Below are 103,551 nucleotides of genomic sequence, written 5' to 3'. Positions count from 1 at the left end.
CAGGGTTTCACTTAGCCCAACTGGATGGGAAGAAAAAGTGGATCTCTTGTCCCTTCCCCACGTTAGTTTTGGCCTCGACCACTGTACCATTCATGCTTGCAAAAAAATTAGTTGAATTAATAAGCACAAGGTGACTTGGCTTGCCCCCCGTCACCACTAATTGTGTGTCCTTGAGAGCAGGAACCAACCCTTCTTCCTACTGTACCCTACTATACTTCCTACTATAGTGCAGTGTCTTAACTCGTGGACGGTGAGATTCGTTTGCAAGCGACGTAACCCAACTCCAGGTATTTGGACAGAAAAGCAATGCATTAAAGGATCTTGGGCAGGGGCACCTGGGTGGCTCAGTCGGTTAAGCAGCCGACTTCAGCTCAGGTCATGATCTCGTGGTCCGTGAGGGCTGTGAGTTCGAGCCCCACGCCGGGCTCTGTGCTGACAGCTCAGAGCCTGGAGCCTGTTTCAGATTCTGTGTCTCCCTCTCTCTGACCCTCCCCCGTTCATGCTCTGTCTCTCTTTGTCTCAAAAATAAATAAATGTTATAAAAAAAAATTTAAAAAAAAAAAAAAGGATCTTGGGCATCTCAGTGCAACTCTGGGAGGCCTGGAGGACAAGCCTCGGAGGATACGTAGCCTTGAACAAGGCCACCTAGAGCCCCTACTGCTGCCACAGTGCAGTGGCTCTGGCTTGCACAGCAAACACCATGACTTGGGTCCTGTGCTGCCTCGGGAAACCAAATGGAGCTCCTGCGGCTGCTGCCCCCACCCTCACCACGACAGAGTCCACACGGTCCCTGCCTCCCTGACCTCGAGCTGCTGGGACTGAGCCGGAGAGGCTGATGCCTCTGACTGCAAAGCCCCAGCTGCATGGGGGGGGGGGGGGGGCTGGGAAAGCGTGGATAGGGCCCGCAGCTTCTGGGTATGGCACTTGCCACCCTCCAGGACTCAAGAGTTGGGAAGAGGTTTAGCACTGAGTGCTCTGAGAGAATTTTGGCTTGAGGAAGCAGGTGCACCCGTGTGCCATGGCAGGGAAGAACTCAGAGAACGTGCCGTCCCCCACGCTGGTCCTGAGCTCAAAAGGCATGCTGTGGAATAGTTTAGAATAAAGGCCGGAGAGGTAGGGCAGGGGCACATTCAGAGGGCCTTGAATGCCAGGATAAGGAGTTGCTGCTTTAGTCCGTAGGCAATGAGGCCATCGCAGGTTTTTGAGCAGCTGTGAGATATGAAAAGTGGCAAGGAATAGAGCAGGTGATGGGCTGGAATGGGTATTGAAGTCAGACAACCTGTATGTGCCAAGGACAGGCCTTTTCCCTCCTCCCCAAAACACAGGACCCTCACATTCATTTCCTTCTCTAAAACCTCCCAGCTGAGTCACTCCCCCAGGGAACCGAGATGTTGGCCACACTCCTCCACAGAGACAGAAGCAATGGGAGAGTTGTGTTTTTCTCAAGTAAACGCATAGTTCTCACCTTGCAGGATTATCTGAATATTCCATGATTATCTGAATATTAAATGAGACAAAGTACCTAAAGCACGCATCACATAGTAGGCCTTTAATAAAAGGTAGCTAATAACTATTTGTTGAGCAGTTACTATGTGCCAGGCACCCCTCACCACATCCCTGTGAGGCTATGTGCTATCCCATTTCGCAGATGAAATGTGGCCCAGATTTGCTCGAGGCCACCCTGGGAACAAGCGGCGGAACGAGGATTCGAACCCAGATATGCCTGTCTCTTGAACCAGAGTTCTCAGCCGCTGAGCTCTTTCTCGGGGCAGAGCTGAACTTTAGGATTGTGAATGCGGTGGCCGTGAGTTAGTGGAACGAGTTGCAGAGGGAGAGATGGGGGCCATAAGCCCATTTAAGCAGCAGGCTGGCCTCTAAGCTTCATGTGCCTGTGATTCTTTTGGTGTCACTGACCCCTTAAGAAATCCTGAATTCTCAAGGTCAGAGTCCGCTTTAATTCACCTTTGTAGCCTCAGCCCCTGGCCCAGCACCCAGCACAAATAACACTGTGGGGGCGGGGGGGGGGTGGGGAATGAACGAATTGAATGTACTTTGCACTCCCAGACAACTGTCCTGTTCATCTCCGTGCCCCCAGTGCCCGGCTGGGTCTGGCACGTGGAGGGTCCTCATGTGGTCACCGGGCTCCTCATAAACCCAGAACCTTCCCCGAGAAGCCTTTAGACCTCGACTTCATCCCTGCTAGAAAATCGCCTCCCATCTACCTGGTCTTCATGGACAATTTAACCTTCCTAGCTCCCGTGCACTTCTTGTTCTCTGCTGGAGCCTGATTAGAACATCCATTTAATCCCCTTTTAACATATTGTGCCCTGGCAGTGCTCCCAGTGCACTCCATCCATAGCCTCAGCCCTTCCCCTCTCGGCCCAAAAATAGCCCAAACGTAGGGACTATCATCTCCATCTTCCCGAGGAGGAAATGGAGAGGAAGGCTGCCTGCTGAGTGCAAGACCTGGGATTAGAAGCCCAAGTCCTGTCGACTCTGAAACCTGGGCTTTCCTTCAGTCCTCACCACCGGTAGGAAAGCCAAAAACGTATCTTCCGTGCAATCAGCATTTATGTAATAAAAGGCCCTTCTGTGGGTCCAACATTAGAGAAAAGCGTACAACAGCTTCATCCCTTCTGTGTGTGTGTGTGTGTGTGTGTGTACAGACACGCACATGTATACTTGCACACCCGGCACTCACTCCATAGTTGCTAGACTCACCACAGTTGCCTCCAGGAATTCAGAGTCTCATGGATGTCTTGTTTATTTATTTATTTATTTTTAATTTTATTTTTCGATTTTTTAAAATTTACATCCAAATTAGTTAGCACATAGTGCAACAATGATTTCAGGAGTAGACTCCTTAGTGCCCCTTCCCCATTTAGCCCATCCCCTCTCCCACACCCCCTCCAGCAACCCTCAGTTTGTTCTCCATATTTATGAGTCTCTTCTGTTTTGTCCCCCCTCCCTGTTTTTATGTTATTTTTGTTTCCCTTGCCTTATGTTCCTCTGTTTTGTCTCTTAAAGTCCTCATATGAGTGAAGTCATATGATACTTGTCCTTCTCTGACTGATTTCACTTAGCAGAATACCCTCCAGTTCCATCCACGTAGTTGCAAAAGGCAAGATTTCATTCTTTTTGATTGCCGAGTAATACTCCATTGTGTATATATAGACCACGTCTTCTTTATCCAGTCATCCATCGAGGGATATTTGGGCTCTTTCCATACTTTGGGTCTTGTGGATAGTGCTGCTATAAACATGGGGGTGCACCTGTCCCTTCAAAACAGCACACCTGTATCCTGTGGATAAATGCCTAGTAGTGTGATTGCTGGGTCGTAGGGTAGTTCTATTTTGAGCTTTTTGAGGAGCCTCCATACTGTTTTCCAGAGCGGCTGCACCAGCCTGCATTCCCAGATGTCTCGTTTATTTTTAAGTTAATATACCATAGAGTATATTAGCCAAGGTCCAGTTATGCCAGCAGAGAATTTGGTATGCAGAAATGAAAGCTGGTTCAAAATGGCTGACGCGGGAACGGAAAGGTCAAGAAGAAGACACTGAGATATCATGGAGGGAGCAAGGGCAGGGACTGCCTCACTCCTAGGGCTGGGGGTGGGTGAAGGGAAGAGGCTGGACTTGTTCAAAGTGAACTCTTGGAGAAGGGACCCGGGGGCCTGGGACCCAGCCCCTGGGGAAGAGGTGCAGGTCCCTGGCACTGTGCCCCCGAGGCGGAGGCATGGTGAGGATGTTCTTCAGGGAGGGGGGAAACCACGCACTGGATCAGGAGGGAGCTGCTAGTGCAACAGAGGTGTCGCCGAGGTGAGGCCCGCGGGGAAGATCAAAGCCACCGACGTGCTCAGGAAGCACGAGGGAAGGAGCAAGTCCCTTCTCTCCGACCCACCCAGTGCTGGCCAAGTGCTTCCTCCCTCTCCCTCTCTCTTCTTTTCCCCATTCCTCACTTGCCAAGGGAGCAGGCGCACAGATCCTGACACGGGGCCACTGGGCAAAGCGGACCCATGTGGTTTGCTCGGTCCCAGCTCCAGCCTCAGAGCGGCCGAGTGTGAAAAGGTAGGGCTGGAGCTGAAAGGCAGGAGCTTACTAACTGACACACCAGGTAGGAAAGGCTAGGGGCTCCAAGCCAGCTCCCGAATCCTTATCCTGCCCCTTCCACTGACTCGCTCTGTGGCTGGAAGCAAGGCACTCTACTTCTCAAAACCTCTGTTTCTTCTGCCGCAGAATGAGAGGGGAGCTCTGACCTCCTGCTTCTCAACCTGTGGTTCTCATACCAGGAGCGTCACAATCACCCAGGAGCTTGTTGGAAATGCAGTCTCCGACCCCACTCCCGATGGCCGGGATGAGACTGTGCATCTTAGCAAGATTCCCGGTGCACAGTTAAGTCACAGAAAGACTGTGCTAAGTGCCCCTCCGTGCCAGGCCCCTGGCGGGTGGGTATAGCAGTGCAACGGAAAGACATGAGGTTTACAGTCTGACAGATCTGAGTTAAAATCCTCGTTCTGCCCTTAGCTTCTCTTGACTTCAATTTCCTCATTTGGAACAAAACAAAACAAAAACAAAACAAAAGGTGGGGGAGGGATTCCATGAAACTCACAGGATCATGGTAGGGATGAAATGAGATGAGGGGGCGCCTGGGTGGCTTGGTAGGTTAAGCGTCTGTCTGTTGATCTCAGCTCAGGTCATGATCTCACAGTTTGTGCATTTGAGCCCGCATCTGACTGTACAAAGCCTGCTTGGGATTACATCTTTCTCTCTCTCTGCCCCTCCCTGTCCTCTCTCTTTCTCTCTCTCTGAAAATAAAGAAACTTAAAACAAAACAAAACAAAACAAAACAAAACAAAAAGACGCTCCCTACACCAGCAGGGCTCAAGATTATTTTGTATATCTGTTAAAGAATCCGTATAGATCAGGACACCAGGCCAGACTTCCTAGGAGCAGTACTGAAGCCAGGCCTCCAAGAATTCATAGGATGTGACCAAACCACCCTCCAAAGAGACTGGAATCTAAAAAGACTTTTTAAAAAAAATCCGGAAATGCCAAACATATGTTCTCTTCTCTAGAACTGTCTCTAGATGGCGCAATAGGAATGTTGTGACCCAAGGACTGTATTGGTTATGGGACCTTGCAGTCGTAATGGCTCTTTTATTGGCCTCAGTCCCCACATGTGTAAAATGGAATCATTTTGCAGTAGACATTACTTACATAATGAAAAGATATTCCTGTAGTGGTTTATTTTTTAAAGAATGCCTCCAGGGTCACCTGGGTGGCTCAGTCTGTTAAGTGTCCAACTCTTGATTTTGGTTCAGGTCATGACCTCACAGTTCGTGGGTTCTAGCCCCACATTGGGCTCTGCACTGACAGGGTGGAGCCTGCTTGGGATTCTGTCTCTCCCTCTCTCTCTGCCCTTCCCCTGCTTGCTCTCTATGTCTCTCTCAAAATAAATAAAGATAAAAACTTCAGGGGTGTCCAGGTGGCTCAGTTGGTTGAGTGTCTGACTGGCTCAGGCCATGATCTCGCGGTCTGTGAGTTCGAGCCCCCCGTTGGGCTCTATGCTGACCGCTCAGAGCCTGGAGCCTGCTTCAGATTCTGTGTCTCCCTCTCTCTCTGCCCCTCCCCTGCTCGTGCTGTCTCTCTCGGTCTCTCAACAATAAATAAATGTTAAAAATTTTTTTAAAATATACGGTCACATCTTTGTTCTTCAAATTAACTGCTCGAGTGCTCACCTGCCCTTCTCAGAAAAGAATCTCTCTCTTAAGACACCGGTCTCCTTTCCAGCTAGCCAAGAATTCCAAAGGTTCTGGATTCCAAAGGATTTGAATTCCAAAGGATTCAAATCCTCACTTCACCATTGCAATGACTCACCACTGTCAGAAGGTGTCACTGTTCCACCCCGCTGCTGCGACAGCCCATCAAGGGCACCTCTCTCCTTCATTCCAACAGAACAGCACAGCTAGGCACGGCCCAGAACCCAGCCCTCCGCCTCCCTGAGTGGTTGCTCCACCACCAGACCCTTGTGGCATGCAGTCCTTTGAGGCTTTTGATGCTCTTCCCCTAGCTCTAGGACCAGGGACAAGATCACAGTGTCCACTTGCTGGGTGTCTAGACTTTCAGACCTCGGGGAAAAGCACTTGGGAGGTTGGGGGTCTCAGGCCCTCTTCTCCAGGGGTGCTGGATTCCTACATATATATCGGCCTATGCTCCCTTCAGATTCTTTCCTTTACCTATGACCCCTTTTTTCCTAGAACAGTGTGGTTGTGGCTGAGCCTGAGTCCAGAGACCCTGCACAAAACCAAGTAGGTCAGCACTAAGGCATTTTGCTTGAAAACCGCATTTCTGCCTTGCCAGTCTTCTGCTTCCTAGAAAGGTCTGGGAGGCTCTGCATGGAGTCCATGAGTGAGGTCACCCTGAGACTGGGGGTGCTGAACAGGAGGAGCACAATGAACCAGGGAGGGACCTGAGCCACACCAAGGCTGGGGGTGGAGGAGAAGAAGGGGCAGAGGCAGGCATGAAGTTGAGCAGCCAGGCTGGTGGAAGGAGGGTGCCAGGTCCCATGCCCAGGTGCACGGGAAGACAGGATTTCAAGGAGGACAGAAAAGGGCTGTCTGGATTAGGCAATTCTAAGTCATAGGCAGTCTACCTGCGAGCCTTTAGGAGAGGGTCACGGGAGCCAGCGTGGGATAGGGATGAGGAAATGGGGACAGGTTAGGAATGAAAGAGTGGCATTGCTGGAAAGAACATAAAGATTATTTTTTTAATACCACTAATGTTAGGGGCGCCTGGTGGCTCAGTCGGTTAAGCGTCCGACTCTTGGTTTCAGCTCGGGTCATGATCTCGAGGTTCGTGAGTTCCAGTCCCACATCGGGCTCCACGCTAACAATGCAGAGCCTGCTTGGGATCCTCTCTCTCTTCCTCTCTCTCTCTCTCTCCCCCCTCTCTCAAAATAAATAAATAAACTTTTTTTAAAAATCACTAATTTTAGGGGCGCGTGAGTGGCTCAGTTGGTTAAGCGACCAACTTCGGCTCAGGTCGTGATCTCACAGTCCGTGGGTTCGATCCCCACATCAGGCTCTGTGCCAATGGGTCGGAGCCTGGAGCCTGCTTCAGATTCTGTGTCCCCCTCTCTTTCTCTGCCCCTCTCCTGCTCATCCTTTGTCTCTCTCTCTCTCTCTCTCTCTAAAAAATAAATAATAAAACATTTTTTAAAAAACCGCTAATTAAGGACAAGAAGACAGACGCTTAAGAGGTTACGTAAACTGTGACCACTCGGCTAGTAAGAAGCAGTTAGTTGCATTTAACATGTACTTGTTGAGCATCTGTATATGAAGAATTATTCCAAGCCCCAGGAGAGATACCAACACAGTAAAGAGGAAATCTTCACTGTCAACAAATAGGGGATAGAAGTCATGTGGTGCATGTAGGGGAGAAGGGAACAGGGTTGAATCTCCTAGTCTCCTTTTGTCTTCACAGACACCACATGAGTGGGATTTCGTTTTCTTTGATTGGCAGATAAGGAACTTTAACCTCAGGGATAAGATACACTAATTAGAGGGAGATTCAGAACTGAAACCCAGGTTTATCTGATGGCAGGATCTAAGTGCTTTTCCTAACACTAATATAATTCAGGCACTAAAAACCAAATGGGTTCAAAGGAAGAAGCTGCCTGCCTCTCTCTGGGAGTTGTAGGAAAAGTTTCATAAAAGCAGTTGTACTGGATCATTGAAAAAACTCGCAGACAGAAAGCCACCGGGTAGGAGAGGGTAAGGTAGAAATCATGACCAGAGTGCGTGGGAAAAACTGCAGAGTAACTTCCTGTATGAAGAAAGTCCCCGAACTCAGTTCAGCTGGAACCAGAGTCCATGTAGGGCAACAGTGGGGACAAGGGGAGAGTGGGAACTGAGGGCCATAGCATATACAGACCTTAGAAAGCCTGGAAGAGAAACTTGAACGTACTCTGCAGATGCTATTTCAGCAGGGAAATGACACATACAATCCGAGCGAGGCTGTAGGAAGACGAACCTGTCAGCATATGTGGGTTGGTGCAAAAGTGAGAAATGGGAGGCCGAGGACAAGTTAGGAAGTTGCTGAAGTAGAGCAGGGCTGGGAATAAGTAAGCGGTCAGTGGAGCTGGAAAGAAAACAATGATTTATATTGCTGTAATACAGATGTGTCTTAATACAACCCATCTCTATTATAACTATATAATTGCTGAGTACATCTGTTCAGTAATAACAGAGATATTTACTGAGTACTTACTACAACGTGCGCACCTTGCTAAGGGCTTTATAAGCGCTAATTCATTTGCTACTCATAGCAGCCTTACGAGGTAGAAACTATCATTAGCCTCATTGTACAGATGGGGAAATGAAGGCTTCGAGCAAATGGGAAACACACCCGGGGTCATATAATTAGTATCTGCAGAAAACGGAACTCAACCCCCATGTGTTTGACCCCAGAGTCCATGCTGTTACCCACATGTTACATACTCAGCCCTCACGCCCATGTCTTCCCGGCTCAGCCTCCCCTAAATTAACAAGATTCTGATGGAAATGTAAGCCCTGTAGAGTGGGATGTGGAATCCTGGTTCAGCTATTTAAAAGCTGACTGATACTGGGCATGTTACTTGACCTCCCGAGCCTCTTTTCCTTCTGTGGACTGGAGACAGCAGACCAACTTTGCAGGGCCGTTGAGAAGACCCAAGGTGGAAGCCCATGGAATATGCCTGGGCAGTGCATGGACACTTAGGAACAAGTGGTCAAGGAATGCTCGTTGTTAATAATAATAATACAAGGGCCTTCAGATGAGGGCAGCCAGGCTGACAAAAGGACCAGAGATTATGTCATCTGAAGACCAGTTAAGATGAGTGGCTGTTTTTATGTGGAGGAAGGGAACTGTAATAGTCACCTTCAAATGTACAGGGTTGTCAAATGGGAGGAGACAGGGAAGACTGATTCAGCGTGGCTCAAAAGGGCAGAACTGGGACCGTGGAGGCTACTCTAGGAGTTTCTAACCACCTGAGGTGACTCACACTGGGAAAACCCTCTTTGCCAGATGGTGGGATCCTGTTACTGGAGGGTTTCCAGAGCAAATATTTACGAAGGTTTACAATAGTGGTCCTCATGTATAGGTATGTAAGAATCACTCAGACAGCTTGCCAAAACCCAAACTGATGCGTCTGCTTCCAGAACTTTTGCTTCATAAGGCCTGGGGTGGGGCCTGAGACTTTGCACCTGTCACCAGCTCCCAAGTGATAGCGCAGCTAGCCCATGTTTACACTTTGAGAACCGTTCCCAAGAGGGTAATAGCTTCTAAACCCCAGACCTGTTTAGTTGGTCCCTAACGATGCTCCCAGAAGTCAGAAAAATTATGAAATGTATCACATGTTTCACAATTGCTAAATGTGTTCAATGTGAAAGACTGCTCTTCATTCCAAGACTATGACCTTCTGACTTTTTCTGGTGTCGAAATTGCCTTTCTTTCGCCTAAGGAGAATGATAATAGATGATGGTTCTTTTGTTAGTTGGTTTCTTCACATGGCAAAAGAGCAAGCTGGAAACCCTGGGGTGGTTCTTAATTTAAAAAAAAAATCCTTTTGGTCCATGTACTTCTAACATCGAGGATGCGCTACCCCTGGGCGAGTAAGAGTTTCGATGGAGTGTTTTCTCTAAGAGATCCCTTCCAAAGTTAAGTTCAGGCGTCTTTTAAAAAGGCATTATACACCTCTTTGCCTGGCGGAACAGCTTACTCAGAACATATTTGACCTTTCATTAATGCTTCCAGTGATCATTAAGCACATCTAATACCATAAAGTGCTCTCAGACCCACAACCATGCCCTCAGGGAGGCTACTTACAGAGGACTGTTTGTCCCTCATTAAACCGCCCATGTGTCAGCTTTTTCTTCTGCCTATCATCCAAAGAATGTCAGGCTACCAAGCTTATTAAATCAGTGGTTTCATTTTACACATCAATTTAAGTCAATAGCCTGTGACTTTGAGACCACTTGTCTCTTACAAGGAATAAGGGTCATAGGCTCAATAAAAGATCAAAGAGAGTTGCCCCTTTCTGTTGCGAAATGGTAATGGCAGGCAATTCTCCCTGAGAACTCACTACATGCCAGAACTTACCTAGAGCAGTGAAGTAATTTGCCCGAGGTTAATTTATGGGAGTCAGGATTCAAACAGAACAATCAGAATGAAATGGGCACCGCCAACCTTTACTCTGCCCGGTTCACTGGTGATTCCAACAGTGAGCTTCTGTAGTCTGGCCACTGAGTGAACGCAGATATTGTTTGTATGTAGTTTGGGTACATGAAACTATTGCTTTTTGTGTGTTTGTATGTAGTTATTTCTGTATGTGTGTACGTAGTGCTTATGTGCTTAATCGTTTTTGTTTAAGGGATGTTCTGCTTGTTAGAAGAAATTTAAATGATTCTCATCCAAGAATCAGGCTCAGGATCAGTTGACTTGGAGACACTGGCCTTGTGCTGTGTGCTGGGCACATGGAGATTAGGAGATGGCTCTACTCCCCCAAGAACTGCCCTTGGGAATGCCAGTAAAGCGTGGAAGTTCTCTGGGCTGCGAGTGCCAAGGATAGAGATCGGTAATGCCCTAATTTCTGCAGACTACCTTTCGATCACCGAAAGGTGATCACCGACTGGTCAGTCGGAGACACTGGCTTCAGTCCTTCCTATCTAGAAAGCACTGACAGCTGGTCATTATGGCAAGCTGGAAAAGGAGACTGGTGGCTGGATATCCTTTATAGTGGGCTGGTCTTAAGCGAACTGCTCACGTGTCTGTTGAGAGACACAGGACAGGCCAAAGGGCACCACCAGCTACGTGGTCTGCAATTGGTACCATCAAAATAACCATGGCATTCTGTAATGTCGGTAAGGGTGTAGAGATATAGCTATTCTTGTACCCCGTGGATAGCATTTGTGGAGAGCAATTTGTCAGTTGGTTTTAAAATATAAAAAGAAATTTAAGAAAATTTCATGTGTTCGAAAATATGTGTGATAATGAAAATTTACTGGAAATTTTCCCATCATAGATTCCCCCACAATGGTCTGTCAGAGTGTGGACTGTGTCTAGTTCACCGCTCTATCCCCAGTACTTTTCACGGTTCCTATACATCAGTAGTCTCCACCTAGAGTTGATTCTCCTTCTTCTGCTGGATGTTGCTGTATCTTCTGGAATGATGGTCACTCCAGCCATCATCATAGAAGATAACCTGAGAGTGACAGTGTAGGCAGCTGAGAGGAAGATCTGGATCTTTCAAGATATCACCGAGCCAGTGAATTAATGAACTCTGGGTCAACCTATGTTCAGACTTCTTGCTACATAAGAAAATAAGCACCCGGGGCGCCTGGGTGGCTCAGTCGGTTGAGCGTCCGACTTCGGCTCAGGTCACGATCTCGCGGGCTGTGAGTTCGAGCCCCGTGTCAGGCTCTGGGCTGATGGCTCAGAGCCTGGAGCCTGCTTGCGATTCTGTGTCTCCCTCTCTCTCTGCCCCTCCCCCGTTCATGCTCTGTCTCTCTCTGTCTCAAAAATAAATAAATGTTAAAAAAAAAAAAAAGAAAAGAAAAGAAGCACCCTTCTTCTTGTGGCTGTTTGAGTTACGTGCAGCCCAAAGCATCACAAGTGAGAGACTGAGTGAATGAATGAATGAATGACTCCATCCACTAGTATAAGAAAGCCAACTCCCCTACAATCCAGTTAAAGTCTTATCTTGGAGACTTGGAAAACTGCTTACTCTTCTTAAGAAAGTCAAGGTAATAAGACAATGAAATCTTGACTACCTGAAATTAGTTTTCTGGATAAACTTTTAGGTGAAAGCGGCACTTTGCAAGGGAAAAGAACATTTTATTAGGGCTTAAATATATATTATTAACGTAATTATTTATTTAATTATTAATTTAATAAATATAATATTAAACTTATAAATATATAAGAACCTCTTATATATATATAAATATATAAGAACCTCTTATATATATATAAATATATAAGAACCTCTTATATATATATAAATATATAAGAACCTCTTATATATATATAAATATATAAGAACCTCTTATTAGGGCTTAAATATATATTATTAATTTAATTATTTATTTAATTATTAATTTAATAAATATAATATATATTTATATATTTATATATATAGGGCTTATATATATATATATATATATATATATACATATATATATATATATATATATAAAATAGTCTTAGAGAAGTTTCAGAGTCAAGAAACATTCAGTCCAATCTCCTAAACGTTAGCAAGCGTAAGCATAACTTGAAGACCTTTTTAAAAAGCCAATTCCTGGGACTCACCTCTGAAGGTTTAGATGCAGTGGGATGTGTGAGTCCAGGAACTCGCATTTTGGCCAGCGTTCTGAGGTGGATTGTCTGTAGACTACATTTTAAGAAACCCTATTCTGAAATTTCCACTTTATGTCATGGAACTGAACCACAGGAAACGGCACTTCCCCCAGTAATCAAGGGAGCATATTCAAGTGATGGAAAAATCCAGAAGATGAGAGCCATATTTTGGCTTATCTACTCACCAGATTAAGACACTGATCAGGCAGGTTTAGGCCCCCCAAGTCTGATGTCCCTATTTATTAAAAACAATATGGATCGGGGCACCTGGGTGGCTCAGTCGGTTAAGCGTCTGACTTCAGCTCAGGTCATGATCTAACAGTCTGTGAGTTCGAACCCCACTTCAGGCTCTGTGCTGACCGCTCAGAGCCTGGAGCCTGCTTCAGATTCTGTGTCTCCCTCTCTCTCTGCCCCTCCCCTGCTCCTGCTCTGTCTCTCTCTGTCTCAAAAATAAATAAAAACATTAAAAAAATTTTTTTTAAATAAAAACAATATAGATCAATAGTCTGCTGCATTGCTACCCCTCAGACTAATCACAAGGACCAAACAATCTCAGTAGATGTATTGCATGCATATAAGGAGATGCTCTTTGTTAGGACTCTGGTGTTTATTGAGCTCCTTCACAAAAAAAATTATTGTGGTGCTCAGGTGGCTCAGTCGGTTGAGTGTCCAAGTCTTAATTTTGGCTCAGGTCATGATCCCAGGGTAGTGGGATCAAGTTCCGTGTCAGGCTCCGCCTGAGTGTGGAGCCTGCTTGAGATTCTCTCTCTCTCCCCTCCCACCACTCTCTCTTCCTCTTAAAAAAAAAAAAACAATTTGTATTGATTAGGTTATATTCATTATGAAAGAAACAGGGACGCACATTATAGGAAGTCTGCTACGTTGTCAAACTATAAAAGTGATTTTGCTGACTCTCCGGTTAATCTGAGAGCTTGTTCACCAGAACATCCTATTCCTAAGCATTCTGACTGGGCTTTCATGTAAATAATGTACAGTTATTAACAACAATGTGCATTCATGAAGAGACTCCCCACCAAAGGGAGCTTCCTTGACTTGGGCACAAATTAATGGCCCAATACCCACGGGATGGGGAAAATATTTGCAAATCATACATACGGGATTAATATATAGAATACATAGAGCACTCCTAAAACTCAACAATGACAAAAAAAAAAAACACCCAAAAACCACAAACCCGATTCAAAAATGGGCAAAAGATTTCAGCAGACATTTCTCCAAAGAAGGTATACGAATGGCTAATAAGCCCATGAAAAGATGCTCAACATCATTCATCATTTGGGAAATGCAAATCACAACCACAACAAGTCACCACCTCGCACCCACTAGTACAGCCACTATGAAAAAGAAAATGTAAACCAAAACCCAGAAAACAAGTGTTGACAAGGATGTGGGGAAAATGGAAACCCTTGTGTATTGTTGGTGAAGACAGAAAATGGTGCAGCTGCTGTGGAAAACAGTTTCCTGTTAAGCATAAAATTATCATCGGATCCGGCAAGCCCACTTCTGGGTACATACTCAAAAGAATTGAAAGCAAGATCTCGAAAGGATATTTGTCTGCCCGTGTTGATAGCAGCATTGTGGACATGGCTAACGCACAGAGCCAACCCAAGTGTTCATCAATGGATGAATGGATAAGTCAAAAGCGGTACATACAATGGGATATTTCGACCTTAAAAAGGAAAGAAATTCGGTAGTATGCTACGAGGATGAACCTTGAGGACATGATGCTAAATGAAGTAAGCTACTTCTATGAGAAACTTTGAGTAGTCAAACTCAAGTCAAGAATGGTGGTTCTTCGCTCTGAATGAGATGGTGGGGTTGGGGGAGGGGAGAACGGGGAGTTATTGTGTAAAAAGCACAAAGTTTCAGATGAAAGGAATTATGGGGCTGAATGGTGGTGATAGATGCACTACAATGTGAATGTATTTAATACCACTGAATTGTCCCACTTAAAAATAGCTAAAATGATCATTGTTGTATGTGTTTTACCACTATAAATAATCCTCTACAAACAATTAATGGACCCAAGGTAATAAACTGTATGATTTGATTCTGTTCATACGACCTTTACCTCTGGAAAAGACAAAACTATACAACTGAGAACAGAGCTGTGGTCACCAGAGGCTAAAGGTGGGAGAAGGACATGACCTCAAAGGAGGGAGTTTTTGGGGGTGATGATTGTGTTGGTGGTTACAAGAACCCCTCCATGTGCTAACATTCATAAACTGTACACAATCATAAGCCCTTTTGCGACATGTTCATTTAAAAGGTAAAATTAATTAATTGGCCCAACTGGAGGTTACTATTTTTCTCACCTCGACAATAGCAGCCCCAAAGATTGAGGTTTACGGAGACAGAAAAGAAGAATCAAAGACACAGGCGGGTAGGCAGGAAGAGAGAATGAGAACATGCGGGCTGGGTAAACAACTGTTCTGAGTATGTTTTTGTTCCTTTCCTTCTTTGAGAGTTCTCAGTCTTATTGAGACTTCTTCCTCCTCTTCCCAAGTGTAAACTATTCTGATCAGCAGTCATTTCGAGGTTTCTCCTACAAAGCAAACACACTTCAGTCTAACGGTGATGTTTAGGTGGAACTTAACTTTCCCAATTACCTAATAGTCCAACGACGCTCAGAATGGTTAAGGTTTTTGTGTGTGTGTGTTTTCCTTTTTTTTTTTTTTTTGCTTTTTTGTTATTGTTGTTGTTTTAGGATGGTTAAGCTTTTAATGTTTTTTTTTAACGTTTATTTATTTTTGACACAGAGAGAGACAGAGCATGAACAGGGGAGGGGTAGAGAGAGAGGGAGACACAGAATCTGAAACAGGCTCCAGGCTCTGAGCTGTCAGCACAGAGCCCAACGCGGGGCTCGAACTCACGGACCGCGAGATCATGACCTGAGCCGAAGTCGGATGCTTAACCGACCAAGCCACCCAGGTGCCCCTAGGATGGTTAAGCTTTTAAAGCAAAGCCCTCTCTAACAGTTCCAATGTTTGAGTTCAGGCAGAGGAAGCAGAGGAAAGGCCTTTTCCATAGTGGCTGCAGGGTAACTTTGTGTATGAAGTTTGCATTTCAATTGCCCCCTCTTGACTGGAGCTTCAGAGAGATAGAACTTGAGACAAATCTGTCATTTAACAATTTTTAGTAGCCACCTTTAAAAAGCAAACGCGGCAAGTGAGATCAACTTTAATATTTTATTTAGCCCAGGGCATAAAAACATCATTTCAATGTGTAATCAATATAAAAATTATTAATGAAATATTTTGCATTCTCTTTTTTGTACTGCCTTTGAAATCCAGTGTGTTTTACACTTAAAGTACATCTCAGCTTGGATTGGCCACAAGCCAATAGCTAGGAGCTGTTGTATAAGACAAAACAGGTCTATTTTTTTTTTTTTTTGTAAGTTTATTGGTTTTGAGAGAAAGAGAAGAGCACGAGCAGAGGAGGGGCAGAGAGAATTCGAAGCAGGCTCCGCACTGTCAGCACAGAGCCCAGCGCGGGCTTCAAAACCATGAACTGTGAGATCATGACCTGAACAGAAATCAAGAGTCAGACGCCTGACTCACTGAGCCACCCAGGCGCCCCTAGACTATTCATTTTTAAAGCCCAATGAATATTTGAGCCTCAGCCCACATTCTTCATTCATTCATTGGTCAACAAAAGCCGGAGTGTCTAACATCAAGCATTATGCTAGAAACTGGAAATACAAAAGTGAACGAGACATCATGTGCCCTAAAGCTGTCTGTGGGGGTGAAAGACACATAGATACTTTAAAAATAACGTGAAAGAATCGTGACAGATGCACTCTACTTTTTGAGCACCTGAAAGGGGAAGGAAGTGCCATAAATGTAGTTTTAGAGGTGGCCCTGAGCTGGCTTCAAGGATGTGTTTAAGGTTAGCTCTACTAAGGACCTGGGTAAGAGCATTCCAGAGGTACCAGCGTCAGCAGAGGCAATGAAAAAATGAGGGGTAATGGGGCCCAGGGAACCACCTAAGAGTGCATGTTTCTGCAAAGATGAAAGAGAGGGAAGTGGATAGGTAAGCAGGACCAGTGTAGGACCTGATCAGTCATGTTTAGCTTCTAAAATAAAAATCTCTTACACTTTCCAAAATATTAGAAAAAAAAACACCTGCTTTCTACAGAATTGAGGTGAAACGCCGGTAACAGTCATGACTCCTCTGTACTGACTGCCCCAGAGCACCCCACCCCTGGGGCTTGCGACACTGCAGGGCACAATGGCCGCTACTGCGTTTGCAATGGCTGGGACTCCTTCCTTCCTTCTTCCCCCTCCAGTCCTATCTGCCTCAGGCAAATGGAAAACGGGGAAGGGTGCTGACGACAGCCTGTCCCTCAAAAGCCTTTTGGAGTTCAGGGACAGGTCTTCACGCTTCTGGAATGTTTCCCCGTGGATAAAATGGGGCTCACACTACTACCCCCCGCCCAAAAAGAACTGCTGTGTAACTCAAATGAATCTACAGAAAGCGCCTCAAGACTAAATAAAAGGTGCATTATGTGGTCTTGCGGGCACGGAGTGACCTGACCTGCCGGGGTCAAGGCCAGGTTTGCATCCTCTCCGGCCGGCCGGGACAGGAATCCTGGGCCAAGCTGCAGGGTGGCTGACCCAGGGCGGTGGGGAGCCCCCACCGCACCCGTCGGAAGTAACCCAACCCATGACCGCTTAACGCGACCCTCGAGGAGGCACCACTTAAGGAGCAGGGGCAGCAGCCGCATCCCTCGACCGCCGCCGCCCACGTCCGCACAGCCTCCAGCACCGCAGGGCGCAGTTGACCCCACCAGCGCGCTTGTCCCCGACCACCCCTCCCCACGCGTCGGAGAGAAGAGGGTGGAACGGCCTGACTCCCGCAGCCAATAAAAGCAGCGGTTTCCTGGTCCGATCTCCGGCGCGGCTCACCATTGGTCGCCAGCCGGGTCTCGGCCCACCGAACCTTTGAGACCCCAGCCAATCGCGAGGCGGCGACGCGACCTCAAGACTCCCCGGGAGCGGGCTGCGGGCGGCGCGGGCGCAGGCGGGCGAGGAGCGGGTGGCGGTGACAGGCGGCGCGAGCTGGCACCCCCTCCCCCGCGCGGCGCGCCGCTGGCCCCACCATGGAGCCCGCCGTGTCGCTGGCCGTGTGCGCGCTGCTCTTCCTGCTCTGGGTCCGCGTGAAGGGGCTGGAGTTCGTGCTCATCCACCAGCGCTGGGTGTTCGTGTGCCTCTTCCTCCTGCCGCTCTCGCTCATCTTCGACATCTACTACTACGTGCGCGCCTGGGTGGTGTTCAGGCTGAGCAGCGCGCCGCGGCTGCACGGGCAGCGTGTGCGGGACATCCAGAAGCAGGTGAGCGACGCCGGGCGGGGCGCACCGGAGCCGGTCCGCGGCACTCGGTCGTGCGCGCTGAGAGCGCCACGCCGGGTACGAGGTGGCAGGCGGTGCGCCGGTTTTGGAGGGGGTTTGAACTCAAAATGTGATGGGGGGGGGGGGCTGCTTCCCGGAGAGGGAACGGAGTGAGCAAAGGCCTTCGGGGGACAGAACGTTGCTCAGTGTCTGTGGAGTGCCTACTATGTGCGGAGCACGTGCGGGTCCCCAGAGGGGTATAAAGGATCACGAGATAGGGGAAGGTGAGCCGTGCACAGGTGGCTGCCACCAGTCCCAAGCGGTCTCAGAGCGGGGAGGCCCTCTGGGAGGTGGAGCTGGCACTAGAGACTGGGAAGTAGGGAGGAAGAGGTGTCGGGGGAGGGTCGGATTTGAGCCAAGGTCCAGAGCGGGAGGTTGGAAGTCAGTTCCGAGCTAGGTTGGGGCGGGGCCTTGAGTTTGGAGTTTACTCTGTAGCAGCCGGGAGCTGTGGACTCCTGTAGACTGAAGGACTAAAGTGAGAAAGTAGCACCCAGCCAGGGCGAGGAGCCTCGCGGCGCGGCTCTGGGCCTGGCGTTCACTCCTTGGGGAGGCATCTCCAGTAACTCTGGAAGTCCTCCTCCGTGTCTGCGCCCCCAGAGCCTGTGCCCCAGCCGCTGCTCACGGTGGAGCCTCCTTCTCCGTGCCCAGCGTTGGCATGAGCATCGGGTCTGGGCATTTTCTTGGCTCCCTCTGCCCCTGCTTATGTTCCTCTCTTAGGGGTGTTAGGTTGCAAGGAGCTTCTGTTTCCTGCCACCACCCTCACCGCAGGTGTAGCAGCCTCCATGTTCTGTTGGCGCAGGGCTGGGTGCTGCAAGCAAGAGTGGGAAGATGGATGCTGAGGGCCACTCCCATGAAGGATAAGACCTTGGACTGGGTGGCAGGATGCAGCGTCTGGAACTGCTTTGCGTGGGCTGCCCTGGCCTCAGTTGATCAGTCACAGCTCCAGAGCCCTGCCTACCCTCCCTTCCCAGCTGCACCCTCTTTCCTAGCTCTTTCCACTTGTTCAGATTCTCCATGTATTTGTCACCGTCCACCCCTCCTCCCCACCAATCAGAGTGTGAGCTCCTTGAAGGCAAGGACCGTTGTCCAACTCACATCGGGCCCATGGGGTCTGGCCCAGAGCAGCCCAGTGAGCGCTTGTTCACCTGAACGAAGCCATAGGGTTCACTGGACAGGAAGACAAGGGGCTTGCCCAAACCAGCCCACTGCCTTGGACCTGCCATGTGCCACCGCCTATGCCCCTGATGTCCATCGTTTCTAATCTCACAGCACCCTGGTAGGTCTTATGCCTGTTTTACAGGTGGAAGAATTGAAGCTGAAGCCGTAGTGATGTGTCCAAGTGGATATAGCTAGTAAGTGGGGCTGGACCCCAGGTCAGCCTGGTTTTAGAGCCTGAACTCTGACCTATCTTCTTTCCCAGCCCTTTCCATTCCACCCAGAAGGTCTGGTTCTGTTGCCTCACACCTAGCTCGTGGTAACAGCCATCTGCCCAGCCACTTAAGTAGTTGCCCCTTATCTTGGCCGTTCCCACCTCTCTCTGGCACGTGGTCACAAGAACATTGCCTCCCTGCCCAGATTCTTGTTTGGTTCGCATCAGGATCCAGTCCAACCGGTGGTTCAGGCTTTAAAACCTCAGACTCACTTCCTGTGGCCCATCCGACGCACCCACAATTCATTTCCTGCATCGCTGAGTTTGAAGTCCTGGGACTGCAGAGTCAGGCAGGGGCAAGGCCTGCTTGATGGTGGAATCCCACCTCTCACCCCTTCACAGAAATCTCTTCCTCAGTAACCCCCCTCTGCTCGAACACCTCTGTTTCACAGGGTGCTCTGGCCTCTGATGGTAGGAAAGTTCTCCCCCATGTTGAGCGGTTTGCCTCACAAACAGCTCTTGCTTCAATGCAACGTCCTCCACAACTTGGTTGCATGTGATAGGATCCAAACTCAGATTGGCCTGAACAAAAAGGGATTTTATTGGCCCAGGTCCTGAAAAGTCCAGGAGTAAAACTGGCTCAGGTATGACTGGATCCAGGATCGCCTGTCCCTAATCTCCCAACTCTCCATCCCTCTGCCATCTTTTGGCTCTGCTTTCCTCCCAGTTGACCTCATTCTCAGGGAGACCCGTTTCCCTGTGGAAACCCCAGCAGTTTCATCCAGCCAGCTCAGCAACCCCAGTAAAATGGGAGCGCCTCTCCTAGAACAGGTCTTACTGTCTTGACTGGGATCCTGGGCCCATCCCTGAACCTGTCACTATGGCCCGAAGGATGGAATCAGACCTCAGTCCTGTGCCCACCTTCTGGGGCAGGGCTAGACTCAGCATCACCTGGACCAAAGGAAGATGGGTATATTAGAAGCATATGATGAGGAAACGGGTGGTTGAAGCTCACAGCGACAGATGTCCTTCTCAGTAGGAAGGGGACACTTCCTCCCGTGTTCCTGATAGGCATGGCACCTCACCGTTTGCTCTCGGTGTTTTGTGTTCCGGTCACTTAGAGTAGAGGTTTTGCAAAGCTCTTCCTTCCATCGGATTGGTGGTCCTTCCCTGCCCCTACTCTCGCCCTTCAAGTGACAGGGGTTAACACACACACATACACACACACACACACACACACACACACACACACACACATACACACACACATGCTTAGAACAGGGCTTGGCACATAATGAGCCTCAGTAATGAGTGTTAACTGTTATTCTGTTCTTGACCGTTAACACAAGCCCATCTATCTTTCCAGGTCTGAAGTTGGACAGTTCTGCCTGTGAATCTGGGCCTTGCCCTTCACTGGTTGATTGACCAAATTATTCTGCTTCTCGGTTTTCTCACCTACAAAAGAGGGCTGGTCATCCCGCCCTGCTGGGGTTGCTGGGAGAAGTAAAGTACCCACAGTGTACAGTGGGTGCCTGGCACAGTGGGGGCACCCAGTAGATGGTTTTCCCTTGTCAGGTTGTGTTATGACGGCTACAAAACCTTTCCCGAGCTTCCCAGTTAGAGTTGTTTCCATAGCACTTTGATCCTGTTTTTTAACCCTTTCTTCATCCTGCTTTGGGGGTGTGGTAACACCTCGGCTTTTCTGTTGGCCACACTAGCCGGGGAGGTTTCAGAGGGAAAGGCCTGTGGGCCTGCCAGGGCCTGGCAGGATGCAGAGGCTCAGTAAATATTTGCTCACACGGGAAGGCGTCACTCCAGGCACCCTCTCGTGAAAACAGGGCCGCGAGCTGCTCTGGGGACCCCTGGTGGGGCCAGCTCAGTCTCTGTCCCACTGTTGCAGGTGCGGGAATGGAAGGAGCAGGGCAGCAAGACTTTCATGTGCACGGGACGCCCCGGCTGGCTCACTGTCTCGCTGCGGGTCGGGAAGTACAAGAAGACACACAAAAACATCATGATCAACCTGATGGACATTCTGGAGGTGGACACCAAGAAACAGGTGAGGGTGCCACAGTTCCCTGGCTCGGGGAGCAGGTAGGGCACTACCCCTGGTGCAAGTGACTCACAGGGAGACAACTTCAACCAAGAAGACCCCGGCGGGGACGGGACCAAGACCCCTGGTCATCACAGAAGGCTCTGCCATCCTTCAAAACCTCATAGCTTTGGAAGAGATCAGTCATAGCCTTGTTCCCCAGGTGGGGCAAATTGAGCTCAGGGAGACCTGTTGATTGTCAGCAGTTCCATGGGAAGAAAGGATGGGGTAATCGTGGGCAAAGAGGAGAGAGAAAATGCAACCTATTATCCCTTCCCAGTAAGGAAGCATTCTGGTAAAAAATGGGCTTTGGAGGCGGCAAGGAGGAAGCGTGACCCACTTGCTAATAGACTTAGACATGTGCTTAATCTTTGTCCTGTCCAATGGTTTTTCTTGAAAACTGGCATAAGGAAAAAGGAAATAAGTCTAAATCAAAGACAGCACAGGGGGATTGTATCACTTCTTCCTTCCTTCCTACCTTCCTTCCTTCCTTCCTTCGCTTCTTCCCTTTCTCCCTCTCTCTTTTCTTTCCTTTCCTTTTTTCTTTACTTCCTTCCTTCTTTCCTTTCTCTCTCTTTCTTTCTCTCTCTTTCCCTCCCTCCCTTCTTCTCTTTCTGTCACAATTTTATTTCTAATGGAAGATCACACAATACCCTAGTAGTAGGGAGTTATTAGATATAGTATATCCACACTATGGCATTTTGTTGTGAGGCCTTGGCCATGTTGCTTAATGTCCCTGTGTCTTTTCTTTTTTCGTAAGCAGCTTTATTGATATATACTTGATATGAAATAGTGCACAGGTGTCCAATGACAATAAATTGTGGCATATGTATGCACAATCAAGACAATGAACATACCCATTGCCCCCAGAAGTTTCCTTGTGCCCCTTGGGAATCCCTTGTTTAGCCCCCTACCTGCCTTTTCCCCCCACATTCCTAGGCAAATAATGGCCTGCTTTGTATCACTAGTTTGTATTTCGAGTTTTATATAAATGGCATCAGGCATTAGGTACTCTTTTTTATTTTGTCTGACAACTTTCACTCAGCATAATTTTTTTTTAATGATTATTTATTTTTGAGGGGGGGGGGGGGCAGAGAGAGGGAGACACAGAGTCTGAAGCAGGCTCCAGGCTCTAAGCTGTCAGCACAGAGCCTGACTCGGGGCTCAAACCCACAAACCAGGAGATCATGACCTGAGCCGAAGTCAGACACTCAACCAACTGAGCCACTCAGGTGCCCCTCACTCAGCATAGTAATTTTGAGATACATCCATGTTGAAGCAAGTATCAGAAATGCGTTCTGTTTTACTGATGAGTAGTATTCCATTGTTTATATAGATCACAGTTTCTTTACCCATTCACTTATCGATGGACATTTGGGTTGTTTCCAGTTTGGAGAAATTACCGAGTGGCTAGGAGCATTTGTGTACCGTCTCTGTATGGACCTAAACTTTCTTTTGGGTAAATACCTGGAAGTGGGATAGCTGGATCCTATGATGGGAGTATGGTTAACTTTTTAAGAAATGGTTAAATTGTTTTCTAAAGCGGTTGTCGCATTTCACATTCCCACGAGCGTTCCAGTGGCTCCACATCATCATAAACTTGGTGTGGTTGGTCTTAATCCTAATGGGTGTGTAGTGGTAGCTCGTTGTGGTTTAACTTCCATTTTCCTAATGACTGATGATGGGCATCTTTCCATGTGCATACTTGCCATTTGTGTATCTTTTTTGGTGAAGTGCCTATTCAAATCTTAGGCTGAGTCTTTTTATTGGGTTGCTTTCCTATTATATATTCTAGAAACAAGTCCTTCTTCAGATACACAATTTGCAAATATTTTCTCCAGTTTTTGACTTCTTTTGAAAACCAGAGTTAACTTTGGAGTTCAGTATATTAATTTCTTTCATAGGTTGTATTTGTGATGTCTTATTTAAGAAGTCTTGCCCTAGTCCTATGTTTTCTTCTAGAAGTATTATAGTTTTCTGTTTTACATTTAAGACCTTGATCCATTTGGAGTTAATTTTTGCATATGGTATCAAATGTGGGTGAAAAAATATTTTTTTGTATGTGGATTTCCTGTTGTTCTAGCCCCTTTTGTTGAAGAGATAATCTTTTCTCCACTGAATTGGCTTTGCTCCTTTGTTGAAAATCATTGTCCATATACATAGGTCTGTTTCTAGAATCTTCTGTTCTGTTGATCTGTTTGCCCATCTGTATGCCAATACCATACTGTCTCGATTGCTGTCGCCTTATAATAAGTCCCTAAGAATGAGTTGGGAAGTATTCCTTCCTTTTCATTTTTCTGGAGGAGTTTGTATAAAATTGGTATTATTTCTTCATGCAGTAATTAGTAGAATTAACAGTGAAACCATCTGGGCCTGGATTTTTCTTTGTGAGCAAGTTTTTATCTACAAAATAAAAATTTATAATAGCACTATGGCTCTTCAGTTTGTTTCTTCTTGGTGAGCTTGGTAGTTTGTGTCTCTAAAGCTGTTTGTCTATTTCAAGTTGTATAATGAATTGACACTAGGTTATTCATAATACTCCCCTACTGTCTTTTGAACACCTGTAGAATCTGTAGTGATGCCACATGTTTCATTCCTGATATTGGTCATTTGTGACTCTTCTTTTCTTCCGTACCAGTCTAGCTAGAGGGTAGTCAACTATAGTGATCTCACAGAAGTGGCTTCGGTTTCATTGATTTTTCTCTACTTTTGGTTTGTTTGTTTTCTATTTCATTGACTTCTGCTTTGATCTTTGTTAATTCCTTTCTTTTACTTACTTTGCATTTAATTTTACACTTAATTTGGTCTAGTTTTTTTTAAGTTGAAAGCTGAGGTAATTGATTTAGGCCTTTTTTTCTAATATAGATGTTTAGTGCTATAAATTTTCCCCCTAAGCACAGTTTTAAAACAATCCCACAAATTTTGAATCTTTTCACATTCATTTAGTTCAAAATACTTTCTGGTTTCTCTTTTTTCTTTTTTTTAAGAGAGGGAGTGAGCGTGTGCACAGGCGAGAAGCAGAGAGAGAGGGAAAGAGAATGTTAAGCAGGCTCCACGCTCAGTGCAGAGTCTGACGTGGGGCTCAATCCCACGACCCTGGGATTATGACCTGAGCTGAGATCAAGGGCCAGACACTCAACCGACTGAGCCACCCAGGCATCCCTGGTTTTCCTTTTGATATTGCTTTCACTCATGGGTTATTTAGAAGCATGTTATTCAGTTTCCAAATATTTGGGAATTTCCCAGAGATCTTTCTATTACCGATTTCTAATTTAATTCGGTTATGGTTAGAAAACATACTTTATATGATTAGAATCCTTTTCAGCTTACTGAGACTTACTTTATTGCCCAGAATATGGGCTATGCCCAGAAAATGTTCCATGTGCATTTTTTTTAACACATATTCTGCTCTTTAGGGTGGCATGTCAGTTAGGTCAAGTTTGTTGATTCAAGTTTGTTGTTCCAAGCTTTCTATATTCTTACAAATCTTCTCTCTGTGCTATCAATTATTGAAAGAGAGATATTGAAATCTCTGCCTGTGATTGTGGATTTAGTTCTCTTAGAGCTCCATCAGGTTTTGCTTCATGTATTTTGAAGCTCTGCTAATAGGTATATAAATGTTTAGGATTTTTATGTCCTCTTGATTGAATGATTTATGTCCTCTTGATGAATCCCTTTATCATTATGAAATGACTGATTTTATTCCTAGTTATCTTCTTTGAGATCTACTTTATCTGATATGATTAATAAAGTCATTTCATCTCTCTCTTGACTAGTGGTAGCATGGTGTCCACTTATATTTAAAGCGTGCTCCTTACAGGCAACATATAGTTAGATATTGCTTTTTAATGTGATCTGACAATCTCTGCCTTTTAATTGAGACGATAAAGCCATTTTTATTTAATGCCATTATCAATAAGGTTTGATTTAAATCTGTCACCTTGTTCTTTGTCTTCTATTTGTCCCTTTGTTCTTTGTTCCTATTTTCTATTTTTTTTTTTTTTTTTTTGTCTTCTTTTGGATTATGGAATCATTTTTGTAATCCTGTTTTAACTCTTTGGTTGGCTTACCTGTAACTTTATGTTTTGTTCTTTTGGCGGTTGTTTTAGGATTTATAGTTTGCACTTTACTTAGCCAGTCTACCTTCAAATGATAGCATCCTATGTCATGTATATTGTAAGAGTCTTGCATTAAAGTACTTCCGGTTCTCTTCTTTCCACCTTTGTGCTATCGTTGTCATACTTTTATATGTTGAAAACCCCAGAGTACATTATTATTTAAAAGTCTGTTATCTTTCGAAGAAATGTAAATAATAAGAAAAAATCTTATATACTTACCGATGTAGTTACCATTTTTTCATTCCCTTGTGTTTCCATCTGGTTTCATTTTCTTTCTGCCTGAAGGAATTCCTTCAACATTTCTTGTGTGGTGATTTTGCTGGTGATGAAGCTTTTAGCTATTGTAATGTCTGAAAATATTTTTCTTGTTTTTGCCTTCATTTCCTTTACATTTCTTTTTTATTTTGGGGAACTACATATAACATAAAATTTCTCATCTTAACCTATTTTGTTGTCGGTGGGGAGAGGGGCAGAGAGAGAGAGGGAGGGAGAGAATCTTAAGCAGGTTCCATGCCCAACGTGGAGCCCAATGCAGGGCTTGGTCTCACGACCCTGAGCTGAAATCAAGGCAGACGCTTAACCAGCAGACACACCCAGTTGCCAAACCATATTTTTTAAGTAGGCTCCATGCCCAATATGGGTCTTGAACTCACGACCCTGAGATCAAGAGCCACATGCTCCACAGACTGAGCCCACCAGGCGCCACAGTCATCTTAACTGTTTCTCAGCATACACTGAACAAATTCTATCTTTGTGATTTTGGCTACTCAGTGTACCTCATAAGTGGAATCATACAGTATTTGTTTTTTTGTGCCTATCTATTTTGCTTAGTGTAATGTCCTTAAGGTTCATTCATCTTATAGCATATTGCAGAATTTTCTTCCTTTTAAAGGGTGAACAATATTTCATTGTGTGTGTGTGTATACAGACACCACATTTTGCTTATCCATTAACGTGTTGATGGACATTGGGTTGTTCCCATGTTTTAGCTATTGTGAATAATGCCACTAGGAATGTGGATGTACCAATACCTTTTCAAGTCTCGCATTCAATTCTTTCGGGTATATAGCCAAAAGTGGGATTGCTGGATCGTATGGTAATTCTATGGTTAATCTTTTTTGAGGACCTGCCATACTGTTTTCCACAGCAGCTATACCATTTTACATTCCCACCAACAGTACACAAGGGTTTTAATTTCTCCACATCTTCACCATCACGTGTTATTTTCCGGGTTTTTGTTTGTTTTGTTTTTTGATAATCCAACCTAACACATTTTAGGTTGCCTTCATTTTTGAAAGTTGTTTTCACTGGGTATGAAATTCTAGGCTGATAGGGGTTTTTTTTTCGCTGTAAGTTAAAGATGCTTCACTGTCTTCTTTCCTGAGTTGTTTGCAACAAAGCAACCTCTCATCCTGATCTTTGTTCCTCTACGTGGAACATGTCTTTTTTATTTCGGGCTGCTTCTAAGATTTTATCATTAGTTTTGAGCAATTTTATTATGATGCCCCTTGGTATAGTTTTTTTTCCTAATTCTTATGCTTGGGATCCATTATAATTTTCACCAAATTTGGAAAATGTGGGGGTCATTATTTCTTCAAGTGTTTTTTTCTGTCTCCTGCTCTCCTTTGAGGACTGTCACACATCTATGAGACCTCTTAAAGTTGTTCCAGGGCTCAGCTCACTGATACACCGTAAACATTGTAAAAAAATTTTTCTTTGGGTGTTTCCTTTAGGAGAGTTCGAATTGCTGTGTCCTTGAGTGCACTGCTCTTTTTTCCTGCAGTGTCTACTTTGCTGTTGATCCCAGCCAGTGTATCTTTCATCTCCAATGTTGTTTTCATTTCTAGAAGTTTGATTAGGATCTTTTTACTGTCTTTTTAACATCTCTACTTAATTTTTTGAATATAGGGAATATAGTAATATAATTACTGGTTTATAACAATTATGGTAATGTTCTTGTTTGCTAATTTTAATATCTCTGCCAAATCTGGGCCTATTTTATCAAAACAGATTGATTGATTTTCCTCCTTTTATGAGTCAAATCCTCCTGCCTCTTTGCATACCTGGTAAACTTCGACTGGGTTCTAGACATTGTGAATTTTACCTTGTTGGGTGCTGAATATTTTTGTGTTCCTGTAACTCTTCTTGAGCTTTGTTCTGGGACACAGCTATGTTACTGGGAAATAGTTTGATCCTCTTGAGTCTGGATTTTTCAGGTGGGGTCAAAGCAGCGGGTAATCTAAGGATAGTTCTTCCCCATTGCTGAGGCAAGGTCATACTCTCCCCATTGCCTTATGAACCCTGAGGTTCTCCAGTCTGCCTTGTGAGAACAGATATTCTTTCCTTCCCTGGGCAAGCCCTTGGCATTGTTGCCACTTTCCCGAGCCTCAGCCTCAGGTAACTTCCTTACGTGTATGCACTGATCATACTTCATTGAACGCTCGGTGGGGATCCTTTGCGGTTCTTCAAAGTTTTCTCTGTGCCGTTCTCCCCTCCAGTGCTCTGTCCTGCAAACTCGATTCACCTTGGTCTTCTGCGGCTCTCAACACAGAGTTCACTGGGCTCCACTGCCTTTCCCCTCCCTGCACTGCCTGATTCCAGGGAATTAGGCTGGGCGTTCACAGAGCTCCCTTTGTTTCCTGCCTCCCAGGGTCATTAACGTCATTGCCCAATGTCCACGATGTTGAAACTCTCGTTTTGCTTATTTTGTCTGCTTCCTGCTTTCAGGCAGCAGGGTAAATCTGGTCCCTGTTGCTCCATCTGGACTAGAAGCAGAAGTACACGTTGGCATGTTAATGTGTCTATTAAAAATTGTGTTTTCCAAGAATATTTAATGGCAAGGGATGATGGTCATAGTGTTAAATTTTAAAAAGCAAAGCAGAAAAATATGTGTATGCGTGCCTGAATTTGTGTGTTATGTGTGCGTTACATTACGACATGCAAAATAGCCATACATGCTGTGGAAAAAGACTGAAAGTAAACACACTCCAGTATTAACACTGATAGCTAGGATGACACGAAGAAGTAGGATGGATGATTTTTGTCTGCATCATATATGTTGTTTCTTTCAAATAAATGAGCACTTCTTCTATAATCTCAAAGAAAAATAATCTAAGTATTAAGTGTAACGATATTTGAAAGGAAGAGATTACACACTAGCAAACCCAGCACCAGAAACCCCATTCACTGTAACGAAAGCTAGTGTCATATTCTAGAAGGAGGCCATAAACGGCATGTAGAAATCTTGTGTGATTGTGTGAGAAGATTTGGGATGATACCTTCTGTGTGGAGAAGCCCCCAGTGGCCCTTGCAGCCTCCTTGTGACCCAGGGTCTCTCTTCTTGTATCAACAGATTGTCCGTGTGGAACCCTTGGTGACCATGGGTCAGGTGACTGCCCTGCTGACCTCCATTGGCTGGACCCTGCCTGTGTTGCCCGAGCTGGATGACCTCACAGTGGGTGAGGACTATAGGGTCAGAGCTGAGGCACCGTGTTGGTTCAGGGGCCACCACTATTCCATCCGTGACAGAAACCACCATCTCTTTCCACCTAGCCCCAAAGGCAGGGCGTTCGCTGCCTACCTTTCCATCTCTGAGCAGCTCAGGTTATTAGGCAGCACCTTCTCCTCTCTGGTGCAAATCTGCGTCCCTGTGACTCATGTCTGTTATTCCAGCTCTGCCTTGTAGAGTGAACACAATAAGTCTAGTCTCTCTCTTCTTCCTCAGGATTCATGATCCCCAAAGCTTTTCCTTTCCAGGGCAAACACCTTTAGCTCCTGTAACTATCCCCACAGAGCACGGCATCCTGCCACCCAGACAACCCCCCTTTTCATCAAGGTCCCTCTTAAGATGAATGAACATGGTTTTCTAAGCTGGGTCTGGCCAGAGGTGAGGGTGTGAACACCTTTGACAGGCTCTCACATCCGTTCCCCTACGCTGGGAAAGCCCTCAGGTCCTGTCCTAGCTCCTCCTTCCCTCTCCTCTCCAGATCCAAAGAGATGGGAAATCTATCCCAAGCAGCCAGCCCTGTCACGTCTCCCTTGTGCTGTGAGCAACCCCAGCTCCCATGAAGTGCCCTTTACCCAATCCCCCTTGAACCTACACCCTGCAGCTCTGCCTGGCTAACACACGTGTCTCTGCAGGGGGCTTGATCATGGGCACGGGCATTGAGTCATCATCGCACAAGTACGGTCTGTTCCAACACATCTGCACCGCCTACGAGCTGGTCCTGGCTGACGGCAGCTTTGTGCGATGCACACCGGTGAGTTCAGAGACGGGGGACATCCCACCAGCCTGCCCTGGGCATCAAGGGTCCGGGGGTTGGAGAGGGAGGGACCCTGGGGATGCTTCACTTCAAACACACCTTTTCGGTCTGGGTCTGTATTCATAATAATCACAAAGATTGATATAGCCCCTTACACGTGCTCAAATACTATTATAAATGCTTCATATGTATTAAGCCATCTAATCCTTCGATAACTTCCTGAGGTAACATTATTAGCCACATCTTATAGATAGGAAACTAAAACATAAAGAGGTTGATAAACCTTCCTGGGACACACAGCGAGGAAATCCCACACAGCTGGGATTCAAACCCAGAATATCAGGCGCCCAGATCAATGCCCTTAACAATTTATCACTCCGTTCTGCCTCTCTCAGGGAAGTCAGGCCTGAGCCACAAAGCTCTATGCCATATGCTGTGAGGTCTAACTGAAAGTGGCAAGAGGGGTGGTTTGGAAAAAATAAAAGATAATTCTGCCCAGAGTGGGATGCAAACATTTAAGGTGTTTTACCCTAATGAGCGGGACAGGATTGAGACTTTAAACAAACTCAGATTGCCGAGCCTATCTAAGGGGCCCCTGGATGGTAGGGACAGAGTGACTCTTTAAAGGAAGATGGTTCAGAGAGTGACCAGTGTCGGTGGTCCCACGGAAGAGAGTCCGGGGCAGGCTTGAGAGCACTGGTCTCAGACAAGGATTCACACCAATTCAGCACGTTTTCTGAAACACTTGCCTGGGCCCAGCCTTCCAACCTTGTTTATTACCAGCAGAGAAAGGAGACGAACATTCGAGAATCGCTCCCCTTCTCTGAGGCCCATTTTCCTCACCTGACAAATGCATCATCAGGAGCTGATGGTAGATGCCAGATGTGAAGCTCCTAATGTAGAGGCTGGGTACCCGGCAGATACCCAGTTATTACAGCTGCTGTCTGACAGTGTAGCGAGGCGGGGGCCCAGATGGCCCACGTCCACTGTTGCAGAGACTTCTGCCAGCCTGCTGCCGAGCTCCCCCGCTCCAGTCCCCTGCCCCAGTGCACCCCACCCCGCCCGCACCAAGTGCATACAGCATGAGCAGTGACCCCACGGGACTGTCCTCTTGGGTAAGGGCCAGACAAAGCTAGACGTTTTCAAAAAGCGCTTGGTTAAAACCAAAGAATCTGAATTAGAATGACCAGATGAGCAGTCTCCAAGACAAATACCGAAACGAGAAATGATAAGGTTAGAAGCGGATTGCAGAACCAGATGAGGTCTTGCGGGAAGAACGCTGGGTCGGGACTTAGGTGACCCTGCCTGAGCCCTGGTATCCCTGTGCTGACTTGTGGGATGCCTCGGGTCACATGGGAAGCCATGCCACTTCTTAGAGCCTCACTTTCCTTACTGTTCAAGTGGGAATGTGAGTGCTCTGGGCTGCCAGGGCGGGGCTGGGGGGTGGGGTAGGAGGAGGTTGGATTTCACAGCTAATGGACTGCGAAAGCCTTGTAGGTTTGAGGAATGGCCCATTTTGATGTTTCTGGGCTCCTTACTCGGGTTCACACGATGAGATAGTGACAGCAGGAACTTAGCCGAGGCCCTGGGTCCTTTGCACCCCGTTGGCTGTGTGCCACGGCGTGGGGTCCGGGGATTCAGCCTCTCAGCATGTGTTGACTCTGACTCACAGTCGGAAAACTCAGACCTGTTCTACGCTGTGCCGTGGTCCTGTGGGACCCTGGGCTTCCTGGTGGCCGCCGAGATCCGCATCATCCCTGCCAAGAAGTACATCAAGCTGAGGTTTGAGCCAGTGCGTGGCCTGGAGGCTATCTGTGACAAGTTCACCCGTGAGTCCCAGCGGCCGGAGAACCACTTCGTGGAAGGACTGCTCTACTCCCTGGATGAGGCCGTCATCATGACAGGGGTCATGACAGACGAGGCAGAGCCCAGCAAGGTAGGCCAGGGTGTCAGCTGCCAAGGACCAAGGACCAAGGACCAAGGCCCGGGGAGAAGGAAGGCCTGGGTGGGCTGGGGCTGAGCCTGTTCCCCCACCCTGACCCTGGCAGCACATTCTTTGAGGCTGTGGCCTTGGTCAGCCCACCTGGGGTTTGGACCCTGAGATCTAAAGTCAGAGCTGTCTGGGGCCCCTGGGTGGCTCAGTCAGTTAAGCGTCCGACTTCAGCTCGGGTCACGACCTCACGGTTCTGTGCTGAAAGCTCAGAGCCTGGGGCCTGCTTCACATTCTGGATCTCCCTCGCTCTCTGTCCCTCCCCCGCTCATTCTGTCTCTGTCTCTCAAAAATAAATAAATGTAAAAAAAAAAAAAATTAAAGTCAGAGCTGTCTGAGGGATGGAAGCATCCATTTACTCTGCCCTGACCCCCTGCCAGATACATGTGTGTCTCTTAATAGGTGTAACCTTTATCTTCACTGCAACCCCACTATATACATGAGGAAACCGAGGCTCTGAGAAGTCACGTAAACATCCCCCAATGCAGAACCGAGATTTGAAGGATGGATTTGATGCCTTGGAATCTGGATTGATAGCCGTTTAATCTATAATTTTTAATAGCAGCTTTTTCGGGATTTGTATTCCTGAGAGACTTGGAACGTGTAAATGAGTGAAAGGAAGGAAAAGACCCAACCTGTCTAGAATATGTTATTCTACCCATAACAATATTGAAGTGTATAAAGAAAAAGGAAAAGTTAAAGTGGGTCTCTTTACCCAGGCTCACTCCCAGAGCAACTACTTGTAACACTGTGCATTCTTTTTTTTTTTTTTTTTGAGAGAGAGAAAGAGAGAGTGCACGGGGAGGGGCAGAGAGAGAGGGAGAGAGAGAATCCTAAGCAGACAGAATCCTCTGCACTAACGGTGCAGGGCCCGACTCGGGGCTTAAACTCACAAACCAAGAGATCACGACCTGAGCCGAAATCACGAGTCCAACGCTCAACCGACTGAGCCACGCAGGCGCCCCATCCCTGAGCATTCTTCAAGGTGTGTGCGCGTGTGCACGTGGACGTGCCCTCCTTTCATGCCATGGTGTCCCGCGATTGCATGTAAATATTTGACCCAACCCATTGCTCAGCGATGAACATTTATCCTGCTTCAGGTGTTTTGCTCTTACAAATAAGATTGCATCAAAGATTCTCTGCCATCTCTCCTTAGCCTCTTGTGCAAGCAGTTCTGTGGGATTGAGTCCAAAATTTGGAATTCCTGACTTAAGGGTTTGAGCATATTAAATACTGACAGCTACAAGCAAACAGCCCTTCAGGAAAGTTGTGCTTCTGTCCGCTTCTGGTGACGGCGTGTGACAGTGCCTTTCCCCCACCTTCTTGCCAGCACTGGATAGGATCGCGCCTTCATTTTGGCCAATCTGATAGGGTTAAAAATAGCATCTCGTTTTATTTTGCAGCTTTCGGGTCACGTTCGAGGTTAGAACATCTCTTTGTCCGGTTTTTCAGTTTGTTTGTCCTCAGCTGTGATCGCCTGTTCAAATCGGCATTTTCTGGTTTAGTGTGATGTACGCATTTCTCCACGCAGTTACGTTGCCTTCAAAATGGTCATTTCATGACTGCTGAACATTGTGTTGAGCTAATGCCCTGTCATTTACTAAACCGTCGCCACACAGTTGGAAATAAGTTGCTTCCAGTCTTTCCTTATTTTAGTTCATGTAGCCATGAATATCTTTTGTCTGTGAAGGGAAGAATATCTGAAAGTACAACAAAGGATAGGTACTCTTCAGCCTCCTGATCTATACCGGTATACTTAAAACATTTTAAAATTGTAAAGGACTGAAAATCATCTGGTACAGTTCCCTCTCTAAACAAAGAAACGAGGCTCAGAGAGGGAAAGAGACTTCTCTGAGTCCACCCAGCTAGCATGGGGCAAATTTAAATTCAGGTCTCTGACTCCTAGTTCAGTGTTATAATTTAGCATCATTCACGTTGACTGCTGTGCCCTGTGCGCGGGCGCCGTGCCGGGCACTTGCCACGTTGTCTCTTCTCGTCTCCCAACCACTCCAGGGCGGGTAATGGCTCCATTTTGCTGGAGGAAGTATACAGTGCTGAAAGCAAGGCTCGGGGAGACTAAGAACCCTGCCCAGCGTCCGCCCAGTGTTTTGGAAGGAGAACAAGCAAATTGGCAAACAGTGTACAGGATGACCCCATTTTTACAGATCAGTGTGTATGCGCAGAAAAGAAAACCGAATACCCCGTGGTGTTTGTAGGTTCCTCTGGAGGGTGAGGCTCTAAAGGGTCTTCTCTTTCCAAGTTGCATATTTCTGCAGTGTTTCCAGTGTCCACAAGGCGTTTACGTCGCTTTTGGAATTGGGAGAAAATATTAATAGATTTTTTTTTTCTTTTTTTTCACAATGCTCACACTCCCAGAGTCCGCCATTCAAGGTTCTCTGCTGCCCAGGTTTGGCCTTGTTGCACAACAAGGAAAGGGGTTGAGTCCTTGCTCTGCCTCTTGCCAGCCCTGTGGCCTCAGATGCTCTGTTCAACCTTGATGGCTCTCAGTGTCCTCATCAGCGAGACGGGGACGGCTCTGCCTTGCAAGGTTGTGGAAGGGATAAAGAACGAACACATAGGTGCCAGTGACACCTGCCCGGAGCACGTTGTTATGATTCTTCTCCTCCACGAGCTACCATGGGGCTTGCTCCTCTTGCCTCTGCTCCTGCCTTTACCTCTCTGAGGGTCCCCCGGCAACATCCTGCACCTCCTGCCTGGCCTCTACTCTCTGCTTTCTCCTAACCCTTTGCTGTGCCCCAGCCAGGTGTGATCTCACCTCACCCGCCCCATCAAACTCAGATGCCTCTCCCACCCCCTAGAGAAGGTGGTCTGACCCGGGGCCCGAGGGCAGTGTGTGTGTGTGATTCCTAAGAAGCACGGAAAAACTGCCACAGAGTTTATATTTTTACTGCCATTTTACATGTGAAGAAATAGGCTGAGAGGGTGACCTGCCCAAGGTCAGACGGCAGGTGGCTGGGCCAGGGTCTGGCCCCAGGTCAGGAGCTGGCACTCCTTCTGGGCCGCCAGCCTGCCTCTCTCCTAAAGCATCTGGCCGGATGTCATTTCCTGGGAGAAGAAGGTGAGGCCCAGGGAGTCTAAGTCATCCCAGGGCACATGGCTTGTGAAGTCCTGAAGCATTTAAGACTGAAGCAGACTGGCTCCCTATGAGATTCAGGCATTGAGGGCCACGGGACCCGGTGCCAGGGAAGCTTGAGGTTCATTCTCTGAGCGTCCTTCACCGATGGGGGCTGCCTGGGGGAGCGCAGCGCCCAGAGGGTCGTGAGGCCTGCTCTAGGCGGCAGGGAAAGTGCCACGGTCAGTTAGTGCTGTCGGTCGCGGGACCTGGTGACGAGGGGTCAGCCTGGCGGGAGGGAAGAGTGCTCCCTGCCTGGAGCCGTGCGTTGTTCAACATTTACCCTTTCGTTTTCCCAGCGAGGAGGGGCAGCAGCCGGTGCGGGGAGGGGTGGCTGAGCCCTCTAGGCTGTCGGGAACTGGCTGTCAGGCCCTGGGCGCACCGCGTGACCACGCTCCGCTAACAGGATACCCGCTGCGCTCAGCCTCGCTGGGTTTTCAGGAGTCTCGAGGGTGGTAACAGACATGAAAGCTGTGAAAAGGCCAGGGGTGCGGAACCGAAGCCGGGTATCACCGTCACACCCTTGGTGGCGTTCGGTCCCCGTCTGTAGCTGACACGATGCCCTCTGTCATTGCAGCTGAATAACATTGGCAGTTACTACAAGCCCTGGTTCTTCAAGCACGTGGAGAACTACCTGAAGGCAAACAAGGGGGGCCTGGAGTACATTCCCTTGAGACACTACTACCACCGCCACACCCGCAGCATCTTCTGGGAGCTCCAGGTGAGGATCGGGTTTCCCAGGAGTCCCGGCCTGCCCCGGCCGGCCGGGCAGGGAACCAGGATGGCTGGCATTGCAACCGCACTGTCTCCCTGGGGGAAAGAGCAGCTTTGTCCCAGGGAACCAGACACCCTGTTGCACGGCGACACGGTCGTTCCTCTCCGGGGGAACAGACCGCTCTCACTTAATAGCAGGCTGGCATCGACCGTCTGCCACCGAGTGGGGCGCGGGGCCAGGTACCTGGCAGAACAGACACCTGTTCCGCCCTTGAGGGACAGTAGCCTCGCCAAACTGACAGACTCTGGCACTGTGAAGGGCCGTGGGAACAGGAAGCGGAAGCAGCTAGTTCTGCCTAGGGTCAGAGGTGGCTGTCAAGCTTGGCCTTGAAAGGTGAGCGAGAATTTGCTTTTGTGCATGGAGGAGTGAGGAGCAAGTGACATTTGAAACAGGGGTGTCGGGAAGGCCTCTCAGGGGGTGACTTGTGAGCAGGGACCTGAGCAGGGGAGGACAAGCCAGGCAGGGCTCGGGGGGAGAGCGTTCCAGGCAGAGGAAGAGCCAGAGTCCTCAAATGGGCTACGTGGGTTCTTTTTTTTCTAAGTCATATAACCTAAAAATAATCATTTTAATGTATAGAATTCAGTGGTATTTAGAACCTTCATGATCTTGTGCAACTATCACCAAAGTTGCTGAGGCCCTTTGGAGGAGAGGAACGGCGGTCGGGAAGCACCAATGAGGCAGCAGGAAGCAGTATGAGCCCCCTCCCTCACATCCATCCACCCCAGATGGTCGTGGGAGAGGAAATGATACCGCCGAGGAGGCCTGCAGGGGCCAGCCAGGCTCCAGCTGAGAGCAGGGAGAGGAAGACAATATTGAGAGAAGAGATTGAGAACGGGGGGGCTTTGCTGATGTGAGACCACGAGAGCACAGGGGAGGGCCTGTGAGACAAGGGGGTGTTGCACTGCAGTAGCAGGTAACAGGTAACGGGGCACCTGGAAGCCCCTGGTGACTAGGTTAAACAGGGGTGACAGGCCTAAAGGAATTAAGCCCGGTGGTCTCCTAGGAGGAGGTGGTCAGTTCTAATAGGTCTCTCAGGCCGAATGTGATGGGGCCGTGGCGAGAAATTGGAGGAGTGAGGCATGGAGAGTCATCAAGACCGGGGGCCTCGGTGATTCCCCCACCTCCGTTAGCCCTCCCTCGGACAGTGTCAAGGCCCAGCAGTTGGCGGGCAGTTTTGCCAAATGCGGGAGACACCATAGGGAGTGTCTTTGTTAAGAGCAAGGACATTACAGAGACGAGAGAACGAGGACCAGCAGAGGACACTGGGGAGGGCATCCGAGAGGTAGCGGTGACGTGCAGTAATCGCTCCTCACGCATTAGCCGTTGTGCCAGACCCCGTGCTCGCATGATCTTGATCTTCCTCACAGCCCTGGGAGGGGGAGTTCTCTTGTCTTTCTTTTCCACTTTACAGATGGGGAGACTGAGGCTCAGGTCTTCCAAAGTGACGCAACTCAGTAAGAGATCGAGTATATTAGCAACTACCCCAAACTTAGAGCATTAAAACATCTGCCAGATTATGACTCTCATGTTTGGTTCTGTCACAGCTTTCTGAGGGTCAGGGATTGGGGAGTGATCTGGGTGGCTCTGGCTTAGGGTTGCAGTCAAGCGTCATCCGGAGGTTTGCCCAGGGATGGAAGATCTGCTTTCCAGAAGGCTCCCTCGCACGGTTGTTGACAAGAAGCCTCTGTTCCTTGCCATGTGGGCTGCTCGAGTGTCCTCACGACAAGGCAACAGGGGCCTTGGTGCCTGTTATGACCTGTCTCCTCACTCCGCCAGTCCCCCCCACCCCGTGCTGTTCATTAGAGCAAGTCCAGCCCACGCTCAACCAGAGTAGCAAAGAATTTGTGGGTTGTTTTTTTTATTTAAAAAAATTTTTTTAATGTTTATTTACTTTTGACAGAGAGAGAGAGAGACAGACAGAGCATGAGCGGGGGAGGGGCAGAGAGAGAGGGGGACACAGAATCTGAAGCAGGCTCCAGGCTCCGAGCTGTCAGCACAGAGCCTGACACGGGGCTCGAACTCAGAGACCGCGAGATCATGACCTGAGCCAAAGTCGGACGCTCAACCGACTGAGCCACCCAGGCACCCCAGAATTTGTGGGTTTTTTAAGATTACAGAGTTCGAATTCATAATGAGGTTCGTCTTATATTTTTGTGCTGTTAAGCAGTGGCTGTCCGGCCTGAAGTTAAAGGCAGAATCTTGTATGATGGGTGATTTACAATGGACATTTGCACACAGGGCATCTGGGTAGAGCACCACAGTGTCCACGACAGTGGGATTGCAGAAGCTGGGACTTCTAGAAAGAAGGGGTAATAAACCATGTCACCAGCAAGTCTTTTCCCCCTCCCCTGAGGTTAACTCCTCCTCCTCCAGGCAGACTTATACCCTAGTTCCTCCTTGCTGAATCCACCCTTTAATCAACAAAACGTGACCTGGCCTGGGTGCTGAACTGCCCAGTCCGTTCCTGTCATACCTGGGCCAGCCCTTCCGTCACCCAGCTCAGTTAATTGGCAATACCTGGGGTCAAGGCCAGCTACATGATCTGCCGGACCCAGTGCAGAAAGCAGGGGAAAAGTACCATCAAAGGCACTAAATGATAAAGCCTTTTCTTTTCTCCCACAGTCTCTCTCTTCATAAATATTTGCTATTTAATGTTCTAAGTAAAGAAAAATTAATAACTTAAATTATTGGAATGACTTTACTATTCATCTTTTAAGTACAAATATAAGAGCGTTTAACTCTTCATGCATATGAATTTCATTCTTAATGGACCAGTAGAAATGCTGCACAAAACCAACTCAGCTATTTTTATCTCCCCTCCCGGTGACATGCACATTTCACGAACACTCCAGGGCGGCTTACTAACAAGTAAGGAAGGACTGAAGAGGAAGGAGACTCTGAGCAGCCCCCCCTTTCCCTTCCCTCTTATGTCCTCATTGCCAGCCGGCGTAAGTGGCTGGCTAATACAGGGAAGTAACACAAGTAGGAAATGTTACATGGGGTTCTTGGCTGTTCATGTTTCTTAGAACGTCATTGCCACAGGGCCTGCCTTTGAGGTTTGGGGTCCTGGCTCAGGCCAGGCCCCCTGGATCTGTAGTGGGGCCCAGCAGAGCAGAACAGGCCAGTAGTAGGCTGGGCCCAGGTAAAAGGCAAGGGCAGGCAAAGAGCAGGGGACCAGGAGTGAAGCCAGGGACACGGGACCTGAGGTCACTCAGAGGCAGAAAAGATGAATGATGGTGCGGACAGGTGGGAAAGGAGAAGGGCGGGACGGGGCATGCTGTTTAAAACTTGAACTTTTCTGAGGTTGAGATTTGGGGAAAGGAATGGTTCTAGCTGACACTTGCGGGCAACAAAGGACTGTTTTTAGGGGAAAAATACAAAAGGCGCTTAAACGTGAGAGAGGTGATGGGTCCCACTCGTAGTTAAAGACGGGGTGGAACAAGACTACAGGAGTCTCATCTGTCACCCTCAGGATGACAGGTGAGGCAGAAGTGGGAGAACACTGTTTGGCCTGAGTGTGGGGAAACAGCGCTCTCTTGTGTTGTTTGGGAGGGTATAAAATGGTACAAAGTCTTGAAATAGTATCCATTGAAATTGCATGTACTCTTTGAACCAGAATTTTCCACTTCTAGGAATTTATCTTACAGGTAAATGAACGTGCAGATGGGCAAAGATACATATACAAAGGACGTTCGGTGGAATAGTCTGGAAATAATCTAAGTGCTCATCAGTAGGGAACGGATGAAATAAATCAGGGAACATCCATATAGGAGAGCAATGATCCGCAAACATTCTCTGTGAACGGCCGGATAATAGTTAGGTTTTGTGGACCATGAGGTCACTCTAGAGGCTCCCTCTACCCATATAGACAATATGTAAATGAATGGGCCTGGTTGTATCCCAGTAAAATGTTATCTGTGGACCAGATTTATCCCAGGAGCCCGAGTTTGTGGGTCCCTGCAAGTGAGTACGGTGTTAGGCACCCACGACCAAGCATGTGTGATGGCTCTCTGTGTGCTGATGCACAGGAGATAGTGATGAGCAGGAGGCTGTTAGATGCCATTTTTGAGCTGTCTTTATTTGTTTATTTATTTATTTTAAGGTGGGGGAGAGAATGAGTGGGGGAGGGGCAGAGTGAGAGAATCAAGCAGGCTCTGCGCTGAGCCCCAACTCGGGGCTTGATCCCACGACCCTGAGATCACGACCTGAGCCGATATCAGTCAGCCTTTCACCTGACTGAGCCCCCCGGGCTCCCCAGTGAGCTGTTGTTTTTTAAGCCCATCTGCTTGTCTGTGCACCAGATGTCTCTGATTCCTAATGGTGGTTGTGTTTGGGGAGGGGAAAGAAGTTGGGTCGGGGAGGAAGGAAGTGGGGTCGGGACTAAGGGGGGAAACGGGGTGAGGGACTACGGGAAAGGAGGCCTGACCTTTGGACCGCTGGGATTTCTGCTGTGGGCGTGTGTGGCTTTTCCTAAAGCAAGCGAGGGAACAATGAAAGCCGTGCTGCACCTTGCACTCCCATGTCGTGTGCTGAGACCCAACAGCAGAGCAGAGCGCAGACGGGTCCCTCCCTCATGGGAGCAGGCTGCCAGCGGGAGAGCCGCTTCCAGGGGAGAGGAGGGAGGAGTCACTCAGCCTCCAAACTCAGCACGCTGCTTCCTTTGGGAAGCCACCACTGACCCCTCTGCTGATGTGGGCCCTGCGTCTTTTAGTCCCAGCTCTCCCCACACGGTAGTCCCATGGCCTGTCTCTTCATCACCTGAGGACAGGGACAGGGATCACCCCAGCGACCAGCATGGAACCTCCTAATTGTTGAATGGGGACAGGAATGTCCTTGGCTTCAAGAATGGGGTAGCAGGTGGACAAGAACACTCGGGAAGACAGACTTGGAGCAAGGGGAGGGGGAAGATACTGAGCTGGGGGCCAAGGTCTCCGCTGTTGGGGCTGGGCAGGCTTGCCAGCTGGTGGGAGCCCTGGAGGAGCTGGTGGGCAGCGCAGGGTGTGGTCGATTTGGGGGGGTAGGCTGTGAAGGGCCACAGGCACGAGAAGAGAAGTGGCTAGTTCTGCCTAGGGTCGGAGGTAGCTCTCAAGCTTGGCCTTGAAAGGTGACGAAGAACTTGCTTTTGTGCATGGAGGGGTGGGGAGCGGTAACACGTTGAATGGGAGTCAGAGAAGGCTCTCGGGGGATGCTGTGAACTAGTGGGCTTGTCGATGACCCTGAGCCAGACCTTGCCCACTCCAGTGAGAGCCGCCCCTGGCTGTGTGACCTCAGGGAAATTGCTTAAGCTCTCTGAATATCACTCTTCTCGTTCAACAGCATGTATTTTTCAACCACTTATGAAATGCCTGCTCTGTGCCAGCCACTCTGACCCCAACAAAAAAACAGCAATTATAACTACCTTATTTTGCTCCAGGCACTGGGCTGAGTGCCTTCCAGTTGGTATTTCGTTACTCCCTCAAGTCCTGTTTTACAGATAAGGAAACAATGCTCAGAGAGGTTAAGTAACCACCCCAGACCATCACAGTGGGTAAATGTCCGAGCTGAGAATCAAACCCAGACCCAGTTGGGCAAATCCTGGGTACCACCGTGCCCCTCCTGCTGGAGGAGTGTGCCCTGTCATGCTTCCCCGAGCACGGACCAAGGACCTGGCCCTGACGCATGGAGACACAGCCTTCGTGGGCCTGTTGTCTCTATGGCCAGCCTTTGTCTTTCAGGACATCATCCCCTTCGGCAACAACCCCATCTTCCGCTACCTCTTTGGCTGGATGGTGCCTCCCAAGATCTCCCTCCTGAAGCTGACCCAGGGAGAGACCCTGCGCAAGCTATACGAGCAGCACCACGTGGTGCAGGACATGCTGGTGCCCATGAAGTGCCTGTCGCAGGCTGTGCACACCTTCCACAACGATATCCACGTGAGCCGGGGCAGGGACTGATCCTGGGCACGCTTGCCCTCTGGGCCTCCGTTTTTCCAGCTGTAAAACGGGCCTGCTCAGCGATGGCCCCGATGGGGAGCCCTGATGGCTCAGCAAAGGCATGGGGGCTGCTAATGAGCACTTCTGTGAGCACATTGTGTCCACTAATGCGGTGAAATGGAGGTGCTCTCGGCTGCGGCCTGGGGGATTGGGAGTGAAGCCAGAGAGGGGGTTCCCTGGGGAGGGGTGGGGTGGGGTGGGCCAGCCGTGAGCCTGTCACCTGTTGGAGAAAAAGCACCAACGCCCCTCTCCCTGGTCCACCCAGGTCTACCCCATCTGGCTGTGCCCGTTCATCCTGCCCAGCCAGCCGGGCCTGGTGCACCCCAAGGGAGATGAGGCAGAGCTTTATGTTGACATTGGAGCCTATGGGGAGCCACGGGTGAAGCACTTTGAAGCCAGGTCCTGCATGCGGCAGTTGGAGAAGTTCGTCCGAAGCGTGCATGGGTGAGTGGCCCAGAGGGTGGTGCGTTTCCTCCGGCCCCAGAGTGCTGCCACAGGGGTGTAGAGCAAGGGCCACGGTGATCAGTCCCGGGGCCAGACCGGCTGGCTGCCTAGGGAGCGTGAGGCCCCAGCAGCCTTGGTTCGGGAAGCACCTCGCCAAAGTACAGAGGTGGGATTGCAGGGTTTCTCACCCTTCTTCCTCCAGTCCTCCTCCCATGAACACACCAGCGTCCCCCAGCTGTTCAGGCCAGAGCCCCACCATCACCCTGCTCCCCCTGCCAGAGCAGATGACGCTGTGGTTTTAGATAGGTTCGGGGCTGCTGCTCCGGGTCAGAAGAGCACAGCTGAGGAGGGAGGGGTTCATGACTTGAAAGCCACGCCGGGCCCTGGACGGCATCGCTCAGAAACTGGCCTGGGACAAACGCTTGATGCCTTGAACACAGACACATCTCAAAATAATTAGCTGATTGGGAAACACACACACACACACACACACACACACACTCAAAACAAAAACCAGGATAAAGGAGACTTGTACGATTCCATTTACACGAAAGTCCAGAATCCATGGGGACAGAAAGCAGCTCTGCCTGGGTCAGTGGGGGTGACGGACGGCACAGGGGCATGAGGAAAGTTTGGGGGGTGATGGCCCGCGGTCATGGGCTGGACTGAGGTGACAGTTTCAAGGTTGTATACAAATGTCACACTGAGTCAAGTTGTACCCTTTACATATGGGCAGTCAATAAAAAAAAAAAAAAAAATGAAAAGAAGGCAGCCCAGTGGCCCCCTCGGCAAAATGGGGGCGAGCGTCCCTGTGCCGCCCTCCACCACCAGCTCGGTAGGGGGGTTGAACGAGAGGTCCTCCAGGAGTACTTCCCACGCCACAAGGCGTGTGACGCGTGGGGGACAGCTGGGGTCTCGCGGGTCCTTTTCCCCTCCCTGCAACCTCCCCTCCTCTGCTCTGCAGGTTCCAGATGCTGTATGCCGACTGCTACATGAGCCGGGAGGAGTTCTGGGAGATGTTCGACGGCTCCCTGTATCACAGGCTGCGGGAGCAGCTCGGGTGCCAGGACGCCTTCCCCGAGGTGTACGACAAGATCTGCAAGGCCGCCAGGCACTGAGCAGGGGCTGGCCTGGAAAGACACAGACATGTGGGTGGGCCCCGTCCCCCAGGTGCAGGAGGCATCTTCTCTTCAGGCAAGCTTGCCAGCCCTCCCAGATCCACCCTTCCAGAAAGAAACCCCTCCAGAGATCTCACCCGGACCACGCCAGCGGCTCCCAGGGGCGGCCGAGTGGAGTGCAAAGGACATGGGCTCTGGAGTCAGACAACCTGAGTCCAGTTCCCAGTTCCGGCACTCATTAGCTGTGTGACTCCGGGCAAGTCACCCAACCCCTCTGAACCTAGCTCTTGGCCCGTTGAAAGGGGGCAACAGTACCCGCCTGCAGGCCACAGTCATCCAGGTCGAGCGCCTGTCTCCTTGGAGGTGCTGGATACGTGTAGCGGCGGTTACTGTGGCTTCCCATTCAGCACCTCATCTGACTGGCGAGCTCCGGATTCAGCGCCGGGTCCAGGAAGTCTCCATGCGAGGTCACCTGGGCGCAGGTTTGGCTGGAAGGGTTGAAGGGATGCCCCAGAGCTGGATTGCGGGTGCTTCAGTCAGCCAGAAGCACTCCGCGCCGAGAGAAGGAAGGCTCCTCTCTCCCCCTGGGCTCTTGGGAGGGCAACAGATGGGGCAGGCAGGCCCAAGATGTGCTGTGCCAAAGGTCCCAGTCCAAAGTTCCCTCTGCCGCCCTTAGTAATGCCCTGCCCCTTGCCCCTTCCCGCTTAGGTTTGCAGGCCCATCCCAGCCACCCCCCACGTCTCAGAGAGGACCTTGTCCTCAGAGAAGACAGCACGGACTCCTGCCCTAGCCCAGGTGGAGCGAGTGGCTCCTGCTCTGAACTGGGTCCGGAGATCCTGGGCCCATCCTTGGCTCCTCAACCCTCCATGCCTCATCTGGTCCCCAGAGCATGGCTAGTCACGGTGGGGGTGCATCCACGCTGCTCTGCGGCATGCGGTGGCGGGTCAGGGGTGGACCACACCAAGCAGGAAAATGGAGACTTGGTGAGGATTCTCACTGTGGGGCCGGAAGGAAAGACCATCAACTTGATTTCTCCAACTACTCATCCCCCTTCGTTCTCCCCCACCCACAGCTGTAGTTAATTTCAGTGCCTTACAAATCCTAAGCTCAGAGAAAATCAGCTCCGCTTCCCTTCCAGAAGGAAGGGAGCCTCCCCAGGACCTTCCCAACTCGTTAAAGTTTGATTGTTTATGCAACTCCATCTGAAGAACCGCCCGGCCTCAGCTGAGGACCCAGAATCTGAGAAGGAAGTGTGTCTTCTGGGGAGCTGGGATTAAGCCAACTGTGCCAGGCGGTGACATTCTGAGAGAGAGCACTGCCTGAGAGGCAGGGGCTGGCTTTAAGTCCCTGCTCCCTTGTCAGCAAGCCATGCTACCGTGGGCAGGTCATTTAGGCCTCTGAGCTGTGGCCCCTCATTTTACCCTGTCGGTACAGCCGAGACCTCCCCGGGCCCTCCTGCTGTGGGAGCACATGCCTGTCTCAGACAGTGTGCTTGCAGTGCCCCTGGAAGGTCAGGTGAGAAATAAATCCTCCAAGTGTTCACTTGGGCTGTCTCTCAAGGTCCTTCCTTGGGTCCGAGACCAGCTGTCATGTCGCTTTCAGAGAGGCGCACCTGTGGCTTGCAGGGAAGTGTCTGTCCCGTCTCTGTAAGTTGCCAGAATCCTGATGGAGCCAGTCTCAACACACTGCAAAGTGTCTTAGCGTGGTCCTGTGAGTGCCGGGCGCATTCATGGCACTCAGAAGGCAAGGGAACCCCCCCTTACCCATTTGGCCCGTGGGCGGGGGGGTGGGGGGGTGGGGGGGGGTGGGGGGCAGAACGTGAAAACAAAATAAGAAACCTCATTCTCCAGCTTGTCTGCAAAGCATGTGAATTCTGGCTTTAGCTCTCATATGGGCCCCTGTGCTTCCCACTCGGTGCTAAGCTGATGATCCTACTTCCTGTAGAGGAATGGTTTGCCCGAGCAGAGTAACCCATCAAATAAGGCTCTGCCCTTTCACCAGAGGGGTCTCCATCCTTAAGCCGCTGGGACTGTGGCCAGAGATGCCAGCAGCCTGTATCATGCTAGATGATAGATAGTCCTAGGATAACCAAAATCCTGCCCTTCGCAGACCTCCCCTGGAAACTGGAGCTTGGAGGGGAAGGTCTTGGGATCACGCCAGCCTCAGGTTAATGTTTTGCTCCAGTGATCTCTTGCCCGGAAAGGGCAAGCATGCGGAAAGCATGGCGAGCCTAGCTACCGGCACTTTCCTGCAGCCAGTCCCATCACTGTCCCTCCGTGTGGTGGTTTGGGGTGCGGTGGGTGTGGAAAGTGAAGGAGTAGGCCTCTCCCCTCCAGAGCCCTGAGTTTTTTGGCTGGAAGGATGCATAGATCAGATATTGCTGGAAGGGAAGGGAGGGGGTGGGGATGCGCGTGGCAGTGCATGGTGTGTGGTTATTGTTTGTCCGGTGATCACGGGGACCAAGGGGCAAGGCGCGGGTGTCCCCCAACAGGCTCTTGGCTGCAGGCGCTGTGCCCACTGTCTAGAACACTTCCCATCCCCATGGCTGTGTGGCTGCTGCTGCTGCTGCTGTAAAAAATAAAAGCGTTACCTGGAAATTAGCCTTTGTCGTTTCTTGCTTTGGGGACCACAACGTGGAGTCAGGCTGGGGCTCAAGTGCCGGGGCAGTTTCCCTCTGGACCTGCATGCCCGGGGATGAGGGCTGAAAGACAATGTGGGGGGGGGGGGGGTGCCAAGTTTGTCTCGGGCGATTTTCCAACCCGCTTTCGAGTTTGGCATCGGTCACAACATGACCTGGCATAGGTTTCAGTAGGATCCCTCTGACCACAGCGGGGAGGGTGGAAGCCAGGAGACCAGCAAGAAGGGCCCAGGTGAGCAGGGATGGTAGTTCAGATCAGGGAGGGGACTGCTTGTCAGACATGGTTGTCGGGAGCTCTGGGCTACAGTGCTGGCTTGGCCACTGGAACCCCTTCCTTCCAGCTGCTGGAGCTGCGTTCCCCAGCCTCCCTGGCACTCAGATGTGTCCTCACGTCTGGGCTCATCGGGATGCGAAGAGAAGTGGGAGAGACCTCCCACGTGAGGTTCTGGCACGTTCCCCTTCCATTAGCTGGATTCCAGCGACAGCCAGCACATAGGCTGTGGCTGAGTCACAAGCAGGAAGGAGCCCGAATCCCTGAGTAGCCGTGTGCGGAACTGCCCGCCGCCTGTTCCGGGGGCAGGAAATAACGAACGTTGTGGCGGAGTCACTGCACGTGGGACTGTTTGCTAGAGCTCTTCGATTCACCCTAGTTGGCTGTCAGGCCAAAATGAGCAGAGATGTAAGAGCTGCGTTCAGGACAATAATGTTTTAGGCAAACACGTGGATATACACGATGGACGTCTTCCTAAATACGTGTGGTACGAAAGGTCCCATCCTGAGGTTCTTTGGGAAGAACGCTTCGGAAATCTTTTCCAGTTCGGTGTCTCACAAATCTGGATTTTGTGAATTCTCTTTAAAGGAGGAGAAATCTTTAGCGCTCCTTAAAATAGAATTCGTATTTCACGCCTTAAATGTCGCCCTGCATTGGAACAGCACACGACACACAGTATCGTATTTAATCTTAATCCCGGACCCAGAGCAGGCCCGTTTATACCTGCTCAGGCCAGGAACGGGAAGCTCAAGAAAGGGCAAGTGATTTGCCTGAAGGCCACGGGGAAGCTATTAAACAAGGATGCAACCCCGTCATCTAATCACAGCCTCAAGTCCAGGAAGAGCCTTAGACAGCGCCAGGTGAGACAGCTCTCGAAGCTGTGAAATGAGGCCCCGTGGCTGAGCCGCACACATAGCGGGTGGGCAGGAGGTGAGGGTTCCCGCACGGTCTGCTGAGAAGGGAGGCAGGGAGCGTTCTGCTTCCTTCCAGGGCAGTTCCTTCCACCAGGAGCCCCTCTTGCCTGAACAGACCCTCAGCCCACACCTGCAGCGTCCGTGCACTAACATTCATGCAATCGGTTTTCCAAACTCGGCTCACGTAAGAAAAATCAGACTACGCAAGTTAAATGTAGACGTATTTTTTAAATATGCTTTCGTGGGGTGCCTGGGTGGCTCAGCTGGTTAAGTGTCCGACTTTGGCTCAGTTCGTGGGTTTGAGCCCCACATCGGGCTCCGTGCTGACAGCTCAGAGCCTAGAGCCTGCTTCAGGTTCTGTGTCTCCCTCTCTCTCTGCCTCTCCCCCACTTTCACTGTCTCTCTGTCTCTGTCTCTGTCTCTCCCTCTCTCTCAAAAATAAATATTTTAAAAGTTTTAAATATGCCTTCTAGTTCTATCTTGGTTATTAAAAGGCCTATAGGTTTCGTCTGGCATGACTACTGTAATTAATGTCAGTGACTGCTCTGACAAGCTGTGTTGAGAAAATAGGTTTTGTTGAGGTCTAGGAAGGGGTATTTTGATGGTGCTAGGGGTTGAATGTGTCCCCCACCCCCCCACCCCCAAAATTTGCATGTTGAAGCCCTGATGTGATGGTATTGGGAGGCGGGGCCTTTTGAAAGTAATTGGATGATGAGGGTGGAAACCCTAGGATGGGATTAGTGTCCTTATAAGAAGAGACTCAGAGGGGCGCCTGGGTGGCTCAGTCGGTTGGGTGTCTCACTTCAGCTCAGGTCACGATCTCGCGGTCCGTGAGTTCGAACCCCGCTTCGGGCTCGGGACTGATGGCTCAGAGCCTGGGGCCTGCTTCCGATTCTGTGTCTCCCTCTCTCTCTGCCCCTCCCCCGTTCATGCTCTGTCTCTCTGTCTCAAAAATTAAAAAAACGTTTAAAAAAAAAAAAAAGAGACTCAGAGATCTAGCCCTCCTTCTGATGGCTGCCATCTGAGGATACAAGATGTCCATCTGCAAACCAGGAGGAAGGCTCTTAGCAGATACCCGATCCGCCAGCACCTTGATCTTTGACTTGTCGGCCTCCAGAATGATGAGTAATAAATGTTTGCTGCTTAAGCCACCCATGCTATGGTAGGCTGTCATAGCAGCTTGAACTGCTGAAGACAGATAGTGTGAAGATTGTTGACCCAAGGGACCCAGAAATAGCTGAATCCTGCCCTGTCCATCACCTCTCCTCCCCGTGGGGTTCCCTAGGGAGCAGACCTAGGGAATGATTTTCGTAATGGGGCGCTGTGAGGTAATAGGAAAAAAATATATTGGTCTCTGTCCCCAGTTCTTGGCACAGGGTTCCTAAAAATCCTTGTAATTTCCTAAGCGATAAAAGCACCAGGAACATCGTTCATTCTAATATCTGGCCTTTGATCCTGATTCCTGACTCTGAGCTCATAATTCCCTTGGAATTTCCTGGGTGAGAGGAGGGTCTTTTGCCCTAACGAGGCAACTCTGGGTGGGCTCCTGGTGGGCTCCTGGATGGGGTTCTGAGGGTCAAGTTAGAGAAGGTGAAACTCTCTTTAGGGCCAAGGGACCACGGCAGGGCCAACAGCAGGACCCAGGCTTGCTCAGGCTCAAGGTAGGCAGCGAGGAGCCCACGATTACAAGGATTCAGGATGTGAACTCTGAACAGAAGGGGCTTCACAGAGCCACCTCTCACCTGGCCTGGCTACTATGCCTGGGGTCACTGTGGGCTCACAGTACGAGGCACTGCGTAGGGTTCATGATGGCCAAAACCATCACTCTCAGGTACTGATGAGGAACTAACACAGCCAAGAAAAGTCTCATCCTATTAACTATGTTAGCTAAAGCAAAAGTGCTGTGCAACCTAGGTAAGCTTGTTCCTTCTCTGAACCTCAGTTTCCTCTTTTAAAAGCTAGCTGTGCTTGATCGTGCTGACGTATTAGATGACCAGCTACCTAGTTACAACAGGCCTGCCTATGTGAGATGCCCACTCATTGTTACGTTATCTGTGGTCCAGGTTGCAAGGTTGTGCCAGAGACATAGGTCTGGTGACATGGCCCATGAAAGGCAGCTTTTGCCCTGCTCAGGGTTTCTCACAACCTGGCAGGACCTCATATTGGACTGGAAGAAACTGCTAGCCTCCCAAGCAACCAGGGGGATGCTAGACGCTGATATGACTTTTATAAGGTTTAGGTGCCAGAGTACTCACCCCAGTCTTTCGTGGACGACTGCAAGAGACTGAACTAGGCAAACCTCTTCCCTGATGTGGAACTCTTTTCTCCAAAGCCTTTAGTCCAACGTATAACAGAGTTTATACTTTGGTTCAAACAGGGCAGGGCTAAGAGCCCAGCCCTCACGGAGCCCTCCAGCCTTCCTTCCCCAGTGGTCCCCGGAGGCCTCAGCAGAACCCAGTCAACAAACCTCAGCGTTCCTGGTCTCTTACAGCCCCGCCCAGGCAAAAAGTCAAAGGTCACAGGAGCCGGATTTCAGCTCAACATCCATAGGACTCTTCACAAGCATGCCTGCCTAAGCTGGAAGGGACTGTCTTGGAGGTGTGTAAGAAGCTAGGCAGAGAGTTATCGTTGTGAAAGAAAGCAGTAATCTCAAACTGAGATGCCCAAACCAGCAGTGTGGAAAGGTGACACAATGTGATGCCAGAAAAATATTTCTGCGTGTTCTGGTCTGGGTCAGAAGCACATCCTGAGGCAAGGATTTCAGTGTAAGTAGTTTATTTAGGAGGTGAAGAAAACACCAGTTGGTGGATGAAGAGGTGCCAGCCAAAAAAATGTGCATTGCCAACAGGTTACCACTGTGGGCAGCTGGAGATGAATTGTGCTGGGAAAACTCTGACAGCCAGAATAAAAACCTACACCTCAGAATTAGATCCCACAAGGGGTGAGGGAGCTGGGTGCTTATATTCCAATTCCATCGGTCAAATCTGAGGGCAGCTCCCGGGGGGGTGTTAATTCCTGTGGCACTTCCCCTTCCATGGAAGGAAGCTTTTCATGGTGGCCGGAGAACCCTTCGCTCCATTATGGCTGGATGTCCCTTCTTAGCATACGTGACTTTAGGGACACATAGAAGTTCCTTGGTATTTCAAGGGAAAAGTACTTCAAAGAACTGCCTGATTTAAAGTTGTTACATAGGTTTCTCTTACAAAAAGGCAAGCATTCCAAAATCGCTGACCTACTCTATGCTGACAGTGACTGTCAGTAATATCACAGCCAACAAATATACTTGAAAAAAAAAGTACTTATTCTATAAGGCCAATTCATCTTTTTTTAAAAAGTGTAATTGCGGGGCGCCTGGGTGGCTCAGTCGGTTGAGCGTCCGACTTCGGCTCAGGTCATGATCTCTCAGTCTGTGAGTTCGAGCCCCACGTCGGGCTCTGTGCTGATGGCTCAGAGCCTGGAGCCTGCTTCGGATTCTGTGTCTCCCTCTCTCTCTTACCCTCCCCCGCTCATGCTCTGTCTCCCTCTCTCTGTCAACATAAATAAAACATTAAAAAAAATTTAAAAAATAAAAAAAAGTGTAATTGCATATATTTTTAACTTTTTATTTTGAATTAATTTTACTTATGGAAAAGTTGCAATGATAGTTCAGCGTTCCCACGTCCCCCTCACCCAGCTTCCCCTAACATTAACATCTACATAACCACAGAATTATCAAAACCAAGAAATTGACTTAAAGTGTACAATTTGGTTAGGCTTGATATTTGGATATAGCACAGTTGTTTATTCATTCATCTCTTGATGGACATTTAGGCTCCTTCCAGTTCGGGGCGCCCACAGATAAAGTGGCCAGGAGTGTCACAGTCTCTGTATGGACTTTTGGTCTCATTTCTCTTGGGTAAATACGCAGGACTGGATTATATGGTAGGTGTATGGTTAGCTTTTTGCCAAATTGTTTTCCAAAGGCATTGTATGACTTTGCATTTTCCACCAGCAGTGTATGAGAGTTCCAGTTGTCCCACATCCTCACCAACACTGGGTATGGTCAGTCTTTTTTAATTTTACCTTTTTTAATACGTGGGTAATAGTATCTCATTGTGGCTTTAATTTGCATTTCCTTAATGACTAATATATATATATATATATATATATATATATATATATATATTCCAAATATAAGTCCTTTATCAGATCTATGATTTGCAAATGTTTTCTCCCAGCCTATGGCTTGTGTTTCCATTATCTTAATAGTGTCTTTGAAAAAACAAAAATTTTTTAATTTTAATTAGGTCCAATTTCACAATTTAACAATTTATTCATACCATACCAAAGTATCCTCTATAGAATAACAGTTAAATTTGCATCTAAGAAATTTCTGCCTAACCCAAAGTCCAGAGATTTTCTTCCTATGCTTTCTTCTAGAAGTTTCATTAGTTGAGGTTTTACATTTAGGGTTTTGATTTGTTTTGAGTTAATTTTTGTATATGATTTGAGTCATTGATCACAGTTTATTTTTTGCATATTGATAATCAACAGTTTCCAGCACCACCTGTTGAGATCATTCTTTTTCCACTGAGTTGTCTTTGCACCTTTGTTGAAAGTCAGTTGTCCATTGGTGTGTGGGGCTGTTTCTACATTCTCTGTTCTGTTCCTTTCATCTGTCTATCTTGACACCAATTTCACACTATGGAATAGGGTAATGTTATTCCCCCAGATTTGTTCCTCTTTTTCAAAGTTGTTTTGGCTATTTTACGTCTTTTGTATTTCCATATGTTTTAGGATCAGTTTGTCAATTTAAAAACAATTACCGGGATTTTGATTGATATTGCATTGAATCTACAGATCAACTTGGGAGGAACTGATATCTTAGCAATATTGAGTCTTTTGATCCATGAACATGGTATAGCTCTCCTTTATTTAAGTCTTCTTTAATTTCTCTTGGCAGTATTTTATAGTTTTCAGTGTAAACATATGTATGTTTTTTCTCACATTTATACCTAAATATTTCATAGTTTTGAGACCATTATAAATGGCATTTTAGCTTTTCAATTGTTGGTAACCACTAACATATAGAAATATTTGCTTTTGGGGCACCTGGGTGGCTCAGTCGGTTGAGCGTCTTGCTTCAGCTCAGGTCATGATCTCACAGTTTGTGGGTTCGAGCCCTGCTTCGGGCTCTGTGCTGACAGCTTAGAGCCTGGAGCCTGCTTCGAATTCTGTGTCTCCCTCTCTCTCTGCTCCTCCCCCTCTTCATGCTCTGTCTCTCTCTCTCCTTCAAAAATAAAAACATTTAAATTTAAAAGAGAAATATTTGGTTTTGATATGTTGATTTTATTTCCTGAAAACTTGCAAAGCTGACTTATTAGATCTCGTCCACATGTATTTTGGCTTATCAAAATACTCATAGTATTTTTTTTCACATAGGCAACATGTCCGTGCATAAAGACAGTTTTACTTCTTCTAAAACAGTCATTTTGATTTAAATGAGAAAGTAACTGCTTTTTATAATATACTCACTCTGAAGAGTGGAGTTTTGTGGCTGAGGCAGTGGTGTCCCAGCCTCCTTTTTTTCTAGGGACAACACGCTCCTGCCATCCTACACAATCTCTCACTGACACAAAACAGTGAGGGAAGAAGATGACATTGTGAACAGCCCCACAGATCCATCTTTAGGCTAGACTGGTGTGCTCACAAGGCTGAACTCTAAGGGTGAAATCGATTGTTCCCAATGGCTGCACCTTGCCTGGAGGCCAGCAGCCTCCTCATACGTAGCATTAGGCCCTGCTGAGCTTCCAGAAGCATCCTGGGATGGAGATGGAGAGCACCAGAAGGGGGCCTAGAGCTGTCTTATGACATATACTACACTTTTCCACCTCTTTTTGGATTTTAATAATCAGGGAGTCAAGCAATTTGACTTTAGAAGAGGTTCCAAGAGTGTCAACCACATTCCACCCCATTAGTCCATCTGCTGTCTGGCTCCCATGTTCATGTCACTGGCTAGTTTGAATTCTCAGCATAACTGATCTTTCATAGCAAAAAGTATCTGGCCCCAGCTGTCCCAGCAGACCATGTGACCTCCAGGTAGATGTCTCCAGCAAAAGCATTCCCATTATATCCTTCCCCTCCAGGCATTCCCATGTGTCCTTTCTCCAAGACCCGCCCCCCCCCCCCAACCCAGATTCCCACTCCTATCCTCCCATCCCCAAATTTGTCTTCAGGCTTTTTGGGCCCTCTGGTCATCACAGGATGTCCTTCATATGCAGCTTTAAGGAGTAGGATCTGAATTGTAATCCACTGTTGGAGGGCACTTCCCCTTAGTAAAAGGTGTGATCCTTTCCCTTTAAAAAGACAGAAAGAGAAAATGAAACTTGTCCCTTGGAAGGAAGTGAGCCCCCATCCTTGGGAGGGGCACCCATGGGGGATGAAAAGGTACCTGTCGCTTGTGCTTCCCAAGGGATCCTATGTTGGGTAGGAGAACAAAATTGATGACTTCTAGTAACAAAACAACCTGGTTTTAAGAACCAATTTGGTGCATCAAAGCCCTCAAGTTGGTCTGTAAGAACTCCAAATATGAAATCCTAGCATTTGAAAGGTCATCTAACCCACCCCTGAGAGGGAGAGGGAGAGGGAGACTGAGGGCCAGAGGGAGGAGAGAACTTTCTTGAGGTTACACTGGTGGCCAGAGTCAGGGCCAGAATTCCAGCCCAGAGCCCCTGACTTCAGTCCAGTGACCCTTGCATTGTTCTGATTCTTTCCTCTGAAGGGAACCCCTGAAGACTCTAGTTCATGGAACTCTAGTTCCACTCCCAGAGCCATTTGGAAGATGACATTTCAATAAGAACACTTTGTGTCTCAAACAGCATCTATCAGCCCTTATGTTACACACATTTATGTGTTTATTCTCTTTCATACCAACATGTAAACTTAACAAGGGTGGGACTTTCATTTTTCTTTTTTAAGTTTATTTATTTATTTTCAGAAAAAGAGAGAGAGAGGGCACGCAAGCAGGGGAGGGACACAGAGAGAGAGGGAGAATCCCAAGCAGGCTCTATGCTGTCAGCACAGAGCCCGATGCAGGGCTCGATCTCACAAACCATGAGATCGTGACCTGAGCCAAAATCAAGAGTCAGATGCTTAACTGACTGAGCCACCCAGGAGCTCCAGGGCTTTGATTTCTTTGCGGATACTTCCCCTGTGCTTAGACTGTTACCTGGTGCTCGATAGGTGCTCCACAAATATCTGTCAAAGGAAGAAAGGTGGGAGGGAGGGCTCACCAGGGTAAAAGAGGTCTTTACTTTCATCTGGTGTGTCTTCACTCCTCCCCATCCCACGGCCTCTGGCCTGGCTCAGAGCCTCAGCTCTTCCCTGACCATTAAGACAGGCTTCTTGTCTCTACCTGCTTCCCACTGCCCCACCCCACGATGCCACAGAACACATCTTTAAAACACAAGGGCTGCTTGGGCTCACGCTCTCTCTCTCTCTCTCTCAAAGATAAATAACCATTAAAAATTTTATTTTAAACACAAGACCTACTTCCCATTAAAACCCTTCTGAGTGTCTGGGAGAAAATATTTGCAAACCACACATCTGAAAACAGATGGGTGCTTAGAATATATAAAGAACTCTCGAAACTTAATAGAAGAAAGCAGGCCACCCTTTTTTTTTTTTTAATGTGCCAAAGAAGAGATACGGAGGAGGCAAAGCCAAGCCCCACCCCCAGATTACACCTTCCAAGTGGCCCTTTCCAAAGACCTCCTCCGAGGAAAGCTTACTGGTGACCTGAATTATAGGTATTTGTCTGCAAAAAGGCCAAATTCCTACATGAAGAGGCTGCAATCCTGTTGTAGTTGTTTATCTTGCTTCATCACCTGCCAGAGCCTCTCCTGGGCCCTGCCCTCCAATCACTCAGCCACCTCCAAACAGGCCAGGCTTATTCACCCCACCGCACCCATGCTGGCAGCCTGGGAAGCCCTCTGTCTCTGCACCACCTTCCCAGGCAGACTGGCTCCTCCCTCTGCACACCACACTCCCACAGCATCTGGCTGAGCCCTCTGTCATGTACCTGATTCCAGATCAATCCCTCCCTCCCTGCCCCGTTTGCCTTTCTGAGCAAAAACCACTGGCCCCTAGCAAACACGTAATTGGCTCATCAATCGCTATGACTTCCCCGCCTCCTGCCCTCCTCCTAGGTCGATCTTTTTTTGCGCTAGGGTGACCACCCCTCCAGCCTGTACTGTGGGTTTCACCACCTCACAACTGAATCACCGGCTTCTACCTGGCCCATCAGCCCCGAGATATGCTCAAGCCTCTATCCTTACCCACCCCTGCCAAAAATAAAGGAAGATAGAGGAAAAGAAGGGAGAAAGGAAAAGTAAAAATATGGCCTCCTCTCCTCTCTGCCTTCCTTTGGAGCTGAAGGCCCTATCTTGCTCTGGTGCCATAGGGTCTCTATGGCAGTCACCAGACTTCCGTGTCGCACAGTAAATGTGTAGTTTGGCCTCCTGAGTCCCCTCTTCCAGGCCAAACTCCTAAATCTCCCACCAAAGCGGCATATACAAAGGCCCAGGAGGTCAAAGAAAACTGATCGGGGGAGGGTAGGTGGAGTGAGAACAGAGAGACAAGCCACATTGAAGATTTCCTCTGCCTTAGCCTTCCCAGTCTCGAAGAGCCAGGTCCTGGCCTCATCCTCCAGGAGGTCCTGGCCTCATCCTCCAGGAGACCATGGGGGAAAGAGTGAAGAAAGCATTCTGGATGGAGAGACAGAAGTCCTGGGTCCCACTTGCCCTGATTCTCCTTCCCTGCTGCCCTGTGACCGTAGAAAGGGGTGAGTGCCTTCCACACGAAGCTGGGAGCCATTCTGGGGCAGAACTGCTGTCTGGCTCTCTTCTGCAATGTTCCAGCAGTCGGGATGTGCCTGGCACGGGGCAGCTGCTCAGTGAACCTTTGAAGACTGTGCACACGTGTGCTCTTGACGGGCAGCGACTTTTCAGGAAACTGCTCTCTCTCCAAATTCCAGTTGTCTCAATTGGAAAACACTGAGACTAATATCTACCTTTTAAAGTCATGGTATACAATAAATGGCCACAAAATCACTTTGTACCTTATAAATATGCTTCAAGAATATAAGAATTAATTGTCACCATTATTGCAAAGAACGGATATTTTATTATTTCCATTTTAAGTGTCTGGATAAGGAATATGACTTTCGTTTAAAATGCTAAAATGGGAGGGCACCTGGGTGGCTCAGTCGGTTAAGCGTCTGACTTCAGCTCGAGTCATGATCTCACAGTTCATGAGTTCAAGCCCCACGTCGGGCTGTGGGCTGGAGGGCTCGAAGCCTGGAGTCAACTACATGCCCCTCCCCCACTCATGCTCTGTGTGTGTGTGTGTGTGTGTGTGTGTGTGTCTTAAAAAAAATGAATAAACATTAAAAAAGCTCTTAATTAAAAATAAATAAAAATAAGAAAAGTAAAATGTTAAAAAGGTAATATGCAGGTTGAAGCATTCAGGAGGAAGTAGCGTCTCGAGGTCTGCTATTTACCTGAAATGTATGACGTTATAAGATGATTAACAGATCAAAAGAAGGATGGATCGGTACCAAGAGATGTCATAAAGCAAGAGTAAAACATTAATGACATCATCTAAGTGGTGGATATATGGGTGTACACAGTAAAAATCCTTTCAATGTTTTCGTATGTTTGAATTTTTTCCTAATAAACAAATGTCAGGCAAAAAAGCTTAGAAGGAAAAATCAACTTCTGCCAAACCAAACTGGCAGTTTCCCACATGTTCCGTTCATGGAGTCATCCAGACGTGACTCTTTCACCAGGGAATGCACTGACTCATCCCTGAACACGTACTCATCGAGCTCCCTCTACACATGCCAGTGAGACACTAGAGGTCCAGACAGAAGTTGTGTCCAGTAGGGACCACAGCCCGCGGCATAAATAATTACAACAAGGAGAAAAGTGCCTCGACCTGGGGATCCCAAGAGATTGAGAATAAAGAGACACTCTCTGGAAAAATCAGGAAAGGCTTCGAGTTTATGTAGAGCCGTGGAGGATAAATAGGAGTTTTCCAGACAGGAACTGGCGGGAGGAGGTCCCAAGAGCAGGTCACAGTGTGGCCAAGGCCTGGAGAGTGGTGCAAAGTGTGGCCTGACTAGGGCACAGAGTGCTCGCGTCCACACAGCCAGAGGGTGGGTCAGATGACACGAGAGCTGGCTGCGGGGCTCCTGGTTGGCTCAGTCAGTACAGTGGGTGACTCTTGACCTCAGGGTGGTGAGTTGAAGCCCCACATTGGGTGTGGAGCCTAAGAAAGAAAGAAAGAAAGAAAGAAAGAAAGAAAGAAAGAAAGAAAGAAAGAAAGAGCAGGGGAGGAAGGAACATTAAAATCAGACAGATGTTAAAAAAAAAAAAAGACGTGGTTGTAAGAGCCAGAAAGGTGGCTAGATGCAAAATAATGTTCCACTGGTCGGTCAAGCATCCTTATGAAACACCTACTGCCTACATAGCTCTAAAGAATGAAAACCAAAAGGCTACCTTTCCCACAAAGGAGGTAAATCCCAGGCTGCCTGGCTGGAAGCCCAGAACCCTGTGGTTTGGTGGGAGGAAGCAGGTAAGGCTAGGGAGTGAGGGTGAAACAGATTAGCTGTCACTAAGCATCCTAAAGAGACTTCACAACTCTCCCAAACTTGCCCTTCCTGGTCTGGCTGGCACATGCTTTGAGGACCTATCGTGTTTGCCTCCAAAACCTGATGCCTCCAGGCCTCACCTATTCCTGTATAAGATGGGGAAGGCGGCACTGACATTGATCCTTTGCCTTCTATGGCAGGCACAGTCTGTGGACTTCGTGGGCGTTTCCACCCACTGGCACACAGGATTATGACAAGCCGCAGGCGGGGATTAACAAGAGGGCATCAGCACTGAATGGTGGGGAGCCAGCGAGAGCGTCCCCACCCGCCCAGTTTCCATTCGTCTTCATTAATTCTTGACTCCTGCTTTATTTTTATGTTTTCATTTTTTTTTTTTAACTTCTAGGGTCCAATGATTGCTTCTTTTGGTTTCGATCTTTCTTGGTTAATATTAAAACCAAAGGTAGAAATTTTACTCCAACTGGTGTTTTTTAAATTTTTGTTTATTTTGAGAGAGAGTGAGAGTGAGCCAGGGAGGGGTAGAGGGAGAGAGAGAGAGAGAGAGAGAGAGAGAGAGAATCCCAAGCAGGTTCTGCACTGTCAGCACAGAGCCTGATGCATGGCTTGAACCTACGAACCGTGAGATCATGACCTGAGCTGAAATCAAGAGTCCGATGCTTAACCGACTGAGCCACCCAAGCGCCCCACTCCAACTGGTGTTTTGACAACATTACATAGATTTCAATATAGAGTTTGTTGTGAATAATTTCTAACGAGCATATAATTTCCAACGTGACTTTCTCTTAGACCCAAGAGCTATTTAGAAGAGTGTTTCCTAATTCCAAGTACTTGGTTTTGGGGACTATCCTTTTATTGTTAACGTTTTGTCTTATTGAGCCATGTTTAGAAACCGTGACCCCAAATTTTCTATGTAGGATGTTTTAAATTTAGACATTTTTTAATGAGGCTTTCTTAGAGAATCAACTTTTTTTTTAAGTTTACTTATTTATTTTGAGAGAGAGAGGGTGCATGCAAGCAGGGGAGGAGCAGAGTGAGAGACAGAGAGAGAGAGAGGGAGAATCCCAAGCAGGGTGCAGAGTCCAAACTGTGAGATCATGACCTGAGCTGAAATCAAGAGTCAGATGGTTAACTGACTGAGCCACCCAAGCGCCCCAAGGATCAACTTTTATAAATCTTCCACGAGTAACTCAAAACAACGTGGAGTAAAATACACCTATTCAAATCCTCCAAATAATTATTTATATAGACTTACTGTCAGATTCTCAAACAAGTCTATTCATGATTGTGGGAGCTCGTCACTGTCATTTTGGGTGTAAACATTCAAAGTTATTATCACTTCTTTATGGATTTTATTGTTTATCGTGATTACTCACCTTTGTCCCATTTCACATGTCTGCCTTGAATTCTACTTTGCTTCGCATTGGTATTGCCACTTTTGTTGTTGGTGGTGGCCGTGGTGGTTACATTTATCTGGCATATCATAGGCAGATATATTCCTATATATTCCATATTATGTCTTCCCCTTTCTAGACCTCTCCATGCTAATCCATCTTTCATTTGATTGGAGTATACCCCCCAGTAATATTTTAAGAAAAGATACATTTGGTATACATCCTGAATCCTTAGGCGTCTCTATTTGCCTTGCACGTGAATGACCGTTTGGCTAGACAGAGAATTCTACAAACACTGTTTTCTAGCCACGTTTCAGAAGAGAAGCCCCCAACATGTCTGTTTGTCCTTTATTTAAGTTGTAGGTTATTGGTCTCTTCAGAGATGAAACTTACAAGATTTTTATTTTTACCTTTGAAACTCAGAAATTTCACCACGCTTTAAGCGAACGGAACGCCTACATTAATTTTTCTCCCTTCTGAAATCCCACGAAAACAAGAGTTAAGGAATAAAAATTGAAAAGTATATTACTCGCGGGGACCAAAGGAAGAGGCAGCAGTAAAGAAACAAATATTTTGGAAGTTAAAACGCAGGTGGAAGAACGGCAACTAACTTGGCAGACCCAAGAGAGCTAAAACGTAAGCCAGTAGGAGATAAATTCAGGAATTCTCTCACTCCAGAGACTGAAGAATTAGCAGCACCTGGTCCTTCTGGAATAGGAACAAAGGTGGGGCCAGAAACAAGGCTACTGATTGAGAGTCCGCGTAGGATGCTTCCCTCCCCACTCTCTGCAGCCAGATGAGTGTCCTTCATGGATGAAGATCGGGGAATTTATTCTCTGGAGACAGAGGGGCTCTCTATACAAGATGCCACCAGGCACAGATGAGATCACGAGTACTATCCTTACAACAGAATCAAGTGGAAGTTGGACCACTAAATATCGAGACCTCAAGGCTCTTCCACTTAGAGCCCTGCCAGCCAGGCTTTGATCCTCCAGAAGAGTTTTTTTCCCAGCCAAGGTAAAAGACAAAAGATCTAACAACCCTGACACCGAAGTTCCCCCAGTGAAAATCCGCAGCTTGGTCAGCCTATGGAGAAGTCCATAATTAACAAGTGCCCCAGAGCCTTCAGTAGGATTTTCGGTTAGATACGAATGCACAGCCAAGAAATACCAGACATTTCAGAAAAATCTCTGGTATGGAATCTGATGCCAAAACAAACATACAGGAAAATAAAAGGATTTGATAAAACGAGACGGTATCAGGCAAACTGTCTTAATCAATAATACCTTCAAAGTATGAGCAAACATGGTGTCCATGAAATAAGAGAATAGTGTTGCTAAAAGGAACATTTTAGAAATCAAAAAAGAATGGTTAGAAATTAAAATAGGAAATTAGAAAATGAAAAACTCGGTGAGTGAATGAGAGACTATTGCTGCTGTATGGAACCAAGCATGGAGCAGACTTTTTAAATGAATCAGTGAAAGAGCTTATAGGGGCACCTGGGTGGCTCAGTTGGTTAAGCACCCAACTTCAGCTCAGGTCATGAGCTTGCCTTTCATGAGTTCAAGCCCCACATTGGGTTCTGTGCTGACAGCCAGCACAGAGCCTGAAGCCTGCTTCAGATCCTGGGTCTCCCCTCTTCTCTGGCCCTCCCCCTGCTCTCTCTCTCTCTCTCAAAAATAAATAAACATTTAAAAAAAGTGGGACGCCTGGGTGGCTCAGTCGGTTGAGTGTCCAACCTCGGCTCGGGTCATGATCTCATGGTTCGTTGAGTTCAAGCCCTGAGCCCCACTCTCAGTGCAGAGCCTACTTCGAATTCTCTGTCCCTTTCTCTCTCTGCCCCTCCCCTGATTGTTCTCTCTCTCTCTCTCTCTCTCTCTCTCTCTCTCTCTCTTTCTCCTCTCTCTCTCTGTCAAAAAGAAAAAAAGAGCGAGCTTATAAGGGAATCCTTTTTCCCACCTTATGACCTACCTACTGTGCCATGACACAATCTTCCTGACGCAAGAAAGAGCCCCAACGGGTCAGGTTTACATGGACAATGTCAGACCAGAGCCCTAGGCAAAATCGTGCACAGTCTCACAATTAAACACCCACAGGGACCTGCTGGTTGGCTTCCATTCTGTAGCATTCATTGGCCTTAATTGAGCCTGACCATGTTCCTGTAGGGTATAAACCATTACCCTTTTACGGATGGGAAAACTGAGGTCTGGAAAACAAAGAGTGACTCTTGGCGGGAGGTGGGTCTACATGGAGAACCTATCATTTGTGTAGTCTGTCTCAAGAGCATTTGTCTTCTATTTGCCTTTTTTTTTCCTGATTATAAAAATGTTACCTGCTTATTTTGAAAAACCTAAACATCTCAGAAATAAAACAGACAAAGTGAAAAAGACCCTGGTAACCCTCCACAGGTAACCACGAGCAACAGGATGGTGCCTAGTTCTCCAGACTGTGTTGTCTACGCATTTGGAAATATATTTTTAATAGGATGATTATTCTCCTATTTGTTTTAATTTAATTTTATTTTTTCAATATATGAAATTTATTGTCAAATTGGTTTCCATACAACACCCAGTGCTCATCCCAAAAGGTGCCCTCCTCAATGCCCATCACCCACCCTCCCCTCCCTCCCAACCCCCATCGATTATTCTCCGATTTTTAATATTCACATATATTTACGCTTCCAGATGAAGTTTAAAATAAATATATCCAGTTCTCCTTAACAGCCCCCCCAAATTTAAGAATGAGATCCTTTCCTTTCTCTCAATTATGTTTTCTATTAATTGTGGCTGCAGTATCAGAGGAAACTCTTTGTCTTTACAGTTTTGTTTTTTAGTTTTTTTAATGTTTATTTTTGAGAGAGAGACTGCACGTGAGTGGGGGAGGGGCGAAGAGAGAGGGAGACACAGAATCCGAAGCAGGCATCAGGCTCTGAGCTGTCAGCACAGAGCCCCATGCAGGGCTCCAACTCAAGAACCATGAGATCATGACATGAGCTGAAGTTGGGACGCTCAACAGACTGAGCCACCCAGGCACCCTGCATCTTTACAGTTTTAAAATGAACTCTGTTGGGGGCACCTGGGTGGCTCAGTGGGTTGAGCGCCTAACTCTTGCTCTCAGTTCAGGTCATGATCTCACTGTTGGTGAGACTGAGCCCCGTGTCAGCCTCCAAGCTGACAGCTCAGAGCCTGCTTGGGATTCTCTCTCTCTGCTCCTCCTCTGCTCATGCTCTCTCTGTCAAGATAAATAAAATAAACTTAAAAAGGGGCACTTGGGTGGCTTGGTCGGTTGGGCGTCCGACTTCGGCTCAGGTCATGATCTCACGGTCCGTGAGTTCAAGCCCCGCGTCAGGCTCTGTGCTGACAGCTCAGAGCCTGGAGCCTGCTTCCGATTCTGTGTCTCCCTCTCTCTCTGACCCTCCCCCATTCATGCTCTGTCTCTCTCTGTCTCAAAAATAAATAAACGTTAAAAAATTTTTTTTTTAAATAAATAAATAAACTTAAAAAAATAAAATAAAATAAACTCCCTTGGACTATTTTAGGTAAATGCACTATAAATTGTGATAATTTGCCCTTCCTTACCAATATTTATATTTATTATTTGTTTTTCTTGTCTTACTGCATTTGCTGGAACCTCTACAACAACGCTGAAGAGGGCCAGGGTCTTGTTCTTGACTTCATGAGAAGCCTTCATGTTGGCCTCTTCTTTAAAAGCCCCCACCCTCCCTCAGGACTCAAATGCCCTCCTTTTTCTCCCCCATCCCTGTCAAATTTCCTTCGAAATAGAGGCTTTTCCTTAGGTTTTTGACAGCAGGGGGTGAGTTAAACTACTGTAGTTCCTTTTCCTGGATGATGTGCCTTCCAAGCCTCTGCAAAGGACTTGCCCCTTCTATAACTAAAATGCAGAATTCTGCAAAGGCAGAGCAACTGCTATGAGACAAGGAACTTGCCTCAGCGTCCACAGACACGCATCCTCTCCTTCAGTCCTCAGTGCACACTCCGCAAGGTGGATTGTTTAGTGCACTCTCATTGTTCAAAGGAAGGTCTGTCTCCAAGTAACTTGTCCCAGGTCACACAGCTAAGTGGCAGACAGAATTCGAAGCCAGATCACAAGGGAAATCCTACAACCTCACAGACCTGAGCGTTGGACGTGATTACAGGGGTCAAGGGGAAGTTTGGACACAAGGGGAAGGCCAATGTTCAGGGGAGAAAGTCTAACGGGGATGGGACATCCTTCCCTTCCCTGTAGGCCTGTACTGAGCAAACAGTATGTAGAATGGGGCTTTGCTGACAGGGTGGCCGGAGAGGAGTGTCAAGAACCAGCCCATGGCGTTCTTCCTAGAACCTTCAAATCCTCACGTGGGCATTGGTATAAGGGAGGGGCCCTGCCCTGGGAACAAAGACTGGCTGTAAGTCCCAGCTCTATCACTCACCTGCTGTGTGACCTTGGGAAAGTTGCTCCCCTCTCTGGTCCTGGTTGAACACCTATAAAATACCCAACCACCTTGACTAGAAAGAGGAAGAAAATGCTTTTGCACAAAGTGTTCCATTTGACTTTCTAATTTATTTTTATTTTTGTAAGTTCATTTATTTTGAGGGACAGAGAGAAACTCAGCATGAGTTGAGGAGGGGCAGAGAGAAAGGGAGAGAGGGAGAAAATCCCAAGCAGGCTCCACACTGTCAGTGCAGAGCCCGATGCGGGGCTTGAACCCCCAAATCATGAGATCATGACCTGAGCCGAAATCAAGAGTCAGATACTCAACCTACTGAGCCACCCAGGCGCCCCTAAAGTGTTCCATTTGATTTTCAATTAAGCAAAGCAGATGAATCCATGCATTTATCTCTACTCTCTCTACTCTCTTCTGCAATTTGCTAAAAGGACTATACAGAATTTTTCTTAAAAATAGACAAACAAGAAAGGGAGAGGTTGATATCAGGGGACAAGGGGTATAACGTGTTTTTCTGGGACCCAGGAATTGGAGGCAGGAGTATCTCAAAAAGCAGGCGCAGGTCTGATGGCTGAAAACAGAGGGAATGTTAGATACACACACACACACACACACACACACACATTACTCCTCGCCCACCAGGCACAGCGGAAGATGGGCAGAGAGGCACCCTGGTCAGAATAGAGGGAGTAGGTGGAAATCCATACACTGTCTGAGATTCCCCTGCCTCCTCCGCCTAAACACAAGCAACCGCATTCACCCACTGCAGGATGCAGGATGCTTTTCCAGAGAAGCTGAATGGTCCCACAGAAAACACTTACAACCATGACATTGAGGGTCCTCCAACAGAACGACTAGACCTCCATCCAATCACTCCCCGTGAAGCCACCAACTGACAAGCCCCACCCACACTCACAGCAGTGTTCAGTGCTTTCCTCTTAAATGTGAGCAAGACAAGTAAAAGAAGGCACTTGGAAGAAGCACGGTCAGGCCGGGAGCAAAAGGAAACCAAAGGTAAACTGTCATTGTTACTTTGATTAAAGAACATACTGCGTAGGAGACACTGAACTGGGTGCTAGGGGAAGGAAGCGGGGAAGGGAAGGGAAGGGAAAGGAAGGGATCCACACAACACTCAGGAACTCTTTTTTTTTTTTTTTTTGAGAGAGAGAGAGAGAGAGAGAGAAGGTGCAAGTGAGCAAGGGGCAGAGAGAGAGACAGAGGAGAGAGAAAGAGAGAGAAGCAGGGCTTACCCGAAGTGGAACCGGAGTTCACGAACCACGGGATCATGACCTGAGCCGAAGCCAGATAGCTTAGTTGAGCCCCCCAGGCACCCCATACTCAGGAACTCATGCAAACTAAAAAAGATTGAGCCAAAATTTCAAAAGGCAACAGTAGGGTTCAAAGATAAGGACAAGGAAATTTTACCAAAGAGGAGGATGGAAAAAGCAGAGACAGAAAATGAGAAAAAAAAAAAAAAAACACAAAAAAAGCATGACAAAAACAGAGCATCACACCAGGATATCTCCCCTTCCTAAGAGAGGAAATTCCCAAAGACACAAATGCAAGTGATTTTCCCCAGATAATTGTCCCAGATGGAAAGAACCCGGTAGGTACCCAAAACTATGGGTGAAAATAGACTCACATTAGGACAATTTAAGACTAAATTTCACCATGAAGTTTCAGCACACAAAGGACAAAGGGAAGATCCTCAAAGCTTCCAGAGAGGCAGGTGCAGATTGCATGCAAAAGGCAGAAAACCAGAACGGCACAGGAATTCTCAACCATGCCTGAAGCTCAAAGACGACTGAGCAAAGTCTTCAACATTCCGAGGGCAAACTGTTCCCAACCTAAAATCTTATCTCCAGCCAAACTGGTGATCAGTTGGGCAGGTAGGAAGCAAGATTTTTTTTCAGGCATGTGGTCTATCAGAAATGTTACCGCTCATCCCCTTTTCTTAAAAAGCCCCCTCCCCGCCCCCCGCCCGACACAAACCAAGAGCATAAATCAAGGAGGCAGACACGACAGGACTATGTTGATTAAAAATAAGCATTTAAAAGTCGGTCTTCCCTGAGCAATCGGGTCCTCGTGCCCTCACCGGGTTTTCCAACAACAAAATAATCTAGAGTGCGTGTTTGTTCACCTTTTGACGTTTCTGAAAACGAGATCACGCTGCAACCGATGGCCTCTTAGGTCAATAAATAAGGCAGCAGCTAGCATTCGTGCACTGCTTTACAGTTAGCCGTGGCACTTTGTGCACCGTTTTCCTTCGGCTTCACAACGGCTTCCGCAAACCAGTTTTACCAAGCCCGTCGTGAACACCAAGAAACTGAGATTCCGTGTGGTGAAGCCACCCAAGGCAGCGCCTAGCTGGTGTGGGTTGTGAGTGTGGGAGTTAGCATTGAGTCCCTTTTCCTCACCAGGAGCGTTAGAGTGTCTCATCTGGGGCTTCATAGCCCTCCGCTCATCTGACAGTTGAGGGAACCAAGGCTCAGAGAGGTTAAGGGATGCGCCCCGCCTCACACAGCCCGGCAGTCAGGCAGGGTCAGGATCTGAACTCTCTCCACTGCCTCGCTGTTTGGCTGGCAGCAGGGGCAGCAGCTGTGTTCCCATGGGAAGCAAGCACAAGGTGGGGGGCAGGGGAGGAGGGCATCCCAGCCCACCCCAGAGTAAGCCCTTCCCCCTCCGCGGGAGCTCTAGGGGCACTCACTGCATGACCCTGTCCCAGGCCGGGTCAGAGGGGTAGCGCTTGGATCCACCCAGGTACAGGGACCGATACCGCTGCCGTTGGTCCTTCGTCTCCATCAGCCAAGTGTTGAGGTAGCGGCCCACACCTACGGGGTTCTGCAGCAGGGAGAGGGATGGCGGGACATGTGAACTCGGGCCTCCCGGCTCTCCCCACGCTGCTCCCCACTCCATCTGTTAGGGGTTGAACTGCGTCTTCCAAAGGGACATGTAGAAGTCCAACCCCTGGGACCTCGGCGGGTGACCTTATCTGGAAACGGCTGCTGATGTCATTGGTAAGGATGAGGTCCCCACGTGAGTAGGGTGGGCCCTTAACCCAATGAGACTGGTGTCCTTCTAGAAGAGACCCACAGGAAAAGACAGCCCTGTGGCAGTGACGTCAATGACAGCGGTGGAAGGGAGTGACGCATTCACATGCCCAGGAACTCCAAAAACTGCCGGCCAGCACCGGAAACTAGAAAGAGGCCAGGAAGGATTCTCCCCTGCAGGTTTCAGAGGGAACGGCCCTGCCGGCACCTGGACTTTGGACCTCCGGCCTCCAGAACCGTTTCAGGATAAACTGCTGTTGTTTGAAGCCGCCTGGTTGTTGGCGCGGCCGTGGGAAGCTAACACACCATCCCACACAGAAACCTATGTCCTAGATACGAGAGGCGGCAACAGAGAGGTTCCAAGAGGAGGAGAGGAAAGGTAACCTGCCCAGAGGTGAGCAGTGAGGGCAGGAGAATGGCTGGTCAGGAACCTGGTCAGTTCCAATGGCTGGTCAGTTACCTGTGGCGTAACAGTGCCAAGGGTGGCTCGAGAGAGATGTCAGGAGCCACACACAGTGGGATGTGCAGCTGAACTTGCTGCCCACGTGGGAAAGGCCTGTCTCGAGGGGGAGCAAGCTCCCGGTAGTGGTCCTCCTGTCCCAGGGCAGGGCGAGCTCAAGCCCTGGGACCCAGACGGATGTCACCTCAGCTCCTCCCACTCTGCAGTGGCCAGCCCTGTGCTAGCAGCATCCGGCTCTTACCTAAACACCTTATTCGGGGTCCCCAAGTGAAGACCTCTCCCCTGCAGGAAGTACAGGCATGGGGTGAGAAAAAGCAGCTTGTGGAGGGCTGACCTGCAGGTTTCTCTGAGAATCGGGCAGGATGACAGGGCGTGGGCACAGTGGAGGCCAAGCCGTCACTCTGGGAGGTGAGCAGGTGGGGTGGAGGAGGGAGAGCTCAGGTGTGGGGGTGCGGGAGGAGGCGCAGGGGGAAGGCAGGTAAGTTACAAGCAGAACGTTCGTTCCCCCCGGGAAACCAGGAGACACTTAAAAATAAACAGCTGTTCAAAACCAGGCACAACTAACCCTCGCTACTGGAAGTCAAGACGGGGCCACCTGGTGGGGAGGGAGGTGTGTGTCAAGGGGGCTCCTGGGGCGCTGGAAATGCGCTCTTCAATGCTCTGGGGACTTGTTACAAGGACGAGCCCATTTTGTGACAATTCACAGGGCCGTCCGCTTAGGATTCCTGCACTTTACTGTATGCTTATCAGAACCTGAAAAAAATGTGCACTTGAAAAGGGAAGGGCAGGAGTAAGAAACAGAATGAGGTCAATATCCACTGCCATTTGTATAAATTAAGAAGGCCTGCACACAAAACCCAAGAACTTATTAGCCGTTTTACAAGAACGTTGAAAGCTCTATCACACACGTGGGGGATGGCTGCCTCGGGGGAGGGGGAGGGCGACAGAAGGGGTCCTTGCTCAGCCAAGGATGAGAAAGGGGCCAAGTCCGCTAGCTGCTCCCTGAGGCCCTAAGAGGGTGGAGGGAGCATCCCCCTGGGAAAATAAGAGCGTGAGCTGGCTCTGGGGTGACGTGGTTCTCAAAGTGTGGTCCCCAGACCAGCAGCGGCATCACCCGGGAACTTGTTAGAAATGCAAATACCCAGGCTCCCCTACAGGCTACCGAATCAGACTCAGACGCTCCGGCAGGGCGCCCAGCATTCTGTGCTTTGACAAGCCCTCCAAGGGGTTGCTCGTGCCCACTCAAGTCTGGAAGTCACTGCCTTAGAGAAATAAGATGGTAGGAATGGGTGTTTGTCCCTTGGGGAGAAAGAGGCGGGATCGGGCTCACGCAGAGCATCAGTTCCCAGGTGTGGGGGTGCGAGGGCTTGGTGCTGCCTATAGAGGCAGGAGAGGGTTCCCTGGCCATCACCTTTGAACCCCCACCCCAGACCTACTCACCCAGCTTCCCAGAATCGTCTGGTAGGCCTTTATGCCCATCCGCTTGGAAGACAGCAGGAACGGTGGCTGGTTGACGTGTTTGCATTCCTTCTTTGGAGGAAGCCACGAACCGGGACCAGACGTGGCCTAGGGGTTAGAAATGAAGGCTGAAAGCTGGAGGGGTCTGGCAGTGGTCAGCCTGGGACCAGGGCAGGTGAGGGCTCCCGACAGCCCACCCCAACCACCCGCAGCCCTGGGCCTTGAGCCAAAAACAGTGAGGGGGTTCCCCAGCCACCTTCCGACTCACCAGGAGCCCAGCCTCGGGGGGTGGAGGGGCCCTGTGGTGCCCTCATAACAGATGTCACCCACTCTAACCCCACCCCTCAGCCTGACACCTCTTTCCAGGTTCCCAAGGGCGCACAGGGTCTGGCAGGTCCACAGAGGCTTTTCCAACCTGGAAAGCGGAAGCCACACAGCCTTTGGAGCTAAACGAGCTGGCTTCCTTCTCACACTTGCTGGGGGAGCCTGGGCACATCCCTTCCCATCTCTGGGCCTCAGTTTCCTCTTGTGAAATGCAAACGATAACTCCTACTTTGGGGTGCTGGCAGGTGCCTGGCCCACAGCAGGCATTCAGGAAATGTTAGCACCCTGTTTCGTTCATCCAGACCCCACTCCTCCCCAAGTCCCTAGCAGTTCTCCGGGGGGGGGGGGGGCAGGCCCTGCGTGTGGGAGGCAGGAGCCTATCCGGGTCACTGGCTGCCACACCCCAGAGAGGAGCCCACCATCCCCTCAGAGGGAGCAGGTATGCAGTCCTCTGTCAGGGTGGACCCCTTATTCACGCTGTGCCCTGCCCCGCATCTCCTTGGCCTCTCCCCAGGGGAGAGAGGAGCACTTGGCAGGTGCCAGGCTCCACCCTGCCAGCTCCAATCCTTAACCTCTGATTCTCAAGTCACCTGGTTATGCTCAGAGGACAAGCAAGCAAACTGAGCCTTGGAGAGTGGGAGGGACATACTCAGAGTGACAGGTGCGTGCACGACCAGGCAACCGGGTGGGTCCGACACCCCAGGCTGAGCTTTCCCCTCGAAGAGCCAGCCCCATCCCACGCCCGGCCCACGTGAGAGTCCCCTCCCCAGAGAAGAAGGCAGGCAGGCCATGGGGGGAACACTGACTAGTTTTCGGGGGCACTGGCTAAGGGTCGCCCAGTAAATCCTCTCCGTCGGGGTTTCCGGGTTGCGAGAAATTTTCGAAAAAACCCCACGCTTCTTATTGTGCCGCGAGTTAAGCTCTTCCACGAAGGTCGTAAAAGTCATCAGTTCCCTGGGCTTTTTTTTCTGAGAAACAGAAAAGAGAAAAAAAAACAAACAACAGAAGCGTCATGCCAGGAAAATCAGAGCCCTCTCTCTGGACCCTCCGCAGCAGAGAAAAGTGGGTGGTCACACCAGGAGGCACTACTCTCCACCCTGCCTCCCGCAGCCCTGGCCGTGGACTTGGCTGACGAGCCCTAGCCGTGGACTTGGCTGACGAGTCCCTGGCAACCTCACCTCCAAGCCACACCCACCGCTTAGCTTGGGGCTTTTGCCTATTCCCACTCATTTCAAGGGCATTTACTGCACGAGCACTGTTCTCAGCGGGAGCAACAGTCCCAATATTTAAACACCAGCGCGATGGGGGAACACAGAGGACTGTCAGGGCTGCGAAACTACTCTGCGCGATACCCAAACGGTGGATACGCTTGCCCAAACCTGTGGAAGACACAATACCCAGAGTGAAACCTAACGTGAACGTGGACTTTGGCTGATAATGACCTCGGTCTAGGTTCATCAATTGTACCAAATGTGCCCCTCTGGGGGTGGGATGTTGCCAGTGGGGGGGAGGCTGTGCATGGAGGGGGAACAGAGGGTGCACAGGAACTCTGTACATTCTGCTCAGTTTTGCTGTGAACCTAAAAATGAGCTTAAAGATAAAGTCTATTACTTTTTAGATAATAAAGAATATTATGTGGCCTGGGCACTGGGCCAATCAGAATGGGAGTTGGCTGTAGGGCCTGTGGAGGGTCCCAAGGTCCCTGCTATGCTGGGCAGGACCACTTCAGTGGCTGGTCATGGGAACGTCCGGAAGGCCCTGGAGAGAAGTCGGGTTGCAGGGTTCATTCCGCAGCTATATGACAATTGGCCCAAAGTATGTCAACATTTTACCTTCACCACCCCCATCCTAGGGCTTCTGAGCACTCACCACCTGCTGACACTTTATGTTGGTTTTATTTATGACTGTGTGTCCTTTTCCACTGGAGTATAAGTGCCACAGGGGCAGTCACCCCCGTGACTATTACCTGGCCCAAAAGTACACACCAGGTGAATGCACAGTGGAGGGAAAATGAACAGGTAATTAGACAAATAGTCAATTCCCATTGCTATGAACAGGAAGAAAGCAAAGCCCAGTGTGCTATGGGTCACACAACAGGAGCATGATGGGAAAAGGGGGGGGGGGGCGTCGAGTTAAAATTCTACCTCAGTTTCCCCAGCTTCCCAGCCTCTGGCTTGTTAGCTGCCACTAACAAAGCCAGCTGAGACGGGCCTGCGATGCCTGGGAAGTGCTTCCAAAATAACAGGGCGCCCAGACCCGTGCCATCAAGGTCCCTGCAGGCCTTGTGGCCAGTCTCCCACGCAGCCCGGAGGGTTGTGACCATCTGCTCCTCCTCTGCTGTGCATGCAGGCGAAGTCAGACAGACATGCTGGGGTTCAAATCCCAGCTCTGCTCCTTACCAGCTGTGTGGCTGGCCTCAGCTTCCTCATGGAACACAGGCCGTGAGGGTGAAGTGAGCAGCGTGTGGGAGGGCCCTGCAGCGCTTGGCACGCAGGGTGGCAGTGCTCCTGGGGATGATAAGCGAGGGCTGCCATCTGCAGGGGAACCCGTGCTCCGTGCCCCGTCTGGGTACATACCTGCACAGAGTAATGTCCATAAGGCTGGGGCTTGCTTCGGTCACCGGAGAAAGTGTCGTAGGGGCCGCGGGTGCCCATGGATCGTGCCAGGTAGGTCTCAATGCCACTTTTGAAGGAGTAGGTGCCTGGTGCCAGACCACTCCCCTAGAACAGAACCCAGCTGACAGTCCCACGGGAGAACTGCTGAAGCAGGCCCACCGCCTCCCGGGGTCTCAGTTCCCCATCTGCCCTGGGAGTCTCCCCCCTCCGCCAGGACTATGCAGGAAGGTGGGCAAGGCCTGGCCAGAGGAGGGGGTACCTGATGAGCCAAGAGGAGTGGCCTGCTGGTCATCCTGCACATGAGGACCTGAGAACGGTTCTGGGCTTTCTCCTCCAGCTTTGTGTACGGGTTACCCTTCACCCCATAATTTCCAGGGCCCGGATAGTAGTTCTGTGAGAGGTGGGGCGAGGGACACAAAGGTTATCAATCCCACTCCTTATGCTGAGTTTGTCTGAAGAAGAGAAGCCCTGGGAGGGGAACAGGATGTTCAGGGCCCTTGTGTGTTAACCGCCCCCCAACACACAACATGGTCAGTCTCAACACAGCTCCAGCACTGCTCAAACCTTCAGCTTCAAGTTCACACTCTTCTCCAGGGCCCCGGCGGCCTGTCCCACTTATTTCATGCTGCTCCCCGCCTACATCCCACACTCCAGCTGAACCGGGCTCCTTGCTGTATGCCAAACACAAGCCATCCTGCCGACCTCCGTGTCTTTGCTTGCTGGTGTTGTTACCACCACCCAAAATGCCCTCCCTGCCCTCTTTGCCTTGGAAAGTTCGAATTCTGCAAAGCCAGCTCAAATGCCATCTCTCCCGGGAATGAAGCCTTCCTTCCCTATCACCCCAGACAGTTGCTGGCTTTGGTGGTCTCAGAAATGCCAGCTGTCGCACCTGCTTTTGCATGAATGGGGTTCTCACTGTGCTCTGAACAGTGCTGTGGCCTGGAAGGATCTGGAGTCCTGGGTTTGAATCCTGGCTTTGCTGCTTCATAGCTGAGTGACCTTGGGCATACCACTTAGACCTTCTGAGTCTCGTTGTGCACATTTGTAACATGGAGATAGCAATAATTTTCTTCCAGGGTAATGAGGATGAAATTAAATGTCTCTAAAACTTCTTGCACAGTGCTCAGCCCCTAGTGGGCACCGACATGTAAGTCAGGGTGGGACGCCTATCTTGGGGGTCCGGAGAAGGAGGGGGGAGAGGCTGAGAACCGTGGCTAGAAATGAGCATCTGGGGGTTCCACTGCCAGGGTTGGAAGTATGGTCTCTGGAAGTGGAGTGAGTGGAGACACCCTGCAGTGTAGGTGGGTGGGTTGGTGGGGGGAGGTGGTCCTTGGATAGAGACCTGGAACAACGTTTGCTGCTGCCGTGCATCTTTTCGCCACACGAGGTCGCTGCGCTTCCACAGATGGCTCAGCCCTACCCACCTCCGCCAGGAACCAGCCCTGGGGAAGCAGCCCTACCCGGCAGGCTGGAGAAGGCAGGGAGTTCAACCCCGGGGGGGGGGGGGGGGGGGGGGGGGGGGGGGGGGGGAGTCAGCCAGGTATGGCATCAGATCTGTCCTGCCCTCAGAGGACAGCACTACATGTGTCCTTCTAGGGCTCAGGGTTTCCAGGTGCGTTCAGAAGACCCCCAAGGTAGGAAGCTGGGTGCCTGCACAGTGCGTTAGGTGCTTCAGAAGCCTCAACATTAGGCTCTGGAGGTGACTCAATGAGATCAAATCAGCACCATCTGCAACTAACAGATGGAGAAACAGAGTTTCAGAGATCAGACCTCGAGTCCAAGGTCCTACCTCTGGAAAGAAGCAGCCGCTAGGGTTCCAACTGCAAAATCCAGGCTCTTTTCTGAGCTGTTTCCCAGGGGCGGGAGGGCCATGAGCCTGGGTACACCTCACAAGTGACCTTAGAAGTGCCGGTTCCGACACAGTAGCCACTGTGAAGAAGGTGGGGAGGACCTTGAAGGCATTAGGAGGCATTCAGACCTGGTTCTGACACACGAGGGTCCTTCGGAAGACCATTCTGGCAATGGTAGGGGACCAGGAAATCGGTCAAGAGGCTGCTCCTGGGTGGAGAAGGGACAGTGGTCTGGGCCAGGGTGGAAGCAGTGGGGATGGAAGGAGGAGGACAGGAGGAGGACAGGAGGCAAAAGCACAGACCCTGGTGACTGTGGGGAAAAGGATCCGCTAGGTTTCTGACTCTGGCAGCTGGTGGTGCCATTGCTGGAGAAGAGTAGGGCTGGGGGAGATTCTGATGTGGGGGAGAGGGGGAGCAGGGTGGCAGCGAGAGGAGAAGAGCCATGAGGGAGGCTGGCAGAGGAACTCCAGAGCTGCAGACCTAGTGTCCCCAGAGCCAAGAGAGGGGACAGTGTGCTGAGGGAGGGGGTGGTGGCATCACCCAGTGCCAGAGGTGGACAGGATTCAGAAACCAGAGGAGGAAGCATTGCCTTTGCTGTGTTGGGGCTTGACAGCCCCATCCTTTCTGGGGAAAGATTCATGGGGCCTCCAAAGCAGGTACCCACAGCTTTGGCAATGACACTGGAGAAGGCCCCAGTGGAGGGGTCAGCACCCTACATAGGTAGCGTCTGTAGACCTGTGGGGGTGGCGGGACACCTAGAGGGACCAGAGGACAGAGGAGGCCAACAGGTTCCCAGCCCAGGTCTCACAGCAAGAAGACAGCTGAAAAAGCAGGCCTTGGACATGAGCTGCCCCGGGATTGCCTTCTGCACCCACTGGGGCAGTGGCACACCTTGAACTCACTGTCTAGCCCAGAGCCCAGGACAGTGGCTAGGAGAAATCCTGCAGGGCCTGATGGAGCAGCAATGGGAACAAAGTGCACGAAGAGCCAGCTGGAAGGAAGGGTCAGGCCATGAAACCTTCCTCCTGCTCAGCCAACACTCACAGATGCCCCGGTGCAGGGGGGCTGGGGACACAGGAAGGAAGCATCAGATTTGTTCCTCCGCCACCATCTGGGCTGGGTGCTATTAGACCCTGTCCTCCAGGGACAGTCAAGGAACAAAGTCCAAGGGAGCCAACCTATGTGTAAACCGCAGGGGTTATGTGTGCACCCCTTAGATTCAAATCCTGCTTGTGCCACTGGGAAGCTCTGCGACCTTGGGCAGTTACTTAACCTCTCTGTGCTCCAGTTTTCTCATCTGTAAAGTGAGATAATGCTAGTGCCTACCTCACGAGGTGAGGTGGCGGCGGGGGGTGGGGGGGGGGGGGGAGGGGGGGCGGGGTTGTGGTGAGGATTAAATGAATCAGTACACTCGAGTGCTCAGGACAGCACCTGGCACGTCGCAAGTGCGGTGCTAAGTGTCAGCTATTATTACTTTAGATTTGAAGGTAATGACTCAGTTTTAAATGCCTCCAGGCATCCCCTCTCCCTATACTGCAGTTAACAGCTTCTGCACCTAAAAATGCAAAAAGTAATCTCCAGGCTTCACTGTGGTTAAGGTGCAGAAGAAACGGCTGGGCTCTGGGGTTGGACACTGCCTGCTTCCCAGCTGTGCAGCTTGAGGCAAAATGCTCATCCTCTCTGAGCCTCCAGCGCCTCATCCGGAGTGGCTGTAAACAGGATGTTTGGGAACACCAAGGACTTAGTAGGCGCGCGTGCCCTGATTGAGTCCACAAATACTGACTGTGCGCCCACTGTGTGCCAGGCACTGCTAAGAACTGGGAATCCTGCAGTGAACCACCCTGGCAGATGTCCAGTGGGGAAGAAACACTAAACACAAGCACCATCAGGACTCCTGGGAAAGGGAGATGTCTGTCACCTAGTGGGGGTCAGGCAGGCTTCCCAGCTGACAGCTGAGGGCTGAGGAGGAGTCCCTTAGACCAAGGAGCAGCTGGGGGAGGGGGAGAGGGAGAAGAAGGGCATTTCCGGCAGAGGGAATGGCAGGAGGAAAGCCCCGGTTGAAAGAGTTTGGCCCATTTGAGGAGCTGGAAGAAAGACAAGAGCATCCGGCAGGGGAGAGCACCAGGGCAGGGAGGAGGGGCACTCCAACCACAGTGCTCACTCCAGATGGTCTGACTTCTGCCTTCTCCCTTGCTGAGCTTGAAACCCACTCGACGGGACGATCATCCCGACCCACCTGGATGCCACCCTACCCCTCACCGCCATCACCTCCCATCTGGATGCCTCGCCCCTCACCCCTACGAGCAGGGTGCTCCTCTGAAAACATAAATCAGGCCCTTCCCTTGTCAAAACCCTCCACTGTCCTCCCAGTGGAATCAATCCCAAAGCCCCCACCTTGCCGCCCAGTCCTGCCCTCCGGCCCTCACTCCTCTGCCATCTCTCCACCTTCCGCCTTCCGCCCTCACCCCCGGCCCCCCACCTCTAGCCACACTGGCCTCCTGCCTGCTGGCCCGGTTCAGAGCCTAAGCCTGCTGTTCCTGCCGCCTGGAACACTCTCCTGCAGCTACTGTGAGTTTCTGTTGCTCACCTCCTGCGCGTTTTGCTCAAATGTCACCTCCCCCCAGAGGTCTTCCCGGACCACCCCAGAAATTACACTTCCATCACTCTGTCCGTATCCCTTCCTTGTGTCATTTTTCCTCATGGCCCTGATCATAAGACGTGCTTCTCTGTACTGTCATTTCTTCCACTAGGGCACCAGCTCCAGGAGGTTAGGGGCTTGTCTTCCTCGCCGCTTGATCCCCAGGCCCGAGAACAGTGCATGGCACTTAGTGGGTGCTCACTCATCATTTGCTGGCTAGATGGATGAGTTTGTGGAGCACCCAATGTATGCTGGACTCTGTCCTGGGGACTCAGAGATGAACCAGACCCACCCCTGACAGCAGGGAGCTCCTCGGCTGGTGGGGGAGACAGACGCAGGAAATTTGACAGCCCCTGGGCTCGAGGCTGTGGTAGCAGAAAGCAGAGGGGTTTGGGGGACCCTGAGGAGAGCCTGGCCGAGCCTGGCAAGGAGGCGGTACAGGAGGGGTGCTTCCAACACCATCCGGGCTACATGCTCTGCAGCCAGAGCCGAGGGCGGGAGGGCTCGTCCCCAGTACACGAGGACACCTACCCCAACGAGGCCACGGAAGCGGGTCTCCCCCGAGCTGAGCAGCCCCCGAGTGCTGCACGGTTTCTCCTGCAGCTGTTCTAAGAAGTCTTTGAGGTTGTAGGAGCCGGGCCCCAGCTTCTCCTTCTGCCCCAAGAGAAGAAGGCAGAAGGTGACAACTTGAACCATGGGGACATCCACGCAGGAAGGAGTCTGGAGGAGGGCGGCACTCCGTCCAGGAGGAGTGCTGCCTGGGAGGACTCACCTGCAACCGCTTCTCTTTCATGATGGCCTCGTACTGGAAGTGGGGCAGCTGGGTCAGCCGGGTGGCTTCCTGGGTCCTGGCCCAGCCTGTGCCCACCTCCTTGCTGAGTTTCTTCTTGCTGAAGCAGGTCTCCTGGTAGCCATAGGTTCCAGGTCCTATGTGGGACTGAGTCAGAGCACAGTCATACCAGTCTACCCACAGAGTGAGTCCTCCTCACCGACTGGGGGAGTAGACAGGCAGGACCCGGCTATGCCCGCCGCCCACCCCCCCGCCCATCTCAAACCTGGCACTGAGGGGCGTGGCACTCGAGGTACAAACACAAACATCCTCTGTCATTGGTCCCCTTACACTTAGGGGTGGCACCTCCTTCGGAGCTCACAGCTCGTTGGCGCCAGAGAAGAAATGGCACCCGGGTCTCCCTCACCCCAACCCACGCTGTTCTCACGACAGCCCTGCATTTATCAACACATCTGAGGTCCCAGCTCTGAGCCAAGCTCTGTGCTCCAGATGGAGGGCTTGGAGAGGCGTCAGGCACGGCCCTGACACAGCTCAGCTTCTCCTCCTCCGTGGTGAGGGGCTTGGAGGGGCAGGGGGAGTGTCAGAGAAGCCGCGCGCGCAAATTCACCATTTGCACAGAATGAAGCCTGGAGTAGGGGGCCTCGGTGAAGGTGCTGAGTTTCTTCTGATTGGGGTAGACGGCGGAGACATCAAACCTAGGGAGGGGGGGTGTCCGGGTGGCTCAGTCGCTTAAACTTCCGACTCTTGATTTCCGCTCAGGTTATGATCTCACCGTGTGTGGGATAAAGCCCCGGGTCGGGCTCTGGGCTGAAAGCGTGGGGCCTGCTTGGAGTTTTCTCTCTGCCCCTCCCTCTCTCTCTCAAAATAAATAAAATAAACTTAAAAAAAAAAAAAACAACCCTAGGGAGGGACAGAGACCCCGAGAGAGGGAGGGACAGAGACCCCGAGAGAGAGCTCAAGGCCTGGCCCCCGGTCCTGGTATGGCCAGTTCTGGGGGCGCGGGGGGCTGTTGGCTTCCCAGAGGAGCTGGCAGGTGGAGCAGGAGCAGGACTGCGGCCACCGCGGGGTCTCCGGGCTTCCTGCTTCTCTCTCCACCCTTGCCTGGTCCCCTCCTTTCTGCTGGAAGCCTTTCCTCAAAAGCCACCTTATCGTCACAGCCCCCACCCCACCCTCCAGCACTGGCCGGCTCCCCCTCCCAGCTGGCTTCTTCTCCACAGCCCTTACCACTACCCAGCATTTTATATAGGTTTCTTTTTTGGTTTATGACCCACTCCAACCACCCCTCCCCACAAGAATGCGAACTCCTGAGTACAGAGTTTCGCTGTTTGTTTGCTGTTGTGTCCCCAGATGCTAGAGCTGTGCCTGGCACGGAGTAGGTGGCACATGGAAGCCACGTAGAGGTGTGAATGAAAGACACCTGGACTGAAATCCTGCCCACCACCCTTAACCTTGAGCGACCTCCTACCCGGCCGGGCCGCCTGGCCTCTCTGAGCCTGGCCCATAGGAAGTGTTCTTGGAACCCCTTCAAATCACTTGAAGTTGGTGAAAAAGAGCTCTGGGCAGAGAAGCGCGGCAGGTGGACGGGGGAGAGAAAGTCGCCCCCCACCCCCACCCCACGCTGCCAGTCTCTCCTCCTGTCCCTCCCTCCTCCCCCAGGCTCCAGCCGCGCCCCGAAGGGCCCCACCTGTGGCTCTGCACCCCGAAGGGTGCCCCGCTGAACCACTTGGTGCCCATGGCTCGGGCGCCCCCAGGCGAGGTGCTGGCCGGGACTCCCGCCGCGGGACCCCTCCCGCGGACGCTGGCGGCCACCGCTGCCGCGGCAACCCCGCCTTGTGACCTGTGATTCCCGGAGAAGTGTGCGCGCGCTGCGCCCACGTGGCGCCCCCTGCCGGTCTCCTTCCGCTCTGCACGGTTTCTCCGCCACCTTGCGGGGCATCCTTCGCTGAGCCCCGCAGATCTAAAGGCCCCTTATGGTGGTTAATATGGATTCCTTTTGATGGGGACTTAGAGTCATTTGTTGAGGAACCGTTTCTGATTCCTTGCTTTATCCCAGCGCGCGGCACCGAGCCTGGTAGAGCGAGGCTCCGAAAGGCCTCTTAACTGTTAGATGCTCATGGCAACACGGGAGCCCGCAGGCAGGGCTCCGCTTGGGCAAAGAGGGCATCCGGGTTCCTTCTCCATTTCAGGGAGGGAAGGAGAAAGTGGGAACCAGCAAGGAGAGCTAGAGTGTGGAGGGAAGGCTCGCAGGGATGGAGGCCTGGCCCGTCTGTCCCCCATTCCCCAGACACCCACTCAGGGCAGACACTCTGTAGGATGCCTGGTCCTGGTCCTGGGAGTCTAGTGGGAGAAACAATGACCACACAGTGTGGCCAGGCCTATGAGAGAAGGAGGCCTCTGACCCAGCCGTAGGTGGGTAGGTCAGGGAGGGCTTCCTGGAGGAGGAGAATTCCAAACTCATTATTGAAGTATGTGTATGAAGTGCTAGGTAAAGAAAGGAGTTGAGGGTGTATGTCCCCAACAGGGCATGGTCAGCTCTCTTCCCTCCTCTTCCTTTATCCCCCACCAGTGTCTTTTGGTCATGCTATATCTCATATCATCTCTCAAGATTATCTTTGATCCTCCCAGTGGTCTTAGGCTGAGGCTCAGCAGAAACAACCCCGGTTGATGATGACAGGACAGAAGCCAGAGGGAAATAGGACTTGCCTGAGGTCCTGTACCCAGTCTGTGGTGGAACTGGAGGACCGGGACACTGCGTCTCCTTTCACCCGGTACCCTTCTGACATGCCAACAGAGAATTTAAATAGGAAGTTCAGACCCCTAGCAGAGCTGTGAGCTGGGCTCTCAGGCCCCAGGCCAGGCGGGCACATGGCCATGGCTGGCAAGAGTGTCCACCCTGCACCAGTGGTGATCAGAAGTGTCAGGCCCGGGGAGCACACACAGAACACACACCCCAGGTCATCTACGCACAGGCTCTATCTACCCTTTCCCACCTGTACAGCCTTGGGCAATCCATTTTCTTTTCCGATCCTCTTCCGATCCTTACCTGTAAAATGAAGCGAACAACCTCTGTCTCTCCAGACTGCTATGAGGATGAAATGAGCTAATTTAGGTGTGCTCCTGGCACATAGCAGAATCAGTGAGGGGCCATTCCCAGCCCTGGGAAAGGGCCCTTGGAAGGGTCCAGAGGCAGAGACTGGGTCTCATCCGCTCCCGGTGCGGTAAGCTGGCACATAGTAAATGCTCAGTAAATATTTGTTGAATCACGAGTGAACAAATAAAGGAATTAATCTAGAACAACTCCCCAGTCACATACATAGCCTCAAAGAGGGTCGTTTGAGTCCTGGCCCTGCTGCTTTCTCGCTGGTGGCCTTGCGCACGTTACCCTGACCAAAGTTCGATTTCCTCATCTGTGACGTGAACACCGACTACAGCCTTACGAAGGAGCTCTTTTGAGGTGTCAGTGAAGTGTGGTTGTGTCCTATGCGCTGGGAAGGCCCTGTGACCGGCCCCGGGTCTGCCCAGGTGTCAGCACAGCCCATAACCGGCCTGAGGCTGCTTTCCTTCTTCTCTCCCAGCCTGAGCCCCTGGGCTCCAGGGCTCCTGGAGGAGTGACCACAGGATATAGGCCAAGGTCTGCTGGGCTGGGAACGCTGGCAGCCAGACAGGCCAGAGCAGGTCCAGAGCAGGTGAGTCAGCTGTGCAGCAAGGAAGCCGCCCAAGTCAGCCCAAAGCCTCCCCATCAGAGCAACTCACTAATCCTAGCAACCAACTCATTCTCTCTTGACCCTTGACACGCCACCCCCCCCGCCCATCCCATTACACGGAAGAAGAAATCAAGGCTCAGAGAGGGAGAGTAACTCGCCCTGGTCACATCTAGTGAGGTGTAGGGTCACACAGCGAATACGGGACTCCTAATTAGGCTTGGGAGCTCTCTGGCTGTGGGAGATTCTAACCACCCAGACTCTGGAGACGTCTGTTATGTCAGCAGAGTCAAGATGCTCAGTCAGGAGTGAGGCCTCTGCCATGGTGCTGTGGCCGCTGCCTTCACTCCACATCCCCTGCCGTCTCCTGCCCACGCTCTGTAAGTTACGGCCATATGGGCCGCTCTGTCCCCAGGCACGCCCTGCCCGGCGAACCTCTGGCCCTTTAGTATGGCTTTCCTGCTGCTGAAATGTACTGCAACTCCCCTTCCATTCCAATTCTTACTCATCTTCTCAGAATCAGATCAAATCCAAATCCACCCATTAGGATGGCCATTATAAAAAAACAATACAAAACAGGGGCGCCTGGGTGGCTCAGTCAGTGAAGTGTCCGACTCTTGGTTTCAGCTCAGGTTATGATCTCCCGGTTGGCGACTTCCAGCCCCAAGTCGAGCTCTGCGCTGACAGCGCGGAGCCTGCTTGGGATTCTCTCCCTGTCTCTGCCCCTCCCCTGCTCATGTGTGCGGGCTCCCTCTATCAAAATAAACAGGTGAACTTAAAAAAAAAAAAACAACACAGAAAATACCAAGTACTGGCAAAGATGCAGAGAAATTGGGCCCCTTGCGCGTTGTCGGTGGGAACGTAAAATGATGTAGCTCTTATGGAAAACAGTATAATAGTTCTTCAAAAAAACTAAACATCGGTATGACCGAGTCTTCTCACTCCTGGGTATACAGCCAAAAGAACTGAAAACAGGGACAGAAACAGGTATTTGCAGACCCATGTCCGTCGTAGCATTGTTCCCTACGGCCAAGGTGGAGACGACCCACCCGTCCACCGATGGATGAATGGATAAACAAAATGTGGTCTCTACATGCATACAATGAAATATCGGTCACCCTTAAAAAAGGAAGGAAATTCTGACCCTGTGACAACACGGATGAACCTTGAAGGCCTTAGGCTGAGTGAAAAGAGCCAGTCACAAAAGGACAAATATTATAGTATTCTAGTTATAGGAGGTAATTAAAGTATTCAAATTCAGGGGGACAGAAAGTGGAACAGTGGTTACCAGGGGCTTGGGGAACGAAGGATCAGGGGGCTATTGTTTCATAGGCACTGTTTCCCTTTGGGAAGATGAAAGGTTTTGGGGAACGATGGTGGGGATGGCTGCACAACAAAAGGGATATGCTTGATGTTACTGACTGTACGTGTTAAATGTAACCATTTAGGGGCGCCTGGGTGGCTCAGTCGGTTAAGCGGCCGACTTCAGCTCAGGTCATGATCTCGCGGTCCGTGAGTTCGAGCCCCGTGTCGGGCTCTGGGCTGACACCTAAGAGCCTGGAGCCTGTTTCAGATTCTGTGTCTCCCTCCCTCTGACCCTCCCCCGTTCATGCTCTGTCTCTCTCTGTCTCAAAAATAAATAAACGTTAAAAAAAATTTTTTTTAAATAAAAAATAAATGTAACCATTTAACAATGGTTAAAATGGTCAGTTTTAGGCTAAGCAGGTGTTACCACAATAAAAAGGCGGGGTGGGGGAGAGCCAAGCACTCTGGGAATCCATCCCTGATGCCTCCAAGAAGGCCGGAGCCCAAGGGTCATCTCATGGGCACCAGCGATTTAGAGCAATTCTTGTTGACGAAAACTCATTAAGTTTCATATTTTAAAATTACAGGTGAGAAGTAGCACCGGGATGATGTTTTGAATTTACCTTTTTATTGCTCAAGGCATGCTTTTCCCCAGGGGGTTGAGTTCCTCTTTTGAAAACGCTGGTCTCTTTTTCAAGAGGCTGGAGGCACAGGGTGTCAGGAGCCCTGCCCAGGTGGAAGGAGGGGCAGGAGGGTCTCAGAAGCTCAGATCCGCTACAAAGCCCAAGCATTGGAGGACCAGCCGCCTTGCAGCAGGGAGTACAGCCCCGCCTTCTAGACGGTAGGGAACCAGTGCCCATCCTAGGAAAAGACCAGCAAGAGCAAGAAAACTGGGCCACAGGGGGCATATGGGATAGAATGGGAACCAAGGGGGTGGAGTGGGAGCTGCTGGCAGCTGTCCAGAGTGGCATTCACCAGGTTTACCCTTGATATCTGCCCTACCTCTAAGGGAGAGAATGTCACCCTCATGTCACAGATAAGGAAAGTGTGAGGTGTGCAATTATGAAGTGACTCATACTTATGAAGGTCACAGATTATTAGGGATGGCAAAGGCAGGGCAGAGGAGGCAGGGAAATCCTAAGTGGGGAAGCCATTATTTATTAACGGCCTAAGGAAGAGTCGAGAGAAGTGGCCGGCTCCCCTCTGAGGAAGGAGAACACAGGCACTTGGGAGAGGGTGGGGACAGCAGGAGTGAGGGCGGCTTCCACAGGCCGCTGGAAGGGCCAGTCCTGGCCCTCCTAGTCAGCGAGCTCAGGCAGAGAGAGTGCGGCAGCGCCCGCGGAGAAAGGGCCTGGCTGGGGTTCAGCCAGCTGGGTTCCCAGGATGCTTGGGCCCAGCTCGGTTCTGTGACCCGGGCAAGTCCTTTCCTCCCCAGCCCGTTTCCTGCCTGCTGAGCGAAGAGAGTAAAACCAGGCCTTTTGCCACGCACCGGGGTTCGCGCGCCCCGCATTTGGCAATGCACCTGTTTTTCTGGCATACCTGGTTGTGCAATGCGTGCGTCCAAGGGCCGCTGAGCAGCGAAAGCCGACACACCCACAGGGCGCTCCCGGAGCCGAAGCTCAGACCCTCCCACCAGCGGGAGGCGGCCGGGGAGCCGGAGGCAGCAGAACCCTGTGCCTTCCCGCGCGGCCCCTCGCCTCCCGCGCCGGGCTCGCCCCAGCCACCGCACCCACCCCCCTCACCGCAGCCTCCGGGGGCAGGGGCGAGGCCCGGGGAGCAGGGGGGCTGCCATGGCGGAGCCGGAGGCCGCGGCCGAGGACCTGGACGCCCTCGTCGACGACCTGGACTACCTGCCGGGCCACTTCCACCTGGAGATGCAGCTGAACTTTGAGCCGCGCTCGCCGGCCTCACTCCGCGCCCGGGACCTGAAGCTGCAGCGGGACGGCCTCCGGCAGGAGCTCGAGCTGGCGGCCGCCCCGCAGCGCCCCGCCGTGCGCCACCTCCTAGGCGCCTTCGCCTTCTACCTGGAGGAGCTGGACGAGGCTCGCGAGCGCTTCCTCGAGGTGGCCCGCGAGGACCCGGGCAACCTCAACGCCTGGGCCAACCTGGTGCACGTGTACGGGCGGCTGGGCCAGGAGGAAGACGAGGAGGCGTGCGCCGGACGGCTGGCCGGCCTCATGGGCCTGGCGGCCGAGGGCCAGGCGGCCGGGGACCCTAGGCTCCGCGCCGCGCGCTGCCTGGCCGAGCAGGGCTACGCGCACGGCTTCGACGTGGGCTGCGCCAGCCCGGAGGAGCGAGCGCGGGTACTGGCCGCCGGCATCGCGCTCTACGACAAGGCGCTGGGCTACGGGCAGCAGGTGGGTGAACCCTCCCCAGGCCGGGAGGGCTGAGGTCGTGGCCCCCAACGTCTACAGGGACGCCCCCGCACCCCAGACCTTCCCCAAACCCTGGCCCTTTGGCTTCCGGAATAAGCTTTCCGTGCACCCCTCCTCTCCAGCATCCCTCAGGCCCTGGGGCCCAGACCAGGCTTGTTGTAGCTTTTCCCTGCCGGGCTAGGGCGTGGACCCGCTTCCTAGCGGGAAGGCCTGCCTAGGTTTCTCTTTTGGCAACTCTGCAAAATCAGCCTGGCCGACCCACCCTTCTCGTCTTGCTCCTCCCAGCAAGTGTAATGATGTAAGGGCATTATCCTCCTGTTACAGAAAAAGAAACCAGAGTTCAGAGAAGTACCATGACTTTTCCTCAAAGGCAAAGTTTGGCTGATAAGGAGGTTGTCGTATAATGGCTTAGATTTGTGACATGTAAATAACAGTAAGCCTTCACACACCCGGGGCTCCATTCACAAAGCCTCTGCACACCTCCCTCAGAGCCTTTTCCACCCAAAGCCTTTTCCAGCTTCAGAGAGGAAATGTGGGGTCCAGACCTCGGGGAATGCGGGGTAGAGGGCACGGACTTGGGTTAAAGAGAACAGCGCAGGCTAGAGGTCAAGACGGTAGGCTCTGGGTCAGATAGTCCAGGTTCAAATCCCAACCCCCGACACCTCTCACCTCCGGCCCATCCTTAGCGCCACCTAACTTCCATTTCCCTCCCTGCAAAATGCGGATAATAATGGTACTTCCGTCCTAAGCTCCCTCAGCTGTGAGATGAGGGCGCTCCCATTTGATTGATGTCGCCATGAAGACCTCATATCTGGAAAGCACTTAGAATAGAGCCGGCACAGAGATGCAAGGTTGCAGATGACCTCTGCCTTTCCTGGGCTGGAGAGCCTCCTCAGAACCTCCCAGAAAAGCCTCTTCTGCCCCAGGTTGGGGGTAGCTGTGGTCATCGCGGGAGGTCCACAGGGACCCAGGTTTTCTGTTTTAAAGCCTGAGCCCCAGACCCTGAATGCCAGCTGCCCACAGTGGGAGGCATGGCTAGTGTAGCGTGTATTCAGTGTGGTCCCAGCAGCAGGGCAGGGCCCAAAGGGCCCTGAGCTAGGAGCCAGGGGGCCCTCCTGGGCCTTCCCTTCTGGGCTGTGGTTTCCCCCTCTGTGAAGTAGGGGCAGAAAGGGGGGGATTGGATGGTCTATAACGTCCCTTCCTGAGAGCAGGGGGAAGGCTTCCTGGAGGAGGTGGGCGTGAAGGCAGAGGTTTGGGTTCAAGCATCCCACTCTCTTTGTATTTTGCTGTGTGGCTCTGGACAAGTCACTTTTCCTCTCTGGCCTTCGTGTCTGCTTCGAGAACATTAACAATAGTGATCTCTGCCTCAGGTTTCCTGTGATTGTGCAATCAAAGCATGGGGTACAAGTGCCCATAAACTGGTAAATTCTGGGCCTGTCTGAGAGGCAGATGCTCAACACCTTAACATGTATTGAACACCTACTATGTGCCAGGCCCTGTCTTTAAGAAGTTTGTGGACACAGGGAGAAGCAAACATGTGTTCCTGTATTTAGCCTTGCCTGAGCTCCTCCCCTGGAAGCGGGAGCCAGAACATGCCAGAGATGTGCCTTCTACTGGCCGAGGCCACAGCCATTCATTTAGTGGCCTGTGTCATGTGACAGCCATGTCTGAGCGCTTTACTTCCTGAACCAAAAACAGGACCCCAGAGGCTGGCAATGGAAGCGTCCTTAGGGGACCTCAGCACTAGGTATCAGAGTCCGCAGCCCGGGTCCTGGGGATAGAGTGGCAGTGACTGACTTTCAGAGAAGGAACACTTCCTTTCAGCACAAGTGAGTGGCAGAAGGTTCTGGAAGAGGCAGGAGTGTCCTGGCAGGACTGAGGCGAGGGCACTCCCAGCAGAGGCGTGGTGCGTGCAAAGGTCCTGCATGATGGGGCCTGCAGAGGCTGAGGGCTTTGGTGACAGCTGAGTGGCTTAGAAAGAGGGCGGCCAGAAGAAGCCTCACACAGAAGAGCACACGGTGGCCCAAGAACTACCAACATGGCATCTGAAACATGGTTCCTGCCCCCCTCTTTTGCTGCATTTCCTCTTACTTCCCTGGAACCTCACTTCCTGGCAACTCGAAACTACTTTTACTCCTCCAAACATGCTGCACTGTTTCATACCTCCCTGGGCAGCTACTATTCCTTCTGCACAGAAAGTAGACTCCATCCATCAAAACCCAACTCAGATGTCACCTGCACCTTGAAGCCTTCCTTCACGTCACATGCAACTTCACACAATAATATTTACGAATGTCTTCTGTGAGTGCCTTCCAGACCTGATCTCAGTCCTCTCAAGAACCCTCTGATCCCATTTTACAGATGTGGGAGCTGAGGTGCACACACTGAGGCTAAGTAACTTGCCCAAGGTCACAGACCTAGTAAGTGGCAGTCAAATCCGCCCCACTCTGTCTGACTTCAAAGCCTTTGCTCTTTCTGGGGAGGTCAGAGACGTAAGGGTGCAGTGAGTGCGGGTGGCTGATGTGGGGTGAGGGACACTCCTCATGGGCCACCTCCCAGATGGGAGGAAGTGTCAGGAGAGAGGAGGTGGGTTGCCGTGTATGGGGGGGAGGGGGGGGAAGGATGGGGGCAAAGATGAAGTCAGAGTTGGGGCCGGGGAAGGAGGAGGTGGGACAGCAGGGCAGCAGGTGTGGGACCCCCCCACTGAGAGGGTCGCGGCTCACAGGAGGTGGTCCGACCCAGGCTGTGCTCTGGCTGCAAGAGCTTTTCCATCCTAATGGGGCTGGGACTGTCCCCAGCAGGGAGGAGCCTCTGGGGTTCAAAGGATAAAGAGTGGCTGAAGAAGCAATACTCCTGCGCTCCCTAAAATTGCAAGAGAAAACATTATAAAGTTAATCATTGGACCCGTGATCCAAAAAGGAGCAAAGTGTACGTGAGTGGGTATTTGTCACTTCCTTTCTCAGCTCTTCATTCCCTCCTGTTTTTCTTTAAGTTACGAAAATGTGAGGAGGCAGAACGCTCTTACCTGTCATTTCTACCCTCCAGCCGACACCCCCTTCTTACACACACGCACACACACAGGTACACGGTCGCAGATGGATTCTTGGTGACAAATTTAAAAATGGAGGGGTGTTAAGAGCTTCAGAGGTAGACAGATTGGGTTAAAATTCTGTCTCCATCACACGTGGTACAGGTAAATCACTTTACTTCTCCGAGCCTCAGTGTCCTCATCTGCAAAATGGAATTCTAATGCCTATCTCCCTGGCTTGCCATGAGGATCGAGTGAGAGAACCCGAAAGGCTGCAGGCAGGGTGCACGTCGCATCAGGGCCCAGCCCTTTTCCCTGCCCACCCTCCACCCCTGCACAGCACTTGCCTTTGCTCTTAGAGCCATTCCCAGCCTCTGGCTTCTCTCCAAGTGATTTATGCCCTGCAACCTGGACAGTGAGCCGGTGTGCCAGGCTTCTCTAGCCCCCACCACTCAGTGTCCAGCATAGAGCGGGACATCCAAGAGGTGTTTGTAACTGTTGTGACATTTCATTTAATTGAATAACTGGATTTTAAACCTAAAGACCCCTTATATTTTTAAATTTTATTTTATTTTATTTTTTTTAATTTACATCCAAATTAGTCAGCATATAGGGCAACAATGAGTTCAGGAGTAGATTCCTTAATGCCCCTTACCCATTTAGCCCATCCCCCCTCCTACAACCCCCCCAGTGACCCTCTGTTTGTTCTCCATATTTAAGAGTCTTTTCTGTTTTGTCCCCCTCCCTGTTTTTATATTATTTTTGTTTCCCTTCCTTTATCTTCATCTGTTTTGTCTCTTAAAGTCCTCATGTGAGTGAAGTCATATGATTTTTGTCTTTCTCTGACTGACTAATTTCACTTAGCATAATACCGTCCAGTTCCATCCACGTAGTTGCAAATGGCAAGATTTCATTCTTTTTGATTGCCGAGTAATACTCCATTGTGTGTGTGTGTGTGTGTGTGTGTGTGTGTGTGTGTGTGTACCACATCTTCTTTATCCATTCATCCATTGATGGACATTGGGGCTCTTTCCATACTTTGGCTATTGTTGAAAGTGCTGCTGTAAACATTGGGGTACAAGTGCCCCTATGCATCAACACTCCTGTATCCCTTGAGTAAATTCCTAGCAGTGCTATTGCTGGGTCATAGAGTAGATCTATTTTTAATTTTTTGAGGAACCTCCGCAGTGTTTTCCGGAGTGGCTGCACCAGTTTGCACTCCCATCGATAGTGCCTAAGTGTTCCTCACTCTCTGCATCCTCTCCAACATCTGTTGTTGCCTGAGTTGTTCATGTTAGCCATTCTGACAGGTGTGAGGTGGTATCTCATTGTGGTTGTGATTTGTATTTGCCTGATGATGAGTGATGTCGAGCATTTTTTCATGTGTCTGTTGGCCATCTGGATAAGACCCCTAATTTTTTTTTTAATTTTTTTTTAACATTTATTTATTTTTGAGACAGAGAGAGAGCATGAACGGGGGAGGGGCAGAGAGAGGGAGACACAGAATCGGAAGCAGGCTCCAGGCTCTGAGCCATCAGCCCAGAGCCCAACGCGGGGCTCGAACTCACGGACCATGAGATCGTGACCTGAGCTGAAGTCAGATGCTTAACCGACTGAGCCACCCAGGCGCCCCAAAACCCCTAATTTTTTAAAAGAAGGTAACTTAAACCTTTCTATAAGAAATATCCCTGTCCCAAGCTAGCTGAGTTATTTGATTTTCTTCCCCTCTACCCAAATATGGTGGCTTAACACACACCTGCCCAACCCCCACACATGCAGGTCCTTTATGCCTGCTCATGGCCCCGAGGTGATGATGAGGGCCTCCACCACCGTGGGTGCCAGGCCCGCAGCAAAGAATTTTACACTCATTAGTGCCTTTGATTGATTTTTTTATTCTTATTTCTTTGCAGAGACAGAGCTCGTGCAAACGAGGGAGAGGGGCAGAGGGAAAGAATCTTTTTTTTAACGTTTATTTAGTTATTTTGAGAGACAGAGAGAGAAAGAGGGTGTGTGATCACAAGCAGGGGAGGGGCCCCGACATAGGGCTCCATCCCAAACCCTGGGATCATGATCTGAGCCAAAATCGAGAGTCAGGTGCTCAACCACCTGAGCCCCCCTGACTGCACCCCCATGGGCACCCCCATGACTGCATTTGATTTTTATTCAAACTTTCGACACACTGCCAGTTGAGTGTTGTGACTTCCCATCACACCAAGGACACAAGAAGGTCAGGGAGGGAAGTGGCTCGCCCGAGGTGACCTAGTGCACTGCGGCTGTCCAGACTGCACCTGCCGGCTCGGACGGGCAGAGAGGGAAGCAGAGCTTAGAGGCCTGGCCCACAGCCTCACAAACAAAGGTGTGGTCATTCCAATCAGTCACCACACCCAGAAGGGTGGGGACCTGGTAGAAAGGGCCAAGAGGGCACAGTTGGTCAGTAGCTCCAGGGTCCCCTGCACATGCACACACACACACACACACACACACACACCCCTACCTCTGCAGCCACCACCAGGAAGGCCGGCTGCAGACCTAGGAGTCACGAACTTCCCCCCTGACAGTGCTTTGGCCTCCCACGTGGTCCCCCTCCCCCTCAGCCTTCCTTCCTCACTCTCCCCTTCTCTTCCAGCATCAGAGCTGCTGAGACCCCGGGGCCTTGGGGGGGAGGGGGGTGCCCTGGTGTGACTATGGTCAGCGTGTCAGCGCGAGAGTCCACAGGCTTCAGGGAGTCCCTGCCCTGCCGGCCATGTCCTGGGTGACCTGGGCCAGCTGCTTAACTGCACCGAGTGTCCGAGATGCCTGCCTGACGGTGTTGTGGGAAGTGTAACTGTGCTCACAGAGGAAGGCCTAGCCCCAGCGACATCAGTGGCCACAGGCTTCCCATCCTCATCCCCTGACGGGGCTGCTAGGACCCAGGACACAAAGGAGCCCCCAGGTCTCTCCTCAGCAAGCACCCCCACTCCTCTGTGCCCTTCCTGCGGTCTCCCTCGCCCCAGCCCCAGCCGGTCTTAGGAAAAGAACAATAGCACTGGGGAAGACCCCACTCTAAGTCAGGGGCCAGGATGGGGCTCCTGCCGCAGCCCTGCCCCGACCCGCCGTGGGCTAGTGACAAGTCACCTCCCCAACCCGGGCCTCTTTCTTCCCCCATCCAGTGAGAAGACTGGACTAAGGTGGTGGCCGGAGTGATTCAGGGACAGGAAGGACTTGGAGAAGTAGAGAAGTGGGGGAAGGAACAAACTTCCTGGCAGAAGAAAATGCATAAGCACATGTGGGAAACCACAGCTTGGGGAAGGTGGGGGACAGTATCTTGAGGACTTAAGCGTTGGCGATCATGGCAGGGTCTCCCCTTCTGTGGCGCTTGCAAATTACACACGTGTGTGCACGCACGCACACACACACACACACCTCCACAAATCTGAGTGGTTTGATTGGGCTCAGCTAGAAAGAGAGATTGATAACACTGGACAGTGAGCTAGGTGCTGTGCGTTCATTTACTTTTCACAGATGAAAGGCCTAGCCCCAGCGACATCAGTGCCCACAGGCTTCCCATCTTCATCCCCTGACGGGGCTGCTAGGACCCAGGACACAAGGGAGCCCCCAGGTCTCCCCTCAGCCAGCACCCCCACTCCTCTGTGCCCTTCCTGAGGTCTCCCTCGCCCCAGCCCCAGCCGGTCTTAGGAAAAGAACAATAGCACTGGGGAGGACCCCACTCTAAGTCAGGGGTCCTCGCAGAGATGCTGGGAAGCCAGACCTGGTATCTGTCCATTCTACAGATGAGCAAACTGAGGCTAGAGAGATGTAGTGACTTGCCCAAGGGCGCACAGCCATGAGTGACTGGCAGGAACTGAACTCCGGTCTCTTGGACTTAAAGCCCAGGCTGAGGCACAGCTTTCTTGGGCTCTAGCTCCAACCTTCTGCTGGCCTTGGAGCCATTCAAATTTGCCTATCTAGTGCCTTCTGAGTTTGCTGCTGGCTTATTTCCCTTCATACCTAGCAAGTTTGGGAAACTGGCTTCCCCCTCATTGATACAGGATCCCAGAGTCAAACCTGCCATTAGCATCGTCTGGCCCAGCTACCTCTTCTACAGGGGAAAAGAATGCTAAGGCGCACACAGCACAGACCCATGGGAGTTGCTGACAGAGAACATTCGGGCATCACTGTTATTACCGCAGAAGGCAGGAGACTTCCTCAGACCCACCCAGTCTCTCCTGGTGCTAGAGCTGGGTTTGGACTCAGGACTAGACAGGGTCCCTTTTCTGTAAACAGTGGGACAGAGAAGTGCTCAACACGGCCCCGCAAGTCTAGGGAATCAGTGGAGGCCAGGATGGCCCATCTAGGTGCCGTGCCAGACCTAGGGGTGATAGTGGGAAGCTGAGGGCAATCTGCTCAAATCTTAAAATCCATGAAGACCGTCCAGGGAAGCCAGACCAGGGAGGCATAGGTGACTTATTCTCATGGCATAGCACCCCTCCTTCAAATCCCCTCCACCCATCACATGGACCCCACCCAACAGGCCTGTGACACGGTCAGGCCAAGTGGGATCATCCAGATGCAGAAGCTGAAGCCTGGGCTGGGCCGGGGGCCTTTCCAGGATCCCTGGGGGAGGCAGAGGCAGGAATGGGACTCCAATCCCAACCCTCTGTGTATTCTCCACACCCCCCGCAGCAGGAGCTAGGTGAGGGGAAGAAGGACCCCTGCCCTTGCCTTTCTGGAGTGTGTCCCACAGGTGGGCTGGGGTGGAGGCAGGGTTCTGGGCACAGAGCAGGGAGCCTGCTCTGTGTTCTCACAGAGGACGTTCCAGTTGTGCAAGAACACATTCCTGAAGCCTGTCACCTTGTGACTTTTATTTCTGCAGCATCAGCCTTCACAGGGTCGACGTGATGAGGTGGAAAGAACAGGGGCGTTGGAGGGAAGCAGATCTGAACTTGAATCCTGGCACTTCCACCCCAGGCTGTGGGGCTGGGCAGTGGCTTTTTTATTAGCCTCTGTCTCCTCATTCAGAAGGGGAGGAGGATGCCTTCCACCTTCGCAGGCTGCCGTGAGGATCCAGCCCTCAGAGGCCCTGAATTGCCCAGTGGAGACTTGATGCTCGGAAATGCTCCTTCTTTTTGGTCCTTCACACTCCCCCTCTCCCGAAGGAGAACTAGTCAGAAAGGAATCCGAAATGTAGAGTACAATGTCATAAAGGGGCCAAGTTCAGATGGCAAGGCAATTATTTTCCCGAAGAACCAACAAGGTCTCTGAGAGCCTATTCAGACGCATATAGATTGGTAGGTCCTTCGTATATTAAAAGATCTTCTACTGAAATCCTTTAAAACAGCCAAGCCCCCCCACCCCAACATTTCCTTCTCCGGGGGCCACCTTTTGAAGTAAATGGCATGGCCAAGCTCCATCCTTGTACCCACCAAGCTAACACAAACCAGCTCTGTAATGGCTTGTCCTGATGCTAAGTGCCTTGTGCTGACACTATTCTTTGTCGGTTCTGCCAGATCACCTACCTTTGTCGCTCACCCATGCGGCTGCAGGACCTTGGATCTTCAGGCTTCCCTGAGGATCACAATTCTTACCCTCCGGCCCATTTAAAAAAGAGATCCACCAACCACTGGGCTCCCCGTGGTGCAGTATGGGAGGACCTAGTACATCAGGGGGCCTACTGAAACCCAGGTTGTCCCCCCCACATGCCCCCCTCCTGCAGAGTTCCTGATTCAGCGAGTCGAGAACTCTCATTTCTATCAAATTGCCAGGTGCCGCTGCTGCTGTTGGTCGGGGACCACACTTTGAGAACCACTCGTCTGGAGTCATTAGATGCAAAGGTGGTGGGGTTGGGCTGCTGGGTTCCCAGCTCTGCTGCCTTCTAGCTGTGCCACTCTGGGCCACAGTTGCCTCTTCCGTAACACTGGGCCAATCGTCGTCACCACCTCATAGGTCACCCTGGGGGTGGAATGGGTTAACACGCAAACTATGTGCCTGGCGCATAGCAAGTGCTCCAAAAAATTTGCTGTTATCAGTATAGCGACAAAAGCACCGTTTCCAGGTTTCAGTCTGGGCTTTTACACAGCCGGCGTGTGACCTTGAGGACATGGGCCCATCTCAGTTTTCCCATCTGTGCTAAGAGAGTAATGGTGACATATTTTACATTCCACACGGGAGGGTCTGAGGATCGAATGGAATCTGTGTGAGTCCACTCTGTAAGCAGTAAGCACCGCGCAAACCCTTGCAGCTAGATGTTGTGGGAAGAACATGAACTTGAAGTCAGAGGAGCCGGGTCAAGTAGGCAAGCCTCTGCCTCTTCGAGCCTCTGTTTCCGCCTCTCTAAAATGAGGGAAATAACAGTGCGAGCCTCTAGGGAGTAGGGAAATGTCCTGCGGACCCCTTGCCTGAGAGCTGTGCCTCACTCGGTCCCAGGATCTAAGGATTTCACTTTAGGGTTGGTGCTGGTGCCTGGGCATTGCCCGGTTCCCTCCCACAGATCTGCCACGAGGGGCAGCCTAATGTGAGACCCCTCCAGCGTGAAGCCTGGGCTGGCCCCCTCTACAGACCTGGAACCCCCAGCTCCCAGGTCTGTGACGAGGACTAAACAAGAGAAAGGGTGTTGTGCTGCCCAGAGCCCACGCTGGGCAGACCCCCCAGTGAACACTCCTCCTCTGGCAGAAGCCCTTTCAGGGACTCCCGGGCTGCCTCCAAACACCTTGCCCCTGGGAGCTGTAACTCTGGAAATGAATGCCTTGCAGCCCTGAGAGGTTTCACAGCAATTTTATTCTCCAGGAGAGAGGTGGAGCAGCCCCTCCCTTCTCCAGGAGGGGAGGGGGGCAGCCAGAGGCCTGTTTAATTTAATTTAACGCACTGTGGCTTGCCAGGTTGCCCCTGGCAACAGCCTCAGCTGCTGCTTCAGTTACAACCAGAAGGATTTTTAAAGAGACAGCCCATTTTCAGGCCAGGATTGCATAGCAGAGTGAACAGAGTCCACCAGCTTCATCACAGGGATAGAAGATGAAAGCTTGGACAGATGAGGCCTCAGACTAGATCTGTTTATGTCAATAACCCCATTCCGAATCTGCAACCCCATAAGCTCTCCTGCAAGTGTCACTCTTTGATGGAATCTGAGGAGGGACTATGTTTGGGATTTGTGGTAGAGATGTCGCTCAGCTAGTTACTTTTCTGAAAATCTGTTTTAACCTTCAAGTTGAAGGGAATGAGGAGTTAGCCCTGCAATTCAGGCATACCGCCGCCAGGTGGTGGTATTGCCTGCGTAGTGCAAACCATAACCAGGCTCTTGAATTACTCCAGGATATCAAGAGTGGTGGTGAAACCAATGGGTTTTAAGTCCGGATACTAACTCGTGTGTGACCGTGGTTACGTTGCTTCACTTCCGTGGTCTCAGTATCCTCAGAGAGAGGAGAGTAATCAAGGTAACAGTGCTGTGGACAATGCTTCAGGCTAGGATTGTGAAGGCATGAATTTAAGTGCCGCTCTGTCAGGTACTAACTGTGGTTTGGGCACATAACTTACTTTCTTGCGGCTTGAGTGCCAAACAAGAGGAACCAGGGAGAGCCCTGAGGATACCACATTACTCTCCGACACTGGGGAGAAAGGTGCTTGGGACCCCAGGGGGGATCTGAGGCCCTAGTTGCACTGTGATGGGGTGGGGCAGGGTGGTAGACAGCAGGGTGGGCCAGGACACCTCTGGACTCCAGGGCCCGAGACCTCGTTGCCACACAGGGAACTGAAATAGGTCCCATGGACAGAGCAGCCTCCTAGACACCCCTAGCCCAGCTCAGCTCTAACCCACGCCAGAAGAAAAGGGATCAAATGTTTATGGAGCATGGACTCTGAGCTGGCCACTGCCCTCACAATGCCTGTGAGGCCTATGTTATTATCCTCTTCTGCACATAAGGACACAGCGTCTGAGAGGCAACTCATCCGTCCAGGGTCACCCACCTCATATGGCCAGGCCCGTCGGCCACCCGAGCCTCTGCTCTCGCTTGGGGCCATACCTGCTTGTCAGAAGCCTGAAAAAGGGAGCAGATCCTGTGTCTCCCCACCGTGACTCAGTTTGGCCAACCTCCAAGTGGGCATGGGGCCAGAGGTCATGAGATCATACTTTAGATAGCCAGGACGCCTGAGGCACTTATGCCTTCGGTCCTAAGCCAAAGGCTTAAAGCCCATCCTGGCCTTCCGCTGTGGCAAATGTTTCCCCACTGAGCCCTCAAGGATGCCCTTTAACCCTTGGCAACTGCGCTCTCCCCTCTGGACAGCCCTATTCTCAGCTAAAGCCCCATATACATATTCGCACCTAAGTGCCAGGATCACCCTCCCAGGTGATGTGAATGTAAAAACGCACTGGATCCTGGCACTCCCCTTTCTATGGCTCCCCACTGCCCTGCACACGAACTCCAGGTCCTGAGCCAGGCAATCAGGGGCCCCTCCTGCTGGCTCATCCCCCTGCCCCTTACAACACACCACGGCCCCTCACCTCTGAGGGGACACGATGTCCCCTCCATCTGATGCCTTCTCTCCTGGTGTCCATTTGGATGGTTCCTACTTGTCCTGGAGAACCCTGCTCCGGCAAGCCCTCCTCTTGCTCTGTGGGCACTCCTGTATCGTGTAGGATACTTCTGCTCATAACCCCTGGCGTTCCTTCCACTCTGATTGTGAGACCATCTGGCTTTCACGCCACACTGGGAGCTTCTAAAGGTGAGACCTGCCTTTCCTCTCTTGTCCGCGTCACCCAGCCTGGGCCGAACAGAGAAGATACTTGGTGAATCATGGCTAAGAAGTGTGATTAGCGGGGCCTCCTCTAGGTGATCTGGCTTGGGCGCTGGGTGAAGACCCCTGCCTCAGTGGGCCGTCACATCACTCCACTCAGTGGGATCTGACTCCCAGGGCCCCTCTTTGTCTCTTCTCCCTCTAAGCTCATCCACAGCCTCCCCAGAGGCTCCCCATTCCAGCCTCTGAGACACCACTGCTATTCAAGACTCACCTTACAGTCCATCCTCTGCAAGACCTTCTCAGAGTCTTTCAGCTGGGAGCAGCTTCCTTATCCTGGTGCGCTTGTCCACATCATTTTCATGGCCTTGTTCAAACTCTGCCTCATACTAGTGTCACTGGCAACCTGGTGTGTAAGGGGAGCCTGGGCTTTGGAGCCTAACAAAGGGAGTACAAGTTCCAGCTCTGACACTCACATGCTGTGTGACCTCAGGCAAGTCACTTTACCTCTCTGAGCCTCAGTATGGTCCTCTGTAAGAGGCGGATGATACGTACCTGATAAGTTATGGTGAGATTGAGAGGTTGGGTGTCAGAATCGCGGCACATGGCAGGCGCTCAGTCAAGCCCTGTTGTTGTTGATGCCTGGGTCTGTTTTCCGAGCTAGATCGGGAGCCGGTTTGGGCCAGGGTGTAGGTCCGGTTCAGGGCCACACCCCTATAGTACTCGACACAGGGGCTCACGACACAGATGCCCAGAAATGCTGGCTGGACCGAATGCATTCACTGCTGCTAGGAGTCGGGGTGGAGAGAGGATGGGGATCCTGAGCTGAGGAGGCCATGGTAGGTGGGGGGTGGTGAGCGCAGAATCCAGCCCGGAGGCCCACACCAGGAGACGAAAGTGGAGGGAGGGACCAGAGCCCGAAGCGGAGCTGCTGATATGCACTAGGGGTTTTATTGGTTTTCATTAAAATTCCTTCCCGAGGCAGCAGCAGCTACTCCCATAAATAACAGCATAAATATTTTATCCGGTGCCCAAGTCGGTCTAAATGCATGGCAAGGTTGGCAAGAATAACAATGGGAAAACAGTTCGGGGGGGGGGGGTCCTGGGCTTCAGCTGAACTCTAAAAACAAGCCCAAAGGGGCTTTCTCAGGAAGGGGGAAGCTGAGGGAAGGCAGCCAAGGGGAGAAGCGAGTGGACGTTGCGGGGGTGGGGGGGAGAACAAGAAGGTGACCAGTGGCATGTGGGCCCTGGAATGGGGGACTCCAGAGCACAGGGAGGGGAGTCAGGGGGAGGGAAGCTGAGCTTGAAAAGCAAGATGGAGGGGAAGAAATGTATTCCACTCCTGCTCCGCGATGCACAGCGTACTCAGGACATTCACACAGGTTATCTTGTCAAACCCTCCATAGTCAGAGAAGGAAAGTGATTCACCCAAGGTCACTCGGCCACCAGTGGCAGATCCAGGACCATGATCAAAGGTGTCCTCTCCTGCTTTTCGGGGTTCGGGGTGAGTGTGGGAATCTATGAACAATAATGGCTCGAGTACCTCAATAACAGCACCACGGGCCATTCTCTGCTTTCCTAGATCCCAGCGGAGGAGAAAAGGGGCTGGTACTTCACCATGGCTACGCTCTTCATCAGGTCAGGCTGGGGAGCGGGGACTGGATGGTGGGGGGCGGGGGGGCATGGCCTGGAACCCGGGGAAGAGGCGGCTGCGCCCATTTCCATGGCAAGGGCTCCCCAAGTTCCCCTCCCTGCCACTGGCCTGGGGAGTACTCGCAGCACCCCAGGGACAGCTGGGAGGGGGTGCCAGCCACCCACATCCCCTTCTTGGCCACAGGCTAGATGGCATCTTCCTGGAGCTGGGCAGTGAGGAGCAGAAGAGGCTGCCTGCCTTCAACCGCACGCTGGCCCTGCTCCAGCAAGTGCTCAAGTCCTCGGACCCCCACCACCAAGGTAGGGCCCACGGGGACAGGTGCGAGAGCAGCCTCTGCCTGGCTCTCCCTTTTCCAGTCACTAGCCCTGCCGGTGACCATCACTGTCCCCACCTCTGGCATCATCTCCCTCTGGGGATCCTGCTTCTCTCTCTCTCCCACCTCCGTCCCATATACTTGTCCATTCATCTCACAGAACTCAGGTACCTTGCACCTCGCTTGGTGATTTCAGGCCACAGACGCTCCCTTCATCTTCCTCGGGGCTGACACCTTGCGTGGAGCCGGCCCCCTCCCTCGTCCTGGGCTTCCTCCCTGTCTCCACCCTGCTGCTTCCTAGACACCCCTCTCCCACACTTCACCCCCAGCTCTGGCCTGGTGCTACCTCGGGATGCTGCTGGAGAGGAAGGACACCTTCTCCACCACCCCCATGGGTGTCCATGACTGCGGGTACTCGGGAACCGACCCCCTGGACTGCTTTGGCAAGGTACGGCCCCTGGCCACACCCACCTGTCAAACCGGGATGGAGCCTGACCCCCCCAGCCTCCTCTTCCGGAATCCCACGTCCACCCCAAGCCCACTTCTCCAGCCTTGTCTTCTAAGCTATTCGCCATGTCTCAGATATCCCCTCAGACTTCTCCCGGTCAGGCTGTGGTTCTCACTGTCCCTCCCTGCACCCAGTGACATAGTGGAAAGAAGCTGGGCTTGGCTGGGGTCTTGTGCCAGCTCTGCCCCTGGGCCATGTGACCCTAAGGCAAGTCCCAAGACCCCAGGATAGTTTTCATTAACCTGTGCACTCAGCACAGAGCCCTGCACGGGGCACATCCCTAATGTTTGCTGGTGGGTGGATTAATGAGCAAGTCCTTGACGAGAGATGGTAGAACAGAACATAAAGGCTGGTTCATGAGGATTCTGAGAACTTTTATCCGATTTAACAAACACACTGCCTCCACCCCTCCTGGAGAACCTACTCTGTGCCTGGGCACAGTGATGAAGTCCCTGCAGGTTCCACTGTATCAGAGACAGCGACCCACACAGGACAGGCAGCGGTCAGTAACAATATAGGGGGCAAGTGCTGTGGCCCAGAGAGAAACACTGCACTGTGTAAGTATGGGGGAGGTAGAGGCTGATTCTGGCACCTCCTTCCATCTGCCCTGGGAAATTGGGGAGCTTGCACTGGATGTGTCTGAGGAAGAGAGGTTTGCCTAGGGTATGGGGGGATTCACCAGATGGGACACATGAACATGGTGGGGAGCATGAGAGTCTGACTCTTGGGAGTTGGGTGCCAGTGAGTCATACCCTAAAGTGTTAGGTTCCATATGACCAAACCTACTGGCAGGTGGATTTAGGGAACAAGAACATTGAAGTGACATGGCTCTACCCAGAGATGGGGTTCCTGCAAATAACCAGACAAGTAGTTTGCTCTTACCCTTCTCCCCTCCCTAGGCCATTGAGATAGCCAAGGACCAACCCCCCATCCTGAATCGCCTGGCCAAAATCTTCCACTTCCTAGGGAAGCAGGATATGGCCATTGGAACCTGCAACATGGCTCTAGATGTCCTACGGGATCCGGAGCTCAACTGGCAGGCATACTGCACAAGGGCCAAGGTGAGTCAGCCTGCAAGCTTCGCCTCATCCTGCCATCAGGAATCAAAGAACAAGGGCCCGGGGTTAAGGCTGTGTTGCCGGAGCCCAAAGGTCACAGAGCCTTCATGGTAGAAAGGAGCTGAGGAGTCATCAAGACACAAGGTTTATATTCCGTAAGGTTGTTGCGTGAAAGAATGAAGGAGACTCCTACCCGCTGCAGGCATCTCTCCAAAATGACCTGGTCAATGATGTCCAGCCTCTTCTTGGTTAGCCCTCAATATAGTCTGACTGACCTGGGTTGAAATCTGGCCTGTCCACCTATCACTCTGGGACTGGGGGCCAGCCACTTCTCTAAAACTCCATTCCCCAAACTGTAAGGTATGGATAATGACCTCTGCCTGGAATGTTCTTCTCCCTGACTGGCTTCCTTCCTCACTTCCCGGAAGTCTTGACGAAAAGGAAGCTTCCAGCACCATCTTATTGAAATGCCAACCTCTTACCAACATTTTGTTTCCTCTTTTCTTAATTTACTTCTTCTTCCTAGGACTCATTACTCCCCAACATACTATTTATTTACTATGTATATTGTCTTTCTCTCCCTCACACTAAAATACATGCTCCGTGGGGACAGGGAAGTTTGTTGTGTTGCTCTCTACTGTATCCTGGGTGTGTAGAACAGGCTCTTGGTAGAACAGAACTTGGCACATAACAGGCTCTTGCTGAATATTTGTGAATGAATGAACGAATGAATGAGTGAGTGAATGGATGAATGAACTGAGCACCGACCATGCTAGATCTTGGCTAGAATATGTTCTCTCAACCGTCATGGGAACTCTCCAAGGAAGATACTAGTGTACTAATTTTTCGAATGTGGAAAATAAGGCTCACAGAGGTTGAACAACATCCTCCCCAGCTCACATGCTAATAAGTGGGGGGCTGGAATTCAGCTAAGTCCAACTGGCTCCAAAGCCCGAGCTCCCTCCTCCCCCACCTCGCGATGCTTTCCTAGAACCAGAGCGTTAATACCTTCAACAACAATCACCCCTTTTCCCTACTTCCTCCTTCTCATGCCTCCCTTCAGAACCTCTAGATTTTTTTTTTTTAATGTTCCAAGTGTGGGGGAAAGGAGGAAGTGGGGACGAAAGTAAGAGTCTGGAATTAATTGTAATTTGATGCTTGTAAGTCGGGGCTACCTGCCATTCCTTCCAAACTGCTTATGTGAACTCTCACAAGTTTGGTTCTGCATCTTATCTAAAATAGCCCCCTCCCCCAGTCACCTGTAGCCTATCACCCTGTTTATTTTTCCCCAGCCACTTGTCACCACTGCACCCCTAGTACCTAGCACTGGCCTGGCATATGGTGGGCACTCAATACGTATTTGTTGAATGAATGAGGGGCTCTTGGCTTCATCCAACCCCCCCTCGTTGTACAGACAGGGAAACTAAGGCCCAGAAAGGGTGTGATTAGCACAGCTGGCACAAAACTAGTACGTAGGACTCTGGGGTCCCAGTCTCAGGGACCTTCTACTGCACCACAGAACTTCCCTGAGTTGCTGCTGAGAAAAAGGGCAGAAGGGAGGGCAGAGGTCCTTGCTTAGAGCATTGTCCCTGAGCTGACTCTCTATGGACAGATCCACCTCAGAGCCTACCTGCACGACCTGGAGCGAGCCAAGATGGGGCTCGGGGGCATGCCTGACAGGAACCACCTGGCCTGTGCCAAGGCCGACCTGGAGGAAGTGGTCAAGGTGTGCCCGGGCCTCAAGACCTACCTGGACATTGGCCAGGTAAGGCAACCTCTTGGCTTGAGTAGCCAATGGCTTACTGCAAATCTATTTGCTCTCTGCCAAGTTAGGCCTGAGCACTGAGGACACAGGGAGAAATACAGCTATCCCCCAGCCTGATAACCTACCCACCTCCTACAGCCGTGGTGAGGATTGTGTGAGAAAATGCACATACGGCATTTAGAACAGGACCAACCTCTTTCTAAAGCACTCGGGCCATTACTCTATCCAGAGGTGCCTTCTGGGCACAACGGACGATTTCCAAGAGGTGACAGTATCATAATTTTACAGATGAGAAAACCGAGGCCCAGAGATTGCCTCGCTCAAGATTATATGACCAAAAGTTGTGGGCTGGAACCGGAATGAGCGCTTCCTCTCCTTTTCCCTGGGCGGGGCCGAAATTTGCCAAAGAATTGTCGGGGGTGGGAATGAATGCATGAATGGACTTTTTTAAAAAGCAAGCCTGGGCCCGGAAGGGGCAGAGAGAAAGGCTCGCCCTGCCCCCGCCCTCCCACCTCCACCTAGGTCTACTACTACATGGGCGTGGACGCCGTGCAGGAGCTGCTGGCGGTGGACGAGGCGGCGCTGAACCAGGCGCTCGTCTTCCTGGCCAAGGCAGGCGAGTCGGAGCTGGGCGCCACGCTGCCCGAGCTGCAGCTGCTGCGGGGCAAGTGCCTGCGCATCAAGGGCGAGGATGCCAACGCGGCGGCCTGCTTCAAGCGCGCCGTGGAGCTGGACGACGCGGGCTCCAGCCACACCGAGGGCTTCGGATGCCTGCTCGAGGCGCTGCTGGCGCAGTGGAGCCAGGAGCAGCTGAGCGACGCCGAGCTGGGCCGCGAGGTGGACGCGTGGCTGCGCCGCGCCCAGGGCAAGTACCCCGCGGCGCGCCTGCGCCAGGAGCTGCAGCGCGTGTGGCGCGGCCACACGGGCGAGGTGCTGGGGCTGGCCCGGGCCTTGGTGGCCCAGGGACGGCCGGCGCTGGTGCGACTGCTCTTCGAGACCATGGAGCAGGACCGCGAGGGCTCGGGTGTGCCGCGGGGCCGCCGCGCCTTCTCCCTCTAAGGGCCCTCGAGGCCCCGCCCCGCCGAGGCCCACCTTCAGCTGATTGGGCCGGGTCTGGGCGCTCAAAACGGGCCCGCCCTGCCATAGGCTGGCTGCTGAGCCGAGCCAATTAGATTCTCTTCCGGGTATTGGGAGGGACGTTGAGAAACCGGGGAGGTTTGGCATGCCCAGCGAGGCACAGAGGGCTGATTAAGGACCGCAGGGAGGTAGGTAAGGCCCCTGGGAAACTGCCTGATGAAGGGCCGAATTGTGCAAATATGCGGAAAAAGTAAGATGGATGCAAGATACCGAAGGTAATTGCCCCCATTTGGGCGGCTCTTTAGTCCCCGTGCGCAATCCTTGAGGCCGGAGTTCCTGTCTTTGAGTTGCCGTGAGCCACACTCTATCCTTGTAATAAAGCCCCCTGTACATACATTGACTGGAGTGGGTCTCAGGTCCTGCAACCAGAAAAGCCATGTCAGAGCAGAGGGCAAAACTGCGCAGTGAGATAACGGGCAGGTAAGAGCAAGTCTACACCCGGCTGCTCAGGGCTTTTCCCCACCTGCCTAGCAGTCTTCCAGCAGGCCTCACCCTTGGTGAACTTGGTCTGAAAGGCTCCCAAACTCCCTGAAATAGAGCCCATCAAATGGAATCTTTGCTTGACTTCCCTGTGCTTAGGAGAACCTAGGGTCCCCGCCCATCAGGAGGCACCACCTGCTCCGAGGTTTGAACCCTCCACAAGAGAGTGAAAAAAGGCTTGGAATTTTACGCTCTTGGACTTGTAGTCACAGAATCTTAGATGCAGAAGTTTATTGTCAAAGATGTAAGCTCTGATTGCCAGTAAGTCTTAGAATGGCCGTGCTGGATTCTTGTGGTCCCACGTATAAGAGCCAATTTCACCTAAAATTCCAGACTCCGGGAATGCTGGCTGTTCGTAACAGCAATGGCAAGACCCCCATAATGGTTTGTGATTTATTTTGCATTTTTCCCTTTCTTTAGAGTGAGTGATACTTATTGCTTTGTTCATATCCCTGATCCTCAAACTTCACCAGGGATAGGCCAGCACCCCTGCACTGCTTCTCAGGTCTCCCATGACAGACGGAGGACAGACTGAGAAGGGCCGTCCTTAGAGATCACGCACTCCAATCCCGTGTGTAGCTGACAATACTGACAGCCCTGGAAAGGAGGTGGCTTTTGCCCAAAGTCACCCCTCCTAACCTCCCACCCCTGTACTTCAAACCTACTGGCAGCATGTTCAGGTTTGGAAAAATACCAATAAACTGATGAACACTAAAGCATTATGTGTTTATGTGTTAAGGGTTTATGTGTCACCTGTCACATGGGGCACTCTGATATCCATCAGGATAATGTTCCTTTTTTTTTTTAAGTTTATTTATTTATTTTGAGAGAGTGCATGCGAGCAGGGGAGGGGCAGAGAGCAAGGGAGAGAGAATCTCAAGCAGACTCCGAGCTGGACGTAGGGCTTGAACTCACAAACCATGAGATCATGACCAGAGCCCCCAAATTCCACCTCATG

At 50.8% G+C, this 103,551-nt stretch overlaps 3 protein-coding genes across 3 annotated transcripts; 2 read left to right on the top strand and 1 right to left on the bottom strand.

Annotated features, from left to right (window-relative positions):
* The first annotated feature begins 17,432 nt into the window (after positions 1–17,432).
* DHCR24 (24-dehydrocholesterol reductase) lies at positions 17,433–44,847 on the top strand. The gene is made up of 9 exons (XM_042951581.1): positions 17,433–17,745; positions 21,072–21,227; positions 28,731–28,836; positions 29,519–29,637; positions 31,313–31,576; positions 35,341–35,484; positions 41,253–41,450; positions 41,776–41,954; positions 42,919–44,847. The coding sequence occupies exons 1-9, from the start codon at positions 17,515–17,517 to the stop codon at positions 43,070–43,072; spliced, it is 1,551 nt and encodes a 516-aa protein (XP_042807515.1). The 5' UTR covers positions 17,433–17,514; the 3' UTR covers positions 43,073–44,847.
* A 7,355-nt stretch (positions 44,848–52,202) lies between these two features.
* Positions 52,203–78,400, bottom strand: LEXM (lymphocyte expansion molecule). The gene is made up of 10 exons (XM_042953148.1): positions 78,251–78,400; positions 77,174–77,261; positions 76,549–76,713; positions 76,308–76,430; positions 71,548–71,679; positions 71,250–71,393; positions 69,480–69,641; positions 68,332–68,457; positions 66,089–66,222; positions 52,203–53,230 (listed from the first exon to the last, which is right to left on the bottom strand). The coding sequence occupies exons 1-10, from the start codon at positions 78,298–78,300 to the stop codon at positions 53,158–53,160; spliced, it is 1,197 nt and encodes a 398-aa protein (XP_042809082.1). The 5' UTR covers positions 78,301–78,400; the 3' UTR covers positions 52,203–53,157.
* Positions 78,401–82,893: 4,493 nt separating this feature from the next.
* TTC22 (tetratricopeptide repeat domain 22) lies at positions 82,894–102,451 on the top strand. The gene is made up of 7 exons (XM_042951196.1): positions 82,894–83,929; positions 97,261–97,316; positions 97,516–97,631; positions 97,975–98,093; positions 99,053–99,214; positions 100,824–100,976; positions 101,499–102,451. The coding sequence occupies exons 1-7, from the start codon at positions 83,363–83,365 to the stop codon at positions 102,033–102,035; spliced, it is 1,710 nt and encodes a 569-aa protein (XP_042807130.1). The 5' UTR covers positions 82,894–83,362; the 3' UTR covers positions 102,036–102,451.
* Positions 102,452–103,551: the final 1,100 nt, after the last annotated feature.

Source organism: Panthera leo, chromosome C1 (genome assembly GCF_018350215.1).
Source record: "Panthera leo isolate Ple1 chromosome C1, P.leo_Ple1_pat1.1, whole genome shotgun sequence".
Lineage (NCBI taxonomy): Eukaryota > Metazoa > Chordata > Mammalia > Carnivora > Felidae > Panthera > Panthera leo.
This window is presented reverse-complemented; position numbering and strand designations above follow the sequence as displayed.

Coding starts and splice junctions, on each gene's coding strand:
- DHCR24 (XM_042951581.1), top strand. CDS start 17,515: ATGGAGCCCGCCGTGTCGCTGGCCGTGTGCGCGCTGCTCTTCCTGCTC. Junction 31,577..35,340: donor ACGAGGCAGAGCCCAGCAAG/GTAGGCCAGGGT, acceptor CTGTCATTGCAG/CTGAATAACATTGGCAGTTA. Junction 41,955..42,918: donor TTCGTCCGAAGCGTGCATGG/GTGAGTGGCCCA, acceptor TCTGCTCTGCAG/GTTCCAGATGCTGTATGCCG.
- LEXM (XM_042953148.1), bottom strand. CDS start 78,300: ATGGGCACCAAGTGGTTCAGCGGGGCACCCTTCGGGGTGCAGAGCCAC. Junction 77,262..78,250: donor TTCGGGGTGCAGAGCCACAG/GTGGGGCCCTTC, acceptor CCCCCTCCCTAG/GTTTGATGTCTCCGCCGTCT. Junction 68,458..69,479: donor GCCAGTGCCCCCGAAAACTA/GTCAGTGTTCCC, acceptor TCTAACCCCTAG/GCCACGTCTGGTCCCGGTTC.
- TTC22 (XM_042951196.1), top strand. CDS start 83,363: ATGGCGGAGCCGGAGGCCGCGGCCGAGGACCTGGACGCCCTCGTCGAC. Junction 97,317..97,515: donor ATGGCTACGCTCTTCATCAG/GTCAGGCTGGGG, acceptor TCTTGGCCACAG/GCTAGATGGCATCTTCCTGG. Junction 100,977..101,498: donor CCTACCTGGACATTGGCCAG/GTAAGGCAACCT, acceptor ACCTCCACCTAG/GTCTACTACTACATGGGCGT.